Source organism: Fundulus heteroclitus, chromosome 20 (assembly GCF_011125445.2).
Source record: "Fundulus heteroclitus isolate FHET01 chromosome 20, MU-UCD_Fhet_4.1, whole genome shotgun sequence".
Classification (NCBI taxonomy): Eukaryota; Metazoa; Chordata; class Actinopteri; order Cyprinodontiformes; family Fundulidae; genus Fundulus; species Fundulus heteroclitus.
This window is the reverse complement of record NC_046380.1, coordinates 20,843,653-20,980,371: the sequence shown is the minus strand read 5'-3', so window position 1 is coordinate 20,980,371 and position 136,719 is coordinate 20,843,653. Positions and strand designations below refer to the sequence as shown.

At 39.9% G+C, this 136,719-nt stretch overlaps 2 protein-coding genes across 2 annotated transcripts; both read right to left on the bottom strand.

Annotated features, from left to right (window-relative positions):
• Positions 1-42,528: 42,528 nt before the first annotated feature.
• Positions 42,529-90,265, bottom strand: LOC118567300 (sodium- and chloride-dependent GABA transporter 2-like). Its single transcript, XM_036152113.1, has 14 exons — positions 90,091-90,265; positions 68,998-69,132; positions 68,773-68,913; positions 68,445-68,532; positions 67,524-67,656; positions 64,822-64,956; positions 64,478-64,581; positions 62,586-62,710; positions 62,223-62,335; positions 61,971-62,108; positions 49,908-50,010; positions 45,059-45,159; positions 44,798-44,968; positions 42,529-44,680 (listed from the first exon to the last, which is right to left on the bottom strand). The coding sequence occupies exons 1-14, from the start codon at positions 90,263-90,265 to the stop codon at positions 44,606-44,608; spliced, it is 1,737 nt and encodes a 578-aa protein (XP_036008006.1). The 3' UTR covers positions 42,529-44,605.
• Positions 90,266-99,388: 9,123 nt separating this feature from the next.
• Positions 99,389-130,784, bottom strand: LOC105933231 (sodium- and chloride-dependent GABA transporter 2). The gene is made up of 15 exons (XM_036152112.1): positions 130,554-130,784; positions 130,094-130,287; positions 127,378-127,512; positions 123,390-123,530; positions 123,112-123,199; positions 120,678-120,810; positions 117,616-117,750; positions 117,344-117,447; positions 113,850-113,974; positions 113,014-113,126; positions 111,753-111,890; positions 111,522-111,624; positions 107,862-107,962; positions 106,485-106,655; positions 99,389-99,927 (listed from the first exon to the last, which is right to left on the bottom strand). Exons 1-15 carry the CDS (start codon positions 130,559-130,561, stop codon positions 99,781-99,783), a joined length of 1,836 nt encoding a protein of 611 aa, XP_036008005.1. The 5' UTR covers positions 130,562-130,784; the 3' UTR covers positions 99,389-99,780.
• Positions 130,785-136,719: the final 5,935 nt, after the last annotated feature.

The window sequence follows — 136,719 nt, the reverse complement described above, 5'->3', positions numbered from 1 at the left end:
TCAGCAATAATGTATAAATATGTACTTCTGTGGGGACATGCAAAGCCTTGCAGAAGTATATTTTAACCTTTTTCACATTTTGTCATATCATAAACAGAAAGTTCAAATAGTTCTCATTGGTTCTAATTTTCATTTTTGGTAACAATAAAACTGTATTAATTTGATTTTGATATTTATTTTACTTTATTTTAGTGTCATTTACCATAGGTGCCCAGCCCACATGGGCTTAATAGACACCACACACAGTAACATACAAAACAAAATGGCCACATACATGTCACAGGCGCTATAAAAAATTCAATGCATCTTTAAATGCTTATACTCAATAAGGATATGGCACTCATTGTCTTCTATCCTAAGTTGTAAATATAAAAGTAACAAATGCAAAACTATACCTGTCCCCCTTTACAATGTAGTCTTTTTGGGGTGTGCTTCTAACAACTTTACACATCAAGAGAACAAAAGCTTTGCCCGCTGGTCTTTGCATAAGTCACATTGCATTGGGAGCATCTTTGAACATCTATTTTCATGTCCTGCTGCATAATTTTATTTTGATTTAGATTTATACTTTGACTAGGTCATCCTAAGAATGAGCGTAACTTGTTCTAAACCATTTTATTGTAGCTCTGGCTGCATTTTCATGGTTTAGTCCTCCTGGAAGGTGAACTTCCACTTCAGTCTCAAGTCTTTCGATGCTTGTAACATATTTGGACTGTATTTAGCACTGTCTATCTTCCTCTTGGCTATGACTAGCTTCATTGTGGAGAAAAGCATGTCCACATCGTGCTGTTGTTCTTCACTTTCCCGTTACACATAACATTGTGCACGTAGACCAAAAGGCTCAAAATGTTCCACTTTGATCAGAACATCTATCTCCTCATCTCCACGTCTTCTGAAGACAATTGGTAAGACTGGGTTATATTTAGTGGTGTTCTGTTTATATTTGTCTTAAAAAAAGATTTTAAAGACTGTTTATCATCCATCCATCCATCCATGGGAAAAATGTTCAAGGCTTATGAACACTTAAGGAACACTATTAAAGTTATGGAAATATGATTTTGAAATATTAACTCAAGAATTTCATGCATGGCCAAATACCTTAAATGGTAACAAAGACATTTTTTAGAATCAAAGTAAAGAGGATGAATTTAAATGCAAACAACTATTCTTAGCAAAAAATGTATTTGTAAAATGTATCCCTTTTAAACACTAGATTAAAATCACTGCTGCAAATTATTTAGAAGTGCACCACTTGTATTGAAATCCTAAAGTCCTTTGGAGAAAAAACATACACATAGTGAATATTTAAATCCGTTCACAAACTAGTTCTTACCTAACGCTAAAGGCTGTTTTCACACTTTAGGCGTCTTGTGGTTTGGTACACTGAACTTGAACAATAATGTCTTTGATTTGTGTATGTATATTGTATGTGAACTCTGAGCCAGTGCCTCACCAAAATGTTCGTTCTGGTTACAAAATTACAGCAAAGACTCTTAATTCTAAGGTAATTTTCTCATGTGGGTATTTTTGAAAGATGGAGATAAATCTGATAAATAGTTTTCAGAACTCCCCGTGTGTAACGTGTGTTCATCAGAACAAGTCAGCGTAATGAACAGTGATTGTAGTAGTTTGTGCCAGGTGATATAAATGGCCAAAAAAAAAACAAACATGCTTTGTACTTGAACGCCTCCGTTTAGTTTTTCTCACAGTATGTCTAAAGCGGTTTCATGGCTTTCAATTCATTTGTTCTCCTCCAGGGTTGCTTCTGTGCAGCTCAGGATTTCAAAGCCACAGCAGGGGGCACCTCAGGATTATTCGCTCTTGGCCTGAGAGCAATACTCTACTATACCACTGCTTCATCTTGTTGCCTGGTAATTTGGGCTTTTCAGCTTTCCCACAGGATATTGTCACCCCTTCAGCCAAATGTCACAAGATTAACCAAAGGTGAGATTAAAAATGATTACATTTATATACTGAACATCGTGTAACAAAGGTGGATTCCTACACAATAAATTTACCTAAAACATATTTTATTTTTTTAAACCCCTAAATGAAAAGGTTTGATTGCCATTTCTTAATGCATCTCAGCTAAAAGAAAATCTTCTTTCATGTATATATCAGTCCCCGTATCCACAAAGAATCCTAATACTAAAGGTACACCTCCTCACTAAGATAGAAATTTCTATAATTTCCTTCCGCAGAGTCATTCTCTGCAGCTATCTGAACCACTCTTAAGTTAAGTCTCCTTGGTAGGATTCTTTTGAGGCTAGGATAAGAGCTCTCAGAGAGGACATTTTCCCTAAGAGAACAATGCTGGACATTAAAGATGCAACAAGTGAAATGTCATCATTTTAGCCCCTGAAGCCCACACGCCCCCTTTGAAGGAAGCTTGAGCTCTTTAGCAACAATAACGAGCTTGTAGCTGACTAACTGAGACTGGCATACAAAAGTATCTACCAAATATATGACAGCATCCCACATTTTCATTTTCAAGAATAAATTCCAAATTTCAAAATTTCAAAAACTGTGCCAGGATGGCACAAAATGGTATGTTGTTGTTGTTTTTTTTCAATCTAAACATGTATAACTTCTTAATTGCTTATTGTGTGGACGTCAAACTTGCTATAGATGTAACAAAGATGTTGTAGATACAATTTATTGTGTTTATTTTCTTTTTTACAGCAAAACCTAGAAGTGTATGTAAACACCTGTTTTTCTTTAGGTGGGATTTATTTTTGAGGCATGTAAATCTCATTTACTTAGACCCAGAATAATTTACTCTCACATTTTCACAGCCACATCATCCTCCAAGGCCTTTATGTTAGTTGATAACAGGATTAGCAGTTTAGCCATTGTACAAATTGAGAAATGCCTTACAATGTATCAGTACGCATTCTTTGGTAAATAGACCCTCAGGCTTAAGTACGAGAGCGTTTAACTGCCAGAGGTGATAAATAACTTTAGGAGCAGTATCTCGTTAAAATGATAGTTATCTCGTAAGGACGAGAAAGTTTCTCATTATAACAAAATTGTTTTCTCGATTTAACGAGATACAGCTTTATGGCATGGACATTTGAATGAAGTATGATGGGAAACAGAGATCAAGGCACTTTATGCCTTTTTACCAAGATGGAATAAGCTAAAAGATGATAGGTATTTCAAAACAGAGGAGTGACAAAGTCATTGAATGGTGGATATGTGTTCAATAGGCCAGAAAATGAGTCTGAACGCAGTGAAAATAGGATGCTTTCTTTTTTTTACCTACAGAGTGGTGTTAAACTTTTCAATGGCTCAACCTGAAGACAGAACGATGCATTGCTGTAGCTCTTTCCTTGTAGACACTTCCTCTCATATCTGTCATTCGAATAGTTGAATGACATATTTTCTTGACTTTCCCATTTTACAATGTGGTTAACAGCGATGGTCTCTTTCTTTCTTATTAACAAGGGAAATTGAAAGTCACGTATTACAAATGGATCCTCTGATTAACAAAAAATGGAGCATAAATCACAAAAAGGCTAATAAGTCTGATATCTTAAATTTTCAAGGCTGCTTTTTGCAGCAAAATATCAATTTACTTTAAAGATGTTAGACGCCTTTTCTTGGGAGTGTTATGAAACACCGAAGCACTTGGAAGGTACAAATTCAGTGGTTTCACATAGATTTTAGCAGCTGGGTACTGCACAACACATTTTGTTTTACATTTTGACATACTCAGACATCAGAAATACGCAGTGATCATTTTTTATTTATTTTTTGGTTTACAGTCACTATCAGAAATTCTGATAAAAGTGTTTTTATTTACTTTTGTAAGCTTGTTCCAAATAATTTTTAGACCATAATGGCTGATTTCCAAAGCAGCTCTTTTGCCCTGAACCTTCATGTAAAGCCAATGAATTTTGTTTACAGCAAGTGACACCTTGTGGTCAAAGACGCAAAAAGCACCTTAGAGTAGAGCGGTACTCTTATCCAAGTCTGAAGCTTGCAATGGCATGCACTCTCTATTCATTGCTATTTTCTGCAAAGAGTACAGTTCTAAAAAGGGGGGAGGGAGAAATCAGCAATTTGACAGGGAAGTATTGCAATATGGAGCATGTTTAAAGTTTTCATTTAAGAGGCTGAATGTTGCCATGCTGCTGCATTTAGGGCATCTGAGGAACAATCATGAGCACCGGAGAAGCACCAAAGGGGTTTCACTGGAACTGCTGTGCTAGTCTTAGACAACAACTAATTCAGAAAGCTGTTCTGATTTAAAGTGGCTTTTGGTTTGCAAAAACGTCAACGGCCACTTATTGTACATTAATTGTACAGTAATGTAGATGTGGTTCAGAATCCTGTGTACAAAGAGAAATCAAACATTAACGTAAAACTTAATACTATGAAAACAACTTGACCTGTTACTATCTGGACTAGTCCACATCACAATCTGGAAAGGGCAGGACCAGCAACTTTTTTATCATTTGGCTTTGTGTAGGAATAGCTGGGGTAGAGAGAAGAGTTTTTATATCCTTTGAAATCTTCATATTTTGTAATCTTGCAACTACAAATATGCAGTGCATTTTGACGGGAGCTCCTGTGTTTGACCAACACAAGCTAGTGAATAACTGCAATAAAAATGAAAAAGTATACATGAACTTCATTTTTTCTTACTGATTAAAATCTGAAAAGTGGTGTGCTTTTTTATTGTGCCATTGTTACTCTGATACCTAGGGTTTTTATTCATACGCAAACATTTCTTAGATGGGTGCTGGTTATGGAGCAGACGTGTGTCGAGGCTCTTCAAGAATATTTTATTTAAAATCATAATGATGGCACTGGTTGCAATTAATTACTATATTTTTTTTTTGCACGGTTCACATTGTTGAAAACATATGGTGAAGGGACATGGTTGGCCAGGCACTGAAAGTCAGCAGTGCTGCTCTATCCATGCCAAGGCTGAGCACCCCAGGCTCAACGCCACGGGCAGGGGACTGCTTGAACTTTGATGACATACTAAGTAGCTCTCGCTACTATCAAGGGGAGGGCTACTCACGTTGCTACGGATAGACTTTGGAAACATGATCAAGCAGGTTATCGGAGATGTGCTGGGGAGGGAGATGACGGGACCGTTGCTATCCTACCCAAGATCAGATGCTAAAGAGCTAGCCTTGCCAAAGGGCACAAATGGGAAAAAGGAGAAGGGTATCCTATCAAGCGTAGCATGGTATTGATGCACTTGAAAACAAACACAATGTTTGAGCCTACATCTTTGTAGGGTTGAGCGAACACAGGGTTACAGTGCTAATAAAGAAAGGGGTTCATTTTACACAGATAAATCTGTGATAACAAGGGATGATCTATCGTAGTAACTGAAAAATGATAAGGCAACTTTGTGGCATATTAAGGGGCCTTGTCAGGACAACCTCTAATCTTTCTCCTAACTGGGAGTAAAACTCCCAGACCTTAATCTGCACTTCTTATTATTGGGGGAAGACTTCAACTGCGCATTGCAGCCATCTTTAGATATTTTCATTCCCAAAGAAAATAAGAATGTTTCCAAATCAAGTGAATGCAATTTGTCCCTCCTGCAGTCCTACATAGTTGCAAGAGCTCCCCATTCACCTAAAAGTTCTGCCAGGCTCTTCTACAACCAGCTGTTCTATAGTTGAGTGTAAACATTACAGCATGAAATGGGAACATCTACATGGTCTACTAACACTCCTGCTGGCTAGGACAGTGGTGTGTACTGGTCTGGATTCTGATATATTGTGTTGTACTTTTCTGTTTCATTGGAGGCAAATCCACCTCTTAGGGGCTTTGTCTGATACTAAAAATTGCTTCTTGATCTGAAACCTGCAGGCTTGACATAAAACTAAAAAATAAAGGACTTTGAGTCGTCTTGCTACTGAAAAGTGTTTTATAAATAAACATTGCCTTGCCATAAAGGGCTAATACTGTACTACTTTAACTTGTTTATTTCACCCATTATGTAGAGTCACATTGGTCTTAACTTTGGAGCATCTAATCCTAATCAGTTTGATACTGAGATTGTCAAGATTTGTTTACCGAAGAACTCAGGAAGCGCACACGGGACTAAAGTTTAAGAGTCTTTATTTAAAGGTCAGGGTTGTAGGTGATGGCAGGAGCTGACGGCCCGGAGAGAGAGTCCACACTCGCTAGGTGCTGCTCGGCTAGCAGGCCTCATAGCAACACCAGGACTCAAGGCGGCTAGTCAGGTTAGCAGTTATCCGGAGACACCAGGGATTCACCAGAACAGCTTGACAGATTAGCAGTTCACAGAAGACACCTGGACAAAGAGCAGCGCTTCTCCAGGAACGAACAGTAGAACACAAAGACTTACAGAGGGACTTGCATGGAGTGGTTGATAGCAGAAAACGGCCCAGTGCTGAACTGAAGGCAGAGGGAGGTTTAAATAGAGCACTTCACAGGTGGAACAAGGGTCTGGCTAATTGACTGGTAAATTGTTAACAGGTGTGACTGACTGCTGAGGAGGTGAAGTGAAAATGACAGAAAATAACTGATGACAATGAAAACTAACAATAAATAAAGTCAAACCAAACCCACATGAGATGAAAAAAATGAAAATAAACCAGAACTCAACCATGACAGAGATTAATTGATCTGTAATATAAAAATTATTCTAAGGATTTGAAAGTGTGTGTTTAAATCAAATAACTTTTCCAGACAGATAAAAAACCTGAAATATCATATCTCATGGCAATACATAGCAGCCTGAGGTGAAGTGTGGGTTTAAACTGTTACATGTCTGACTGACAAATCACCATGTTCATGATAAAATACCTAATGCCAAAATGTCATCACGTTACAGGGCCTGTACCTGAATGTGATATTAAAAGTTCTTAATACCTTCGGCACACAGGTGTTATTCATTATTCTGGCTGATTAGATTTCAGCTTAAGCAAGAGGGAGCAAAGAATGTTATTTGAGTGATGAAGTAATCCAAACAAGTTGGTGTATGCCCAAAATGTTCAAGAACATACTGCCAAAACTCCAGAACCGATGATGACAAAGGTGCATTCACTGAAAAGGTCCAGTTAGCAGAGTCGTTTTAGTTGTTTATTACCTCACAGTGATCTGAAGAAAGTACAACAGCAGTGGGTTGCAAAAAACATTTACATATTTTGTCACATAGCAGTATCAAAATGCCATAAAATGATTAATGGACAATAAAAATATTGTTAAAACTGTGTGAATACATGAATCTATTTTTAAAGAATTGTTTTGTTTATCACAATCTAAACCAACTTACACATATCTATAAAAAAAGTGTAAATCCTAAATTAACTGTGGTAAGCTAGTGTTGTGCCAGTCCATCCTTGACAAGAACTAGTTATTAACTCAGTTCAGCCACGTTAAAGTGAACTGATTCATTTTCAGAGTTCACAACCCAAATACTAGCAGTGCTGAGTTTGCAAAAGCAGCTGCTCTCATTCAATCAAGAGTCAAGAAATGACTTCTATCTGACATCAGAAAAAACTCCAAAAGCAGCAGATCATGTCCTGATCTAAAGAAATTCAAGAAGATATGAGAATGTAGTTGACATCAATTTGTCTGGGAAGGGTAATAGACCCATTTCTAAATGTGCAATCACACTGAACGAGATTGTGAGAGGCCTAGCGACAGATTAACATGATGTCTCTATGCACAGGTGCAACACGGGAGCGATGTGAAGCAAAGCGACGCTAAGCGATGGCCACTGAGGCAAATCTAGTGATGCAAAACACGTGATTTTGGCAATTAAAGCAAAGCCAGAGCATCACAACACCTACGATGGATGCAAAATGACATATTTATATTTATATATATATATAAATATATATATATATATATTTATATATATATATATATATATATATATATGTATGTATATATTTATATATAAATATAAATATATATATATATATATATATATATATATATATATATATATATATATATATATAAATATATATATATATATATATATATTAGGGCTGGGCAAGTTAACGCGTTAATTTCGCGTTAACTCATTAGACTATTAACGGCGATATTTTCTTTAACGCGCGTTAACGCATGTTGCTCACATGCTTTTATATTGTGAAGGTCTGTTGCTGCGGTGTAGGGGTTTGAATCAGAACAGTAGGTGGCGATAATGCGCCAATAACCTCGGTGTCAGCCAAACTTCGGATTCAGAGTAAGAAAGATACTGGCCGGAAAAAAACAAAGCCGACATGCGGAAGGCGGTGTTTCCCGCAGGAATTTGCTTAGGCGAGGCGGTGAGTTGGCGAACGGAACAAGTTTTGTGCGGAGCGGAGCGGAGCGGGGGGGTCTGCTTAGACGCCTTCTGTGAAGTCGCTTCTCGTTTCAAAGTATCCATGTGTTTTTGCCTGTTTTTCCCTGCCATTCACTATATGCACGTGAGAAAGCAACAACAAAAAAACGCGTGTCAACGTCAAATAAACGCAAGCAACGCAAGCATATCGAGTTAGCAAGCATTTCAGTTTAAAGTTCTTCCAGCATCAAATATGACAGAAACAAGTTAGTTGTAACCATTGCCAAGTTAAACTTTGGTATTGAACATAAAATGGTAATGCTGCTCCCTGCTGTTACCTCAGAAATTGCCTGTTTTTGGTAGATTTTTTCCCCATAAAGAGAATTCCCTGTCAGTGGCAATAAGCTTTAATTTATTATTATTGCTATTTTTTGTTTTACATGTTTAAGTTGAGCTTTACACTAAATATGTGTTACTGATAAGTGCTACAAATGTTACAACACTTTTGTTCATATGGCAGCAGAACATTAAAATAAAAGTGCTCTTTACACTACTTTTGAATTCATTCTTGGAGTTTGTAAATACAATGCGATTAATCGCAATTAATCAGGGCGATTAATCGCGATTAAATATTTTAATCGTTGCCCAGCCCTAATATATATATATATATATATATATATATATATATATATATATATATATATATATATATATATATATATATATATAGCTAATTATATATATATATATTAACGCGCGTTAACGCATGTTGCTCACATGCTTTTATATTGTGAAGGTCTGTTGCTGCGGTGTAGGGGTTTGAATCAGAACAGTAGGTGAACAGTAGGTATATATATATATATATATATATATATATATATATATATATATATATATATAGCTATCAGGCTCCTCTCCTGTGGAACCAACTCCCAGTTTTGGTCCGTGAGGCAGACACCCTGTCTACTTTTAAGACTAATCTTTATACTTTCCTTTCTGACAAAGCTTAGAGTTAGAGTGACTTAGCTTAACTTGAGCTATCTCTATATTTATGCTGCTATAGGCTTAGGCTGCTTAGGCTGCTTAGGCTGCTTCTACTGTTCTCCAATTCGCATTGTTTGTTGTTATTGCAGCTTTTAACTTTTTGTTCTCTGTCTTTGTTTCTTCATAGTAGGTACACCTGGTCTGGCGTTCTGTTAGCTGTGACATCATCCAGGGGAGACAGATCATCCGCTATTACCATATAACATAGAAAAGAGTCCTAGATCAATGTGTGCTTCTGTGCTTATTGTGTCAAATAGTTAATATTTCTCCTAAATGAGACATTTACTTCCTAAACTAAAATCAAGTTTAATTTTCTAAAATCAAAACGTTAAAAATTACATCTAGCTCTCGGTCGCCATTCTTCGTTAAATAAAGGTTGAATGAAAAGGAAAATAGAGAATAAAGATAAAGAGATAAAGATACCACAAATAAGATATGCTTTATGCATAGTGTCTTTTTAGATACATCAGAAAGAAAAAGATTTACATGATATGTGCAAGATATAAACAGTCATTGTTTTTCATACAAAAGATTAGAATAACTGTCAAATAGTAGATCAAAATAGTGTTAGTGTTCATGGAAAGTCAAAATGGATTTGTTTAGTTCAAATATGTCTGATTCAATAGTGTGATTGAAATTTGCTTAGATTTTCTCTGAAAAAACACATGTAGCAGTTTATTTTCCTAACCTTTGATTAACAATTAAACTCTGGATTTTGACAGCTAAAAACTCTGGATTTTGACAACTGGATTTTGACAACTAAAAAAAACATTCTTTTAGCAAAGGTATAGAAATCTCCACACAATGCCAGGTCAGATAGTGGCACTAGCTGCAGACAGGATAAACTCCTTTTTGCTCTCCCACTTTCCCCGCTTCTCAACAGACTGTGAAGCAGTCTTTGTCGGGAGGTGGCACAGCTTCCACAGAGAGTCTGCCATCCTGACAGGTGAACAATTGTTAACTGATGAATGTCGAGCTTCCACTTGTCTTATTGGGGAATGTAAAGGAGAATGATGGATTACCTAATAGTTACCTACTTTACAGACTGACCTTTAGGTAAACCACAAGGTGGAGCTCTAGCTGTTACCTAATAAGCAATTTCCAGGCATATAAATCACCAAGTGACACCAAGTAATTTTCTTTTGTTTACTTTCTTTTAAAAAATAAAAATAAAACCAATACGTCAGAGAAGGTATAAAAAAATAAGATAAGTGGACTATTTACACAATGCAAACAAAAATAAAAAATAGACAAGTGAACAAGCATAAATTAATAGATATATAATATTTAGCACACATAACTTGATTGGATTTTGAGTCTATTTGTGAAGAATTAAATATTGGTTTTACATACCTCCCTACATGTTTATAGAAGTTTTTTTCCTTGCCAAATTTGCAAATGATAATAAAAGTTCTATGATAAAAAATTTATTTTCTAAACAAACCAAACAACACATTTTCCAAAAAGAGCTTAAACTCTTCAAAAATGTTATCTCCAATAAATCTGCACAGGTCCTTCCAAAAAAAGGTTTTGTGTGATTGCATTTCCAAAACAGAAGTAAGACTTTTTGCAATGATCCTGGTGTATGTGTGTGTTTCAAAAATTGTGTCTCTGTAAGACCTGTCTTAGAAAAGAGTATCTTTGCTGTAAGACCTGACAGGCATTGTTACAGACAACACACTTGTCACAATATCTTCATTAGTCTGCTGGAGTTGGCGATGTAGGAAGACCAGTCTTTGCCTGATGATCAGCATTGTTAGTAGATTCAAACCTATATGCGTTATTTCTGTCTTCTATTCTTTGAGTTTTTCTGTTTTTTTCCCTCTCTCTCTAAGAGAAATTAGTCACATGACCAGCTCATTTCTGCTCTGCTCAGTCTGTGGACCCCCCTGGTTGAAGTTACCACCGGCTTCCAAGAATAACTGGATTATAAACACGATTTACACACGTTCCTGGAAAGCATATTCCTGGAATTCACTCACTCCACGGTGGTTCATTACCATGCCAACATGCCCTGCAATTGTCTGCCTGCCCACTCTCCAACACTCTGTTCATTCTCTATTTGGATCTCAAATCTTCAGTGTCTTCACTCCTGGAACATAGATCCTCGCCGTGCTCCTTTCATCCACAACCTACCACCAGAATCCCATTACCTTCCCAACACTCGCTTTCAACTCTTGGAACCGTAAGCAATCTCACTCCTTATCCTCTGCTTTTAATTCATCTCTCGTCTTTTGTTACTGATCCTCTCCCTTTCCAGATGCCTAACACTCAGAATCCGGCCTCAGTGTTCACATTTATCTTTTTTTTTTTAATAAATCCCTTTACATTTGGTCCCCTGGTAATGCTTCTGCATGTTGGCAAAAGACAATTGTCCCAAAACATGACGCTATTTGGGTGTTGGTCACTGAACAGCTTGTTTTGATATCCTTCTTGACTTTCTGCATGGAATTGTTAACAGAATGCCATCATATACAGATATATAGGTTGTATATTATATACAGATACAGATTATATATAGGTTAAGTACTGTACTTTCTTATTAAAACAGCAGACTCTCTTGAATTTCAACCCAATTTCAACTGATTTATTTGTATAGGTGGTCTCTCTGCTTTTCCAAAGGAAGTACTTGTGTGGAGAAAAATAACTCAATTATAGACCATGACAGAAGAACCTTGCGTATGAATTTCTGATGGTTTTTACAAGAAGTTTATCAACATAATTGCACCCGATGCCTTTCAAAGACATACAACCTACATATTTAGGTCTCCAAAACGAGAAAAGATGTAGTGGGGACCAAAATTCCAAATAAAAATAGGATTCTTAAGGAAATGTTTTGCATGTTTATACAATTTAAGCCAAGGCCCTCCAGTGTTCTGTTAAGGCTTTTTCTGGTGTAATATTGTTCCTAATAAAATTAAAGAGCATCTTTTTAATAGTCTGACTAGTTTTGCCTAAATTTTAGTGCTTAGAGAGTCTCTCAGGCTTAATATTTAGAGTGTAATCTTTGGTTTTTGAAGATTGTCAGTCCTTGAGTTCTAAATATATGACTTCTTCTTGTTCTAGGATAATAGATATATAAAGTACAAAACCGCTTTTAATTGCGGTTTTGTACTTTATTCTGAAATATATTTCAGAAAGAATGTTTACTCATTAATTAAATTAACTGCAATACCTATCTGCAGTACCTATCTGAGGTGGCTCGGGCATCTGGTTAGGATGCCTCCTGGACGCCTCCCTGGTGAGGTGTTCCGGGCACATCCCACCGGGAGGAGACCCAGAGGGAGACCCAGGACATGCTGGAGGGACTATGTCTCTTGGCTGGCCTGGGAACGCCTTGGAAATCCCCCGGAGGGGCTGGCCCAAGTGGCCGTGGAGAGGGACGTCTGGGGCTATGGCAAGCCGATTTAACATAAATTCGGTTTCGTCTGACTATCCGTAATTACATTCCAGATATCTTAAAATGAATTTTGACTAGACAAAACTACATTTTGACTATCCGGAATGGTAATTTAAGATATCTTTATTTACATTCTGACTAGGAAGAATAATAATTCAAGATATCTTCAATTACATTTTGACTAGTCAAAATTCCTTTCAAGATATCTTAAATTACGTCACCGGATTCGTCATTGAAAGCGTCACACATCCGTAATTGTAATTTAAGATATCTCGAACGTAATTATGACTAGTCAGAATTACAATTTAAGATATCTGAAATAAGACATTGCGTGTAAGCCCCTTATTGGCTGTAAGCTGCCCAAAGCTGACTGAACATTCAATGGCGCTGGCTGTTTTCAACATAATTGTAAGAAAATGCCACAATATAGAAAGAGCTTTTTCAGCATGGGATATGCAGAGGGTGAAAATAGTATACTTGAAGAATGCTTAAGAAATTTGCAAAGAATTTTGGATTTACTTGCTGCCGACACACACAATGCACTGAAAAACGGCTAGCTGAAAGCGTTACTATCGACTCAAGTCCAAGCTGGAAATAAGGAATATTCCTCAGCCCGGGCCAGTTCAGTTAATAATCAGATGCAGTTTTTATACTGTGGTAAAGCTATCTGCCTCTTCGGAAATTATGGTAAAGCTAGCTAGCTCTTGATTTTGACATGCTAGACGGCACAAGGCATTACAGCATCCTCCTTTAGCTCCTTTGAAAACAAAAGTGCACGTCATTATGACTAGTCAAAACAAAATTTAAGATATCTTGAATTGTAATTTTTTAGTCGTAATTTAATTGTAGATATCTGAAATGGGTATTTCAGATAGTCAGTAATTCATTCGAGATATCTTGAATTGACATTTCCATACAACTCAATGGAAAATCTGATGTCATTTCGACTAGTCAGAATGTAATTAGAGATATCTGAAATAGACATTTTGACTAGTCAAAATACAATTAGAGATATCTTAAATTGCTAAAACGTCTAGTCATAAAACAATTTGAGATATCTCAAATGTAAGGGCGGTAAAACCGAATTTATGTTAAAATGACTTGCCATACTGGGCCTCCCTACTGAAGCTGCTACTAACCTCCGACAAGCGAACCATAAGTCAACCAGCCTGAAGAGACCGACTTTTTGACTTTCCTTTTTTGTTTTTTCGGCATCAATCCGGCGGTGGGCTGCGTGGGCCCCTTCATAACCGTGGCCCCAGGGCAGCCGCATCTGGAGTTGCTGCAAATTTAGGAGATAAAGGTGCTGAATACAACCCCACTATAGTTATATGGACAGGAATTATGGTTATGTACAAATATATATACAGATGGTTTAAAAAACATTCAGATTAGGAAAACCAGGGCTGCAATAGAGACCCCAGAATTTCTAGTGGTATATGGAAAAAGAACTACGGATGGCTTAAGTACATACACAATAGAGTCTGCAGCACTGTAGATGGCAATAGGTTGGGCCTTAGAGAGTAATGCAAGCAACATCTTAAATGCAGTGATTCTTGCTCAACTTTGCCGTCTATTGAATCAGGGGTTGCAATATGTCATAAAGACCTACTGCAGGACATCTGTCAGATTAACTGTCGGGTGATGGACATTGGGGAAAAAGTTGGGTTCATTAGGGTTCCTGCTCACATAGGCATGTTGAGGAACGAAAGAAAAGATAAAAGGAGGCACCATAAAAGGGTGAGGTGGACTTCAACTGGTCACAGACGGATGGAGAAGTCTGATTGAGAAGGATGCAGTACAATTACTTTCATTGGTACCAGCTGTACCTAGTTGTCTCCTGATTGCTCTCACCTGTTTCTGCCATACCTTTCTTCTCCTTTCCCACTGCACATAAGGTCCCTGGTTTTCATTGTTCATTGCTGGTTTCTTCCATTACACTGCCTCATAGTCTCTCATTTCCTGTACTCCATTTTGCTCCTTGTTTAATTCTTCATTAAATTCTTATATTCCTTATGTAATTTCTGAATTCCTGTCTGCATTTACTACTGCCAAAAACTCATAACTAAGCAATCTAAGCAACAGGTCTCTAATAGTCTTATTTTACAATAAACCCTGCTGCTGTGAATATTATACTCATACTCTATGCAAAAATTTTCTTCTTTGTAATGGTGCAGCTGTACTGAAATTCTATGCCCTTCCTTGAATTGTCATGTCTTTTGATGATGGATCTCTTTTTTTATGCATTCAATAATATTTTGCACAGATGTTTGAAACAGAGAGGGGGTTTCTGGGAACTCACTCCAGCTATCAATGTCTTTCCGGCTCTGAGAATACCATGTTGTATCTTTTGCAAAAATCAAATCTTCTTTGATTTAAAAAAATCACATTGTTTTTGTGAATTGACATGTTGTGGCCAAACACACAATCCCCAACAATAAATCCCTACTATAATTGGGCATCATGTTTAGAAATGTTGTATTTTCTTGATATTATTCTAGATCAAGCAGAGCATGTCATTTAATGAAAAACAAACCAAACCAAGGTTTTAAGAAAAAAACAAAATAAGTTCAAAAACCAACCTGTTCTAGTTCAGTGCAGAACATATGAAGCATAGGCATCTTTCTCTTTATCTTGACATTATGATCAATATGTGAATAATTGTTTCTCTTTGCACCAGAATAGTCAACGGGCTAGAATGTACTGCATTTCTCATCCTATAAAAATTATTAAATGTTATGTAATTATGAGTAACTCACAGAACTACAAATGCATACAAATATTTTTTTTTAAATCCTACTGTAAATGTATCTATTTAACTGTATGCTAACACTAAGCATAGTTTCACAAGAACATTCCACAAAACTGAGAGATGTTTGACCCACCCAAATGCTCTGCCTCAACAATGTCACATATAATGAGCTTCAAGATCTGACTGATATATTTTACTTTTTCATAACCAAAATTATTCAGTCCTTTGCTTTATTTAGATCGAATTGGAATTGCAAACGGTTTAGCAGGGTCATAGTATTGCTGGTAATTAAGGTTATTAATTATTGTAAGGGGTTTGAGACGTCGTGTTGTGAGGTGGCGCAAAATAAATTAACATTTGAATTGAACTGATGATAGAGGAATTAATTCCCTTACATTTAATCGTCAAACCTTCTAATATAATTACAGTTGATAACATAAATTTACAAAAGATAAACAGAAAATGCTGAAAATCATCAGCAGCAGTAATTAAAGTGTAAAATATGGAATAAATATGCAACATTATTTTAAGACTATATTTTAGCATTCACAGTGAAACAGCTGTAGTCTGTCTATATCATATTCATGGTGGAAAGGGCATATCCTGCTCTTGCCGCTGGATCTAAGCAGACCATCTGAGATTTTGTTGTTAATTTAAACCTCCTAACCCCTCACCGTGATGCAGTTAGCCAACACCTGTCGTTAGCTGATTGTGGCCCTTTCAAAAATAATCCTCAGTGTCTTTCTCCTCTTACGCCAACAGGGCCTGCTGTGTGTGTTTCTTCCTGCCAGTTGTTGGTCTGCATCGCCTACAGGTTTTTTAAGGTCACACTTTAATTGGTGCAACTAAGAAAACACCTGGCTAGCCTCCCAGGCCTGTTTAAGATCTGTTCTGTTCACAGTTGGGTGTCTCTGACTTCGTTTCTCCGATACCCTGGTTTGATCCAACTTGTTCTCTTGGCTAAACATTTTTTACATGCCTCCTCACGTGATATCAGTAAAAAGAATGTGTCACCCCAGTGGCGTTATCTGTTTTATTGCATGTGTTATTCTGCAGGTGTCTTGAGCTGGCCAAGTGTAGGCATACATTTAATACCACAGGGAGAGCTGCTCCAGTAATAAATCCACACAGTCTATTTCTAATTAGACTAGCTTTAACTTTTAGCAAGATTTTCCCAATTTAAACAACAAAACCATAACACAAGTACTTTCTTTTTGATCCTTTGGTTAATCATCAGTTGCTTTACAAACAGGAAACTGTGATTAAATGTCTCATCTGCTTTTGTCTCTGTTGAGTTTAGGCTTGGCTGAAAACTGTCAAAATTGTTTCAGCTAGTGAGCTGTAGAGCTCCTGTCACGATTTGGGTTTTGTTTTGGTTTATGTTTGTTCTTTACTTTAAGTTTTGATCAGTCTAAGTTTGTTATCAGCTCAGTTCTGTCTCCCCCCAGCAATCTGCCAGCTCACCTCCTCTGATTAGTTCCACCTGCCTTCTGCTAATTAGCTTCACTCCGGTTCACCTGCTCACTCTCCTATATAGTCCTGCCTCAAACCTCAGTTCTCTGCCAGATCATTGTCTTATCAAGCCTTTGATGAGTTTAGTCCAGCATTTCCCTTTGCCTGTTGATTTGACCCAATTGCCTTTTTTGACTTCTGAGCCAGCCTGAATCCTGAATTGTTTTTCCTGCCTTATCTGACTGCCTGCCTATTATTGACCAACCTGAACCTGCCTCTGTATTATCTGAGCTTGCTTTATGCCTGTCTGTATTTTTGCCTGTTTTGGACTGCCATTTTGTGTACTGTTTTTTGGACTATCATTCTGACCACTGAGCCTGCCTGCCCCTGTATTACCAAGATCTACTCATTAAAACCTGCCTTTTCACGTACCTCGCTTGTCTGGTTGAATACTGTGTCCTCCTGTCTCTGGTGAGCAAACAGTGGGCTGGAACTCTGTGACTTTTGTCTCCTGTCAGCTGATTTTTATTTTTTTTTATATGTACATGAAAAGCATATATATATATATATATATATATATATATATATATATATATATATATATATATATATATATATACTCATTTGGATTTAGCTCTGGAAATTAACATTCAAACACATGTACAGTATATACCTTGATCTAAACCCTACGAATAAAGCTCTGGCTGTACTTTATGGATTAAAAAATGCTACAAAAGGTTTTCTTCCACAATTGTTTTCCATCAACCGCAGCATGGTGCTGCTACTATAATTTCTTACACGATTGATGTAGGCAAATTTAATGTATGGGTCAAAAATACTGAGAAAATGCATTAGGTTCCTGCTTAATCATCCTTTTATTCTTAGCCATGGCTTTTTAAATATCTAATATCTTTTAAGCCTCAGTGTGTAAGATTTTCACACAATGAATTACAAACGACCTCGCTGTCAAGCTCGTAATAACTACTACAGAAGCCGCAGGGTGTCATAATTGTGATAATGTCAACATGTCCCCGATGTAGTTAGTACCAAGGTACTGTTATAGTTAATAGCTATGGTCATCATGTGAAATGGGTCTTGGCTATGTTGCCAAGTCCACTTTTTTTTCTTTCTAAAATTGCTTGTAAATTCTGCCAGAAAGTTACATTTTCTATCTAATATGACAAGTGCAACCTTTTCCACATCTGTTGCGTCTGCTACATGATTTGTGGCAAATTGCAAACAGATTTTTTTATGGCAACAATGAATCTATTCTTGCCAATCCTCTATGAACACCTGATTTGTGAAGAGCAAAACTAACAATTAACATATTCTCCCACCTGTGCTGTGGATCTCTGCAGTTCCGCCATAGTTACTATTTCCTCTTGAGTTTGTCTCTGGATAATGCTCTCCTTGCTTGATGTGTCGGTTTACGTAAATGTTGACCTATACTCTTTATTTTCAGATGATGGGTTGAACAAAGCTCTGAGAGATGGTAAAAAAATAGACAAAATATTTTATAACCTAACTCTGTTTTAAATTTCACCACACATCCATATAAATCTCCTATTACAATACAATTACATTTGTGGTCGTAATGTGACAAGACACTGTATGGTGTTGCTCTTAACAAATACACACAGTGGAAGGAAGGAAGCTTGTATTTCTTATACCACCACTATCTGAACAGAAAATTATATTTACCCTGTATTCTCCTTGTTTCAGTGCAATGCCTGCTTGAAATAGCATGCTGTGTGTCCATAATCAACAGCATGACTATTATTGTGTTTTAGACATTTTTTATCTTCATGTGTGAAGCAAACATTTAATTCTTAGATCTGTTACGTTGTACCATATTTGTGAAAACGAGCTGTAATCATATCCACACATAACGAAACTCAGGAAGCCTAATTACATTTTTTTTCTACTAACTTTGACCATATTTAGGTGAAGAAAGCCAAAACGTGTTATCATGACGGTGTCTTGTGGCACCCACTGTTTTCCCCTTCAGTGGAAAACATTGTTGTTCATTGAAGGGGGTTCTTGCTGGGAATCAGACATGACTGCGTTCTGTCTCTGCTGGCCTTTCCTGGAATCGAGAGGGGGGTGGGGAGGGATGTCCTGTGATAAAAGAATGGAATGCAAAGCCTGTAGTTTTAGTATACCTTCAATAAAGCCTGTGGCTCTAAGACTCAGCTATATCCCAATCCTCTTTAGATGGGAGTTCATCATTCTGCAGCTATAGCCTGCTGTGGGGCCCCCAACGTTCTAAAGGGGCGTCGGGGACAAAATGCTCTGGGTCTGCATTTTCCTTCAGCATATGTTTGGATGGATCTGTAATCTGGTGAAATAACAGTGACATTCCTGATGTTTGCTGCTTTTTGAGGCCTTCCACGCTGTTTTGTTAAGTAGTATATCTACAGAATATGAGGATTAAGCTGACAAGATCTATAAGTTACTTCCCATTTCACAGCTCACCACTCATGTTTGGGGTGGCCCAGCACAAAAGAGCAACATTCTGTGGGTTACACTCCTCTGCAGGCCAGCGGTGACTCTTTCAGTGATGAAGATGTTCGCATCTCAACGCAGTTGACAAAATTGATTGAAATTTGATTAAAAAAAATATCCCCTTGTGCCCCGGCGGGACATTTGCAGTTGGACACACGGTGGACTACAGAGAGGAGGATTGTGTGTCTTTCCATTTCGTTGGTCAAAAATGTTGAAAATACGTACAAAATTGGATTTATGATAACAAGATTTCTGCTTTTTTGATTTGAGGTGTACCAGTGACAGTCTAAGGCACACAAAAAAAGAGTCTGCCTCACCCAAAACAAATGATGTTATCCAAACTGGCTCCCCTGCAATTGTAATTTCTCTTGGATGTTATGTAAAGAAGACACTCTGTGACATGGAACAGAGCTCTATTGAACTGCCTGATAACATTCCATCACCATCAAAGACAGTGATGATTTAGGTTTTTGTTTGTTTTGCTTTGGACTTTTCTGGACTGTTAGCCTGTCACCTCTCAGCCACCAGCTACTATCCAATCAGCTTAGTCACCAGTTAGTTAGCCCCATCAACTCCACCTGCTGCCAGTAATTACTGTCAACTTTGGTCACCTGTTCACCTTCCTGCATTTACCTGCCTCAGTCATCCACTCACTGCCAGAACGTCTCATCTCATCCTTTGTGATGTGCTCTTCCTCTACCAGTCGTGTGCTCAGTCACCTGGACACTTCCACTAAAGCTCGCTCAGCCCTTTCCGGTGATTCCCCGGTCCACATCGCCTGTTCTGGTCTGTCACTACCAGCATCTTCTGGTCTCCTGCTCATCCCTGCCTGCCTGCACCTTCAGCCATTACTCATCTCTCTCGTCTGGTTCTGCTTACCTGCCATTACTCATCCCCTTCAATAAACCTTTTAAAATCATAAATCTGTGTTGACCAGCATCAGGGTCTCCAGGGTGTACCCCGCCTCTCGCCCATTGAAGTGCTGGAGATAGGCACCAGCACCCCCTCACGACCCCATGAGGGATGGAGCGAGTAAGAAAGTGGATGGATGGATGGCAGGTGTCACTATTGTGGGCAACAAGAGACAATATAACATGTCATATTACACTCACCGGCCACTTTATTAGGTACACCTGTCCAACTGCTCGTTAACACTTAATTTCTAAGCAGCCAATCACATGGCGGCAACTCAGTGCATTTAGGCATGTAGACATGGTCAAGAGAATCTCCTGCAGTTCAAACCGAGCATCAGTATGGGGAAGAAAGGTGATTTGAGTGACTTTGAACGTGGCATGATTGTTGGTGCCAGAAGGGCTGGTCTGAGTATTTCAGAAACTGCTAATCTACTGGGATTTTCACGCACAACCATCTCTAGGGTTTACAGAGAATGGTCCGAAAAAGAAAAAGACATCCAGTGAGCGGTAGTTCTGTGGGCGGAAATGCCTTGTTGATGCCAGAGGTCAGAGGAGAATGGCCAGACTGGTTCGAGCTGATAGAAGGGCAACAGTGACTCAAATAACCACCCGTTACAACCAAGGTGGGCAGAAGAGCATCTCTGAACGCACAGTACGTCGAACTTTGAGGCAGATGGGCTACAGCAGCAGAAGACCACATCGGGTGCCACTCCTTTCAGCTAAGAACAGGAAACTGAGGCTACAATTTGCACAAGCTCATCGAAATTGGACAATAGAAGATTGGAAAAACGTTGCCTGGTCTGATGAGTCTCGATTTCTGCTGCGACAGTCGGATGGTAGGGTCAGAATTTGGCGTCTACAACAACGGTTCAGGCTGGTGGTGGTGGTGTCATGGTGTGGGGAATATTTTCTTGGCACTCTTTGGGCCCCTTGGCACCAATTGAGCATCGTTGCAACGCCACAGCCTACCTGAGTATTGTTGCTGACCATGTCCATCCCTTTATGACCACAATGTACCCAACCCATGATGGCTACTTTCAGCAGGATAATGCGCCATGTCATAAAGCTGGAATCATCTCAGACTGGTTTCTTGAACATGACAATGAGTTTGCTGTACTCAAATGGCCTCCACAGTCACCAGATCTCAATCCAATAGAGCATCTTTGGGATGTGGTGGAACGGGAGATTCGCATCATGGATGTGCAGCTGACAAATCTGCGGCAACTGTGTGATGCCATCATGTCAATATGGACCAAACTCCCTGAGGAATGCTTCCAGCACCTTGTTGAATCTATGCCACGAGAATTGAGGCAGTTCTGAAGGCAAAAGGGGGTCCAACCCGTTACTAGCATGGGGTACCTAATAAAGTGGAAGGTGAGTGTACATTGTAAATAGTAGGAGGAAAGAAGGAGGGAAATGATACAAAACATTAGAATGGAAAGAATGTATTTTAGTTTAATATAATTTCTTAGAATGAATTCAAGACATAAGTGCTCTGGAATTGTTTTTCGTTATCTTAGAACAATCAATATGACTGAGAGGATATGAGTCTTATGTTTGCTGTGTTGATTGTGTTTGGTTGGTTGTATTTTGTTGATTTGGTTTGTTTTTGTGTGAAATAACTTGTCATTTTTATCCACTTCCAGTTGGTGGAGGTAATGCACCATTGCGTTGTTTGAAGAAGAAGAGCCAAACAAGCAAGAAACAGCCAAGCGCACAGCTGTTGAGCGTGGAAGGAGCAGGTTGAGCACAAGCGCAGAGCCTCTCGCGAGCAGACACACAGCCGAGCACAGAGCATGAGGAAGCTGCGTGAAGTTGACACTCCACCTATGTATAAAAAAACTCAGGTAAATAGACTGAATGGTTAATGAAGGTTTGTGCCGTTAAAATAATAGTTTGTGCTACTTTGGTTTCGGAGATATTAAAGATTATTTGTTAGGGTCATCCAGATTTCATCTCTCCCCCCTCCCCCACAGACACACTTTGCTCCAAAATTCAACCAAATTTACAGATAATTTACAGGTCTACTTTTTTAGTGATTCGTTTGTGCAGGTTTGCGCCATTAAAATGAGCGTCTTTGCTGCTTTGTAGTGATGGGCCCGGCAACACCGATGCGTTGGCGCATGTGTCGCGCTCATAGAGCAAAACCCGTGTCGATGCGCGTATCGACGCGGGAATGTCACGTAACCGATACAGGAACCGTTTCGAACTGAGTGACGCGCCAAACTGTAGCTGTGTCTCAATTTGCAGGCTGCGTCCTTCGAAGCCGCATTTTAAGGCCAGTGACGTCACAACGATGCGTGGAGGCTGTCCCATTTGGCAAAGATTCTGAGGATGCTTATAATGTAGCTTTCGAATGCGTACTCCTTTTCCCCGAATTCTGAGGATGCACCGCTACCATTCTTAGCGGCCTCGCCTGCCATAAGATTTCCCGAGGTGCTTTGCGCACTTTTTTAGTGATAGTGAAAGTAGTGATTTAAGTCAGTTATTTACAGGGTTTGTACACATTTAACTATTCAATTCAAATTACTAAAGTTACAGACATAAGCTTATATCAAGTCTTAAAAGTCTTATAAAATTTTATATTTAAACATTTTCGTCAATCTGCTGACAAGCGTTTGTTTAATAACTGGTATATTATGATCAGTAGCAGGCCCCTGGGTGAAAATAATAGCAGGTAAATGTTACCTCTCCACAGCGTTCTCCCAGTCTGAGAAAAATTTGTCGCCGGTTGTCCATATCCAAAAAAATGGATATGGACATTTTTATTTTATTTTTTTTATTTACTTGTTATTGGAGGAGTAGAGTCAGTTTAGACGGCTTCGGTGGCAGCAAAACCGTCAACAAATTTTGTAGTGGTCTGAGTTATGGAGGCTTGGGAAGAACCAGACCTCAACTGGACAGCATCAAACGTTGCCTTAAGCAGCTCTGCCCTCAGTGAGTACGACTTTTGTGTCACACTGTCTGTGTTAATGGCCTTCACCAGCGGCAAGATTTGGTTGTAACAATCTTGCTTTACCACATTTTGAAATTCAGAACTGTCAAAAAAAGCATTGACAAATACATCAAATGCACAGGCTTTTAGCACCAAGATTGTTTATTTGCCAACTCTAATCGGCTGATGAAGGTTTCCATTTCTTAACATTCCCACTCTTACTCTTTTTGCCCTAAACAAGGTATCTACAAGGAGGCATTCTGTGCAAGACATGAGATAAGAAATCCTCTTCCTTTTTTTTGATGTGGAAGAATTAGGCCCCCTCCAGTTTTCAACTACATTATCATGGAGGAATTTTGTGGTTTAATGAGATTCTACAGAATGGTGAGCATTCATTTTTTACCTTGCCTTCACCACTGTGGGTGGTCACGGATGCTGGATTGACTTGTTACTTTAACTGATCCCAATGTTGCCATCTTGTTTTCTTTTGCTTTGCAGAGCAAAGCCACATATTTCCTTCAATGAAGGAAAGATGATGAGCAATGAAGCGATTAACTCGAACAGGCAAGTTCTCATGTTTAAAAAGTCCATGTTTTATATTTTTAAACTCGGCTTCAACACCGGCTGAGCTTGCTGTGAGGCTTGTGCTTTTGAAGAGAGGGACCATTATCTCTGTCCAGATTGGTAAGTAACTTGCAAGTCGTATTATGTGGGGAACAATTTCAGGGAAAAAATGGATGTTATCTACATCCCCGTTAGCTGTGGCACATGACCTGCTCTTCTCACATATGTTTGCCACCCAGTCTCGAATGTCGGTCTTGATCTCATCACAAGGATCAACTTGATCCATTTTCCCCAAGTCTTCATCTGGAATGATGATTGAGTCTTCTGCAATTAGATTTTTTTTTTTTTAACAATAGTTCTGGAGCCTCCAGTGAGGCTCCAGAACTATCGTCGACCTCTGAGGGCCACCTCAGTGAGGTGGCATGAAAGAGCTTTTCTGCATGGTCCAAACATTGTGACTGAAGCGGCTTTGCTATTGACCTGACAAAGAAATCTTTGACACGGTGTGATTTCTTTTTTTTTTTAGGCAGTCCCACTGGCAGATCATCCAAATGCAATGTTAAGATTTTATTCCTATAACAACTACAAAAAAAAAGTTTCAGGCTCAGGATTTTTTTTTTACTTTAAGCCCTGAACCTATTAGATTTGGGAAATCAACAATCGCTGTGCTAAACATGTGTGCATTTGATGTATTTTCTCAGTGCTTATTCTGTGGTTTCGGTGACAGCACAGAATGACAGGGACAACCCCATCTTGCAGCCGGTGTAAACCATTGTTACAGATGGTGTGACCCCCAAAGATATATTCAGAGGGTAGAGCTGCTTAGTGCAATGTTTGGGCGAAAAAAAAAAGTTGAAGTCACCAAATCGATGCCCAGAGCAATAAAACTCTGCTCTTCACAGTACTGCCAGCTAAACAACAAGGGAAGTACCATTTGTTTTTCCTGAAATTTCTGTCCTGATGGACTCTGGCATTTTTTCCAGAATCTCCCTGCCTTGCCCACTACAGAAGGAATCAGAATGTCCAATTGAAGTCAAAACAGGAGGCAGTATCTCAGGGAAAATGCTCTGTGCTGGAACCGTTACTCACAGCTACAGCATTGGAGAAATGGCATGGATTGACACTGACCTTGCAAACAACTTAATTTCCTTTTGTATGAATTTCCCTCCATTGTGGCTCCCCAAGGAAAGACATTCACTTTAAGAAGCCATTGCTTTCAAGGGAAGCTTGATCAAGGATGGTCTGGGACATTACACTGCATATTGCCAAAGAGCTCTGTGTGTGGGAACTTAATGATGATCTGTCAAATGTAGTGAAGACTGTGTCTGAAACAGAAAAAAATACAACCTCATGCAGTGTTTTACACAGATTGAATGCTGTTAATTAACACGTTTTGGGGAGAAAGTTTTGAGAAGCCCAGATCCATCGCAAAAAGTATTTGCCATGGATCTGGGCTTCTCAAAACTATTCATGACAAGAAATGGGTTCTGCTTTAATGTTTTCTGTAAAAAGTTCTTACATTGCAAACTATGCCATATTTTACCTGTGGTGATTTATGGAAACATTTTAGAGATGCTTTTTCAACTGCATCTCACAAAAAGGAAGTTTGTATATAAATCAGTAGTAATTAATTTCCAATCATTGCCAAGTCACTTTTTTTCCTTTTGTTGTGACCATGTGTGGGGAAAAACGCATTTTAATTTTTCTATATCACAATGTTCTATTGTTAACATAAAGTAAATTTTCCAAATCAGAAGTGTTCATTCTTTGAAAGTATGTTTATTACATTTTAAAACAGTAACTTGGTTAGGTGGGATCTTAGTCATGGTTCATTACTTACCTCAATTAGAATAGAAAACCTTTATTGCTCTACTATAGGGAAATTTGGTTGTGATAGCACCAAACCACAAGGCAATTAAAGTATACAGGTTCATATATCACCAAAAAGTAGAAAACATACTGTGGGTGGAATTCTAAACAATAACTGACTTCTTAGTTATTGAATAAGGAAACGGAGTGATGAAGTTCCAGCACTTTTATTGAGAAACAGAGTGTTCTGGGAGTTCTGGGTGGAATTCTAAACAATAGTAACTGAGTTCCCATCTTTACTAAATAAGGAGACGGCGGTGATATAGTTCCAGCACTTTTATTGAGAAACAGAGCAGATATCACATAGGTGGAAGGTAATCGCACCCCACGGTTCCGCTGCAGTGTGCGTCTGCCCTGTCTCTGCCTGCCTCGTCTTTCGGGCTTCCCCTAATACTGCACCGTGGCCTTGGTTTGAGACATAACAAAGACAGTCTATCATAGACAATAATCATTCTACGCAGCATTCAGCCTTGCACTCGGCAAACAGTGGATCTTATACACACATCAGGTCTCCAGGCCTCCTCTGTCCGAGTGGTGTGCAGCCATAGTGACTTCAGAATAATAATTCTTATAACATTCCTCTTTTTTTTTTTTTTTTTTGATGATGGCGTCGTCAGCATCAAGACAAAACAAGATGACCCCTCACATGAAGATGTGACCAAAACACAGAAGAACCATTTCTGTAAACTCGTAAAGTGGGACCCAGAGGGTTCCCGTGTTAGAACCGGGCAGTGCTGGAACTTTTAGTACAGATCAACATGAATGCTTCATAGAGCTTTAACACACAAGATCAAAGGTTTAGCTTTCATCTACAATTTAGGGTTCATCTAATTAAGTAAGGCGTTTTAGGTACCTATGCGCACATTATTTTAAAATGACATTAGACTAGGTAAGCTAAAACCTGTTCCGTAACCAAGGTCGAATCCGTCTACTCTTCTCCACCCTGAATACCATCCTACTCCTTTCTCCACTCACCCCTCCGATGGACAATAATCCACCACTCCAAACTTACAACAGCAGGAGCAAAGGCAGGAGAGGTTCAGTGCGGGCAGGGGAACCCAGAAAAAGCTACCACCAGGGGGTAGTAAAAACTGGTAAGGCCCCCATCCCAGGGAGATCTGCTCTCGGCCAATCTGAGCCTGAAAACCCTGTATTGAATCTAAGTGTTAACATTACCAGCTAATATTAAAGGATCTTTAGAGCCAATCCGATCCTGGTTCTTCCTATATCAAATCAAAAGGTGCATCAACCATTGATCTTTGTGTGTCTGAAGCAAACAGTTTCCATTTTTTCCATAAAACCCATATTGATCAACATGATGTAACATTAAAGCTTAGATATCATAACACAAAAAAAATCAAACATGTGAGTCAGTGGAACAGAGCAGTTAAACAAACAGCAACACAATATGAGAAGAGTCCTAAACGTCAAGAACGCAAAGTTAAGGAAGCCTTCAGGCATTTCATGCCACAAGGCAGAAAATAATTTAATTGTGCTTAGGGTCTCTTCAGGCAACTTCTCCCATTGAAGAATAAGGAATAAGAGTTCTCTGGCTTCTTCATCCCCAGTCCTCTTCTGGATCTCTGGTTCAGAGATTACATAGAAAGTAATCGCACCCCACGGTCACTCTGCAGTCTGTCTGTTTCTGCCATTGTCACTTTCAGCTCTCCCTGATACTCGAAAGTGGCCTTGGCATGAGACAAAACAAAGACAGTCTATACTAGACGATCATCATCCTGCACAGTAGCTACGCAGAATTTGGCTTTACAATTAGCAGGCCTGTCCTCACATGTCCGAGTGGCGTGAGGCCATAGTGATTTCAGAATAATCCCATAACACATACCCAAAATAAAAGCTATAAGACACAAACTGCAAAAAGCTTGAATAGGATTTACAGTAAAGGAGTGGAGAAATACGACACCTTGTAGTTACCAGAAAGGTATAGGCCATGGGATAAAGTTCTCCGTCGCTGCGAGGGATTTCCATCATCTGGAAAATGAGTGCAAAAAGTTCCGTCTAGACTTTTTATGCAAGGATTTAAACTGAAGCTGCTCTCATCCACTGAAACCTGGCAGAGCCGGGACATTAGCCAATCAGAGAATAGGGCGGGTCTTTGTGAAGCGGACATCTGCCAGTCTAAAGTATATCGGTGTTCAATCATTTTAACTTTTGGGAGAGCATTTTAAACTGCCCTCATATGGCATGAATGAAAGTAGCAGTGGTCAAAGTTTTCTTTGGATTTATGTGAAACAGCTGGTCATAAAGTTCACCGGAATCAACAGCTGACAACAGCTGCATCGGTAAGTGTGTCTGTTGCTGCTCTTGCAGTTAATTAATGAGTTATTTCCACTTGTAGCCACGTCACCTGTCAACGTTTATTCCCTCGCTACCAGTAATTTAGCTGATAAACCAACCAGTGATCTCCTCATGATTTGCTAATATGTTTTATTTAACACTCAGTTACCCGCTAGCTCAGGCTAATTTAGCATGACGCTTGTCATGTGAAACAGTATCCCACATTTGAGTGGGTCTGATTCAGAAAAAGTAAAGAAATAAAATAAAAATTCCATCTTCACTTTTCTGTAACAAAGAAGGCAGAGCTGCATCGGTTGTCAGTCAATAAGCAGCAGCTCCACCTCAGCAGCAGCTACTCACCAGGACACTGGTTAAATAAAATCACAAGGATTTTGATGCATACAGATTATTAAGGAAACTACGTCAATAAATAAAAAAATAAACTGCAGCTACAACATGGACTGGAGAACGGGTTCTAAGGCCAGAGAAAGGTGATTCTCAGAAAGCTTTTATAAAGTTATTTTTAAACAGAGTGGAGCGCAATGTGAAGCGACACTATAGAATCAAGTCGCTCTAGAACCAGCTGAGAAAGCCTCCTGTCCATCTATGGACTCATTTTACTCAACCCAAAAACACCTGCCAGAGCGACAAGCTACAGCAGCCAAGATTAACTTCAGCAATATTTAACTTTATGCAAAAGTTAAATAACATTTTTGTAATTAAAGTCTTAATCTTTAAAAGCAAGTTATGTTTTTGTCTGATAAACTTTGAGCAATTTTATTAAACTTTTTAAAAATGTATCATCCCATCCATCCATGGATTTTCTATAACCGCTTTTCCGTACAGGTGTTACGTCAAGCTGTATCTGATGGGGAAACGCAGCTAGGCGGCACACAGGGTTATGGGGGGGGTGAGACCATAGACATCATATGAGTAGACGCCTTGTTGGGCGCAGGTTCGTACGTCAACGTCATAGCCATATTGTATGTGGCAGAAAGAAGTTAAGTTCTGTTATAGTGAACGTCTATCAGAGAAGATGCCCCATTCCTGTGCTGCATGGAAGTGTACCAACCGTTTTTTTTTATAGATGTGTGTATGTGTGTTATGAATATAAAAGTCAATTGGGTAAATCTAAACATTGTGGTCTTCATTATTTCATAAAACCGTGTCACATGAACCTTTTAATTTCTGGTATATTCACAGATTAGGGACAGACATTTTTGGGGAGTATTAAAGTTACTAATATGAGAAAAGAAAGTCCTGGGACAATAAAGTAAAAAAAAAAAAAATAAAAGACAAAATTGGTGATATTATGAGGAAAACATCATATTATGAGAATTAAGGGGGGATATTTCCAGAATAGTCAGTTTGCAGAACTATTTCAGTCCTGGAGTAATAGGGCCAGGTAAGATTATTCCGTTCCGTCCGTCCGTCCGTCCGTTGTCTTCCGCTTATCCGGGGTCGGGTCGCGGGGGTAGCAGCTTCAGTAGGGAGGCCCAGACGTCCCTCTCCCCAGCCACTTGGGCCAGCTCCTCAGGAGGAATCCCAAGGCGTTCCCAGGCCAGCCGGGAGACATAGTCCCTCCAGCGTGTCCTGGGTCTTCCCCTGGGTCTCCTCCCGGTGGGACGTGCCCGGAACACCTCTCCAGGGAGGCGTCCAGGAGGCATCCTGACCAGATGCCCGAGCCACCTCAACTGGCTCCTCTCGACGTGGAGGAGCAGCGGCTCTACTCTGAGTCCTCCCCGGATGACTGAGCTCCTCACCCTATCTCTAAGGGAGAGCCCAGACACACTACGGAGAAAACTCATTTCAGCCGCTTGTATCCGGGATCTCGTTCTTTCGGTCACGACCCAAAGCTAGTGACCATAGATGAGGGTAGGAACGTAGATCGACCGGTAAATCGAGAGCTTCGCCTTTTGGCTCAGCTCTCTCTTCACCACAACGGATCGGTACAGCGCCCGCTTCACAGCAGACGCTGCACCAATCCGCCTGTCGATCTCCCGCTCCATCTTCCCCTCATTCGTGAACAAGACCCCAAGATACTTGAATTCCTCCACTAGGGGCAGGACATCCTCCCCAACCCGGAGAAGGCACTCTACCCTTTTCCGGTTCAAGACCATGGTCTCGGATTTGGAGGCACTGATTTTCATCCCGGCCGCTTCGCACTCGGCTGCGAACCGCTCCAGTGAGAGCTGTAGATCACGCCCTGATGAAGCCAATAGGACCACGTCATCCGCGAATAGCAGAGACGCAATCCTAAGGCCACCAAAGCGGATCCCCTCAACACCTTGGCTGCGCCTAGAAATTCTGTCCATAAAAGTTATGAACAGAATCGGTGACAAAGGGCAGCCTTGGCGGAGTCCAACTCTCACCGGAAACGAGTCCGACTTACTGCCGGCAATGCGGACCAGACTCTGACACCGGTCGTACAGAGACCTGACAGCCCTTATTAAAGGGTCCGGTACTCCATACTCCCGGAGTACCCCCCACAGGATCCCCCGGGGGACACGGTCGAATGCCTTCTCCAGATCCACAAAGCACATGTAGACTGGTTGGGCAAACTCCCATGCCCCCTCAAGAATCCTGCTGAGGGTGTAGAGCTGGTCCAGTGTTCCACGGCCAGGACGAAAACCACACTGCTCTTCCTGAATCCGAGATTCGACTATCCGACGGACCCTCCTTTCCAGAACCCCTGAATAGACCTTACCAGGGAGGCTTAAGAGTGTGATTCCTCTGTAGTTGGAACACACCCTCCGGTCCCCCTTTTTAAATAGGGGGACCACCACCCCAGTCTGCCAATCCAGGGGAACTGCCCCCGATGTCCACGCAATGTTGCAGAGCCGCGTTAACCAACACAGCCCCACAACATCCAGAGCCTTAAGGTACTCAGGGCGAATCTCATCCACCCCCGGAGCCTTGCCACCGAGGAGCTTTTTAACAACCTCGGCAACCTCAGCACCAGAGATGGGAGAACCCGACCCAGAGTCCTCAGGCTCTGCTTCCTCAATGGAAGACGTGTTGGTGGGATTAAGGAGGTCTTCGAAGTATTCCGCCCACCGACGCACGACGTCCCGAGTCGAGGTCAGCAGCACACCACCCCCACTGTAAACAGTGTTGGTACTGCACTGCTTCCCCCTCCTGAGACGCCGGATGGTGGACCAGAATCGCTTCGAAGCCGTACGGAAGTCTTTCTCCATGGCCTCTCCGAACTCTTCCCACGCCCGAGTTTTTGCCTCGGCGACCAGCCGAGCCGCCTGCCGCTTCGACTGCCGGTACACATCAGCTGCTTCCGGAGTCCCACAGGCCAAAAAAGCCCGGTAGGACTCCTTCTTCAGCTTGACGGCTTCCCTCACCGCTGGTGTCCACCAGCGGGTTCGAGGGTTGCCGCCACGTACATGCACCGACAACCTTGCGGCCACAGCTCCGACTAGCCGCCTCAGCAATAGAGGCGTGGAACATGGTCCATTCAGACTCAATGTCCCCCGCCTCCCTCGGGACGTGTTTAAAGTTCTCCCGGAGGTGGGAGTTAAAGCTCTGCCTCACAGGGGACTCCGCCAGACGTTCCCAGCAAACCCTCACAGTACGTTTGGGCCTGCCCGGTCGGACCGGCTTCCTCCCCCGCCATCGGAGCCAACTCACCACCAGGTAGTGGTCGGTGGAGAGCTCCGCCCCTCTCTTCACCCGAGTGTCCAAGACATGCGGCCGCAGGTCAGATGAAACGACAACAAAGTCGATCATTGAACTGCGACCTAGGGTGTCCTGGTGCCAAGAGCACATATGGACACCCTTATGCTTGAACATGGTGTTTGTGATGGACAATCCATGACGAGCACAGAAGTCCAACAACAAAACACCACTCGAGTTCAGATCAGGTGGGCCATTCCTCCCAACCACGCCCCTCCAGGTCCCACTGTCATTGCCCACGTGAGCGTTGAAGTCCCCCAGCAAAACGAGGGAGTCCCCAGGAGGGGCACTCTCCAGTACCCCTTCCAAGGACTCCAAAAAGGGTGGGTAATCTGAACTGCTGTTTGGCGCATAAGCGCAAACAACAGTCAGAACCCGTCCCCCCACACGGATGCGGAGGGAGGCCACCCTCTCGTTCACCGGGGAAAACCCCAACGTGCAGGCACTGAGATGGGGGGCAACAAGTATGCCAACCCCAGCTCGGCGCCTCTCACCATGGGCAACTCCAGAGTGGAAGAATGTCCAGCCCCTCTCAAGGAGACTGGTTCCGGAGCCAGAGCGGTGCGTCGAGGTGAGTCCGACTATCTCTAGTCGGAACCTCTCAACCTCGCGCACAAGCTCAGGCTCCTTCCCCACCAGAGAGGTGACATTCCACGTCCCAAGAGCCAGCTTCTGCAGCCGAGGATCGGAACGCCAAGGTCCCCGGTAAGATTATTTTAATTATTTTTATTCTTTACGAGTATAAAGTCAGGAGAATGAAGCCAAAGGGATATGAAAATAAACTCGTAATATTACAAAAAGAAAAATATTACGAATATAAAGTATGTTCTTAGATTAAACTCCCTCTGATACTGTTTAAGTGACTCAGACTAACTACAGAATTGCCACATTCAACATGGCGGACGCTCTGACGCATCCGCAGCATAGGCAGAGCCCACCCAACGAGGCGTCTACGTATATGATGTTTATGGGTGGGACAGCTGGTGGCTATCCCTAGGCGGGGACACAGATTACATTCTGGACAGGTCGCCAGTCACAGGACTAAAATATAACCGTTTTATTAAACTTCAAAAAAGTTAAATCATGCCTTTTTTTATAAACTCATCAGTTGTGATAATTGATTGCTGTGCAATAATAGGAAAAACAGACAAATTATTGTAATGTGCGATCTGTGCTAAATTAAAATATGATGTCATCATAGTATTGGTCATGTGAACTGTGTTGTCCAGGTTGTGGTTGGCCTTGTATGATCATAGGATTGGTTTATATTGAGGAGGAGTTAACGTACATGAGTGAAGTAGATGATGTAATGATGCAAGCTGCTGTCTTTCTACTAGCTGCAGTTTATGGAGGTTTTCTGGAGGACATGGAGGCAAGGGAGCTGAAATTGTAAACTCAAGGGGTAAGTGGACTGTGAACCAGTTTGGCAAAAGTGTGAAGGAAGACTTGATGAGATGAAAGTTAACCAGGAGATGTTATGGATGTGGAAAGGGAAGGAGAGGATGGGAGGCTGTCCAAGATGATGCCAAGACTCTGAAGCTGAAAGCAAGTAAGGTAACTAATGTGGCATGATGTCCACGGCTCGGGAATATATGGGTTGAGTAGAAAAAAAATTTAGTCAAACTGATTATTTTTGCTTTAACCCATGGTATAGGCCATATGTAGAAAATCTGATGTCCAGAATAATCAGGTGACAGTGGCATTAATGTAGAAAAACTGTTTGTTGGGAGCAGTGATGGTTAGCCTATAAAGTCTAACAGCAGCTGTAAGGAACGATCTGCAAAAACGTTCCTTTGCCCACTTAAGGTGAAGCTTCACTTAGGCCAAAGGACCTCTCCGGTTCTTTATTAGCTTCATGCATGTGGTGGTAAATACTTTCCAACAATTAATCTATTGGCCATCTGATCGCCTGAAAGTATAAAGCATATGTCAGGACTCAGTCAGCAGGGCCGTGCAGCTTGCTGCTGGCTCTGCTGCCTCCACTCTCTCCACAGGTGTTCGTGGTTAACGGGTGGGCGGAGTGCACACACCTGCAGACACTCCATCAGCACCAGGCTGCACTATAAGAACCGTGCTCGAACAGAGGGAGGATGCCAGAGTGTTACCTTGTCGCGGTATGCCTAAAGGCTAAAGACCTCCACCTGAGCTTCAGACCCGTGAGTTTTTCGATCCCCGTTTTGGATCTAATCCGTGTTTCCTGTGTTCTCTCCAGTGCACTCGTGTCTTTGGAACCCTTCTCTCGTGTGACTCTGCGCTGTGAAGACCAGGCTCCCGAATCCACAACCGCTCAGATTCTGCTCTGGCGATTTCCTCCTCAAACGCCCTTGGTGGTACCAAGTTGGGCGCGAGTTTCCCCTCCCCGGATTCACCCTGGTCGCCTCGGACTCTCCTGGTTCCTTCCTCTGTTCATTCCGGATCCCTGGACCCGCCGGTGCTGCTCGGACCCCATCCGCCTCCGCCCACAGTTCTCCCGGACGCCTGTCACCACCTCCGCAGGACGGGCTGAGTCCACACCACTACCTCCCCGGTTCGGTTCCCGTGCTCTGTGGTAAGCTTACGACTCCCCGTAACGTTTCCTTAGCTTCTCCCTCAGTTAACCGTGTCTCCCTCTCCTTCAGACTCACCCTGTCTCCAGACCTCGGTTCCCCGCTGCTTCCCCGATCTGCGGCGACAGATCTTCCTCGTGATTCCGCGTTTCTGTTAAATAAAACTCTTGTGATCTGACCTGTTTCCCCTGAGTGTTTCTGCATGTGGGCCAAACATTTAAAGCCGAACATGACAGCATATAACTTGAAATGAAAGCAGCACAAATGACAATTTTAACTGCTCAAACAAAGCTCTACAAAAATGTTACCAATTCAGAGCAAACGATGGGATGTGACGTCCTCGGCCCACATTAAAACTTGTCAGAAATTGAAGCAGCACAAAAGACAATTTTAACAGCACAAACGAAACACTGAAAAAGTAAACCCTTCTGGTTTGTTTTGGATCGAGCTCAGCACAAACAAAGGACTAAAAACGTAGCGCTCTAGTTTGTTTTGCAGCTGCAGGGTATGCTGACGTAATCTGACAGTATTATCTCCGAAACCAAAGCAGCAGAAACGATAATTTTAATGGCACAAACAAGGCACTAAAAAAAGTAGACCACTTTGGTTGAATTCAGAGCAAAATGGGGGGATGGTGAACTCGGGATCACCCTAACAAATAATCTTTAATATCTCTGAAACCAAAGCAGCACAAACAATAATTTTAACGGCACAAACATTCAGTCTATTTACTAGAGTTTTTTTTATATGGGTGGCTATATGAGTCAACTTCACGCAATTTTGCGAGCACAGTGTGTTGAGGTTTTTCAGAGTGGAGCTCGTGCCAGACAGGTATTGAGCATGCATGTGTGATGCTTAAACGCTGAATACCTGTCTCACTGCGCGCTCAAGTCCATGGCACAAACGTAACGCCACAGCAGTAGAAGCTTCCACTCATTCATAAGTGATAACTGCTGAGTCAGACTGTGATGTAACCCTGACACCTTCTAGTGTTTAGATGAGAGTACTGCCTTATTTGCACATCAAGTTACGGCCCAGGAGGTTGACGGGACACAGGTCTGAAAACAAAAATGAATGTATGAAGGAGAACCCATCAGAAGTAACACATGCAATGGAAGTAATTTTCTTCTTCACTGCCTGATCTGATCCAGATACAGAGTACACATGATTTCCAATGAGTTTAGAAGGAGTAGGAAACTCCCTCCCTTTTATAATAGATGATGTCCCAGAATCAGCCATGAAAGAAATTTTTTTCCCTCAAAGAGTTCAAGGTTCAAGGCATCTTTATTGTCCGCATAGGGCAATTAGACAAGTTAATAGAAAATTGGTGAAAGCTTTGTATGCTTCAGATGTCTGAACATGTTACCATCCTTTTAGAGGATAATTGTTGTGCAAACATAAAAAATATTGTGTGCCACAGTCACTCAAGCTACAGAAGTATTTTTCTTATCACATCATTTTCATGTTTACTGCTGAGTGAGAATATATTCGTATTTTACCACCAAAGTGAGGACTTATTTATGCTTTATAAATATATATATATATATATATATATATGTATATATATATATATATCAGTCATATTACTCAAGTATCGCTACTCTTGAGTAAAATTTCTGGCTGCTCTACCTCCTGTGAGTAACTTCATGAACAAAGAATATACTTGTTTTAACAAAAGACGCACCAGAGAGACAAAAGCCTAGAGTCTATGTACACATATTTCTCCTCAGACATGAAACATTCTCAAACACACACATTCACCTTTAGGATAGATAGGTAGGTAGATAGATAAATAAATATACATTATCAACTAGCTCATCTATGTATTTAGGGACACAAGAAGTTCTTAATCAAGAAGTAACTATGACATCAGGAAACGTAGTAAAAAAAAAAACCGTTGCTTAAACACAATTTTAAAACACTTTTCTACCTCTCAGTGATTAGATTACTTAAAGTGAAGTACACAAATTGCAAATATACAACATAGTAAATTCACCAAACACATCATTGCTGCAGACAATTGCAGATGTGATTTAATTCTCTTCTTATAACTAAATCAGTCAACATAGAAAATCACAACAAAACATGTCTCCAGTTACTTTTGTCATTGGAATAAAGGGCCTATCGAAAAACAAAATGTCATGTAAACACAGCAATCGGAATATTGTGATCAAATTAAGATCAATCAGCATAAAATTGTAATCCTAATGACAGTTGCATATTGACAATCTAATCGGCATGCATGTAACCGCTTGTCAGGACCAAGTTATTTTGAATGTGGCAAACTGACTTGAGTGCACATGTGTGCCCAACGTCAACGTGAGGTTTTTCTGCTTTGAGTGGTGAAAAAAAGTTGGGAAGCGAAATTGTCTCTGCTCCCATTTTTTTCTGTAACCTGAAAAAACAAACTCATACACTATTGCTTTGTTTGCTATTTTTTGTTCTTCAGGAAAAGATGGAAGTTCTTAATTTCAATTTTATTTATATAGCGCCAATTCACAACGCATGTCATCTCAAGGCACTTTACAAAGTCAAATTCAATCAAATCATGCAGATTGGTCAAAAAGGTTCCTGTCTAAACCCAGCAGATTGCATTGGGTCTTGACAAGCAGCATTCACTCCTCATAAAAGAGCGTAGAGCCACAGTGAACAGTCGTCTGCATTGTCCATTGCTTTACAGCGATCCCTCATACTAAACATGCATGAAGCAACAGTTTTTCTCCCTTTGACAGGGAGAAAGACCTCCAGCAGGACCAGGCTCAGTGTGCCGCCAGACCAGTTGTACCTATTATGAAGGAAAAAAAAGAGAGCGCTTCTTGCATAAAGGTTTAATAACAGCTATTTTAAAAGCCTGTGGTACATATCCATTTACTAAGGATAGATTAATCATGTCTAACATGGGGGCATTAATCAAAGGGAATACTTCCTTAAATAATTTGGTTAACTTCTTCTGTGTGTTTTTTAGAGAAATGTAATAACTGGACATCTCAGAGTAGTTCTATTCTAAATAAAGCCAGCTGCCTTTTGGCCCCTGTGTAGAACCGGCCATGGATGCAGCACATTTTGTTCAATAAGTCAGCCAACTTCTGTTTCCACCAAATGCCTTCCGTTTCCACTATACTTTCTCTCATACACATATATTCTCACTCTCATACACATATGGCTGCAACTGAAAACCAACACAACAAATTGCAATCGCCGACTGGTCAGTTGGTGACGAGTCAATTGATTGATAGACAATGTAATAGGCACAGTTCTCTTTGGAAAAGGGGAAAGTTAATCAATTATCAAAAGTAAAGAATTGGAAAAATGGCAAAAAATATATAGAATGTAGATGAGAAAGGAAGAATTATACATAAAATGCAAAAATCTAATTTAATTAAGAAATTGTGTAATAGAAACTGGGGGGGGGAGTTATCATGATGGGATTAGGGGTTGGTCATTCCTATCTAAAAGAAAAACAATGACAAAATATATAGAATGTAGATGAGAAAGGAAGAATTATACATAAAATGCAAAAATCTAATTTAATTAAGAAATTGAGTAATAGAAACTGGGGGGGGAAGTTATCATGATGGGATTAGGGGTTGGTCATTCCTATCTAAAAGAAAAACAATGACAAATGTGAGGGATGAGGAGAATAAGAACCACAAATAATTCTCGTGGCAGGAAACCTTAAATCTATAAATGTGTGTTTTCATTAGATATAAAAATCTATATCTATATCTATATCAATTTTTCCTGACTCAAAAGAATATTTTACACCCATACATAGAACAGGGACATTTCTAAGTTGCAAAAATGACAGGGCAACCCTAGTAGTGTAATTGGATTCGAGTACTATGTTTTTAGAAGCTGAATAGGAGACATCCAGTCACACAATATCAGCCAGAAGATGGCAGCATAGACATCCATCCATCCATCCATTTTCCAAACCGCTTATCCCTCATGGGGTCGCGGGGGTTGCTGGTGCCTATCTCCAGCTGTCAAATGGGCGAGAGGCGGGGTACACCCTGGACAGGTCGCCAGTCTGTCGCAGGGCGCAGCATAGACAAAAACAACCAATACAAACAGGTTCTGGGTTTGAGGGACAGTATGTTCTAGGGTCATAGGAAAGTCAGAGTGTAACCTTTTAGCCAACATCAGATGGAAAGATGGAATACTCACAGTGGCCAGTGATTTGAGAATGATATCCTTGGAAAAGGATGTCACAGGCCGGCTCATAGTCCATGAAAAAGATAGTTTAAGCCAAACTGATTTATTGTAAACAACATAAATCTACAAACAAATAAGAAAAACTAAGATGAAAGGCAGGTATGGAAAGATGTTCAGTTTATGCAATATATGAATGAGTGAACATTTGTATGTAAACTGGAATAAAAGATAAATGGTTACTGTAGAGGAGAGCAGAGAGATAGAAAGGTTAGTGGAGCACTGCTTACCAAGTGAGCCCAGGTGGCTCCAATTGGCCCACCTCTGCCTGCAGGGACGGTTCCTTCTGCAGGTAATGGGGGACAGGGCATTGAGGTCAGAAGACTTCAATGCAGAATCAATCACTGATTCCCAAACTTGTTGCTTCTCCTGTTAAGCCTCGATACAGCTAAGTAGAAGAACGTAGGTCACTAAATTATTGAAGGATGACAAAGAAGTCCATACTTTTTTAAACCCAAACTTCTACACTTCCAAGATGTCTGTTGCTTATGACTTTCTGTACGTCTCAGAGTCTTTAAGTGTGATTCACTTTTGTCTGATCAATCCACTGAATATTTTCCCAACAATCTTGCGTATCCTCACAATCCAAAATAGGTCTGTGTTTCATAAGCAGTGGTTTTCACCTTTTAATTCTTCGAGAGATGGTAATGTTTCAGTCAACCTTCTTCAAATATTTTGTTAATATTCCTAAAAATGTATGTTTGTAAAAAAAATGTAATGCAGGAGAAATCTGTAATGTCCCAAATACTATTTCAAAACCGAAACTCATTTAGATAATTTTGAGTTATGCTTTAAATATTGTCATTTTGACCAGGCTTGGTCACTCTAATTTGTGACCATTTAGTACTGTACTGCACTTTAGGACCTTTTAATAGAGTCCTATCTAAGAGACAGAGACTATTCTGTGTCTTTAACTATAAATTGGTGCTAACAAAAACAACACATGGAGTTCTGCAGGGTTCAATTCCAGGGCCTCAGTTGTTTTAACAACTATATGCTCCCACTCACTCAAATTATTAGGAAAAAATGTGTTACCATAACTACACAGATGACACACAAATCTATATACCCATCTCACCAGGAGAGTATAATCCAGTTCAAACATTGATCAAATGCATTAACATAATTAAATAAAATACCATTAATGACAAAGCCTGAAAGGAGTCAGCTGTATAATACTTTTTTTTCCAAGGCAAGGCAAGTTTTTTTGTATAGCACATTTCATGTACAAGACAATTTAAAGTACTTTACATAAAAATTATTTAGATACATTAGGTTATTAAAAATGTAAAAACACATAAAAGGAATACAGGTAACAGTGCATATTGGCAGATTACTGAAATGCAGCAGTAAATACAAAAAGTTTTCCAATCTTGACTTAAAACAATTGGGAGTTTCAGCAGTCATGATGCATTCAGGGAGTTTGCTCCACAGGTTAGGAGCATAAAAGCTGAACTCTCCCTCACTGTCTCTGGTTCTAGCCCTGGGTGCAGAAAGTGGGCGTGCATGACCCCGATGACCTTAAGGTTCTTGTTGGTTAGTAATAGACCAGCAGACCAGAGATGTATTTTGACCCTGGACCATTCAGAAATGTATAAACCAACAGGAATTTAAAATATATTATGTGACAGACACAAAAACAGTGTAAAAATCTAAGAACAGAAGTTATATGGTCCACTCTCTTGGTCTTAGTGAGGACTCAGGTAGCAGCATTCTGATCAAACTGCAGCTGTTTGATGGATTTCTTAGAGAGACCAATGAAAGCAGCATTACAAAATAACAGTATGAACAAGTTTATCTAAGTTCTGATGAGACATCAGTTCTTCAGTCATCCATATGTTATTTAGCTGATCATAGGTGGACTTCACTACTGTCCTAATGTCAGTGTTAAAATTCAGATCTGTGTGCAGAATCACTTCCAGATTTGTGGCTTGGCTATTGGTTTTTAGCTTTACTGTTTGAAGTTAAACGCTGACTTTTAATCTTTCTGTCTTGCCTCAAAATATTATTATTTCAGTTTTATCTTTATTTATATTATCATCTTCATTCACATATTTTGTATGTGTGTAAGATGCATCAGCCAGTAGTTGTTGTTTTTGGTTTTACCATGTTTTAATCATAAGACCACTCATTTGTTGTACTGTCTTTTTAAGGTTTGAGCACAACTTAAATACATGCTTTTTCTTGAGGTCACATGTTGAGTAATTCTATCAGTGATCTATCCCATCATTGATTTCACAGATCAACTGTCTCATACACTGAGCAGTTGGCATCCTTGTCTGTTTTCATAAAAAAACGTTGATTCTCTGTCTGGCTCACATCACCTTCCATCTGACTGGTTATTTGATAGGTTCAAATCCCTTCCAGGGCAGAAGTCACAATGGGGCTCATTCTGGGCTCCTAAGCTCACTGGACTTACAGCTCCCAGGAGGCCTAGCTCACTTCCTGATAGAGGAGAGAGCTTGGACAGATAGATTATGGTCACCATGCAGTGTGTATGTGTGCAAGTGTTGCCCATGAATGCACATTCACACAGAGATGTACACACACCCTGAGGGCTTTTAATAGAGTGGTATTGTTCTGTGTGTTGGAGTATGCCAAGAGTAAGATTTTTGTTGGCACACTGAATTCCCTTTTGTACATGACGGTGGGCAAAATATGTAGACAGGGTTTCACAAAAGTCCTGGGTGCGCATTTAATCAGAAGAGCAGACCAAACTAAGGACAGTTTAAGCTAAACATCACAAATTGACAAAATAAATTAGGCAACCAAATAACTAATAAAATATTTTTTTTTCGGTTGCTATAAAGTGATTATTAAAGTGTTAACAATCACGTTATAGCAACCGAAAAAAATCGAACATAATATAAAATTTATTTCAATTAATTATAGGACCCTTGTGCTCCTATAGCTGCTGTATGAACTAACTTGTGATCGCTCCTCTGTTGGTCCAAAAGTGATTACTTCAGTTTTGTTTTTATTAAACTGTAAAATATTTTGGCACATCTATGCATTGGTTTCTTCTAAGCATTTACTCAGCGCTTCAATGGGTTCATAGTCACCTGATGACATGGTGGTAGACTGTGTCATCTGCATTGTTGTGGAAACGTATGTTGTTCTTTCTTATGATCTGAGCTAGAGGGAGCATGTAGATACTGAAAAAAGAGAGGACCCAAGATGGACCTGTGGGAAACCCCACATGTGATTTTTGTGGTCTCTGATGTAAAGTTACCTACTGACACAAAAAAGTCTGTCCTTGAAGTAGGTCTTAAACCAGTCGAGTGCTGTACTAGAAAGGCCGACTCAGTTTTTCAGGGGCTCTAACAAAATGGAGTTATTGTGGAATTACATGTTTTTCAGTTATTTAATGTTTGTCAAATAACTCTCGGTCTGTTAGGTATTGTCTGGTAAATATCAGGCCAATTGGCTTTGACATTAGGACAGTTGTTGAAAGAGTGATTTGAGCGCTTACATTCTTCTAACAGCAAACTCTGCACACAAGTGGAATAAATGAGTGACAACTTCTCTTCCAGTTTAGAATTTATTAACAGAAATAAATGCACATCCAGAGAACACTGTTATATAATGTTTACTTGAATTAACAATATATTTCAATCAACAACTCTTCTTTACTAGGCAAGTGAAACTTAACTAACTTAACCGCCTTTCCTCAGAAAGTACGCCAGTTATCAATGTAGGTTTCTTTTCATTTAAAAAAGGATACCTGTAGTTCTTCACAAAACTATTATTTGTTCTTTCTATCTTAAATATTGAGATTTCGCTTATTGCTCCTTTAAGGACTAAATTAAAATGGCCACCCACAAACTTCCAAAGAGCACTCCTTACGTCATCCTATGTCAACACTAAGTTTTCTATCTTCCATTTTGATTAAAAAAAAAAAAAAGCTTTGTCTCTGCTATGCTCCTTCACCCTATGTCACAAAAGCAACAAATCCCTGATTGGTTGATGCAACGTGAATTGACAGGAAAGTTTAGATTTTTGAACTCCAGTGAAATTTACTTTGCGTCTATCGTGGGTTTCGCTTCGTTCTCACTTTGCTCTACTTGCCCTTACCACACTTATCACCAGAAATATGTCCTTCGCATTGCTTTGCTCCTAAATTAGCCTCTTCATAGGGATGACATGTAAATCACTCGCTCCGGTATGAATGCACCATAAGTCAACATATGGGTGGGTTTGTAGCAAATTTGTTCATATTCAGGATTTAAATCAATAAATCTCATGTTTTACAAAACATTTTATCATGTGATTTTGTCCGAAAGCCCTTTGGTTTTCTCTGTTAAGTTTAAATGTACCTTCAGCATCTGTGAGCATCATAAATCCAACTGATCTCTTTTCCTTTGCACTTGTCTTTAGGTGTTGGGATTCTGCCCATGTCCAATATGGGACCAGACATCAGTTCTTTCTTACTCTCAGGCCCACTCAGTGGCTGGACGGGAAGCACAGTATTTTTCGAAGGGATAACATGGCCAACTGGATTGGGCTAATGGAAACAAACCGTCAAGATCATCCAAATGCACTAAGTAAATAAAAATATCCAATTTTTTTATTTAACTATTATTCTAAAGACAAAGGGGTAGCAATTTAATTAATAGGACACACTTGACCTGCAAAAACAGCATATTTGATCCCAAAGGGAGATATGTTGTTATCAACATCAACAACAAAGACTGGTATATTGCTAAAGTAGGCGGTCCAAATGTGGATGGATCTTTTCTGCAGATGTGATGGCTTTCCTGCAGACTTCTACAAATAATTCTGGCCTTTGCTGTACCCTGCTGTCCCCACCTTCCAACAGATAGTCACAGCATCTCAGAGAAACATTGATACTCTCTTTATACATGAATTGTGCTAGAATAAATTATATCCTCGAGCCGGATAAAGATTCTACATGTCCATCTAGCTCAGATGCAGATCCTGGCTGGATGTATCAAAAGTTATGCTTTCAAAAACACAAGAAGACTCATCAATCTAATAGACCACTGCAACATCCAAAATGTTGCAGTGGTCCTGTTGAATTCACCATCAACAAGAGAATTCACATAAATTTGGGATTGAACATACTTTTTTCCAGAGGTGTCAAAAGTATTCACATTTGTTACTGAGGTATAACTATAGATACTAGGATTTAAAATACTTCGGTACTTCTGTACAACTTAAGCTTTTTACTTAAGTAAATATGTAAAAGTACTGGTTTCAAAACATAAATGTATTGTATAAAAAGAAAAATGTCACTAAGGATAAAAGCCTAGGCAGTACCACATGATCCACTACCCCATGTTCCCTAAAACACATTTTTTAGGCCATAATATTATATAAAGGTGTCAAAGATGTTCAGTTCTTCCTTCACACATTCAAATCATTCCGTTGCGGCCTATATAAAGTGGAATGGTAATCCTTTGGTCAGATGGACGCCGCCCGGTGCAAGAGGACACTACCGAGGGGAAACAAAGACACTTCCGGTGAGATCTGGAATTAATTTTTCTTTTTGGGGAATTTTGGTGGTACCTTTCTTTTTTCTTGTCTTTTTTGGAGGGGGTTTTGACGTTTGAATTTTTCATTTTGGACTTTGGACATAAACGGAAAAACCTTTGCAGGACTTTGTTTTGGTTTTGGAGGATATGGAACTCCGTTCCGGACATTATTCTTAAAAATAAAAAGAATGAGCAATTTTGCACTTTCAATTATTTGGGTTCTTTGCTAATATATACTGAAGTGATTTGAATCAAACATATAATTAATTTTTGAAGGATTTTTGGTTATTGATCCATTTATACGAATAAGTATTGTTTCGTAATTTTGTGATTAATGGTGTAGCATATTTTCCCTGATTCCTGTAACAGATCCCCCTTGAGTATATTGTGAGTTCTGCTTTTAATCAAGCTGAATGTCATTATGTCACCCCCTTTTTAAAACTTGTTCTTTGGTGTGCCTGAAAGCAACTCATTTTGATGCTGTCTCTTTAAATCTAAAGGAGGCACTTCAAACCATTTGCTGAAAGGTTGGAATAAAAAAAATGTTGCAGAAACACTATCATGTGTAGAAAATATTTAAATAGTATTGCTTTTTATCTAATGAGCCACTAAGTTGTATTTAAGAAAAAGATACAGTTTTTTTTTGTTCTTTGTTGCGAGCATGGTTCAATTCTTGATACATATCATCTCCTTCTCCATCCCTGGAAGGTCATCTGCAGGCTGGGAGGTTGTCTTGAGTCGCTGAGGAGAGTATTAATAATGTGAAAAAATGCTTCCTGTTTCGACAGACATACAATAAAAACCCTGACTTCAATAGCGTTCATATCTTGCTGCATTAATACTTTGTCTCCAACTGACCTGCCAGAAAGATCCCTTTTCTTTGGCCAGTTTGAAGATCATGGTAATTGGGATCATAGATAGCGATGACATAGACAGAAACCAGCCAATCCAGTAAGCCCACCAAGGATAGACATACATGTTATTGAACCTCATTGGGGTGTATCTCAGGAGCAGAAATACCAGAGTTCCCTTAAAAGGGAAGAAAAAGCAAGAGTAAATAGTTTTAATCAAATTTACAGATTATTTATGCAAATGTTTTTAACTACTTTGGACTCTTACACTGCAAACAAGAGGGGTGAAATAGAGCCAGCAGTACTTGAACAGCAGCAGAGGTTTGTAACCAATCATGTCCTCGATGTTGTCACAAAAGCGTCCAGCACCTAGGACAATAGATATACTTCATTTTACTAAAATAACATTTTATCCTGCTCACCATCTGACTCAAGCGCATTAACAAAATATCCACTTGTTTTATGCTGTATGCCCTGGGGAGTAATAATGCTAAGTGTAAACTCCAAGGATCAGAAACGATGTTTAAACACCAAAGGTATGTGCATAATGTTTCCTGTGCCTAAACTGGTATTTATGATAGCAGAATATGGTTTGATAATGGGCCAAGGAAGTCATCAAACCTAGCAAGTGCATGTTTTTGGGTGATTTTATTCTTTTTTTCTTTGGCTACACGTCAATTCATCATTCCTTCTGTTAAATCTACATTGTATCAGAACCAGCTTTATTTGCCAGGTATATATATACACAGAAGAGGAATTTGACTCTGGATTGTACAATGCCCATGATGTGCTTACTAACACAATGCCATGATAATGCAGCAATAAAAAAATCAATACAGTCGGCAGTACAGAAAACACATAAACACACTATAAACAAGCAGACACTTTGAGACAATATCGCAATAGTGCAATGAGCAGAGTGCAAAGGATGCAGGAGTAAATTATTATTACCCATATTGTTATTACTATGTACATGTTATGGTTGGAGTGATGTACATGTGCACATGCAAACATACATCCACAGTGTGATGAGTGCAGAGAATGCTGAAATAAATTAGCATTATGTGCGGTGTTATGTATGTGAGGTAGGTGGATTTGGTACATAGTATATACAAAAGGACAATATGAACAACACTGAAATAGAGAATAAAAGATAGATAACTGGTAAGTGGAAGCAACTAAACAAGTGGCTGGGTTATTACACAGAAGTTGTTTGTTTTTGTTTATTTGTTTTTTATGAATTAATTTATTTATTTTATTGTCCTGTCTGGCAATGTAGCATAAATACTTGTTGTCTTAATGCCATAGTGCTCCCCTTGATTTATATATGCAAAAAAAAGAGAAACAGATTAGACAAAATGCTGAAAGGGAGAAAAAGAGGAGAGCAACGGGAGAGATCAATATAACATCCTCTGAGTCTGCTTCTACACCTGCAAAGAGAGATGTAAAAAGAACAGCAAAACCAACCGATAAAGTATTACAGGTACAGCAAACAACCAACGCCTTGATAGCATCACTGATAAATATACAGTATTATTTAATGTGAAATGTATAGTGACAGCTAAAGATAATAATTTTTTTTTTTGTATAGAAGTGAATCTGTAAGTACCTGAATCCAAGCACCTGTAGGTGCTTGTGAGAGTGCACTTGTGTATGTAAGGTTTATCCATAAGAAAAATGCTCAATAGTGGTTGTGAGGAGCCAAAGACCCGGCCCCCAGAGTGCCGAGGGGTACCGGAATCCCAGATGCACGAGGGGACCCCCAGTGTAAAGGTGCCCAAGAGGGACCAACACAGGCAAAGCTGCCCACCCCACCTGAGGGAAGAAGAGATCACAAGCCCAAGGTACCCCCCCCCCCCAACAGCCACAATGCAGAAGCCCCTGAGAGCCGTGGCGATGAGCCCGCAGGCTCCGTCGGCAGCCAGCTAAGCTGGAGCAGATCCAGCCATGGGCCCAGAGACCAGAGTCCAAAGTTAAATTGCACAACAACGTTGACCGAGATTATCAACTCTATCAATTTGAGCTGACCGGAGTCAAAGAGGTGACTTCATTTCCTCCTGTGTAAATGAATAATAATAAAACACAGAAACACACAGGGGGTACAGAGAAGCTCAGCGACAAAAAGCCTACAAGTGGAGGCAACAAATGTGCCAAAATAACAGATGTGTTTTGTGTGACAAGTGCGACTGGAGCAACTGAAAGCAGCGCTGTCAAATGTACAGCAGTAACACCGAGGAAGAAGTTTAGATGCAGAGGGATTCAGATAAGGAGGAGAGAGAGACGTGACCCAGCAGGGACAGATTAAGGACGAGGTCAATATAGCTACTAACAGCCCGGTAAGGGGCAGAAAATGTTAGAAGAAGAATATTAGAAGAACTAGTAAAATAAATTAAGAGTTAAGAATAGCTTTGTTTTCCCCACTTGCAGAAATTTCACTGTTATAGGGAATAGTGATGAAGTACTGGCATGCGTATAATATACTGTAACAAATATACCTATTGTAAGGTTTTATATGTTTGATTTTGAAAATAAAGAAACATTTTTCTTCTGTGTGAACGGTATTTTTTGTATATTGATTTTATTTTAGTCTTTAAAATACTAGAATTTGCACGTAGCTATATATCTTGTCTGAGTACATGATTTTAAAATGACAACCCAGATGTTATAATCAGTTACTCAGTTTAAGGAGCCTTCTTACCAAATACTTTTTTATCCTTGAGTAATTTCTTGGATGTCTGCTTTTTACTTCCACTTGGCTATTCCTGGTATTTTAGTGATAACCCTACTCTTACTTGACAAACTTTTGTAATATTATACAATTATTTAAACTATAAATTTACTGATACCTGATCTCTTTTTTTGTCTGTTTCTACATCTCACTTTCAGTTTTTCATACTTTAAGGTGCCACTTTTTATTCAACATAGATGTTTTTGCCCTACTGTCGCCCTAATTGTCCTATTTATGTGAACAGTAAACTCTGTTTATATATATATATATATATATATATATATATATATATATATATATATATATATATATATATATATTTAATATGAATAACATGTAAAATATTTCAGCACATAATTTCCTAGTAGTTGATAGTGTTAGTACATCCACTGACTGTAGAATTAGCTATGAAACGTTTTCACACAGCCAGAAAACTGCTTGTTGTTGCAACCAAATCCTATGGGATTCTGTGAGAGTAGGGAGTAGCAAGATGGCGGCCAGTGACTTCAGTTTTTCGGGCAAATCAGCAATTCGGTGTATAATAGAGATAAGTGGTCTGTTGTATCTCTTTTTGTATCTTCAGGGGCTGTTGTCCTAACCTGACAAAAGCCAGACGTATGTTGCTCCGCCTAGCTCCACTCACATACATCTGGGACACCGCCATAGGAATTGCCTTTATTGAAGGCTGGGCCTTATCAAAAATTCTTGCATATGATTGGATAAGCCACTTGTCCGTCATCTTTATCGACGTGCTATTTCAACCACTCACACTGAAGCTAACCCGTGACGCTGATGATAGCGACGCAGGAAAAAAATAAATAAAATAAAATAAATTATGTGTTTGCGGCTCTAGAGGCACGCGTTTTATTGACAGTGAGCTGACAGGAAGAGGGGGAAAGACAGGCGGCAAAGCGCCGCGGGTCGGAGTCGATCTCGGGCTGACCGCGTTGAGGACTAAAGGCCTCCTAACATGGTTCGCGCTAAGCGCTCTGGGGCAGACGCGGACGCGCCCCGGAAAACAAAACTTGCCAAATCCGGTCGGGAGAAGGGCGAAAACATCGTTTCCACCAACAAAAACCTTCAGAGCCGTTCTCTGATGTTCTTTTAAAGAAACAATATTAGGTAGATTGGACAACACGGAAGAAATAGCAGTATCAATGTTAACGCTTGCTTCTTCGACGAGCGGCCATTGCTATCAAAACAGTCTCACATCATGGTCGCGTCTCCACTACGTCACATCTATGAAATGCCAGCCCTGCGTCCTGATTGGCCAGACCATAAAATTGGTTGGAGAAATCACTTTCAATGGGCAATGTCCCAGATGTATGTGAGTGAAGCTAGGTGGAGCAACATACGTCTGGCTTTTGTCAGGTTACTGTTGTCCTGCTGGAAAGTGAACTTCTGCCCCGTCACTTTTACAGCAACTAACAGGTTCGTGGATTGCCCCGTAATTTGTTCCATCCATTTTCTCATCAACTTTGATCAGAATCCCTGGAACCAGTAATCCTGTAGGCATAATTCTCAAAACCTGTTTCAGTTTCTGGATGTGCAAAGCTGTTAGAGACATACCCCAAATAGACTTGTAGCTTTGTTGTAAGCAAAAAAGAGAGAAAAAGAGACATGAAGACTCGTAGCCACATACTCTTATGCTTCCACAAAACAAATATGACATACTTTGTGTGGATCTGTCACATTGAATCCTGATAAATAATTCTGAAGTGTGTAGGTGCATAGGAAAATTAGCAAAGCACTGTATAAAAGGGCAGAGTAACATCTAGAAACAGCTCAGTTTGGATGTTAACTTTCATAAGATGTGACGATGATTAGCATTTTTAAACAGCAAATCAGCATCTGCTGGGAAGGGTACTGACTCGTTTCATTGTCTTTGTTCACACAGTTTCATTTTACACACAGTTTCAATCACTAAAGTATGTATCATGGGAATCTAATTTAACATGAATAACTAAAAAAGAGACACTGTCTAAATATTCTTCTTTGTGCAATGAGATGTAAACTTAACAGAGGAAATTGTCAGTCAGTGAAATGTGGCCAGAGAGGTTCTGATTAATCCAAGTGTTTTACGCAGGTTGTAAACAAGAGTCTAAACCAAGAAAGCAGCTGTACAGTAAAGCAACCCACTATGTGTCCCTGAGGAAAGCTTTCCCCGCATATCAAGATTAAAACAAGAGAAAATACATTTGTCCCTGACAGCCAAGATGATTTTTCTCAAGGTTACACACCAGCTGCTCCACAAACTGGGGCAGAGATCAAACATTCCTTGTCACTAGGGTTAATCTGCTTTAAAAAAGATTTTATAAACTTTCACATAACATTGTTTACAAGGTTATAATGTTACTGTAACATATTTAGGCCAAAAACTGGGTCTTACCGTAAATCCATCCAATGATCACTGACTGGAAAATGGCCATCAGGAGGAGAGTGGGGCCGCTGCACACGTAGTGATCGAAGATCAGCAGAATATACGCTCCAGCCTCAAATTAAAAACAATTATACGTTTAATGTTATTTATTTACCATTTACAAGAAGGAAACAGTCACAGTTGCACATGAAATCATGTAACCCACACTAAAAGTTAGGTTGATTGACAAGAAAAATAATCTAGCTGATTGCAATAAACAAATCAAATAAGAATATCAATAGTTGACCGCTGGTGAGGCGGTGCTGTGTAGAGCCAGCATGCTGTCTAGTGAAAATACTAAATATCTGAAATACAACTTAACATCCAAGCACGTTTTGAAGTTTTTTCCATCTGAAGCTCAACCAATGATTGGACTTGGAAGATCATTTCTGCTCTTTTTCAACTTTTGAGGACATTTGGACTACATATGTTTGAAAAACAAGCAAAGGCCTAGTGAACTACCAGGACTCTCAGCAGCTAACAGGCAGTAAAAATTTGCCTCGTGAGACCATCCTGATCTCGCGAGCTTTCAAGGTTTCACTCGCAGATCAATCTGGCTACTTTCTGTTAAAGAAAATTTGGAGCAGTTCACCAAACGAACGTCCAATCAGCGTTGGCTTTGAGGCGGGTTGGGGTGTGACGCAACGAGAAGCGCGACAGTTCAGTCTAAAGAACATGGCGGCTTCAGCCGATGAAACTAGTGTTAGCATGGCTATCGAGCAAGTTTTATCGGACTTACAGAGTATTTCTTTGCTGAGCTAACGAGCCTTTACCTGCAGCAGCAAGAGTAGCTTGGCTTGTGGTTGTGTTTTCGTCGTCGCTCTGTTACGAGCGAGTCGACGACGAAGCATGTTGACGAGTACGTCATATGCTTCGTTGATCTGATTGGTTTATTTGGCCTGTCTATCACCAACATAGGCCAATAGGCTAACCAGTATTTTTGCCCTTTCCCAATGTACAAAAGACTGTTAACTATTTGTTTTCAGCCCTCTAGTTTAGGTTCCTTATCAGTGTTTTAGATGTAGTATTTTATTTCAGCCACTAGATGGCTTCACGTTCATATTTGTTACATCTTGTATATGGATCTGAGCATTGAGTGGTGCGGCTCTCAAGGCTGACTTCGTTTACTTCTTTCTATTGTGTGCGTCCAATGAACGTAAGTGGTATTGTTGTTGGTTTGGTTCGATTTCGTAGATGTCTGAGAGCTGTGTTGTACTGTGTCCTGCCGAATGTTATGGTCGTTTAGTGCTGTTTACGTGTATTATTGAGAGCTAAAGGTTAGCTGTTAGCATTAAGCTATTGAGCTCGTTTGAATGATGCAGCTGTTACCTTTTCCTGTTGAAACGCAGGGTTTATTATTATTGTTACATTTTCGGGGTCGGATATCGGCCAGTTATTAGTCTGTGGTGATGTTTGAAGACATTTATTCATTTCTGGATATTTGGTTTATTGTGAAATGATTTACAGACAAATTATCGTAATTTCTCTTTGTTTATCTTTGTAGAAAACCACACACACACACACATACACATTCACTTGAACCCATCACACGTGCCTTTATATGTATGGCTGAACCTCAGGAGCTAATTAAAAGGAAGTAAAGCTCAATACTGGACTCGGACAATTTTTCTTTCACTAACTCACCTGGACATATATATCAGCTGTTCTAACCCGACACCCTGGAGTGATTGTTTATCCATATTCAACATAACCGAATCAGCCTCAGTCTTCAGTACAATTTTGGTCCTTCGAGCCAGATTAAGCAACCACTACAGTCAATATGTCAAGGTCATATGAGAGAAATGTGAGAGATGTAAACCGCCCGCAAAGATCAAGGCAGATACCATCTTATTTCCAGAATTATGAGGTCAGCCATACACCAAGGCACCACCTTACTGAAGAGGAGCAGCCATCTTCATGTGAAGTGCTCAGATATCTTAAAAGCATGAGAGAGGAAAGCGACCAACTACGCAGAGAGGTCCAGCGTCTTACAGATATAATCCAACAATCTCCTGAACAGATATCAAAACCTCAGTCACAATCCAAGCGCAGGGAAGAGGACACATCTACTACACCAGCACCTACAAGTAAGCCGACGCCATCTAGTGGCCACATAAGCCCACGTCAGGCAGTAAGTGCCCCATCGGTGATTAATGATGTTCCTCCAACTCCACAAAGCCACCGACGTGACCACATTGAGGACCTTGACCGCTGTTTGCAGGAAGTGGGATTAATCAGCAAAGATGACACTTCCTCTGCAACATCTCGAAGCTCATCTCCCTTCTCCCAAGTCAAGCCTATGGATTTTGATGTTGATGATCGTCTGGAACCAGAGTCGTCACATCAAAGAGATTGTAAATCACAGCGTAAAGCTTGTGATAAATCATGTGATAGCAAAAGGCCTCATTTTAAAGCAGCATCCAACTCTGATGTCAAGTATTATTCCAACAATGAGGATGACTACGATCGCTATAATGAGCCCTATCACCATGAGGACAGATCTCACCATTATTATGGTGTCTCTCCATTCAAGTCAAGTCACCCAGACCACAGTGACGAATATGGCCCAATGAGGCCCAACCGACCAAGTAGTCCAAGTGCTCGCCATGATAGCCGCTACTATGGAACAGAGAGGGGACGATCTTCTGATTACAGGGATCGCCATGATGATTACCAGGCACCACGCTATGACTGTGACAGAGAGAGAGGTCGGGGAGACAGATATCCATCTGACCGCCAACATTCCCCCCACCTAAATCTTCCCTTTGGTAAATCCTCAACGCTAGAGTACTACCATGGTCCCAAACCAACTATCCCTTACTTCAAATCCGAGGACCCTCGTGAGTTTGCCAGATTGAAACTAGCCCTCGACAACTTACTCCCATATGATGCTCCAGAGCATTTTAAGTTTCAAATACTCACAGATCATCTCAAATGTGAAGAGGCGCTACTTATAGCCGACTCATACAGTAACAGTCCACTCCCATTTACAGACACTATAAGAGCACTCACTGAGATGTATGGTCAACCACAGCAGCTGGCGCTGAAGAGGATTTCTGATTTAATGGATGGACCTAATATCCGACCTGGGGACATTAAAGCATTTAAGTCTTTTGCCCTTCAAGTTCGAGCCTTAGTAGGAATGCTGCAGCAACTTGGAAACCAAGGATGGACAGAACTGAGATGTGCATCACATGTCTCTCGTCTCCTAGTGAAGTTGCCACATGACCTAAGAGCACAATTTCATAGATTTGTGAACCCTGTTCATACTCCAGTTCCAACCCTGCTTGATCTGGCTGACTGGCTTGAGTACGAAGTACGAGTTCAAGTTAGTGGTGATCAATACAGCAGTACCTTCAATAGAGAGAGACAAGCTCCACCCAAGAGCCGACGTCCTGACTACAAGTCACAAAGATCTACAGCGATTCTACTTGGCAGTCAGTCTCCTCAGTCAAAGATGAAATCAGATAGGACTCCAGCTGTGAGAGAGCTCTCTCAGGACAAGCCAAAGAAATACTGTCCCTTCTGCGATACAGAGCTTCATTATTTGAACCAGTGCAGCAACTTCAAAATCCTGTCAGTAGAGCAGAGGACAGAGTGGATTAAAGCAAACAGACGATGCTGGCGTTGCGGACGGGAACATCAGGCTGTCAGGTGCAATCTTAAAGCCAAGTGCAAACAATGTGAGAGGAAACATCTGGATATCCTGCACGAGGTTAATGCCAGCCAAATGATCACAGCACCTGTCGAACCTCAACCACCTCAGCCGAGCACATGCCTGGTGAGTTCTGTTTCAGATACACTGTACGTTGATCGGCCAGCCAGAAACAACCAAGTGTTACTCAAGTTATGCCGTGTCATACTCCAGAGCGGTCCAAAGGTACTGGAGACCTACGCAATACTGGATGATGGATCAGAGCGCACAATACTCCTACATGATGCTGCTCTTAGCCTGGGTCTTCAAGGGAATCCTGAAGATCTCACACTTAGTACCGTCCGGCAAGAAGTCTGTACCATTAACGGTGCCACTGTCTCCTTCTCAGTTGCTCCTGCTTCACAGCCTAGTAAGTCATACCAGGTCAACAAAGCTTTCACAGCCAAACAGCTAAACTTATCCTGCCATACCTACCCAGTTGAAGTTCTGAAGGAAAAGTATCGCCATCTCAGAGACGTTCCACTGCCATCCATTAAAGGTGCCCAGCCATTGTTGCTGATAGGGTCAGATTACCCACATCTAGTTACGCCAGTGGAACCAGTACGTCTCGGTCCGCCAGGTGGGCCTGCAGCAGTTCGTACCAGACTAGGATGGACTTTACAAGGCCCCACAAGTCTGTTATGCCATCAACTGTCTCCACAACAGTGCCTCTTCACTAAGTGCAATCCACCAGAAGCAGAGCTTCTAAGTCATGTGGAAAAGTTGTGGCAGTTAGATACGCTGCCATACAGGAGCGAACGATTGATCACCAGGTCAAGAGAAGATTTAGAGGCAGTTCGCATACTAGAAGATAAGACCACCAGAGTAATGGTTGATGGTGTGAACAGGTATGCTACGCCATTGTTGTGGAAAAGGGACTTCCCACCTCTCCATGCACCTAAAGAAGCTGTCTTACCACAGCTGCGTGGGACAGAGAAACGGCTGGTAAAAGACCCGGAGAAAGCTACCATTTACTCCAGAGAAATCCACAAGCTCATTGATGCTGGTTATGTCAAGCCTATAACCCCAACCAAGGCAAAGGAGAGCAACTATTCATGGTTCATTCCACACCACATTGTTCAACACAATGGAAAGTACAGAATAGTCTTCAATTGCTCCTTCATCTTTAATGAGCAGAGCATCAATAATCACCTTCTTCCTGGGCCCACACTTAGAGCCAGTCTTCTGGGAGTACTCCTTAGGTTCCGAGAGCACCCCGTGGCTATCAGCAGTGATGTGAAGGGGATGTTTCATCAGGTGTGCCTGCTGGATGAGGATAAACCTTTCCTTCGTTTCCTGTGGAGAGATGTTAAGGTGGACCAGGAACCTACTATCTATGAGTGGCAAGTTCTCCCTTTTGGTACAACGTGTAGTCCATGTTGTGCCACCTTTGCCCTACAAAGCCATGTCCAAAAACACACTGCACCAGAGGAGGATGCCCGCCAATCAGTAGAACGTTGTTTCTATGTTGATAACTGTCTGCAGAGTCTTCAGTCAGAGAACCAGGCCAAGCAGCTGGTGAATCGACTGCACACAGTACTCAGGGAAGGTGGATTTGAGCTCAGAGAATGGGCCAGCAATGTTCCTGCTGTCATCAGACACCTACCCAAAGAATCAAGGTCAGAGAGCAGCACACTTTGGTTCACACAACAAATAGCTAACCCTCAAGAACGCACACTTGGATTGTTGTCGCAGTGTAAGTCAGACACACTCTGCTATAAGCAGCACAACCATGACTGTCTTGAACCAACTATGCGCAACATCTACCGTTTTCTTGCTCAACAATACGATCCTCTGGGATACATTATTCCATATACGACCAGAGCTAAGATCATTGTACAGCGTCTTTGGGACAAGAAGAGAGGTTGGGATGATCCCAATCTCCCTGAAGATCTGCTCCAAGCTTGGAAGTCATGGGAGGAAGAGCTTCCCCAGTTGTCCCAGATCTCCTTACCCAGATGCTACACTGACCACAACACAGATCATAGTACCATCAGTCAGACCATCCATGTGTTTTGTGACGCATCTGAACGTGCTTATGGATCAGTGGCGTACCTGCGTAGTGTAAACGGGGATGGAAAGGTACAAATTGCATTCTTGGCAGCCAGATCCAGAGTTGCTCCAAAGAAGCAGCTATCGATACCTCGACTCGAGTTATGTGGTGCTTTAACTGGAGCACAGTTAGCTTCAGTGCTGCTGAAAGAACTCACCATCAAGATCCAAAATGTGATGTACTGGACTGATTCCACCACAGTACTCAACTGGCTCAAATCCAATTCCTGCAGATATAAAGTGTTTGTAGGTACAAGGGTTGCAGAGATACAGGAATTATCAGATATCAAATCCTGGCGCTACATCGATTCTGCTTCCAACCCAGCAGACGATATCACCAGAGGGAAAACCTTAGCCCAACTGACTAAAAAAAGTCGTTGGAATCACGGACCATCCTTCCTCCTGCAAGCATCTGACCAGTGGCCTGAATCACCAACTGACCACTTTATGGAGGAAACGGAGGAATTGAGGAACCCAGTATTCTGTGGTTTAACTAACTTCCCACAACTAACTCTTCCTGACATTCAGCAGTTTAACACCTTTCAAGAGCTCCTAGAAGCAACTGCAAGAGTACTCGATGGAGAGGCTAGTGACAAGTCTCCCACTGCTGATGACTATCACAAGGCTGAGTTTGCTCTTTTCAGACAGGCTCAGGTTGAAAGCTTCCCAGAAGAGATGATGTTACTCAAATCGGGAAAGGCTCTTCCATCTACCAGTAGAGTGCTCACACTCGCCCCTGAATATGATCAGACCTCAGGTCTAATCCGTGTTGGAGGTAGGCTCCGCCGATGTGAAAGCCTAGGCCCAGATGTGCGCCATCCCATTTTACTCTCGTCCTCTCACCCTGTCTCCAAACTCCTGATCCAACATTATGACAAACAGCTAAACCACCCTGGAGCAGAGCGTGTTTTTGCTGAGCTGCGAAGAAAATACTGGCTACTTAGAGAGAGAGAAGCCATCAGGAAGCACCAGCATAACTGTGTGGACTGCAGGAAATGGCGAGGCAGCCCTCAAGTCCCAAGGATGGCAGATCTTCCACCCTCCAGTTTGAGGCTTTACAAACCACCTTTCTATTCCACAGGGGTGGACTGCTTTGGTCCAATGATGATAAAGGTGGGACGTCGCAACGAAAAGAGGTGGGGCATCCTGTATAAGTGCCTTACCACCCGAGCTGTCCATCTAGACCTCCTCCCAAATATGGACACCGATTCCTTCCTAATGTCACTCAGACGTTTTATATCTCGAAGAGGAAAGCCTCATGAGATCCTTTCAGACCAGGGAACTAATTTCAAAGGTGGAGATAAAGAACTTAAAGAAGCCTTCAGTGCCCTGGAACAAGCAGTGAAGGACCAACTTGCTGCTCAACAGATTCACTTCCGCTTTAATCCCCCAAATGCTCCGCATTTTGGTGGGTCTTGGGAGCGAGAGGTTAGATCAGTAAAGAACGCTCTCCGGATCGCTCTTGGAGTTCAGTCAGTGCCAGAGGAGGTGTTGAGAACAGTTCTTATTGAAATAGAGGGTATTCTCAACTCCAGGCCCTTGGGTTACGTTTCATCTGATCTGGCTGATCCAGATCCAGTCACGCCCAACTGTTTGTTGATGGGGCGGCCGGACTCCTCCCTTCCACAAGTGGTCTATCCCGAGTCTGAACTTTTAAGTCGAAAAAGGTGGCGACATTCTCAGGTTTTAACAGATCACTTCTGGAAGCATTACATCCGCCACTTTCTTCCGACATTACAAGCCAGACAGAAATGGCAAACAGAAAAGGATGACATCACTGTAGGCACTATAGTGCTGATTGTTGACCAACAGACACCAAGAGCCCTCTGGCAAGTGGGAACAGTGACAAGTGTCATCCCTGGAGCAGACGGACGCGTGAGGACAGCTGTGGTTCAAGTTAAAGGCAGGACCTACACTCGGCCAGTTGTTCGCCTCATAAAGCTGCATGCTCTACCTCCAGACGATTAATACACCTACTGGTCAAATTTGAGTGTCAAATTTGGGGGCGGCTGTACAAAAGACTGTTAATTAGTTGTTTTCAGCCCTCTAGTTTAGGTTCCTTATCAGTGTTTTAGATGTAGTATTTTATTTCAGCCACTAGATGGCTTCACGTTCATATTTGTTACATCTTGTATATGGATCTGAGCATTGAGTGGTGCGGCTCTCAAGGCTGACTTCGTTTACTTCTTTCTATTGTGTGCGTCCAATGAACGTAAGTGGTATTGTTGTTGGTTTGGTTCGATTTCGTAGATGTCTGAGAGCTGTGTTGTACTGTGTCCTGCCGAATGTTATGGTCGTTTAGTGCTGTTTACGTGTATTATTGAGAGCTAAAGGTTAGCTGTTAGCATTAAGCTATTGAGCTCGTTTGAATGATGCAGCTGTTACCTTTTCCTGTTGAAACGCAGGGTTTATTATTATTGTTACATTTTCGGGGTCGGATATCGGCCAGTTATTAGTCTGTGGTGATGTTTGAAGACATTTATTCATTTCTGGATATTTGGTTTATTGTGAAATGATTTACAGACAAATTCTCGTAATTTCTCTTTGTTTATCTTTGTAGAAAACCACACACACACACATACACATTCACTTGAACCCATCACACGTGCCTTTATATGTATGGCTGAACCTCAGTAGCTAATTAAAAGGAAGTAAAGCTCAATACTGGACTCGGACAATTTTTCTTTCACTAACTCACCTGGACATATATATCAGCTGTTCTAACCCAACACCCTGGAGTGATTGTTTATCCATATTCAACATAACCGAATCAGCCTCAGTCTTCAGTACACCCAAAATTACTTAAACGGAAGGTTTCCAGATGGATATGCGGAGCAAATCCATCTGGCGGAGTCAGGTTAAGTAAAAATGGCTCCAAGTTTGACAAAACACGTGGAAGAACTCAAGCTACCTTTCAATGTCAAGGGGGTGAAGCAACAAACAAGCCTGATATATTTGTTTGGAGAAATTCAACAATTCAAAGAAATTACTGAAAAATGGATGAGAAGATAGAAGAGCAGGGAAAAAAGAATGAACCTGGAACATTACACAAGACAAGAGGATGTGATGATATTTGGACTTAAGATGAGACACCGCACATATGCAAGGACAAATGCAGAAGACAACAAAGGGGAAGACGCACCACCAGATGATCTACTCTCACTTGAGCAGTGAGTTGTCAAGTTTTTCAGCAGTAAGGACATTTTGATGGACAGCAAAACCATTGCTGCTTGCTACGCAATACCTCAAAAAATGCAAGCTCGGAAAAATGGAACAGAAGCCAAAATATCATCATTTGATTTGTGAGGACAAAGCACAAAATTGAACTGCGTTTGTGAATACACATCTTACAAAAAAGAATGCAAAGATCACTTATAAAGCAAGGACTTTGAAGAAGGAGAAAAAAAATACAAGGACCAGAAATTGGAAAATATTGATAGAACTTAATGGTTCTCCTGAGCAGGCAAAAGTCCTAACCATAAAAAAAAATTCTGAGCCGGAAAAAATATAGATGAAGAAGAACGGGTGGAAAGGAGAAGAGAAAAAAATAACGTCAACAACAAAAAAATACATTAACTTGGTATCTTGGGTAACAGACTTGCCTGTTTTTTTTTTCTTTGAATGTGTTGATAGAGATGAATTACATGTGAAAGTGAAAGTGTTTTGACTTAAAAGATCACAGCTTTCTTGATATTGAAATTGATGTAGACCCAGAGACGAATTTCACTCCTAATACTAAACAAAAATGTGAATACTACTCTGAAGATAGTGTCAATATGGAGTTGGGGGACTTTTCACTAATTCATTTTAATAGTAGGAGCATGCAACGTAATTTCTCTTTTTAAAAGCCTGCCTTTAAGCCTTTAAAATACCAGCAAAAATTAGAACTACCTGAGAAATTTAGTGTTTTAGCAATCTCAGAAGCCTGGATTAATGAAAGATATCTGCAGAAATATAGGGAAATGCAAACAGAACTGTCATGATTTTTGGTATTTGTTTGTTCTGGACTTTTCTGGACATTTCTAGAATCAGCCCTGTTACCTCTCAGCCACCATCCTATCAGCTAAGTCCACTTCTCATCCACCAGTTATCATCCCATCAGCTCAGTCTCCTTCAAGCCACCACTCCACCTGCTGCCACTAATTACAGTCAACATATACCCGTCTCTTTCATCCACTCTGCCAGAACGTCTCATCTTGTCTTGTAAGATGTGCCCTGCCTCTACCAGATCATGTGTGCTCACTGCTCAGCCAGCTGGACTCTGATAAAAGTTGCCTGTGTCTGCATGCTGCACAAGTCTGCCTGTTTCCCCATGTGTTCCAGCTGCTCTCTCAGCCCGTTCTGGTGGTTCTCCGGTCCGCATTGCCTGTTCTGGTCACTACCTGCATATTCTGGTCTCCTGCTCATTCCTGCCTGCCTGCCTGGACAATCAGCCATTACTCATCTGTCAAGTCTGGCTCTGCTTGCCTGCCTCACCTGCCACAACTTATCCCCTTCAAAAAACCTTTTAAATCATAACTCTGTTTGGTTGAATACCTTGTTCACCAGCATTAATCATTACACAAAAGAACTATAGGTATTTTAGTTAAGGTACAAAAAAAGATTAGGCTCATTAGTAATGTGGGATATTGTGAACCAACTAATCAACTTTTTATTCAAAGTAATATTTAGAAATTTAAGGCCATTGTATGTATATAAATACTGGAAATAATGCATAGAGCATTAAACAAAGTCTTCCTCCAGGAATTCAGAAATTATTTAAGTTAAGAGACAGTAAATACAACTAACAAGGATTGTTATTATTTGAACATGCTTACAGAGAAAAATAAAGTAAAATCTAGATGTGTTTCAGTTTTTGGTGTTAAACTGTGGAATTAATTAAATAATTTCAAATTATGTTTTTTTTTGTGAATTTAAGAGAGCTTTAAAATTCAAATATGCTGTTATGTAGAAGTATTATGTAACCATGACTGTGTGTAGTGTAAATACGTGTATATACATGCATAAGTGTGTGTGTGTGTGTGTGTGTGTGTGTGTGTGTGTGTGTGTGTGTGTGTGTGTGTGTGTGTGTGTGTGTGTGTGTGTGTGTGTGTATGGACAATAAATAGCTCCATTTTCGTAGACTGCTGAGTCCATAAATAGGGTATAAGCCTTGGCTTCAGCCTATTCCTTTTTTTTAATTCCAGCTTTATTTACCAAAATAAAGCTGATTTGTTTTAATAGTATTTTAAGTGATTTCAGCAAATGTATCAAAAAATTACAGTTTCATAACAATTCAACACCTTCATGACAAGCATCTTTAGTACTGAGAGAGAGCTGTGACCTGCTGAAAACATGACTCCAACTTCTAGAGGAATCTTAGCTCCGAGGATGTCTTTTTAAACCAAGCCTAGGTGGACTTTGAGATAATAATAATAATAATAATAATAATAATAATAATAATAATAATAATAATAATAATAATAACATATTGTATAACACTTAAAAACATCAAAGGCACTTTACAGGAATCAGACATAAATATTACATCAGAACAATTAAGTACAAAACACAAGACATAAAACAAAATCTAGAAGCAAGACAGGTATGAGTCAAAAATCACACATTAAAAGCGTTTCTAAAAAGGTTAACTTTGAGCTGAGATTTGAGTGTGGATAGGTCTGCACCGTCACAGATTTGTTTGGGGGAGAGTTTCAAAGGGTAGGAGCAGCTAAGGAAAATGTTCGTTTACCCCTGGTCTGATGCTTGGTTCTGAGTTGCAGAGACGAGAGACTGGCATCAGATGAGCAGAAGCTGTAGTGTGGCAGTGTAGCAGGTTAGTTAGGTAGCAGGGGACTGGTTATGGAGGGATTTGTGGGTAATACATATGACTTTCAAATGAATGCATTAGGGACAGGGAGCCAACAGAGTTTCTAAAGAACTGGGGTGATTTGATCATGGGAGAAGGTGTGGATGAGCAGGTGAGTGGCAGAGTTTTGTATGTGCTGGAGTTTATTGAGAACTTTTGATGATGAACCATACAGAACACTGTTGCAGTAATTGTCTGGAATGTCTGCATGGTAATTTCTTTGATGATGATGAGGACTTGACATGATGTGGTTGAAGTGTATCTCCCTTGCCTGCTCCCAAAACTCTGCACAAGAAAATTGGGCCATTGCCTCTCACTACTTCTTCTGTATTACCAGGGTTTCTGCATTTTTATATTAACCCTGATATATATTAACTGAGCAGATAGGCTGCACTTGTTGGTTTATGTCTCAACTTTGAACTGATGCCCAACAACTTACCTCTGTGACTAAACATAATCCAAGCAAAGAGCTAACGACACAGAGCAGCACCAGAAAAAGCTCTCTGCGGTATCCCTTTCGGAGGTAGGAAGGGTAGAGATCTGTTAAAGAGGTCATGTTGCTTTCAAGCCCTGCAAACTGAAGGAAAAAAGCACAATAGGATGTTAGTACAGAAACTGAAAGAGTCTAACTTTGAGCAAGGTTTTAAGTGATCTTAAAGGAAGTGGTCTTAAAGGAAAGAATTATGCCGACCTGTCCATCGATACCCAATAAGATGATCATGAAGAAGAAGCACACAGACCAGACCTGAGGCCAAGGCAACAGAGTGACAGCTTGGGGGTAGACAATGAAGACAAGTCCTGGACCTGTAGCGTAAAAATATAAAGGTAATCCTTCTAAACTGCCAAAATTTGTCATAAAATATTTGTTGCTAAAAAAAGAAAATATCAGCAAGATTATTTGCAGTGTAAACTAAGTGGTAACGAGTCATTAATAAATGATCCACCTGTTCTTTTTTCAATCATCTTGTAAGGAATAAAAAAAAGCAGAGTTTTGAATTCTGCTGAAAAGGAGTAGCAATTTGTAGACATTCCAGTCGGTCTGAAGCATCTTTACCTGATTCAGCAACAGCAGAGATGTCAACACCCTGCTGTACTGACATGTAGCCCAGAACGGAGAAAATGGCAAATCCAGACATTATGCTGGTCCCACTGTTCAGCATGCAAAGATAGAAGGAGTCTCTGCAAATCAGAATATATATTAAAATTTTTCCGGTTGCTGTAATCCAGCTATGAAGAATTGTCATGATTTCCACCATGCCCACCTGCTCCGTTGTAATCAGCTTCATGTCTCACACCTGTGACCTATTCCTCTGCTCTGTTGAGACCTTGTTTCTGTACCCTAAACTATAACCTTGTCTGACATTTGGATTTGTTTGCTGTCTTCTGTTTATCTGTGTATGACCCTCACTTGTCCCGTGGATTATGAATTAATCTCTGCAATTCTACTTCACCTCTCTACAGTGAGTAAGGCCTGTTCTCGCCACTTCCAGGTAGAAACCAGCATGCTCCAGTAGAGGTTCCCTGACTGCATTCAGGTTTCTGGTTTAAATAAATCTTTTCTTAGGTTTGACGCTCTGTGACTGCCTGAAATTTTTTGGGTCCTCTGTCTGGTTTCCCTGACACATTTACGGAAATAAATAATAGCGGTGATTTGTTATAGTGTACAAAATACTAGAAAAATATTTTCCTTTTTTAAAAATTAAGTGGTATTTTTTAGTTACTTTAGTTTAGAAAATATTAAAATGTTGTGTTCATAGTGTTTACCCCTAATGGTTATACAGCTGTGAGCATGTTTTTAGTGCCAGTGTGATAACCATTGGTCCTCAGTTAATTTTACATGCCCTTTTTATGAAGTATTGAGATCAGCCAAATGATTGTTCTATGGTAAACTATGGTAATGGTGATTTATTAAAACATACTATTTATTGCCAAAAACATTATCTCATCCCCATCGAACATTGAATTCAGGTGTTGCAATCCCTTCCATTGCCTTACGTTTATGAAAATCTAGCAATTTGCCTCTACAATTTTTTTTTAAAAGAATGGTTTGCTACTATTTATTATACAGTCAGCTGTTAGTAGTATTATGATAAACTTAAGACCCGGTAAAGGAGAACAGCTTAGCCATGAAGTGATAGGCCAGGTAAAATAATAGAACCGGGTCAGAGAGGGCAATAGACCATCAAAATGTATGTGACCTTCAGATTAGCCCAAGAACAGTAAAAATTGAGGTTTGCCTTAATTCACCAAGTGTAATGCTAAGTGTTAGATGTAATTGTATAAAGCATGCTGCCACAGTTGTTCTCTAGAATTATGAATTCAGCTCGTAGTTCCAATGAAAGAAACTCTTGATGATACAGCAAACCAAATCACCATGGACAGTTTAATGCTCCTAACACTGTGAGAAAAGTTTGGGATGACCCCTTTAATTGTCTATGTATCAGAGCACAATACAAGGTCTATTAGGACATGAATGGGCATTTTTGGTTATTCCACCTACTGGATGACTTAAAGATGAGACCAGCAACCATATCGTATTGTCCAGCATCAGTGTCTAAAAAATGCTCTCCTGGAAAAATTCACATAAATACATTCCTACACCTTGTATACAATCTTCCCAGGGGGTTGAAGCTCCAAGGATGGGCCAGTGCAGAGCTTTTGTTATAAATATCGGACAACAAAGTTAATGTGACTGAAGAAAAAAGGCCTAATACTTTTGTCAGTATATTGTATGTGATTTTCTTTTCTTTTTTTTATCACAAACAAAAACTAAAAAAAATTGGCTCTATTAATAAGTGAGGATAAGCACAGAAAGGTTTTGCAGTACAATTTATGCAAGCTGGATCTTTTTTGCAGATGAACGTGTTTGATTAAAAATATACTTGGTTTGCATTTTCAGCTTCAAGTATTTGCTTTTGTAAAACAATTCATTCATCCATTCTGCACCTGTAACAGTTGTTGTTGTACTTGTTGTAGCTCCCAAATGTCGTCATGTACCCCAAGCAAATGGCATAGGAATAAAATATTTGTGTTCCAGCATCTGTCCAGACCTAAAAAAAAATAATAATTTTAAGAAATGTAACTATTATTGCTGAAAAAATATTAAGTGCTGATAAACAGTCATGTGAAAAAAGTTACTAACCTAATTGGACATATGGATGTTTAATAACAATCTTGACTTTATGCAGAAATTCTAGTAAAGTAAGTAAAAAGTAAAAACTGAAGAAAAGACCTTTAAAATGTCTTTAAGATTTCTAGTTATGTTCCCATGACTGTAGATGTGGTAGTACCTGTGGGTCAGCTAGCCGTGAAGGATCAGGGTACAGGTAGTATTTGATACCATGGAATGCTCCAGGAAGGGTCATTCCTCTGATGAACAGCACCACCAACAAGATGAAGGGGAATGTGGCAGTAAAGTAGGTAGCCTTTACAAAAATGTGAAATGTTTAGATTAGTCAAAGCTGGACTCAGTTATTCTTCAGTTATTACAGATTTGATTTGTTAAACCGTTGTTTCGTTTGTGAAAACAAAAAAAAATGTCTTGAGTATATATAAAAAAATATATTTAAAATTGTATGACATTTACCATATGGGAGAAGAAAGCATCAACGTTCTCTGATCCACAAGGGCAAAAATATATGAATACAGTCTCATATATAGTTGATTAACATTTCAATTAATATCCATAAATGTGTTCCACTTCAACAGGAAAATTATCCCACTTAAGCGCACATAAAGCAAGCTAAAATGAAGCTTCTGAAGAGGCCCCAACCTCAAACTAGATGAAAATTTTACTATCATTCAAAGTCAAGTCTGTGTATTATCCCCAAAGGTGCATACTGGTTAACAGCAGGCAGTAAACAAAGGGAAAAAACAACAACAAAAACACGTTCATAATATGCAACCAGTGCACCAATTATGTACATGGGCAAAAAAATACAGCTGATGGTATGAATGCATTTCTAAACCATTTCATTCTGTATCATGGAATCACTTGACATTATCCAGATGCTTAAAAACCATGTTTAAAAACTCCTCATCAGCCCCTCACACCACCTCCACCATTTCTACCAACAAGATTGATCAAGTTTCCAGCCTGAATTAATCCAAAAACTGATAGTCCACAATCCAGAAGGGTGGTCGAAAAATGGAAAAGGTTTAAATCCAAAAAGTCACAAGTCCAATGAGAAAGTGCTGGCACCCTGACAGAAGACGAGACAAAGGAGCAGAGAGGAGAGGAAACCTGACAGCTTAAATAGGAGACAGGTAATAGGAAACGGGTGTAACCCATCAGAGCAGCACTAAGAATGTGCCTGAAGGAAACAGAAAAAGGCAACCACATAACAAGAGCAAACATGGCAAAATTAAGTGACCATAGTTTCTCTGGATGTCTATATTGAGTGCAGTCGTCCCATGAGAAAACGTCATGTCAGTTGTAATCAAGCTTATGCATCGCACCTGCGAGCCTGCCTCACTGCTCTGGTGCAATTAAGTTCATTCCTCACTCTTGTTGATTGGTCTTTACAAGCTCACTGCAGACAGCTGGACAGCGGCCATATTATTGGAAGCTTTTTGTACAAGTCCAGCATTCCTTTCATGCCAGACAAGCACATCAAGACCCTAATCTCGTTACCTGAATCTCCCTGCTTTGCCCTGGTCAGACAATTACCAAGCTTCTGATTTATAGATGTCGACTTTAATTTGTTCCACGACCAACAAGCCTTACCTGGCCACTAGATTTGTCTGCCAATTTCTGCTCTGCCATGCACGACCCAAGCCTGTTACTAGGACTCTGATCAAGCCTCAGCCAGCCTGCCTGCCTGTCACCTCTCCAGAGAGTAAGCCAGCTCTCATCACTACCTGTTACCAGCTTTCTCCTGCAGAGGAGTTCTACCTTCATATCCTTATTAATAAAACATTTATACCCAACGGCTTATCTGGCTTTAACTTTGAATATCCTGCCTGTTCTGGCTTGTAACCGTTCCATTACATCTTAATCACACAATCATCCTAATAGAGCACTTGATTCTTACTGTGCAGACTTGTTTGTGGTTGCAATAAGTTGTAAAATGAAACTTGGAGCCAGAGCCCCGAGCTCTTTGGCTAGTGTCCAGTGAAGCTAATTTTTTGTTCATGACGAAATCCTCAATTCAACCCTTGACCTTATAACTTTCCATTGTTGCAAAGTCTGCGCTCACAGCTATCTCAGATGATAATTATACCCTATAAAACAAATAGAAAATAAAGACCTTATTCATTCTGTCCATTCTTTACTGACAAATTACATTGTAAAAAAAAATAAGGAACCAGAGGTGGGTTGTTGCTTCAAAGTTTTACATTATGAAATAAAATCGGTGACTTAAAATATTCCAAAAATGTTCCTGCATACCAATGCACTTCCTTAAATTGTCTCTTAATATTGCCGTTTGTGAAGGTTAAAAATCTGTAGCTTTTTATGAGTGTGATACAAACGTTTCAGAAGAAAATATAGCATTGAAATTAATTATAGATGGAATCTGAGCTTTTTCGTGTCAATATATTGCTATGGTTTAAGAAAATATTTCTTTACCAAAAAATAGTTGGGAAAGGAAAGGAAAAAAGCCAACATATGAATACAAAATATGAGTTTTAGTTGGAAAAGGGGTTGATCGACCTTTTTTAGTTCAAATGTAATTAGGTAATTAGTAGTGAACAGATATTAACTGATTATAAACTTGACTGCTTTAATTTTGAATAAATACAGATTTTATGATACAAAAAATAAAATCCTCAGGGATCTCTCCATTCATCTTTTGATATGTATTAAAGATACAATAGCTTACAGAAAAGGAAACATTGCAATTGTGAGAATTGTGATTGTGAGAAGTGATGACACTCATAATATCGCTCTAATATCTTAAAACTGTGACCATTAAAATATCCCAGTTTAGGTGAAAGGTAACAATTTGGATTAAAGCCCATAACATATGTGATGCAGTTTTTTCAGTCTTACCTTTCCTGTCGATCTCACTCCTTTCCATACACAGAAGTAGCAGATGAACCAGGACAGCAGAAGGCACAATGCAAGGTCCCACCGAATGCTTCCCATGGCTTCTATGCCAGTGGATATGTTTAACACCCGCCGCCTGGAAAAGGGTGTTTTTTTTTGTGAAGAAATAAAAGAAATTAGAGAGAGATCAATTCCAACTCTGTCTAATAAATGTTCTGTAAATTGAAGGGACTAGATCTAAAAAAAAAAAATTTAGAACGTAGGCGTAACCCATTGACGTTTCAAATGACAGAAGTCAACATTGTAAAAATTGTAAAATATGGTTACAGTTATGATCCATTCCTTTTTTCACCAAGGTGTGAAGAAGTTATTTTGCCAAGAGGCTTCCTGAAAAAGGTTCCTCTATGACTTCATAATTTAAAATGTAGTAAGATTTAATTGAATAAATTAGACTAAACTAAAATTGCTGTTGATTGCTGTGATGTGAGTTAAGTCTGACTTAAACTAAATAGAATTTTCTGTCAAAAGTAAGATTGACCATCACAGTCTAAATAACCTGAGTCTTCTAGGTAGATAACCATGTAATGCAAATGTTCAACAATGTAAAGCTCATGACATATTGTTCCTGTAGTCTTTTGACATTTCTGGGATTGGGCTTGGTTCAAGATGACAGAAGTTGTCCTCTTGCTGTTACCACAACTCTTTTAGTCAGAATTTTCTAGAATTTCAAATTGAGGTGACTGTTGTTTACTGGTGGTAAGATGCTGATTGCAAATAAAAAACCCATTGAATATCTCCTCAAGAAATCACACCCGTATTACACAATAATAACATTGCTGTTATCCACTCATCCATCCATCCAAATCCAAAACTCTGTCCTGTTCAGGGTCACAGGAAAGTTGGAGCCTAATTATAAAGACTTACTGCCAAAACTCTATAACAGATGATGACGCATTCACAGCTAAGGTCCAGTTAGCAGTGGTATTATAGCTGTTTATTTCCACACAACGATCTGAAATACATAACATCTATGTTAAACATACAGGTTATCATTACGATTTTTGCAACATAATAAGCGGTTTTGGTTAAGTTCTAAAAACCACATTACCCTCAATCCAATAAAATAAAACAGCAACGACTAAAATAATAAACAGCAATATAGAAAATATGTGTAGATTATCAGGAACCAAGAGAGTCACTTACTTTTTAAAAATGTGCATAGGTATACTGTTTCATCATTATATTAATTTACCTGTATTCCATGTGTTATCACAGCTGGCCCATGGCAACTTTCCAGAGAATGAGAAGAAGAAGTAAAGGAATGCCCAGGCTAAAATCACAACATAGCTGATGTTTCCATAGAAAATGATCATCTGGCTGGCGTATCCAATACCTGGAAATTAAAAAATATATATTTCTATTAAATTTCTTTCTTGTCTTGTCACTCACTCTCTCATTGATGAAGCAGTTCGCTCACCCTCAAACAACGGACAGATCTTCCTCCAGCACATGATTCCTCCCAGACTGGTGTACTGGCCCAGTGATGTTTCCAGGACAAACAGAGGAACCCCACAGGTAACAAGGAAGAGGAAGTACGGGATGAAGAATGCACCTGCAAGTGACAGTAAACTCAGTGATGTGCATTCAGGGGAGGCAGGTGAGGCAGACCCTTCCTTACCTCTTATCACCATATGTGAAATACTAACACCGTTAAGAGGGAAATTCAATTTGTTCACTTCAAGAATCAGCCAAGAACCTTTATTGTCATGTATCCATAATGACATTTTGGTGAGACACCGGCACAGAATTCATAACAGACACAAATCAAGACATAACGTTCAAGTTGAATGTACCAACAACACATCCTGAGAAGATAAAAAGTGTGCAAATAGACCTTAGCATTTGCTAAATTTTAAATGTGTCACTTTACAATATGATGTAATTTACTCTGCAATTGCATGAATGTATCAGACATACACTCCCTTTGAAGTGTGCAAACAGTCATTAACAAAAGCTGAGATGTTCAAGTTAATTGAATTTCAAGTTAAAAACACTGGCACCAGTCAGTTTACAGGATGACAAAGTTTGCAATAGACATTAGCATGTGAGAGACGGTGTAAATAATCCTCAATTGGATCAAGAACCTGTGGAACCAGTAGTATGATTGTAAACATGTAACAATAAACTGGGCTGATGGTTTCTTTGATTTTCAGCAGGGGGTGACAACCCTCACAGTTTTGGGAAAGAAGCTGTCTATTAGTTTTTGATTTAAAGGCATACTATGCAACATTTTTCAGTTAATTATTGTGTTCCATACCGTTTTGGATGATTAAATGAGTCATTTCTGTAATGATCTGCTTTGAGGGTGAACCCGGAATAGAACCAAAACTCTGCTATGTTGATTAATGGTTTATTTGAGGGATGATGAGGAGTGGGGAACAGACAGGCTACTAAACTGAGTCCAACAAAAGGTAAGGCAAAACATCCAGGTAACAACTTGTACGGGATCAGGCAAACAGAACTGGGCAAAAACAGACAGAACAGGTCAATAAAACAGAAACAAGGTGCTGGGAGCTCTTACCAGGTGCGGGACGGAGTGCATGAAAGAATGAGAGACGAACCGACAACTAGCTGAGGAGGAGGTGAGGCTTAAATAAACAGACTAACAGGTGAGCGGAGTGAAAGACTAATTAACCAAAGGTGGAAGCAATTACAGAACTGGAGAATAAACCAAAACCCAAGGACAATAATAATAACAAATCGCGGCACTAAAATCAGAACTAATACAGAAAACCGATAATGAAAACAATCAACAGCCTAAACAGAACTCAATAATCTAGAACGCAAATAAACCAAGAGGCAGAAAAATACTAAACCAACAAATAAATGTGAACCAGAACAGAATATAAAATAAACAGGCTAAACCGGACTTCAGAACTTAAAAACACGAAGTAAACATAAGGCAAGGAAACTAACTTAACCGAATCATAAACAGGAATCAAGACAGAATATTACAGAACCCCCCCCTCAAGGACGGATTCCAGACGTCCCTCGAACAGAACACATAGCATACTAGACCGGGTGGGAGGAGGGGGTTATCGGACGGAGGGATAGAGTCCAGGCAAAAATCAAAACAACCCAACAGGGCGAACCAGAAAAAGAAAAAACACAGTTTCTAGGTACAGAAGTCTGGTGGACGTCCCGGCGGACGGCCCCGGCGTGACGGGTTCTCCGGCGGACGGCCCCGGCGTGACGGGTTCTCCGGCGGGCGGCCCCGGCGTGACGGGTTCTCCGGCGGGCGGCCCCGGCGTGACGGGTTCTCCGGCGGGCGTCCCCGGCGTGACGGGTTCTCCGGCGGGCGGCCCCGGCGTGACGGGTTCTCCGGCGGACGGCCCCTGCATGACGGGTTCTCCGGCGGACGGCCCCGGCGTGACGGGTTCTCCGGCGGACGGCCCCGGCGTGACGGGCTCTCCGGCGGACGGCCCCGGCGTGACGGGCTCTCCGGCGGACGTCCCCGGCGCGACGGGTTCTCCGGCGGACGGCCAGGAGGCCGTCGGCGGATCCAGGCGACAGGAGGCCGTCGGCGGAGCAGGAACCGCGGGGCCCATCGGCGCGACCTGGAGAGAGACAAAATAGAACCTGGCGCCGGACTACAGGGTACGGAAGGCGCCAGACTACAGGGTACAGAAGGCGCCAGACTACAGGGTACAGAAGGCGCCAGACTACAGGCTAAGGGGGGCGCCGGACTACAGGCTAAGGGGGGCGCCGGACTACAGGCTAAAGGAGGCGCCGGACTACAGGCTAAAGGAGGCGCCGGACTACAGGCTGAGGGGGGCGCCGGACTACAGGCTGAGGGGGACGCCGGACTACAGGCTAAAGGCGGCGGCGCATGGTTAACGGCTTCAGGCGGCGGCGCCTGTTTACAGGCGACTGAAGAGGGAGCCTGGATACAGGCGACAGAAGGGGGAGCCTGACTACAGGCGACAGAAGGGGGAGCCTGACTATAGGCGACAGAAGGGGGAGCCTGGCTACAGGCTGCTAAGGTGGGAGCCTGGCTACAGGCTGCTAAGGTGGGAGACTGGCTACAGGCTGCTAAGGTGGGAGCCTGGCTACAGGCTGCTAAGGTGGGAGTCTGGCTACAGGCTGCTAAGGTGGGAGCCTGGCTACAGGCTGCTAAGGTGGGAGCCTGGCTACAGGCTGCTAAAGAGACCACAGGGCTACCGACTTCAGGGGGCCCCGGGCTACAGGCTTCAGGAGGCCCCGGGCTACAGGCTTCAGGAGGCCCCGGGCTACAGGCTTCAGGAGGCCCCGGGCTACAGGCTTCAGGAGGCCCCGGGCTACAGGCTTCAGGAGGCTCCGGGCTACAGGCTTCAGGAGGCCCCGGGCTACAGGCTTCAGGAGGCCCCGGGCTACAGGCTTCAGGGGGCCCCGGGCTACAGGCTTCAGGAGGCCCTGGGCTACAGGCTTCGGGAGCCAAAGTCAGACCCTTAGCCACCAGGAGTCTCAGGATCAGCTCCTGGAGGGTCTCAGAAAGAGACATCCAATAAAGTCTCTCCCAAAGTTGGCTGTCCATGAGGGTAATAAGGGGTCTTGGCTTACACATAACTCTGAAAGGCTCAAAGTCTCCAGGGGGCCCCGGTTGTTGAATCCCCTTCAGAGGTCCCGAGTGCCCGAAGAGCGAAGGATCCCCCTGGGTTCCCACGTCGCAGGTCTGCGCCGGACCCCTCTGGGTTCCCACGTCGCAGGTCTGCACCGGACCCCTCTGGGTTCCTACGTCGCAGGTCTGCAACGGACCCCCCTGGGTTCCCACGTCGCAGGTCCGCGAGGGACCCCTCTGGGTTCCCACGTCGCAGGTCCGCGAGGGACCCCTCTGGGTTCCCACGTCGCAGGTCCGCGAGGGACCCCTCTGGGTTCCCACGTCGCAGGTCCGCGGGGGCAGGTCCTCCTGACCCCTCTCACAGGACTTGGGCAGAGGCAGATCCTCCTGGACCCGCTCTGGTGACTTGACAGGAGCTGAGGCGTCGGCCAGACCCTCGGGGACAGACTCAGGAGCCAAGGCGTCGACCAGACCCTCGGGGACAGACTCAGGAGCCAAGGCGTCGACCAGACCCTCGGGGACAGACTCAGGAGCCAAGGCGTCGACCAGACCCTCGGGGACAGACTCAGGAGCCAAGGCGTCGACCAGACCCTCGGGGACAGACTCAGGAGCCAAGGCGTCGACCAGACCCTCGGGGACAGACTCAGGAGTCGAGGCGTCGGCCGGACCCTCGGGGACAGACTCAAGAGCCAAGGCGTCAGCCAGACTCTTGACGGCAGGAGCAGGGCGGCCATAAAAAGCCCTGCAAGCGTCTTTATAGTGGCCCTCCAACTCCTTTAATCTCCTCTCCAGCTCCTCTGAATACTGGAGAAAAAGAGCCTCCCTGAGTCTCTGGATGAATGTCCGGCAGGCGAGTGCTTCTTCCTTCGGCGGCGAGGTGGCGGACCTTGCTGGAGGGCTGATAACTCCGGGCGGGGCGCGACCGCTGAAGCCGATGGCGGTCCTTTTGGCACCACATTAGGAGAGGGAGGTTGAGCCGGTTCCGGGAAAAGGTCCGGGCGGAGGTCCCGCACCACGTCCGCATGAACCTCGAGAAAAAAGTCCGTGTCAGGACAGGCACGCTCCGAGGTGGACAGTCTGGAGGCTTGAGGTGAGTTAACCGGGAGAGCCGGCGTGCTGGAAGGTTTACCAGGCTTGTGCAGCATAGCAGCTCCGGAGCGGAGATGGCGTTTTGGCGACAGGTTCATGTTGGTCGGTTCGTTTCTGTAATGATCTGCTTTGAGGGTGAACCCGGAATAGAACCAAAACTCTGCTATGTTGATTAATGGTTTATTTGAGGGATGATGAGGAGTGGGGAACAGACAGGCTACTAAACTGAGTCCAACAAAAGGTAAGGCAAAACATCCAGGTAACAACTTGTACGGGATCAGGCAAACAGAACTGGGCAAAAACAGACAGAACAGGTCAATAAAACAGAAACAAGGTGCTGGGAGCTCTTACCAGGTGCGGGACGGAGTGCATGAAAGAATGAGAGACGAACCGACAACTAGCTGAGGAGGAGGTGAGGCTTAAATAAACAGACTAACAGGTGAGCGGAGTGAAAGACTAATTAACCAAAGGTGGAAGCAATTACAGAACTGGAGAATAAACCAAAACCCAAGGACAATAATAATAACAAATCGCGGCACTAAAATCAGAACTAATACAGAAAACCGATAATGAAAACAATCAACAGCCTAAACAGAACTCAATAATCTAGAACGCAAATAAACCAAGAGGCAGAAAAATACTAAACCAACAAATAAATGTGAACCAGAACAGAATATAAAATAAACAGGCTAAACCGGACTTCAGAACTTAAAAACACGAAGTAAACATAAGGCAAGGAAACTAACTTAACCGAATCATAAACAGGAATCAAGACAGAATATTACAATTTCAGGTCGAACGAAGGTTTTCTCGGCCGCACTGGGGGTGTGTGGGGGAAATACCGCACTTCCAATTGCAAGAGCTCACGGCCCACACACAGAGAAGTCTCGCTTTACGGCGAGAACTCCATGTGTTTTTGCCCTGCCATTCACTATATGCACGCGCGAAAGCAACAACAAAGAACCGCGTGTTAACGTCAAATAAACATGCAAGCATATCGAGTTTTATTATTATTATTATTATTATTTTTTTTTTTTTTTTTTTTTTTTTTTTATGTTGGCGAGACGCTACCGCGGCGGCCGCGGCAAGGCGGCTGCGGCTTGGCGAGGCGGTGGCGGTAGCGTCTCGCCAACATAAAAAAAAAAAAAATAATAATAATAATAAAACTGGCGAGGCGGCCGCGGCAGCGGCTTGGCGAGGCGGCGACGGCGGCCGCCTCGCCAAGATAGCGCTGCGGGAAGCTTGATGTTCATACCTTCACTGTGTTAGTCATTGTTTGTACTGCCGTTTTTTCCACTTTTCATTGCGTTCGCCTGTCTGCTAAGCTCAAAACAACTGCGCCTGGCTTCACGGAGAAACCAGAACAGCTGAGCATCTTTACGACAGTGCACTTTTACTTTCGTCCTCTGGGGGGAGCCTCGCTGGAAAATCAACCCCGGTTGCATAGTATACCTTTAAAGTTCCTAAATCATTTACTTGATGGAAGTGGGACAGAAGGTGCATTGCCCGGGTGGGTGGAATCTGTGGCAATACATCTGCCGCTTTTCTGGACTGTTGTAGCATAAACCGTGTCTAGATTATTGTAGATGGCATCCCACAAATGCTCTTTTCTGGCTCTCAATCAAGGCGGATGCTTCTCTGCAACTCTCCTCCCCAAACCTCTCCTGCATGTGCTCTGTTGTCTATATGCCGCTTAACTCTCTCAGAGTCTTTTTCTGCAAATCATCCGAATTGAAAATCATAGATCTGCTCAGCTGATCGCTCATCGCAATTGATCCAATTTTCTCAACAAGAAGACCGGGCGTAGGGGAGCCAAGCTGTCCTGAGGGGACACATGCAGCCAGATACATCCTGGATTCCTGGGGAAGTTGGAAGATGGTGTGTCTGTTTATTTTGTCCATCAAAGACGTGGAAGATCTGTACATAATTGGATTCATGATAACAGGATTGCTGCTTATTGGAGCTGGCGGATACCTGGTATATGGGCAAATTCGGAAGATCTCAGTGGCAGTTCTGGCCTTGGTAAGGCTGCCGGGATGTGTGAGGGTTTAAATCGAGCTGTGATCACCTAGACTCAAATGCTTTGTGAGCAAAACCGCAAGCTAGATGAGATCCTTGCATAGCATTGTATGCCGGCTGTGGTCTGAACTCAAGGGTGGAATGGAAAAGACCTAGCCGGTTTTAGGGCGAAACGCTAATAAATGTGGCTGTTTGGGACTGCCATGAAGAGCATGATCAGCAAAGACTTGAAGGCTGATAGAAATGTCACAGTAAGCCTGAGACAAAACAATCTCCTTGTTATTGAATATGGCTGCCCTTGGAGGCTGGTTTTATCTCAAACTCCCCTGAATGTTATGCAAACAAGACTCTTTACCCTGCATCCCAGCAGTTCCTGACACCTGTGCCCTGCAACAGTGCTCCACTGAACTGCTGATAACATACCGTCTAGAACTATGGCTGGACGGGGACTACTAGGCAGTCATAGGTCTACACTGACGGACGCACACATGCAAACATACACATGAACATGGTGATAAATACATCCCTCCTATGGCTCACTGCCTTTGCGGTGTATGTTATGCTTTTATGATGTTGTGTGTATGTTGCTTCTTTTTGTGCTGAGGGTTTTTTTTTATCTGCATTCTCCCACTTTCCCCATAAAAGAGTGCAAGAAATGCAGTCCTTTTTTCCTTCAACCGTCCCAATGTATTCATTTTCTATACTCTGTAAAAGGCAGTGCCTTGGAAAAGGCTGCATGGCCTCAGTCTCCCATGTTTATCTTTCTCTTGATGAGCTGTACTGAAACATAATTTCCCCCACGGGGGACTATAAAGCAATAAAGCAAAGTAAAAACAACCATCTGTGCTGACCTCACAACCCATGCCAAACTCTTCCTGTCCCGTACCATGTTGCTCTCCTACCACATTGTCACACTGAAACACAGTATGCTTTCAATTGTGGCTTCACAAAAGTTTGAATCCTGAGAAAGAAGAGCTGTTGCTGGGCCTTCTTCACCAGGCGGGAAGTGTTCACAGTCCAGGAGAGGTCAGAGGTGATGTGAATGCCCAGGAATCTAATGCTTTCCATATGCTCCACCACCTCCCCATGTATGCAGAGAGAAGCATGTTCAGTCTTCCTGGACCTCCTGTAGTCCACTATGACCTCTTTGGTCTTGTTGGTGTTCAGGATGAGGTTGTACCTGGAGTTAGTAACGGGACAATCGAGGCCAGGCTTTGAGGAGTGTCGTCTTACTGAAAAACATGTAACCGACGACAAACGATGCCTCACATTACACTGGACATCTGACTGCTTCATTTTGCTTGTTGGTTTTCAAAATAAAAGCCTGATAAAACATGTTGCTTTGTGGGTTATTATTGTGAGTAGTTTGGTCAGAGTGTCAGCAGTGATATAGATTGTATCACCTCAGGACAGTATTTTCAGCAGCAATTGCTGAAATGCAATCAGTTTAAAAAAGGGAAAAACTTCCCCAATCAGGGAATATATTTTGACAACCACTCAAAGTAAGTTTTGCATGATGTGTGGACTTACAGATTTAACGTTGTGCCTCCGGACATGCTGGCCCTGAAATTCTACAATGTGGCATTATCTCCACCGCTCTGCTCCTGGATCAGTGACTTCATCACCAACCGCCCCCGGGTGGTGTGGATAGGGAAACTCGCATCTGCCCCACTGATCCTTAACAGTGGAATGCCGCAGGGTTGTGTCCTCAGCCCTGCTCTCTTCACCCTCTTCACGCACAACTGCTCTGCTATCCTCCCCACAAACATGGTTGTGAAGTTTGACATCACTACAAGGTCATAGTTTGACATCACTGTGGTGGGTCTCATATCTAACAATAATGAGACTCACCACTCATATCTAACAATATCTAACAATAATGAGACCCACCACAGAGAAAAGGTCCATAATAGTGAAGCTTCATGAAGCAGCAAAGCCTTCCAGCCCCATTCTTCACCAAAAGGTTAATTACTCAGTGCTTCATTCAGTGCTCTCTAGTGACATCTGCTGCTGCAGTTATACTATGATGTCACAAGGTTTTTGTCCATCCCATGTCCAGTAATTGTACGTCTGTTGAGTTTTATGTAACTCTGCCACCTGTTCATGAGAGAGTGGCCATGGGTGTGACGCAATGCAAGCTCTCGTTCACCCTGCTACTTTTTAGGCCCCGCTGCCAACCATTGACGCATTAGCGAGAGAACAAGGTGTTAACTTTTGTTACTGTTTCACCGTGCCGTGACTACGGTGAAGCACCCTCGGTGGACCCAGTTCGTTTTACCCAGTCAGGCGACTCCCACTTACTCTTTACCTTGAATGTAGGACGCATAAAACAGACAAGTATGCTTTTAGTTATATTTTATCTAGGTAAAGACAGAGAAATAGTTACAGTCACACCAGCGCTGATGGGCCCCTGATCGGCAGGAGGCCTCGAGTGCTCATTACACAAACATTATAAAGGGATCTCGGGACACACCCATACAAGGGCGGTACACATCCAAACTGTGACATCAGCAGGGAAGCTGCGTCACCTCCAGGGTGGTATCTGATCGATATGTGCCAATCTTTTGGGTCAGTGCCATCTAAGTGTGCCATGCAGTTCTGGGATAAACAGCTCGTTCCACTTGACCTTGTTGATATCCTAACAGTCCCCCTGATGATGTGTCATTATGGCACATCACCAAAGATGATCAACCAGTGGAACGACAACTCTCAGTCTGTCCCTCTCCCAGAACAGTCGGTCATTCCGTCCAGTCCAAGCAATCCAATCATGTCCGCTTCCGGCTTCCAGAGTCCATCCATCTGTGATCTCCATGGCAGTCGATAGTGCGGTTCAGTCTCTGGGGTCACACAATCTCTGCTGGTGTGACTGAAAAGCACTTTGTAAAAACAGTCCAGTTGTCCGTTAGCCCCCCCTGTTGGTGTGCCCCAAAGGCACATCACAGCGAAAACAGTTCCAAGAAAAGGGCCGGACAAACCACAATGGAAACATCTTAGCATCAATCAGCATGAATACTTCATAATTCAGCCTTTTTTACTCAAGCCCACAGTCCAAGCATTTTATCTACAATTTAGGGTTCAACTATTCAAGCTAGGCCTGTTTTAGGTTCCTATGCGCACATTATTTTAAGTTTACTTTAGACTATATAAGCTAAAGGTGTAACTTAATCAAGGCCAAATTCGTCTACTCTACCCCCACACCAAGAAACCTCCTACTTGGTCCTCCCCTCTCCATTCCTATGGACAATCATCCAACACCTTCAGTCCTCACAAATCCAAGAGTACCAGTAGGGGGCATCAGAGGGCAGGCTGAGTCTTCATCACAAAAAACCATCTCTAGGAAATGGCAAAAAAGTGATGGAGCCCCAGTCAAGGGCACTCCCACTCTGGGCCAATCTGAGCGAGAAGACACCCTGTATTGAATCTAGAAATTAGCCTTACCGAGTAACTTATGGATCTGTGATAGCCATCAGATCCTGGTTCTCTATATAACAAAGCAAAAAGTTAGCAAGAACTGCAGGTCTTGGTGTGTGTGTCTGTAACAGAGAGTTTCCATTCTTAGTCATAAAGCCATAATGATCAACATATTGCAACATCACAGTATAAACATCATAACACATAAAATCAAACATGGTGATGGAAGTCAGTGGAGAAGAGAAAGGAAAAAATCAGGTTTGTGATATAAAAAGAGTCTGTACGTCAATAACGCAAAGTTAATGAAGCCTTCAGGCCATTCAGGCACAAGGCAGAAAATAATCTAATCGCGCTTAGGGTCTCTTCAGGCAACTCCTCCCGTTGAAGAATAAGGAATCAGAGTTCACTGGCTTCTTCATCCCCAGTCCTCTTCTTGGTTCCTCCGCATGGACAAAAACGATTTAGTTGGATGGTAATGAGTGTCCTGTCCTTTTTCAGGCAATAAGCATTTTATCCCCAGGAAAATGCTCTGTTGAGATGGTTGGCAGACACCAAGCCTTGTTTACTGTTGGATAACAGAAACAAGGTGTAATTAGTGTTCTTATCAAGACTCCCAATCCTTTTTACATTTACCTTCTTCAAACACTTTCACATCCAGATATTCCCGTTCACAATTATTAAGCTTTTAGCTTAACCTCCTTTACTGTAATCATTAGATCTTGCATTACTCTTATAAAAGAAAAATCTGAAAGTTCAACATTATCTGCAGCAGCATTTCTCTATAATTCTTTCCCATGTGTGTCTCACCTTACAATTGTCCAACAGTTGAAAAGATCTCTGCAATAGAAATTTATCATCATATGTTTCATGGCTACTGTGACACGGTTCATCTTAATTTATCTAGCACACAAGGATTTGTATTAAAACCTTTCAGAAACTTCTTACTGAACCAGCTGCAAAATACTTCATATTTTTCTAAAAAGTCCAACAGAAAAACCCTTAAGTTTGTAAAAGAAAGTTCCACTATATATATTTGCAGAATAATGTTGTGATATTAATAAGAAGCAGCCCTATGTACTTCTTGTCTTATTTTGAAAAGCTCAGCTAAGAGAAAGGAAGTGTGTGCATGCCCCTCGCCCACACGGAGTTGTGATTGGTTGCTATTCAGGAAGTGTGTGTAGCCCAGGGCAGAGACAGGAAGTAGTTCTGTGAATCACTTTCAGCTTGACGTGCATCAACCCAAAAGACTTGTAGTTGAATGCGCCCTCCACCTGAAGCGAAGAGCAATTCTAACCCCATTAATTCCTGATTTTTTAATCCCTTCTGCTTGTTTTAACAGACCGCTTTTGTAAGCGACCCTGGTTTTATCTTATGTCCCCCTGTTTGAATCTTGTTTGAAACAACCCTTTAAACTGTAGTATGCTGTGAGCAGTAACTCATTGTTGCTTGTTAAACACATCGCCCCCTGAACATGTAAGAAGCTCCATGCTGCTTCTAAATAGATTTTTATGAGACTTTAAACCCTTTTCAGTCTTTCAACATTAGTTTAATTGATAATACATCCAAGCATAATTATATCCCCAAGTAAATCAACCCTTTAACAAGTATCTAGTTCTTGTTCTCATGTGTTTAGTTTATCCTTGAAAAACTTTAAGCAGACATTACTCCGAGTGATTTTCTTACATTATTATTCATTTATTATTATTACCTTTGTGATCTTATATCACCCAGTGATCTATAAATCCTTATTTTATGTTTACACCGTCTTGTCCCAGCAGATTAAAAATTCCCATTCTAGAATTTGCTTTTTTGTTTCATCAATCACTGTCTGTTGTGATTATTGAAGAAATTGTGCAGTTCCTTTAAACCCTCTTAAATATTGACCACCCATTGGTAAATGATCAGCTTTAAGTTTTGCCCCTCTTTTAATTCTTTGTTTAGCCTTAGTATCTGCACCTTAAATTGACGAATAGTGGAATTCTTTGTATAAACACTTCTCTGTGTCCTTATTTGTTTTGGCCTCTATAATTTTGTTTTTTTTCATTTTAAGTGTGAACCTGGTCAGGATAGAGAAAGTCATCTCCGATGCTCCTTTTGGCAACCCCAGCAAACCCAAACATAAAATTGTTCACAGTCAGTGTTAGGTTACAGGTAATCCCTGTGGGAACACGACGTCGTCTCCTCTGTTCAACCTGGTTCCAAGCGCCTGGGACATCGAAACACTCCACCACCTGCGACAAATCTCTGACATTTTCAAACCACAGCAGCAATTCCTGGGTGTCCCACACCCCCTGTCTGTGAAATGTCCCCTTGTCGTAAGCCCAGGCTTTCAGTTTCTCTCCTGTTAGGTGTCCCCCTTTAGAGCCCATTTACCCCAAAGAGTCCAAGAGTGTGTTTTAGGTGCGTTTCCTGAACGCCAACCTCTCCATGTCATGTTCGTGAAACCTTGTAGTTGAATTCCATCACCTGTGAAGCAAAGCAGTCATGCATAGTTCTTTTCAAGATTTTCTTTATCACAGCAGTAGTGTCACTGTCTGATGCCATTGCAGCTCTGATGTTCCTCAGAGCCAACCTTCATGCATTGATATCATGTTGGAGCTGTTATCCTCATCTTGTGTCCAGGAGTCACTTCTGCTGTCCTGACCAGATACCAAATGTCCAACTAATCTAATTGACCTCATTACTTTTCTGCATGTACAAGAGGACGATCGTTAGATTATCCTGGTCTAAAAGACCACTAGGTTAATAGATGGCTAAACTATGTTTATGTGTTTTTTTTGTTCTTCTGGATGTTTTAACATTTAGTTAAAGAACAACTATTGTGCTATTTTGTGTTCAAACAGATAGTTGTTAAGTCTCCTCACACCTTTTAGGTAACTGCGTACAATTCCAAACTATTTACATTGGTGCTTTAATCCCTAATTTACCCAAGTTATTTATTAGAATAAGGCATTATTCTAAACTTGCAGTTTTATCCATTCAAGTCCTTAACCTTTGTGTTGCTTTACATCCTAATAATTAATTTCTTAGTTGCGCCTCTGCTTACTTTAAGATACCCAGTAAATGTTGTGCTCACAATTTATCCTTCGGTTGAACAAGGTTAAAAGGTTTAGAGTTTACTCTGCTTATATTGAAAAATTAGCTTGCTCACTCGTTAGGTCATTCGTTTATGCTATTAACTGTTGCTGTAATGCCTACTTTAACTTTTTCGCCCACTAGTTTTTTCATGATCATAATTATCGCCCATTGATGTAATAGCATACATTGTTCTTATCCACTTTCCTTTTACGTTTAGACGGCCCCTCTATGTAACTCCCTTACTGTAATCCCCAATATAAGTTGTCAAACCTTTTAGGTTTAGCATAATTACTTAAGCTGCTCAATGCTCTCATCCCGTAACTTAATATTTTGGTGCAAAATGGATGTCTTTTACCGGTTCCCCCCTATTTCTTCTCATGCATGATGTATTTTATGAAGCTTATTGTATCTTAAAGGTGCCTCTTTGAATCTACTTCAAAACCCCTTGTGGTGTTAATAAAATTCCAAAACATATCTATATGTATTTTAAATGATTTAAATAAAAACCTTGTTAGAAAAGTAAAAGAAAATCCTTCTTATCGGCGGCCCAAAATCTCTACCAGCTTTGTTTCCAGACCAGTACCACTTGTCCGAATGCGTTTGACCCTCTTATCGCTCGCTAATAACAGGTCTGACTTAAAACAATTAACATCCTAGGGGTTTAATAATAATCCTGATTGCTTTTAATCTGAAAGTTTTTTCTAAGCGCCTCCGCCAATGTGTATGTTTCTAATGCGTGTTTTGTGTTTTAATTATGTGCAGGAAAATCTGATGTGAAATGCAGAAGGGGTGTCTGCCAACTCATCTTTGTTTCGTGTTGCGGTCCACTGAAGGTTATCCGATGCGTCTGTCTTTTCCCCCGCAATTAGTTGTCCATTTTCAGTCCTCATGTCTCAATTCAACAGCACAACATCGTTCCAGAACGAACATTGTCCATGAATCTTCTTTCTCCAATCGTTGTGTCTGAAACCACAAGGAATTCTGCCAGCATTTTGCCAATATGGATTTTGTCCAAAATCAAATTGTCCAATACAAGAATTGTCTATCTTCATCCGTAGTGTAGTGTAAATAAGTTGAAAAGAAAAAATCAAAACAAAAATTACAAGAAAACTGTCTCAAAACAAAATCAACCACATCGTTCCCTCTAAAACAAAATTATTCTTGAAGTTTTTCACCTTTACCCCAGATCTTGATCCCTTAAAAATTTATCCAAGCAAAATATTCTACAGACAGTTCAACCTCTTTGTATAAGTTCATTAATAAAAACATTTCTCTTAACTTTGTAGCATCACATTCCCCATTAAACCTCTATGCAGCTTCTTCAAACATTACTGATTTTTTTTTTTTTTTTTTTTTTTTTTTTTTTTTTTTTTTTTTTTTTTTTGATTAAAAACTGGATTAGGTAGGAGTCAAGTACATCACCTTTTTCTCCGTCCCCTGGACCACTGTGGCACCGTACTAACTTGTCTCTGAGAATGCCTAAAAAGAGACTAAAATCTCTCCGTTAGCACATTCCAATTATATATGACCAGGTTTCCTTGCAAGAAAAAAGCAGAGAACAGGATAGAAATGTTAATGTGAGTCAGTGGAGAGTGGAACAGTTGGAAGAGGTACATGAACAATTTCCAAAGCCACCTTCTTACCTCTAGAAGGATACTGAATACTGAATTGTACTTTATAAATAAATTTGCCTTGCCTTGCCTAGAAGGTCTCGATATTACCTGTCATAAGTTTGTTAAATTTAGCATAATTTGGTCACTTTTGTCAATCCCTGCACGTCCATTTTAGATCATGACTTCTTACCATACGGCCTGAAAGAGCTCACTTTCCAGAGACTTCTGTTGGGACAAGGTGGCTTTACAGTTTCATCTCACATCATCTGTAAGAAGTAACTCAGAGAAAAACAATTCTGTTAGTGTATTAGGTGACAAAAGAAAACCTGGTCTTTCTAGTGTCCTGGTTCTTAACGTGATGTGTCTAAGTTCTTGGTTGGTCCAGGGGAGGTAGGAATCTCTCGTTCCTTTACTTTCATCATTTTATATTAAAACTTCTCCTCTTCTTAAATTATCTGCCGAACAATCTTGAATATTGTCACTTCTTTGTCACTGGTGATGCAAAAATTAAAGCAAAGGAATCATTTAACAAAGAAATAATCAAAATACACAAAACAATAAAAACCCGAAAGTAAAAAGTCTCCCAAAGCGTGCATTATGTGTATTCCAATATCTTATAGCATTCTTTTGATTTCTTTCTAGCTCTTTTGATCATGCAAACTTAGTTATTAGTGCTTTTCAATCTTAAATGGTCAAGGGTGAAACTTTAAAGCAACCATTTTCTCTTTCAGGCTTTTGAGCTTCTGGTGTTTTTCTATACATGATAAGAGTTTTCCCCGTAATTCAGCACATTGAGAAAGCTTACCCAAAAACAAAGAGATTAGAAGTAGAATCTAACTCTTCACAAGCTGGCTTTATTTCATTCTTTCCCTCTGACATAGTTTTCGTGCCCCCAGGCCAGAACACACAGACCCAGCCTTGCCATAACATTCAGATGTTTACATCATGGTCAGATTTGTTTATCATATCTATTGTCCTGTTTCAGATTAAACTGACCCTCTGAGGCTTGCCTCAGCTCAGCATAACTAATAACATCAGATGCTTTTGTAACCGATGACATGCTTAATGTGGCCTTGTGATACTTCTCAAAATTTCTCATTAGCTGCATTCAAATCCCCAGTAAAAAGAAATAAAATAAATTAATACAGAACCCTTAGAAAAGCAACCATATTTAGTCCCATACAGTCTGTTTAAAGCAGTTTGTCTCATCTATTTAAATCAAAAATCATGTATATCTTAGTGCTCTTAAATTCTTCTTTTTAGGCAGCTGTAAAATCCTTTTCTCCCAAACATTCTCCCATATGCTCCCCATATGCTGTTTGCCATTTTATTAATGTTCTAAAATTACAATATAAAAGCTTTTTCTCTGTTATTATTTCAGCTGTCATGAATTCATTGACAAACACAAGCCAAGCACAATCTAATAGCATAACTGAATACAGCCCTACCGCCTCTGGTTGCTGTACTGCATATTTAAGCGCCAAACAACAAAAACTTTTATCCCCAGTCCCAAGTATTTCTTACAGCCCTGGGATATTTTCTGTTTAAGACACGTTAGCATATCTCAGTGTAACAATTTAATTTGGCCAGATATTAAATGTTAAAAAAACTTTGTTATTTAAATCTCTCTTTTACTTTTACCTTTTTGTTAACCTAGTCCATGCTTAAAATGTCATTTGAATTACGGAGCTGCAGTTCTCCCAAAACAAATGAACATTCTGAAACCATGAACATCACACAGACGAACGTTTAGTTACATACGATACACAAATACATACATTTACATACAAAGATGACATTCAGACAGACAAACACGTGCAGGCCTGCTTTTTCTGACTGTCTTAAATAGTTCTATGTTTTTCATAGTTTTTAAACGTCTATAGCAACGCCGAAAGATGTATTTTCAACATGTTAAGTTCCCGCTTAGTTTAAAAGTGGAGAGCTTGCGCTGGCTACGACCCCCGAATGTTTCGTCCAAACACGGTTTTACTCTTCAGCCCCGCAAGGATACAACTCTGTGTCTCGCAGACACCTGGACGCTTACCCCTTTTTGAAAGTTATACGTTGCATTTAATAGTTACGAACAATTTTATCCACAACGGAAGTCCCAGTCGGTCCCCACGTAAACGCTTCCCCGGTGCAACGCCCTTTTAGTTCCGTTTCCGTTTCCTTTTTATTTTTTATTTTATTAAAGACTTTCGCTTTTCTTTTTCTTATTAATCCAACTGCCCCGACCAACTGGTTGCACTTTGAACACCCCCCCGCGCCAAAAACCCCCAAAACAAAACAAAACACAAATACATTTATCTGTAACCTCACTTACACACAAAGACCCATTTGCACACACACACACAGACACACTCAATATCCGCGGATCCAAGCAGTCTCTCTGGCCAATCTTTAGTTAACTCTGTAGGTACCTCCGGTCTCAATCTCATACGCGCTCGTTTTTCGAAAAAGGCTGCTTTTATATTACCGCAAAAACGAAGGTTTTTATGTTCGTCCTCGCGGAAAATAAGGGAGCTCTAAACCCACAATTTCTAGGCTACACGATGTTTAAGAAGCCACGCGTGTTCTCAGTCTCATACGCGCTCGTTTTTCGAAAAAGGCTGCTTTTATATTACCGCAAAGACGAAGATTTTTATGTTCGTCCTCGCGGAAAATAAGGGAGCTCTAAACCCACATTTTCTAGGCTACACAATGTTTAAGAAGCCACGCGTACAGGCGTGTCTGTCAGAATGGCCGCTTTTATGCTACGCACAGAGGAACACGTATTTTCCTCTGTGCCTAACAAGGGGACCTTTTAAACCCTAAATTCTCAAGGTGCACAGTATTTTCGGAACCCTGGCCAAGGATTCCCGGACTCTCACCTCTGTGACCGCACGCAAATCCCAAATTCTCATCGATTATCGACACGTTTGCAAACAATTATCCTCAACTTTTCTCTGCCTTTAGAAATACAAAAAGTCGGCCCTCCAGTAAGAAAAAGACACTAGGAGATGAATGAAATCTCCTTACCTTTTTTGCGGCCGCAAGCTGTGTGTTTTTCTTCCGGAATGACGTCCTGACCGAAAAAACGGAAGGTGGTATGTCGTCCTTTGGGTCCGGGTGGAAACACCATTTTGTTACTGTTTCACCGTGCCGTGACTACGGTGAAGCACCCTCGGTGGACCCAGTTCGTTTTACCCAGTCAGGCGACTCCCACTTACTCTTTACCTTGAATGTAGGACGCATAAAACAGACAAGTATGCTTTTAGTTATATTTTATCTAGGTAAAGACAGAGAAATAGTTACAGTCACACCAGCGCTGATGGGCCCCTGATCGGCAGGAGGCCTCGAGTGCTCATTACACAAACATTATAAAGGGATCTCGGGACACACCCATACAAGGGCGGTACACATCCAAACTGTGACATCAGCAGGGAAGCTGCGTCACCTCCAGGGTGGTATCTGATCGATATGTGCCAATCTTTTGGGTCAGTGCCATCTAAGTGTGCCATGCAGTTCTGGGATAAACAGCTCGTTCCACTTGACCTTGTTGATATCCTAACACTTTAATATTCATAACTATCTTACCTTAGAAGACATTACGCCCCTTCTCCCATGCACAGGCACAACACTGGTGTCATTTCAGCTTGTCGCCAAAGGGGGCAAACTGCAAAAACTCTAGAAGTTGCGCTATGCTCCGTTAACGGCGTTCAGTGTGTGTGTGTAAAATGAGAGAAAGCCTCACTAAATCCATGGATCTGATTTAGATTATTAAATACAATGCGTCTGGACTTCTCTTTCCCCTGGGCTTCTTCAACTTTATCACCTTTTTTAAGGAACAAAATAGGCGGTTAAGGTTCTATAGATAGCACACTTAGCGTCACCAAAGCCAAGCCTATTGCCTATTTTAAATGTAAAGGAACAGAAAATGTAGTTAAATCTCTCTAAAAAGCACACTAAATGTGATTTAATCTTTATTGACTATTTTAACTGTAAGGAACTGTAAATGTGATTACATGAACTGAATGATTTTTTGAACAAATCTTTTGAATTAATAATTTTAATGAACTAATTCTATTGATTCAGTAAACTCAAAAGAATTTTCGTTCCTATGATCCATCGAATTAACCGGCTTACATGCTCTCATTATACTTTCGGTACTCTACAAAGACCGGACAGTCAAAAAAGGTGTAGTATTTTGCACAAAATGTCACATTGATACTCTATTAAGCAACTAAATCAGGGGTCTGCAACCTGTGGCTCTGAAGCTGCAATTGGCTCTTTGGACCTTCCACAGTGGCTCTTAATAACTTTGGCTACAAATTATATTTTTATTATGGTATTTAAATGATAATAAATGCAGGTTTTAGCAGTTTTTTCTTGGAATAATTGCATATAATTTTCACTACAGAATGATGCTAAAAGTGCTGGTAATATTTAATTTTAAATCAATAATTTTTCATTATGTTGGAAACTGTGTTTTTTTTTTACATCATTATCCACAAATATCAACATCCCATCCATCCTCTTTTTTAAAACCTCAAAATAGACATAAAACGGCGTTTCTTTAACAATGACAACATATTTCCTACAGTTGATCTTTATCAAAAATTACAACATTTGCAGCTCTGAACGAGTTTAATTCAAGTGGACTGTAGGCAAAATGGCACTTTAGACTGCAAAGGTTAAAGACCCCTGAACTAAATAGATAAATGGCAATTGACCCCTCTTTCCTAATGTGAGGATCCAACGATCGTAGAACAATAGCGCCTGACAATTTCTGCACTCTAGATGGAGCACTTGGGCCACTCAAGGCTCTTTTGCTGTGACACCTGTTGCTCATCATCTTCATATATGCCTCCTTCACTCCAGAGATCAGCTTAACGCAGGACTGTGAACGTTATCTAGGTTGAGCCAATCAAGTATTTAAATATCATGTGAACATATATTTTTTGAGAACTTGGATCTCTTCTCTGCAGTTCCCTTCTGGTGTTTGTCAGCCCTCAGTCCACCTCCACCTACCCCCACTGGATTATTTGCAAACGAACTGGTTCATCTACTGGCTTACTTATCTGTCAAAAGATATTTTCTTCCCAGACCGACCTGCCTCCTCACTCTTTTCTTTTGTCTTCACAGCGACCCTTTTTTAGTTAAGTTCTGACATTTTCCTGTAACATTTGCTCCACATGGTATTAACTGTCCTCTCTTCCCCAGAATCATGCTAGTGTCCTTGTCAGTGAACAATGCTCCACCTCTTTCCTGTAAAACAAATAAAACATTAAAATTGCTCTGCTGGCATCTGCCGGTCAGCACTCTGTTTTTAGCATACAATATGACACCTAACTCTATACTGAAACATTGCCACAACTATGGCTATATATTTACTGATATTTATTTATTAAAAAGTCTGAATTGGAATTGGGCCTTAGATCAAATTCTGCTTAGTACACCATATAGTCCATCTTTGCATATCAGTCTAGCAGATTAAGTCATACACCCATGTGACTGCCGCACAAACCTGTGTGGACAATTTTATCATCCAGGGGTATTCCATAAATATGTCATTGTTTAATCCTGAGTGGATGGCACATATCAAGATCACAATGTCAGGATTCATCAAGACCAAACCGTTCTCTTTTACCTTTCCTTTCCTGTGCCCATTGAACTGAAAAAAAAATCCAATAATAAAAGTTTTTCTCCATAGATATCAAGCAGAGCACTATAGTGAAGGCTGTATTGCTCCACTTATGAAAATAAATCTGTTAGTCTCTCTTCGGCATTAGGGCAGCAATTCTTAATTGTCTACACAGCCAGACAAGACACTTATAAAAAGGATTAAACAGTGAATAACCTTTTCATTAGGTGTGAGATATAATTTTCACACACAAGCTGGTCAACACAGAGACCCAACTATGACTACACTGAATTCCTATGGAATGCTTCAAATGCGACTTTGACCAGTGCTCTCACTCCGGGTTTTGTGACACTGCACGACCTAATCAAAATTATATTATAAGTTTTTTAATTATTTTTTATGTCATCTAATAAAACATCAAAGAGTTGGGTTGTATTTGTTTGTAGTTGTTGTACATGTAGTACATGGGAGGATTATTTAAAAAATTACTTGTTTATAGATAGATTGTCTGGTTTGCATACAGTTTCTGGTTAACTCTGCCTGATGGAGTCAGACTTTCAATATAACTAGATTAAGAGGAATAATTAATGAAATGGAATGAGCTTGAAACATTTATACAGTTTTAAACACAATTTCTATCTGTTACGGTGTTTTTTCAGTGTTCAAAAAATACCTTTTTTTCTGACTGAAACATTTGCTTTTGTTTTAAGGTCATGGCCTTTGAACCCCATTCCAAAATGCAAAACATCTATTTTATTTTGAAACGTCTGTTAAATGAAAAGATGTTATTCATTAAAATTGACATATATATTTGCTTATAAGGGACATTAATATCCCATTTTAAATTATCTAATTATATATTTAAAGGAGCATCTGCTGAGTAAATGTTGTCTCAAACTTTTAAAGGCTCAGTAATTTTTGGTAAAACTGAAACTAAAAGGTGGTTGCTCACTGGATGAACTCAGGTGGTGAAACACTACCAGTTTTTCATTACCTGTCAAATCTTTACTTTTCAGATTATTAAATACTTTAGATGCTCCAAACTTTTAAGACTGCAGTTTTCCGTTCCTTTTTTTAATTTTGCATATATTTTTAACTAAACGACCACCAACCATGAAGAAAATCAATAAAAGTACTTACCCCCACCATTTTTGTAACAAAGATATGGAAATCTCCACACATTGCCAAGTCCAATAATAGCACCAGCTACACTCAAGATGAACTCTTTTTTGGTCTCCCATTTGCCGCGCTCCTCAAAAGACTCCAAGTTTTTCTTTCCTGGGATATGGTACATTTCACAAGGAGAGTCTGCCATTCTGCTGAGTGTGAAATGATCTGGTGTGGGTTTTTTGAATTGACTGGATGTGGGAGCTGATGTTATGGGCTTACCTAAATGGTTACCTAATTTGAAGGCTGCATGTTTTATTAGCCACAAGATGGAGCTCCAATGGTGCCCCAAAAAAGGAATGTGAGTTTGAAAAGCAAGCAGTGTAGTTACATGACTTTGACAGGAAAATTTTCACACCTAAAAAATAAGTAAAAATTACAGTAATACACATTGTTTTCCCTCAGGCATCATCACACCATCAGTCATGATGGTGTGATGATAAGTAAACTTATCAGTTTTCTGCAATAATGTAGAAATATGTAGTGTCAACATCATACTTCTCAAACCCTTGACTGTCCTGTGAAGAAAAGGATTTCCACAGCATGATGCTTCCCTTTAGTTTCACGTTGCACATAACATTGTGCTTGTTGGCCAAAAAGTTACATTTTGGCCTGCTTTCATCAGAACACCAATCTCCACATGTCTATGTTTTCTGAAGGCAATTTGTCAAACTGGATTATATTTATTAGTATGCAAGTCTATCTTTTCAGATTTGTCTTTGAAAAAAATTTTAATGAATAGGAAAAAGTTCAAGCAAATGTGATTTTACATTATTGACTCAAGAATGTTAGCTATACATGCACAAATACACTACACGGTAACTTCTAAAGGTAATGGGTCGCACTCAATTTATATATATCTGATTACTCTGAAAATCTGGTAAAATCCACAGTTATATTGTTTATATTTTATTAATGGAAAAAAGAAAAGAAAAATGTGAACTGCTTTGTTTTCGAAAATCTCCAACACCACACTTATTTGTATTCCTAACTATATATCTAAAATAAATGTAACTAAAGCTTTTTTATTTATCGAATTAAAAGGGAGATATAAATAATTCAACTCAATTTTATTTATGTGGTGCCAATTCACAACACATGTCATCTCAAGGCATTTTACAAAGTCAAGATCAATCAAATTATCCAGGCAGATTGGTCAAAAAGTTTCCTATCTAAGTAAACCCGGCAGATTACATCTAGTTTTGACAAACAGTATTCAATCCTCCTGAAAGAGTGTGGAGCCACGGTGGACAGTTGTCTGCATTGTTGATGGCTTTGCAGCAATCTCTCATACTGAGCATGCATGAAGCGATGGTGGAGAGGAAAACTCCCATTCAAGAGGAAGTATGTTCAAGTATTTCTGTGAGAGTATTGTGATCAACTGTATCAAATGCAGCACTAAGATCTAACAGGACAAGTACGGACACAAGTCCATTGTCTGAGGCCACAAGAATATCATTAGTGATCTCCAACAGAGCTGCTTCAGTGCTATGATGAGCTCTGAAGCCTCACTGAAACTCTTCAAATAGTTCATTATTTTGTAAAAGTTCATATACTTGATTAGCAACTACTTTCCCAATAATTTAGATAGGAAAAGAAGATTAGATATAGGTCTGTAATTTAATAAGTCATCATGAACAAGAGAAGATTTCTTAAGTAAAGGTTTAATAACAGCTTTTTTAAAAGCCTGTGGTACATATCTATTCAGTAAGGATAGATTAATCATGTCAAAAATAGAGGCATTAATGAAATGGAATACTTCCTTAAATAACTTGGTTCCGATTGGGTCTAACATATAAGTTGAATGTTTAGATGAAGCTAAAATTTTAGATAACTTAGAAAGCTCTACTGCTTCTAAACAGTCCAAACCCCGATCTGGTACTAAAGATTCCTCCAACGCTGCCTCACTTACTGAGGACGAGGTAATCATGTTTGGGCTATGACTCCGTATAACTTTGGTAACTGTACTAAAAAGAAACCTAGGATTATTTTTAGTTTTTTCCATTAATGATGAAAAATATGCAGCTCTAACTTTGCAAAAGGTCTTTTTATACAACACTAGACTGTTTTCCCACATTAGGTAGGATTCCTCAAAATGTGTAGAGCGCCATTTTCCCTTTTTTTTTTTCCCTTCCCGTTCTGCTTCAAAGAACGCAGCTCTAAATTAAACCAGAGTCAGCTTCCTGTGAATTATTACCTTCTATTTAAAGGGGGCTACATTGTCTTAGGCAAAATGCAATGAGGAAGTAACACCATCAACAAGAGCATCAATTTGTGAAGGGGAAGATTTAACATTGCTTTACTCTGCTGGGTATTTCTGTGATACTGAGGAAATTAAAAGGGGGACAGACTCTTTAAAGCAGGGGTCACCAACGTGGTGCCCGTGGGCACAAGGTAGCCCTGGAGGACCACATGTGGCGCTCTCAGGCCTGTTTAATAGCATAGCATCACACGACTATGAGCTGCATCTAAAATTGTGTTTTATCCCGTTTTTCCTTTTTAATTACACTTGTATTTAGATAGATTTAAAAATGATAAAAGTATGAAAAATGGTAACTTTTATGTAACATTAATATGAGCTCTGACTCTTCTAGTTCAAAGGTCAGTACTGGTAGCCCTTCGTTTGACACAGTACCAATGAAGTAGCTCTATGCTTAAAAAAGGTTGGTGACCCCTACTTTAAAGTTTTATACAGCATTGATAAAAAAATCTACTTTTTGGGGGGCGGGAGAATGGCGTTAAATTACACTCAAAGGTTATTGAAAAACATTCAGATAGGATAGGGCTGTGAGGAAATACTGTTATTTCTTCAGCAAATGTTCAAAAGAATTGTAGTTATTAATTGACCTGGGACTAATTAATAAATTGGACTGAAAGATGATTGCTACTCCTCCTCCTTTTCCCGTAGTTCTGGGGATGTGAAAATGTAAATAATTAGGGGGAGTTGACTCCTTTATACAAACGTAGTCCTCTTGCAGCCAGGTTTCTGTGAGACAAAATAAATAAATCTGATAATCAGAAATCAATTCATTAACTAACAAATTCTTTGGAGGGAGAGACCTTATATTTAGTGAACCACATTTAATTATTTTATTTTTTTAGTTCAAGTTATGTTATATTGATTTTTATGAGATTTTTATGATTTGCTCCTTTTAGATCCATGTTTTATTTTTTCAGTTTTGACCGTGGGAAAGACACTGTCTCAATGGGGTAATTGGTGGGTAACAGTACAGAAGCTGCAGAGAGGTGTGTTAAACTGTGGCTCTGCTTCCAGCTCTGGACTCCAGGTTGTCAGCATTTAGGAGAACTAATAAATCCGGCCAGATTCCTAGAAAGAAGAGCTGCACCCTCCAAAGTGGGATGGATGCTGTCTCTCCGGATCAGACCAGGTTTTTCCCAGAAAGTTCGCCAGTTATCAATGTAGCCCATGTCACTTTCAGGACAACACCTAGACATGATCACTGGTCAGGCAGGGGACCAGAGAAAATTATGGAGTCCGACACTGTTTTAGAAACACTAACTTTAGTGACCTCCAGTTGGTGTAATCGGGTGTCATTGCCGCCAGAGTGAATAACAATCTTACTGTATTTACGCTTATCCTTAGCCAGCAGTTTCAGGTAGGATTTGATGTCGCCTGTTCTGGCCCCTGGGAAACATTGGCTTGATTTACAATGGTTTGTAATAGCTGTGCACTGCATGGCTCCTCCCACTTTGGCTGCGGGGAGAGGAGAAATGAGAAGGGTTTCTCAGAGGAAGTCGAGAAAAAATGAAAAGATGCACAGTAATACTAAGGACCACTATGAATGGAGTGAATCAAACAGAAATATAATTTTATTATTTTCAGACCATGAACCATGCCTGGAGGGTAAAAAAAAGAAAGAAAGGGAAGCTGTATGAGATCCGTGATTTGAAGCTTTCTCTCATTTCACACTAAAAGCTCGTTCTTCGTGGATTATGTCCATATTCCATTCTATGATCATGTTGTATTGTATTCTGTTAGATTTATTTCCTGTGTTTCTCCCTGTCAGCCATTCTCCCTCTTACTCTGCCATCTGTCGTCATTGTTTTCAGCTGTTATTCATTTCAATAAAATTGAATTGAACTTATTACCTTCCCCTGTACCCTGCCTCACTTTTTCTCCTCACCTTGCTCTGTAGTTAGCTTCCCAGGACTCTTCACTCTCCACAGGTTTTTGTTTTTCCTTCATGGGTTCCTGTGCCTCCGGCCACTCTGTTTTCTCTGTTGTGCAACAATGACATTAGCTTCCTTCTTTTGGTTAATTCTAATTAAGAAGTACACCAGCCTCCCCTGCAGAAAACCACCTTACAATGTGATGCCTTCAATCCCTTATTTCACACTTAGCATGGTATTCTCAGGCTTGCAAGTTCACCTTCTTCCTCCAAATGCAACAATTCCGACGATGGCCTACGATAATGTTTATTTTAGTTTCATCAAACTGCAGGACATCTCCTCAAATTGAAGTCTTTGTTCATATCTGCATTTGCAAGCTGTATTCGGACTTTTTAGGCTGCTTTTGGATTAAAAGTTTCTTCATCTATAAATGGCGTCTGAGCCTATGTTGGTGCAATACTTGTTTCACTGGGGAATTAGACACTCTTACCAGCTCCAGCCAGAATTTTACATGTTCTTTTACTTTTTCTTTCTTGGGTTGTTTTCCACAATTTAGCTTGTTTGTCTCAGAAAAACAAAACCCATCTTCTTCATGAACGCTGTAATGACGAGGTAACACCATGCTGTTTTTATTCACATGTAATTGTTTGAACAGATGTACATGATACCTCCAGACAACTGGAAATTGTACTCAGAGATGAACCTGACTTGAGAAGGTCCACAATTATTTCAGATTGCTGATATCTTGGCTAATTTTTAGGAATATCATCATGCTGTCAGACAAAGGAGCAGTGTGTTTGAGATGTTATCTTGATGTTTTAAAAGGAATCCATATGGATGCCTCCGTTTAACTCATACTTCTCTAGCAAGAACCGTTCCACAAAGACATGAGATTAAAGATTAATTGAAGTGGGTCAAGACCATGGATGAATGGGAAGAGAGGATTGGATCATCTGAGGAGACTTGCTTGAAAGCTTGGGAAGATAAGACTCATCTTGGGGGTGCTGTATTCAGGAAATGGCTTATTTCCTGAGGACTATCCCACTTTTGTGGATTGAACATAGTTAGAAACTGGCGCATATGGGCTGAGAAGGAATAGGCAGAAGAGATGAATTGAAACAGAGACCACTAGCTGGTTGGTTTTACTTTTCCAGAGAGTGAAGTTGACAATCATTTAAGAAGATGATGTGACTGGAGTTAGATAGGTGCTTGAATTTAGTGCAAAGAGACTGAATTTCTGGAAAGAGGAGTGAGTCATAACATCGGCGATGCTATTCTGATTTCCTGGAAAATAAGCTCCACAAAACAGGAATTGGTGTTGAGCAGAAGTTAAAAGTAAGTCTGCAAGCGAACTGCATAATTTCTGCGGAGTGAGATTGCCTTTATTAATGATTTCTACAACTCCAGGGTATTTAAAGGGGCAATAAGTGAAATGTCATTATTTTACGTAGAAAGAACTTAAAAACAGTTTTGTGAAGAACTAAAGGTATTTTTTTAGATGGACTATGGTTAAACATCACACACCATCTTTCCGTGTTGTTCTCCAATCTCTTGTTTACATAGCCATGCCGGCTGCACATGCGCATATGTGCACGTACGTGAAAAGCTGCCACTCAGGCCTAACCCACTCCCTGCCCATAAAATGTCATTGCCAGGCACAAAATGGCAGCAAGCACACCCATCAGATAAAACCGTTCTATCGCTAACAGCTTAATAAAGCAAACTTCACTGGACATGCTCCCCCAAAAAGCCATGCTGTGTATTTATCCTTTGCAAATATGCGCTTATCAGCCAATGGGTGAGAAGGGGAAATGGGTGCCAGGTGCTGGAGCAAGTTAAAGACAGGCGTGGTTTGATACACGTCTTGTTTTGGTCTACAGAAAGTGGTCAAAAATTGCTTATTGCTCCTTTATGGATGAGAATTGATTTATGGGACCATTCATGCTCCCAAAGGATTACTGATATGATGAGGGAGTGAAGCTCACAAAGAGCTGATGAGGGTGAATTTGACTGTGCTTGGAGAGATCTGAATTCTGGCAGCCACTTGCCATCTTCTGTTGTAGTAGTAACCAAAACTTATTGAGGGTGCGGCATCTATATGGAGCTTAATGTCGTCAGGATGAGTAATGAAATGAATTAAAAAAAAAGGAGGACAGAAATTTGTGCTAAATGTACCTTTCCATTTTGTACGATTCATTGAGGATGAGTGAGCCATGAATTACAGGGAAGCGGGCTGCTTTAGACAGCAGATGAGATTTTCACTGAGGAATGATATAGATAGCTTGGTTCACGTGACCAAGAAGTGTTAACAACTGTTGTTTGGAACATCTGTTGGGAAGCAGAAAGTGTGAAAGGATCAGAGTTATCTGCTGTATTTTTTTTTCCAGAGGCAAGGATTCTTGGAAAAGGATGGGACCAGAGAAACTCAATTGAAGTGCATGGACCAATGGTTTTCTCATGAGAGCGAGGGACACCATGGTCGGAAAAAGGTTCAGTTAAGGCACAAAGTCTATAGCGAGGAGGAGAATATGAGGTGGTCACAATCAGGAAGTCATCAAGAAGTGGCCAAACATAAGGAGGCTTGTAACTGTTATGAGAATCCAGCGTAAAGGTGTGGGGGGGGGGGGGGGCGGGGGGGGGGGGGGGGGGGGGACAGTGGTGCAGCAGCTAGGGAGTTTTTCCTGTAACTGACGGGTTGCCAGTTCAAACGCCCACTTCCCAGTCATTGTGTCCTTGGGCAAAACATTTCACCTGCTTCAACCCATTCTGTAATATGCTGTACCCCAATGTTAGATGTAATCTGTTATTGATAAACTAAGACTAAAATAAGACTTCCTTTGTTTCCCAACTGTCTTGTGTAACAGGGCTAACCTGTTTCTGAGGGTTATGAATGGGGTTTGCAGGCCAATATGTTTCACTGAATCCATGGCTGTAAAGTGTAATCCCCCCCCATACCAGAGCCCAATCTCATACATATCTCATACATATGTGGGGGTTTAAGGGCTGGGTGTGGTCTGGGTTACTAGTAAAAGCTAAATAAACTAACTCAAGTTAATGAATCGCTAACCTAAAATAAATAGGGCAGCAAAACTCATCATTCAAACACCATTTTTAATTTTATTCAGTTCAGTTTTGGTAATAATAAAGGAATAAGTCAAATAATCACACTGAAAGACTTTTTTTTATTGAAGCAAAATGTAAAGGTAGGCATAGTGCGTACAGACGTACAGCTGCAGGCGCCACTGGCTTGAATCATTTTCTTTACTCACCATCTGCTGTATAAGAAGACTGCATTACACCGTAAGTTTGTTTCTCCACTGCAGTGTCCAACTGTCCTTGTAATTATAAAGCAGGTGGTTGTACCAATGATCATCATGCTTAATAAATGACATGAATAGCACTGGCAGGTGACAATTAGCTGGTGCATTTTCAGCACCACAGATGTGTGAACAGTGACGAGGAGAGAGAGAGACATACAGAGACAAGCGATTTATTTGACTAATACCACACTTTACCCCTGCTAAACCCACGGCAACACCTATCCACTTCTTTCTGTGGAAAAAGAGCACGTTCATATTCATGAACACTGCACCTTGTTACATAAATGGTTTCCATTTTCAAAAGAGAGACTTATTGAGAGCTACTTTTTAACTTGTTCTGATGATTCAGATTAAAAGGAACACAGGAACATTACTGTGTGACAAAACTGAGTATGCGCGCCTGACAGTCAAGCCACCTACGAACAGGGAACACAAGGTGATGAAACACCCCAACAGCACCCTAACCTCAAAAATGAATCAAGCGCCACAGGCTGGAGCAGCTGAAGAGGAACGCTGCGGCATGGATGCGTTGATAGCGGTCGGTAGGGAAAGCTCGGAGCCCCGATGCAGCCTAGGAGAACGAAAGGGACGTCTGTCGCTTCCGAGAGCACCCAAGCCACAGGTCTCGGGTAGAGGAGAGTTTGAGGCTGAGTTGGAGGCATTACTTTGAGTGATTGAAATCAAGGATTGAAGATCAAGGAACCAGTTATGACGACAAGCCTGTCTGATCACAGGAGGGGAGGTTTTTGTGGAGAAAAGATTGTCAAGCAGGTCGGCATCTGAATTGGAGCGATTGAGCTGAAGAGCAAGGCTGGCATCCACTGTGAGTCAAAACTTTGTTTAGACTTGAGAGGAGCGCAGGAGTGTCTGACCGTAGAGAGAACGTGACAGACTGAGAAAGTAAGGTGAACTGTGTATAAATAGACTGTTGGGTAATTAGAAGTGGGGTAGAGGAGCGCCCTTTCTCCCAAATCTAGGTTAACATATAAACTTAATTTTATTGATTAACTCATAAGCTTATAAAAACATACCATAAAACCATTGGATTTCAAACCTTTATAAAAGTATAGTATCTTAGTGTGTGTGTGTGTGTGAACTTTTGATTTATGTTGATAACCAGGCATTTATTAACAATTGAGATGATTTTGCAAATTCTAACTGAAACAGGAAAGGTTCATTCAGATGTATTGTCAGACAGGGAGAGAATATATGTTTTGTGTCTTTCTTACAGTGAAAGTACATATTTGGTTTCAGCTGTACATGCTGAGGGAGGGAATAAAATAATATAGATATAATAATTAAGACCTAGTGGACAGGGAAGGCAGAATGCAAGAATCAAAAACCTATAAACAGCAAACAAAAAAGTGAATAAAAATAATCACCCACTTTTCTGACTATTGACTAACAAGTACTGAAGATCAGATTTTTTGTTTTTTGTTTTTTTAAATGTATGAAAACAGAAAAACTGTATATTAATTGCGTTTGTTCTAAATTTAGAAAAAACAAGATACAATTAGGGACATATACCTACAGAAGATGCAAAAAAAGGGTGACAATGCTTAAATACCTTTTTTCCTGGATTCAAGATAGCAGCGCCTTTATTTCCTTTACTGATCAATTCTTGTTACATTTAACTGTAAGAATGCAACAAAGTTTGCATAAGATTGTACCTGCTATAGTGCTGAGAAAAAACACTCTGAAATAAGAAATACAGGTAAGATCGGAAAGAATAATTGAAAAAACAGAATAAAGCAGTTCACCAAAATACAGAGCTCTGAAAATAAAATCAAAAAAGGAAGTAAAAAAACTAAAGACAGCACTCACGTTGAAGAAGCTTTTCTTTATTTTATTTATCTTTCATTTATTCCTCCATTTATTGACATTTTTGGGACGGTATAACAACATCACTTAGTAAAAAAATGCTTATAATTACCAAGCACATGGCCATTATCAAGACGGAGACACGAAACTACTGTCTTTTTTTAAATGAAAATAGCTTTAACAAAATGTTCATATAGCTCTACACCACACCACATCGGTGTGTACAAATAAAACAATACTTTAATATTACTTCTAATGCAGGTTTCAGACCAGATCTGATCTGCAACCCATCAGAATGTATTGCTCGTAATGATTTCTTAAAAACGCAAAGAGTTAAAAATGACTTTAAAATGAAAAAGAGAATCGTATTTATATCTGTGCTAAAAGTGTCTCACACTTGCAAATCCATCTCAGCTGCGCAACTTCCCTTATATTCACTAACACCAGGTGTAAGAGGGCTGTCTGGGTTCAAAGGGTACCGCTCAGGTTGCTTCATCTTGCTGTTCATCTTTTCAGGGCGACAAAGCTGCCGGAGTCTCTGTGGGAACAGAATGGACCTAGGTCAGTCGCCATAAAATCTGCAGGTTCCTCAGTACACAGAACAAAGGACAATGAGTAACATTAGGGCTCAATGTTTGGACTCTGTTCTCTAACCCTGCAATGAACTTCACTGAAGCTTGTAGTTTTTAATAGAAAATGTCTTAACAGCTAAAAAAAGAGATATTGTCCAGATAATTGTATTCCTCCGGGGATGGGTTCTAATAACTTTGTGATCCCTTGATTTTCTACTGTTTATGTATGTTTACTAAAAGCTGCTGCATTGCTAAGCTTTCTCCATTGTCTGACTTGATTTTTAGCCAACAATAACATAGATAACCAGAGATTTAAGAGTGTTTAAACATGTTTAGCCAATGCAAGTACATTGGAGATTAGAAGTATTTACCACTGCTTGATTACTTAATGCAGGGCCGCGCTGGATGATGGGTTTGACAAAAGTTCAGAATCCAGAGATTGGACTTCATGACACACACCGAGACCCTCAGTTGGAGCTTAGAACGTCTGTATAACACCTTTATAGGATGTTTCTGAACAGAATAGTAAACTGTAATACTACAGCAAAATTGAGTTTACTTTGAAAACCTGTTAATTACAAAAAACTGCTGACAACAATGACAAATTGCTGTTCACCTTGGTAAATGCTGGTCTTGAAGAAACTGATACCATACAAAGTTCTTCAACTATGAGGAAGATTCACCAAAAATGCTCCATGACTGCTCTTATGGTAAATTTTACTGATTTTATTTTAAAAAGTACTAAAATAACATTGATTAATACCAGGCAACACCCTCTATTGGCCCCTCCAGTAAAGATGTGTAAAAAGCTCACATATTTGCTTAATGTGATCTCACAATGAGATCACATTAAGCAAAGAGGGTACAAGTGTCAAGAACGTGAATCAGGCAAACCCAGTATTCAACCAAGCAAGAGAGGTATAGGCAAAAAAAACAGGATTTAATAATAAAACAGCGACAGGCAAGGCTCAATGGTCAAAATGGCAGTCCAAAATCCGGTACACGAAAGGCAGTCCAAAACAGGCAAAAGTACAGTCAAGGATAAGGCAAAACTCAAAATATCCTAAGGCAGGTCCAGGTCAGAGAAACAGATAAGCAATCGTACAGGGCAGGAAAAACTGGTTCAGGGGTCAGGCTGGCTCAGAAGTCAAAAAGGCAATCCGGGTAATATCAACAGGTCAATCAGAAAAAGAACGCTGGACAAAACTCACCGAAGGCTCGTTAATGATCTGGCAGATTGCAGAGGTTAGTGGCAGGACTATATAGGGGAGTGAGCAGGTGAACAGGAGTGAAGACTAATTACAAGTGAGCAGGTGGAACTAATCAGGGCAAGGGAGCTGACTGATTGTTGAGGGGAGAACAAACCGAGCTGAATAAAGTGACAGGTAAATAACAGGTAATCTAAACAGAACAACACGTCTAAAACAAAGCAAAAACAAGAGAGAACCCAAAAGCAGAAACTTAACTAATAAAACGGATAACCTGAACCAAGACAAAACCCAAATCATGACAACAAGCCATAAAGAACAAATAAGAATTTGTCTTTCCATTTCTTTTGACATTTTCGATGCTCATCTTATATACATCGTACCTTTTTGTTGTTTGCTCAAAAACTCCTGTCATCTTTATGTTGATTTTTGTTCTCTTCAGACTCTTTATCCTCACTGTTTCTCATTGTCTGAGTTTTCCCTTTTTTTGAATAACATTCATTTAATTTTGCATGTCGTCGCTCCAGCTAGTAAAATCACTGTTGTCGTATAATGCGCTCTGCTGTCCCTCGATTGCTGCATGTTTTAAACAGTGCCTGCGATACTAGGTTTGACAGCATTCCCCTTCTAACAACTTTAAGTGAGGCAAAATGACAAATATAACGCAGGTGTTTGTGTTTTTAAAGCAGAGTGCATTATATGTTTCTGTAGCACGTTTTAAACGCTTTTTTAATAATCAGTGTTTAGATATAACATACACAACACAGACTTCTTTTCTTTTATCCACTGCACACTTGGTTGGATGGAGGCCCATGTTTTATCCTGCACCCAGGCACAGTGAGCAGGCGATAGGGAGGAAGAAAAAATCTCTAAACTGAAGCAACTAGAAGAAATCAGGTCTCCTTTAAACCCATCAGAGGCTCTCTACGTGTTTTGGAGGCATGGCAGAAAAAGGCGTAACTCCCCTTAAGTTATTTCTTCAATGGGTAAAAAACTCATTCACTGCTGTCAGTTAATTTATAATGACTTAACCACTATTTGGAGAATGTTATTTGAAATCAAGACTATATTGTTGAGAGGACGGGGTTAGTGTATCTACTTCTATGTTTTTTAGCACTGATTGAACCCATTGTGATATCGGTTGTTAAATATTCACTTTTAAATTGCTCTATGTGCTTAATAAAGGTGTGTGGAGCCGTCAGGCGAGCTACTGATGTGAAGTTTTAAAGGCTATAAACCTTGGTATGTCAGCGCTAACACTGATCTCTGTTCTACATTACGTATTCTCTCATATCGCGTATGTTAAGCAACATAATTAAGCAGATAAATTGTAACTTAAATGACTCCACAGCGGTGTGACTCAGATCAATCTCAATTATGGTAGCACTAATATGGTGTGGTGGACCTTATGTATTTGTTTTTCATAGCCACATTGGTTAACTTGCTGGCGGTGTCGTTGACAAACTGACGTGGATGTATGTTTATTTGCATGCAAAGCGAGGAAATGCGATCTGATCATCAAGGGTGAATTTTAATAGCAGGTGTGAATGCTCAGGCTTCACCCTGAATGTGAATCAGCAAAGCTGCATGTTGGTGCCAGGAAGAAACACAGTCTAAGACTGAGCCTTTTGGCAACACACCAGGGGACTTTTGGAAACAACGAATATCTGGAAAACATCACACCCAGTGTTAAGTACCGAAGAGAATGTGTGATGCTGTGGGCCCTTTTCTTCTTTTTAAATCCCCCGGAGAACCTTGTTAGAACGCATGTCATCAACTCTTTGAAGAGAATAAGACTTTCCTAATAAATATCTGATGGAAAATAGAAACTACATCTACTCTGTGCTAAAAGGCAGGATAATGACACCAAACATCTGGGTAAAATAAACACAGAAACGCTTCAGCTAAGATAAAATCAACCTTCCATGGCCATCCCAGTCCCCAGAGCTAACTGGATCCTACAGATTTTCTTTTTGGGTGAGCTGAAGACAAGGATGCATCAGAGAAAAGCCGGGACTCTGGATGATCTAGGGAGTTTCTGCAAAGAGGAATGGTCTGTATGCTGTAGGAGACTAAATTCACTATAAAGTGTGTCTCGATTTATGTGAAGTTGGTGATTTGATCGCAAACAATTTGTTTCTAGATAAGGGATTAAGCTGTTGCTATAAAAGATTAACTTATTTTCTGGCTTTGCACAAATTCTTTTCAGGGGTGCCAATAAGCATGGTGGATGCCGCAAATAAGAAAGCAAAAAAACTGAAGAATACTGTTAATTACGGTTTATTCATGCTCAACATTATGTTTCAAAACAAGAATGTGGATACAGTCATTGATCAATCTTCAATTCATCCTTTCAAAGTGAGAATCGAGCACTTTCCTAGAAATTTGAAATGTAACAATTAGGGCTGGGCAAGTTAACGCGTTAATTTCGCGTTAACTCATTAGACTATTAACGGCGATATTTTCTTTAACGCGCGTTAACGCATGTTGGTCACATGCTTTTATTTTGTGAAGGTCTGTTGCTGCGGTGTAGGGGTTTGAATCAGAACAGTAGGTGGCGATAATGCGCCAATAACCTCGCTGTCAGCCCAGCCTCAGATTCAAAGAGGAAGAAAGGTGCTGGCCGGAAAAAAACACAGCTGACATGCGGAAGGCGGTGTTTCCCGCAGGTACCGCGAGCGAGCTTAGGCGGGGCGAGGCGAGGCGGTGAGTTGGCGGCTGGAACAAGTTTTGTGCGGAGCGGGGGGGGTCTGCATCGACGCCGTCGGTGAAGTCGCTTCTCGTTTCAAAGTATCCATGTGTTTTTGTCTGTTTTCCCCCTGCCATTCACTATATGCACGCGAGAAAGCAACAACAAAAAACCGCGTGTCAACGTCAAATAAACGCAAGCATATCGAGTTAGCAAGCATTTCAGTTTAAAGTTCTTCCAGCATGGAATATGACAGAAACAAGTTAGTTGGAACCACTGCCAAGTTAAACTTTGGTATTGAACATAAAATGGTAATGCTGCTCCCTGCTGTTACCTCAGAAATTGCCTGTTTTTGGTAGATTTTTTCCCCATAAAGAGAATTCCCTGTCAGTGGCAATAAGCTTTAATTTATTATTATTGCTATTTTTTGTTTTACATGTTTAAGTTGAGCTTTACACTAAATATGTGTTACTGATAAGTGCTACAAATGTTACAACACTTTTGTTCATATGGCAGCAGAACATTAAAATAAAAGTGCTCTTTACACTACTTTTGAATTCATTCTTGGAGTTTGTAAATACAATGCGATTAATCGCGATTAATCGCGATTAATCAGTGCGATTAATCGCGATTAAATATTTTAATCGTTGCCCAGCCCTAGTAACAATATAAGGTAAACCCCTAAATCCATTAAATATCTTATAGATATAATTTCTACACCCAAAATCATAACAATTTCTGCTTAAAGTCTTTAGAAATTTTTTTAAAATGTCTAGATATAAAACTGCATTAGACTTCCAGAAAGGCAGCCTGCCTGGCTGTTGAGCCACCTGAGGAACATGAATCCAAAACTGATATTTAAACAATAAATCAGCCAAATGCCATAATTTAGAGGTGCAATAGACTAAAATATATAAACTCAAACTTTTAAATGTCAATTTTGCAGTTTAATTCCAAGAAGTGATAACAATGTGGCTTTTGTAACCTTGAATACAGTTCCAGCTTCCACATAAACCCTGACATTAAAATTATTTGTCAAACAATCCATGCAATGGCGTTAATGTTTTGACTGAGGGGTTTTTGCTGAATGCCACACACATGCAGCGCCTGCAGGGATAGGCTCAGCCTCTAATCTCAAAGATCTCATAATTTTCAAGATCATTATTGTGAAATGGAGACTACAGTGCCTGTTGAGCTCAGCAATGATAAGTGTTAAGGATACAATTCAAGTGTTGTACCTATATAAAAGGGTTTAGGTTTTACTGCATTAAGGTCATTACACAACCGTGACCGTCAGTGGCGCCTGCATGTTTCCAGGACTGGTTGATAAGTGATTTTGTCCCTGTGAAACTGGGATTTTATCTTTATATTTGGGCTGTTTTTCCTGCCTCATTCTCTTTGCAAAAACAATAGACTACTAACCTAAGTTTTTATTTTTATATCATTTTTATTATTTTGACCTTTGGGGTTTCCATGTAAATTAAAATATTAAAGATGAACAGAAACAAAAACCAGAAATGTACTAATCCATGTCTAATGAATCTATATGAAATGAGTTTTGGTTTGTAATCTTAATTACTGAAAAATACTATTGTATTCTATGCTTTTTTTTTTTTAAAGAAGACAAGAGCAGGTACAAGTAAATGCAGATTTTAAATGGACCTTTGCAACACACCCTTCCAAACGCAAAAGCTGTGGTTATGTGAGAATCCATGTTTTTCCAGCTGTTCCAGCTTTTCAAAGTGCAAACAGGGTCACAGTCTACAAACAAATACACACATTGTTATTTGTGCTTTCTTCTATCCTGAAAACCCTGGGACAGGAGTAGGGGAAATTACTTTTCTTCCCTCTTAATGGACTTCATGCCTCTAAGTTGCACAACAAAGCTGACTTCAAGCTTTGGAGAGTAACCCTGATGTTATGAAAAGAACTCTGGAGCCAATATGGCAGGGATGCACACGATCGGGCTTTTCCTGGATGACACAGATTTCCAGTTTCCTTTGAGGTCTGATTTGACCGATTCTGATTTTGAGCGGCTGCAGTTCTTTTTAAAGGACTAAAACAGGTTTTTAAAAGATGCAGCAGCTTTGTGGACAGCTCAATTTACGCATTACCTTCTGTACAGTGTCCATAGATGGTTTAAAAGTAGTCCAAGAAATTTATTTTTGCCGCTATTATTATCACTTTATATGTCTCTTACATCTCTTTCTAAGTAAGAATGTGCATCAAAGTACATACTGTTACATGCTCAAAGGGGTTGGAGTTTTTCAGTTGGATGCTTTCAATGAACTGAAAACAAAATCTGCTTTTTCAGTATTTGACCTGCCAATCATTGATCTGGGCACAGACGGCAAACTCCAGGTGTCTAAGCTTGACTCTGTAGAACCTGGCTGCATACTCAGGAGGCAATTTAGCCATTTGATTGAGATGTGTTGGACCGGGGAAGAATCTAAAAGTTGCAGGACAGTAGTCCTCAAGTTCTGGAGTTTGACATCCCAGGATCACAACTAATTAAAGGAACATAGGCCATTTCCAATCTGTAATGATTGGTGCATCCCTACAATATACCCATAAGATAAGATGATCATTAGCATTTAACCTGTAATTTTGTTTATGAAATTCATACCTGTAAAAGCGTCCCTTCCATCTGAGTGAGTTTAAAGACGATCCACAGTGGAACCATGAGAACGCAGAAGAGTCCAAGGAACCAACCCAAAGCATAAGCCCAGGTCGGGTAGACGTAGGTTTTATTGAACTTCAGAGGCTTGTATCTCACCACAGAAAAAATAAATGTGCCCTGAAAGATAAAATATATAAAAAAAACATGTTAGGATTTCTTTCTTTCATTTTTAATCTTTGTGCTATTCAAACAATCTCTTTTCTCCTCCTTTTTTGCCCCTTTCCTTTTCTTTTTTTCTAAAACAGTAAAGCCATGACAAAGTATTTGCTCCATTACAGATTTCGTTTTTTGTTGTTGTTTGTTTTGTCAAGACAACATTTTGTAAATGTTTCAGGGCATCATACAATTTTTTACAATTAGTCAAAGATAACCCGAATGAATTTAAAAAATGACGTTTTTGCTCAATGATTTTATTTGAATTGAATAAAGCTATCCAAGCCAACCTGAGCATATCTGAAAAAGTTAAAGGCACCAAACCTAAATACTTGCTGTGGAACAATTGCCATTAAGGATTTGTGATACCCATACTTACATTGCAAAATTGTTTTAATTCAGCCACGTTGTTTTAATTGAGCCTATATTGGATCATTTTTGAGCATGGATGTTCACACCACCGAATTTATTAACTCCAAATCCATCATTTTATGTTTGTCTTTCAGCCATTTAGAGGGGGATCACACTACTACCACCATATTTGACTGTCAGTGTGATGTTTGTTTGTTTTTTTCTGAGATGCTGTGTTAATTTTAAGCTAGATGTAACATGACACACACCTTCCAAAAACGTCCATGTTCGTCTCATCAGTCCACACAATATTTTCCCATAAGTCTTGTTGGATTATGAATATGCTTCTTTTTTGGCAAATGCAAGGTGTATCTTTGTTTTATTATTGGTCAGCAATGTTTTGGATGCTGGTATGGGTTCTCCTGGTGGAGTTGTGGATGCACTCTTGGGAGTAATTTTCCTGAATTGGTTTACCAGTGTTTCATGTTTTTACCGTTTGCTTTAAAATTAATTTGTTAACATTCTATCACAGATGTAGGTTAATCACAGAAGGGTTATTATTTATTTATTTATTTATTTACATAGGCATATATTGAATTGGATAGCATTTCTTCCCTAATGGATGATTTCTCCAGATATCTTTGTCTGATATCAAAACAAATTTAATGACCTGAAGGCAAAAACTGAAGAAATCTGTATAGACAGATTAAGGCACTGTTTTTTCAAAGGCAATCAAGTTTATTTGAACACATGCTTTAGTTCCCCCCCTCACTGACATCCCTAAACTCGTTTCACACCTTCTACCATTTGTTTACTCACCAGACACACAGCAGGCGTAACGTAAAGCCAGCAAATCTTCATCAGAGGCCATGGACGATAACCAATCATGTCTTCGATGTTATCATAGAGCTGATCGGCACCTGTTCAGGAAAAGCAGAAACCAAAGTATTCTACACAGCACAGAACCCAAATTTTACAGCACATCCTACATTTAGATAAGCCAAATATTATTTTTCACATCAAACTGCAATCAGAGTATCTTTGATGGTACATTAGCAACGTGTGTAAATATTTGAGTAAAATCACACCATAAAAACGTTAATTTGCCCCCCCCCCCCCTCCCTACTATGGAAGACCAAAGTGCTTAAAATTAAATAATAACATATAAAACATTAGAAAATGATTATCTACTTGAATAAATAAGATATACGTTTTTGAAGTGACAATGAAATTGTGAAATAACTGAATGCTTATAAAATGATCAGCTCATTCTTAAGAAATATTTTTCATTGTTTTTTGAAAATGCGTATAACAATAAAAATGTATTCCACCTTCATATTTTTCGCAATAGTATAAAATTACTGGTGAGGATTTTTTTTTATTTATTTCCATCAGTTTTGATTTTCAAGATGTCCTTTTTAAAAAAGTCATCTTTTATTTCATAATGGAGTTTTTTTTCACACTGGCTTATTTGTTTTATAATGACACTTTTCAGCAGAATCCCTTCACCTGCCAATCAAGAAGCAGTATGATTGTCTGCTTCTTTACCCAGACCAAAGCAATCCAACACAGAGTTTCAAGTCAGGCCTGAAGGTCCCAATTCAGGGCTGTATCCTTCGTCGACCGTGAAAAAGAGAAGATAGGAAGGGATCGGCTCTTGAATTGGGATCGGGGCGGTCTGGCCTCCACCCGTTGTCACCACCTCTACGCCAGCTGGAGCCCTTGCAGCTCTCATTGACAATGCTTTTGTGTAAAAAAAAATGTATTCAAATCCACATAATTTTCCATCTATTCAAATTGCTGCTCTGCCTCGTCCCGGTTTGCAGCCGGGACGAGGCAGAGCAGCTGTCTGTGAGACTGACTGCAGAAGTGGAAAGGGAATGACGGCTCCCTCAAGTAACTGGAGAACGAATGGTGCTTTCACATGAAGTCGCCAATAACACAGAAAAAAAAAGACAAGAAGTTGCTTTATTGAAAAATAATATACCGGTGGAGCAGGAGTCTGAAAAGTCACATAGACAGCCTCAGCCTTCTCAGAAAATTAATGAGGGGGTGTGCCAGTCATATGAACATCATGGTTTGTTTGTGTTATCAAGTTCTGAATCTTTGCGATCGCTGGGCGGACCGGGCCAAATGTTTATTTTAATGTTGATATAGAAATATACCACCAAAAACAATGAATTGACGACAAATATTTGTGCAATTTAATAGTAAAACTTTTTCCAACTTAAACACTAACTTTTAACTTTTAACCTCTGCCCCCTGTTCAGCTGGACTTTAAAATCACGAGATATGTCAACACACAGAGCAGATATCTTGGGTTACCATAGCTAACGTCTAAAACCTTTTTTCAAGGTTACTTTTATGTCACACAAAGCATAATATATCCAACTTTATTCACAGCTTTTCATTCCTCTCCACCATAGTTGTTTTCGTTCAAAAAATCTCTTCAACTCGCAGTGACACATTCGTCAGCCATATTTACAGCCTTTGTCGGCCGCTGTAACATAATCGGCCTACAAATACAGCCTTCAAAGTATGCAGCACAGGACGGTCTCTACAGTCAGATGTTTATGGAGCCGCCATAGGCATCAGTTATTTCACTTTGAATATGTATATCTTTTCTTATTCAAGTAGATAATTGTTTCATAAGGTTTTATTTATTTATTTCATTTTGAGCACAGAGAAAAGCAGAGCTGTTCACCTTCTATGCAATCCTGAGTCAGAAATGTATCCCATAAACTCATGTTTGTTGACATGTTATGAAATATGTGTTGTAGGGTTTTTTTGTTTGTTAAATTTTGCCCATGATAATTACAGAGACCTTGGTTTAATTCAAAATTTAGCTGGTGCATCACATTTAGCCAGATTTTGCCTTTTTTGTCGCATTTGCACTGTAATAATATCACTACTGTTCCTGTGCGCCTGAAAAATGTTTATTAACTTCTAATTGAAGATTTGATGTATTACAGACATAAACTCTAAGAGTCAATTAGGACCCAATACATCAAACTAACAATAAAATCATATAGATGTGTCAACTCAGCACGTGTCTAACTATCCCCTGCAAAGCTCACTGTAAGCAGGAACAGAAGCAGAGCATTTTATCACAACTGTTGAGCGACGGCACCAATCTCTGCCTATGGACATGAAGATCAGGACGGCTACCGAGCGGAAATAAGTAAGCAGCAGGTGGAAGATACCGAAGAACCTGAACAGTCCTCCGGGAATGTCATCGGGTACAACATACCATGGCTTAGATCACATATGCATTCCGCTAGTTGATGAAACTTTGTAACCCAGTCATGCAGCTTTCTGAGGCAGTGGTGGAATCACCGAGCTTCAAACAGAGGTTGTTACTGTCCAAAGCCAACGGCAATATTATCTGTGGCATTTTAACAAGGCCTTATCTAAAAGTACAGTTATTAAACTATCATATTCTTTGATGAGTCAAAAAAATAAATGATCCTGCTGGACGACTGAGTCAGTTGCGGACAGCCGGTGACTATGACAAACACCACTAAAATAGATGGTTCAAAGTATTCAAGCTACAAGCAAAGAATAAGAGGTTCAATAAGTTTTGTTGTTAAAATTATCAAACTAAAGGCCCCCCTCATGACTAATCAGCCGATTCTTCCACCTGAGCAATAGATCTCTGCAACTCATCCAGAGTTCTCACAGGTCTCTCAGCTGCTTCTCTGAGTACAGCACCTCCTTGCCAGGCTTTCACACAACATCTGTATTGACACAGAGATTGAATTACAGGGAGGTGGCCGGGCTCTATTTACTAATTAGGTTGCTTCTGAGGGTTACACTGGGTTTTGTTTAGGGGTATCAGAATAAAGGGGGTTATTTAGTATTTTTAGAGTTTTTTAGTGTCCTTTTTTTTTATGTATAACTTTCCTTTCACCTGACAGTCATGTACTACTGGGTATTGTACTATCAGATAAAATAACAACAAAAGACAGCTGTTTTTTGGTTACAAGACAGAATTGACAAAAAATATCAATGGGTATGAATACTTTTGGAAAGCACTCTAGTTTATTTGTCAGGTAGGAAAGTGTTTCTATTGTAGGGCTCTGCATAAGCACATTTATCCCCTGCTCACTACCTTAAAAAGAACAAACAAAACATAAAACGCAGAAACACTGCGCCACATATTTTTCTAAATTTTGTTTTTAAACATATCCTCTTTTCAAAGCGTCTCTAAAAACCTCTGGGGTGTCTTCTTTTTTTTTTCTTTTGGGTGGGAGGGGAGTTTTACAAGACATCTGTGGAAAAGATGTGCACAAACAGCAGGAAATCTCAAGTTTCTCAAAGTATTAGTGTGAACAGGGCTCTATTTATAGTAGAGAACACTAATGCTAACATCAAATCAATGAGCGTTGTTGTAATGCTGTATTAATTTAAAAAACTGAAAATAGGCATATTCTCCAGGTGTGCATTTTTCCAGCATTTTTTCTTCTTCTAGAAACTCACCATATATCCATCCGATTGCTATGGACTGACACACAGAAAGTAGGAGAAGATTATTCCCACTGCATACGTAGTGATCAAAAAGTTGGAGGAAATATAACCCCCCCTGTAGGAAGAAGAAAGACTCGCCATTACAGCATGTCAAAACACAAAAGTCGGCATGTTCAGATAATCAATCTTGCAAACAGAAACATATCTAGTTATCGGTTTGCTGACGGCACGCAGAGTTCTTACCTCTGTGACGAGAAGGAGGCCGAGAAAGAAGCAAATGGTGCAGAGACAAAGCAGCAGCAGTTCTCTGCGATAAGCTCTTCGAAACACGGAGGGGAACATATCTGTGACTGAGGTCATCAGGCACTCTAGGCTCACAAACTGATGGGACACACACCAATCAAACACTGTGGGTACGAAGCAAAAGCTACCAACAGTAACACAACAGGCCTAAAATCAGAATATTTGACTTTTTATTTCAAACAAGATTGAGAAAATGGTTTTGAAGCCGGATTTCGGACATCACTGCGTCAGATATTACTCCTGTATCAGACAAATGACCCCCTGTGATGACCCCTGAAAGGGAAAGGCTGAAAGAAGAAGAAGAGTCCAAGGAGGAAATGTTTTGAACTTCCTTCTTCTCTCTCTACTGCCCCTCCTCCTGAACTCATCTGGAATTTGGGGCTGCTGTAGGTGAGGTATAAATTGAGATTATGGTTGGGAGGGGAAAAAAGAACTTGTTGCTATAGTTACACATTATAAAAAATTTCCAAAAGTAGAAGAAAAAAAAGGATCCGCAAAAGTCTTTCCACCTTCACACCCTCCGAATCCAGAAACATTGATTGTCCAAAAAAGTTAGATTTCAGGCAGAAAAGGAGGAATAAAAGTTGGATGGATGGATGGATGGATGGATGGATAAAATTCTAGAATTATACCATTCTGTGTGTAATGAATCTACAAAATCTACAAAGCTGATGGTTTCCCATCAATCCATCAATCTGTTGTCTATACCCACTGGTCCGTGCAGGTCACAGGGTAGGCTGGTGCCGACAGGCAGGGAAAGGCCCACCAGTCTATCACAGCACAATTAACAACTTTCATTTTTTGACTTGAATAGGTAAAATAAATAAAATTTTCCATAATTTTCTACTTATTGAAAGGCACATACAGGTGCTTATAAAGTAAGTATGTAATGACTCAAATACTTAGGACAATCCCGCTTAAAAAAAACTCCAACAAATAGGTGCTAGTACCAATTCACAACACGTGTCATCTCAAGGCACTTTACAAAGTCAGTTCTATCAAATCATACCAACAGAGTGGTTAAAGGTTTTCTAAGGAAGCCTAGCAGATTGATACCCAATTGTACTTTATGTCAAGATACATAAAAACAAAAAAAAATATGAGCATAATGCTCACCACTGGAGCCACCATACTATGAAAACAACCTAAATAATCCAGGTTTGAAAAATAAATACATCTTGGTATATTGTTTACATTTTACCTGTGTGTCTGCGCCCAACAAGATGACCATGACGAAGAAGCAAACAGCCCACAGCTGAGGTAAGGGCATCATGGCTACAGCACGAGGATATGCAATAAATGCCAAGCCAGGTCCTGTTGGAATTAGTGCAACATGTTAAATCCAAAGGATTCTTTTCATATTTTTTTTAACAGCAACCCTTCTTATTTGAAACAAGTCAACCCAACTTTTTTTATTGCAGATTAACTGTGTAAACTGGGCCTAAGGTTGTTACTTAAATGTTATTGGACTTTTTTTTTTTTACATTTTTATGTGAACTTGTGGGTGAAAAAATCCTCCACCTCAAAAGATCAATCTGTGACGAAACCACCATTGTCGCCCTGGTCACACTTCCTGTTTCGACATGTCACTTTTCCTCATTCTGACCATATCCCCGCTTTATCCCCCCCCGCTCAAACCCACGCTTGGCCCCACCCCTGAGGGTCTCTTGGCACGGCCCACTTTGTTGGCATATAACAAAATTTGTCTGGGAGCAAGATTATGCTTTAACATCGGGAGTTACACTTTAAGATGCAAAATTTTATAGGGAATGAGAAACTTAGGTTTCTCTTTAAACGTGTCTGAACTTGGCACTTTAATGAGGAAATTTATTGGGAACTAGAATCAAATCATTAAGAAATACTGTTATAATAAAGTTTGAGTTCAGAAATACTTGTTTCAGCATGGTTAAATTTCAAAACACCTCAAACATTTGGAAACGTTTTAAATGCTCTAAAATCAACACACACACAAATATTAGATTAAAGTAGCATTGATGACAGATTTGTTCGATTTTCAAACAAAAGTGGACATCTCACCAGACGCAGCCACCTGGGATATTGGCAGACCTTGTTCATAGGACATAAATCCCAAAACAGAAAAGATTGCAAATCCCGCCACAAAACTGGAGCCGCCGTTTACCAGGCACAGAACAAATGTGTCCCTGTGGATGCAAAGCAAAAACAACAAACATATAGCATACAGCAAGACACGGACATGTTTAAATACTGATGAGAAACTGTTTAAATGAAAATAAGAAAATCTAAATATTTTTGATGATGTACACAAACTAAATCTAAGAGAAAAACAGTAAATCCCACTTAAACAATTATTTGACATCTACTGTTCTAAAATTTTGCATAACATTTAAAATGTGTTTTCAGGCCCAAAAATGTAACATTTCATATTACAGTATGCTTATGAAAATAGCCCCAAAACTTTAAATACTATGTTACAGCTACGAAACATACTTTCTCTGCAAAGATGACTAAACCAAGCTTTAAATTTAGACATTTCGTCAAACGTTTTAATTATATTTTTTATCTCAAATCTTTAATTGAAATAAAAACTTAACATTAACATTAAAGTGGATAAAAAGAACATAAATAAAATTGCATGTACTTAAATTTATTATTAATTATTTGAACTTTTTCCTCCCTTTCTGCAGTGTGAGAATACATCTGATAATCTTTTTTATCAAGTTCCAATTTGGAAGAGAAGGCAAAGCAAAGGGATCACAAGGCATTATTGTGTATGGAATAAAAACAAATTACACTTTACACATTGTTATTACTATAATTATACTGTGGATAAAAAAAGTCTACACACCCCTGATCAAATGCCAGGTTCTTGTCATGTAAAACAATGACATCAAGATAAATAATCTCACACGTTTTTCCACCTTTAATGTGACCTATAACCTGTACAACGCAATGAAAAACAAACTTTGAAAAAAACTAATCTTTCAGGGAGGTGCAGTAAAAATAAACAAATGATATAATGTTGTTGCACAAGTGTGCAAACCCTTTTATAACTGGGGATGTGGCTGTGTTCCGGTTTAACCAATTAACCAATTAACCAATTCAAACTCATGTTAAATTGAAGTCCGCACACACCTGTCACCAATTAAACTAGGGCCGGAGATTTTTCTGCAAGTTTCCCCAAGTCTCTTTTTAAATAACTACGCATGCACAAGACCCGCTTACCTCGCTCTTCGGGGGGATTGCGTCTTGAAATTCTCCCAAATCCACTCTGGTATTATTACTTCCTACTGAGGCCTTCCTCTTCTTCTCATAAACATGAATATGGTTCGCTTGTTGCGACTCTCAACCATGTTCAGAGTTTACAGTGAGAGCAGTGGAGCTACAATGAACAGCTAACCGCTAAGCTAACCGGATACATAAACACTAAAAGTGCGCAACCGGAAACTAAGAAAGAACGAGCATGGACACTGCCGTTACGTGAGCGCATCAGAATGATTGGCATGTGGGACAACCGTTAGATATGCCAATACCCCCGAAACCTGAGGAACAGAAGAGGGGAATGAAAGCAGGAACAAAACTCTTTGAACCGAGGGGTATGAATTGGTTTGAGTTTTTACAGACCTGCAGTTCCCACAGGAAACGATTTTTTAACCTCCTTTTTGTGAATGCATAATGTATTTACTACTTTCAGGATGGAAGGATTATTTCACCCAGTATTACAAAAAATGTTTTGAACAGGATCACCAACCACTGTAATGTTCTGTTCTGGTTCATGATGTTGTTGTTGTTTTGGTTAAGTTAACCTTCCTGCCTTAGGGTATATTTCTGTTTCTAGTATTGTATTGGATTCATGTTTAGCCTTAACTGTTTTAGTTATCTGGTCTTCTTTATTAGATTTGATTAAAGCTTGTGTTCTGTTCAGTCTTAGCCTTGTTTTCTATCTTGGGTTTTCTCTTTCTGGCTATTTTTGCTCTGTAGTTGGTCATCTTAGTTTCTGTCCCATCAGCCTCTCTGTCACTTCCCCTTCCTTGATCACTCTCACCTGTTCCTAGTTAATTAGAAGTCACTTGGTTTCACCTGTCCACCTGTCTATTTAAACCCTTCTCAGTTTTCTGTTTGTTGCCGGAACTTCTCACACACGTCATTAGTAAGAGCCCTTCAGCAGTTTTGTGTATTCTGATTACCTGACCAGTTCCTTTGTTTTTTGAGTCTGTCCCAGTTTTTGTTGCCACCTGGATGTTAGCTCTGTACACCATTTTGTATTGTTTTTTTTTCTGCCTTCCTGACCCATCTTCTCCTCAATAAATCCCGTCAAGCATTATTTTAGTGTCTGACTGAATACCGGGTTCATCTCCTCATAATTCATTACAACCACAGCTTGAATGTGCCTCTGATCAACCCCAAATAAAGTTCAGCTGTTCTAGAAGGCTTTTCCTGACATTTTGTAGCCACATTTTCCGGCACAAGCCATGGCCAGCAGAGAGCTTCCAAATCATCAAAGGGATCTCATTAATCAAAGATACCAGTCAGGTGAAGGCTACAAAAGAATTCCCAAGGAATTAAAAGTACCACAGAACACACTGGAGACTGTCATCATCAAATGGAGAAACATCCTGTCCTGGACGGACATCCTGTTCTTGGACATAACCAAGAACAAGATGTCTGTCCAAAATTGACGAGAAGACGAGAAGAAAACTTGTCAGGGAGGCTGCCAAGAGGCTGTCAGCAACTCTGAAGGAGCTGCAGGTATTTCTGGCAAGTGCTGGCTGTGCAGTACATGTGACTCCCGCCTTCTTCATATGTCTGGGCTATAGGGTAGGTTGCCATGACGGAAGCATTATGTTACGATGAAAAACATCAAAGCACAGCTTAATTTTGCAAATGACCCAAAGCACACCCCTAAATCAACATGTCTTCATCGGACAAAAGATTGAGGCTTTGGAATGGCCGAGCCAGAGTCCAGACCTGAATCCCATCGAACATCTGTGGTGATTTGAAGAGGGCTGTGCACCGGAGATGCCCTCGCAATCTGTCAGATTTGGAGCGGTTTTGCAAAGAAGAGTGGACAAATATTGCCACATCAAGATGTGTCAGGCTCATAGTCTCCTACCCGAAAAGACTCAGTGTTGTAATAAAAGCCAAAGGTCTGCAACAAAGTATTAGTTTAAGGGTGTGCATATTTATACAACCAGGTTATTTTAATTTTTTTATTTAATATTTTTCCCCTATAAAGGTTTGAGTTTGTTTTTCAATTGCACTTTACAGCTTATAGGTCACATTAAAAGGTGGAAAACGTTGTGAAATTATTTGTCTTATTTTATACATCACGAAAATATGGCATTTAAACAGGGGTGTGTAGACTTTTTCTGTCCAATGTAGCGATATATCATGGTGATTTAATATTTATGAAATAAACAGGAATTGCACTTTATTTTAAAGACATAAGGCATTACAACTTCTCTATGGTATACTCAAAAACTAGTACTACTAGAGAAACTTAACACATTTGCTCCAAAATGACAGGACTGAATGCAAAGTATTGAACTTACTTGTAACAATCATTGTTATATTGATTGTAGCTTCCCAGAGCTGTCAGACTCCCCTGACAAATGCCGAAAGAGAAAAGGACCTGTGCCCCCGCATCCATCCAAACCTACACAGACATCAGCACAGCCTCAGTGCAAATGCACATGTGAAATTGCTGTAAAACAGGATGGCTGATGTGTCTAAATAATTCAATTAAAGCATTTAGTATGGCTCAGGCTTCCACTGGAAACAACCAGACTGGAAGCTTTTCTTTGAATCTGACTTAATTACTTACTTGAGGGTCCACCAACCTTGTAGGATCTGGATACAGGTAGAAAGCCAAGCCATCCATCGCTCCGGGCAACGAGAGACCGCGGGCCAACAGAACGACTAACATCAGGTAGGGAAACGTGGCGGTAAAGTAAACTACCTGTCAACACAAATGAAATCATTGGTTTGTGTCCAAAGCAGGATTAACGTTGCATTATAGCAAATTACATATCACTAAAAAGAAGTGTTTTTGTTGTCTTTCCTGTATTTGCCTTATGATTATTATTTTGAATAGAAACCTTTAAAGTTTTTGCACCAAATCTCTTGAACAAGAACTATGTAAATAATAAAAAAATATGAATAAAAAACAAACTAATTAAAACGACATATATATGATGCTAAACAACATGGCTCATTAGTCAGGATGGTTGTATAAATACGATATTTGTGTTTAGCTTTCATTATTATTTATCAAACATTCTGCTTGTAATAAATGAACGGAGGCATGCAGGACTCAAACATTACTCCCACACGGCTATTTTCTGTTTTCAAGAGGTTAAATGTGTTTTTTTCTTTTCATACAATAACATTATTTAATCTAAAGTCTGGTTGAAATAAAGATCTCATTAATAATATCTATGTTTAATTATTATGGCCTATGTGTATCACTTCTGCTCCAGTAATATCTGTACTGCTGCAGCAGGAACATATTTATAATATAACAAGCCATAAAATAAATCAATCTTTTAGTGAGCAACATAAAAATATAAGGTATCGAACCTTTAATTTGAATAAACTTTTTAGTGTGAAGGAAAGATTATTAACAGAAATTATTCAGAAACATCAGTTCCCATCTTTTTGGCACAAATCCTTCAAATTTAATGTAACATAAGGTATATTCTTATTAACATTTTACTTTTAAAACTCCTCTTACGTTAATCAGAGTGTTGAGGGACTTCTAATTAACATCCCCTGATATCCAGTCAACTCGGGATCTAAATATGATTGGATGTGACACGTGGGCCAATTTCTTTCCACTACTCCTCAAAATGGGAAAGACATGCAATTAAGATGTGTATTTTGCTTTGTGCGTGTGTGTGTGTGTGTGTGTGTGTGTGTGTGTGTGTGTGTGTGTGTATATATATATATATATATATATATATATATATATATATATATATATATAAAAGGGAGTGTGTGCGTGAATGGTTGTTTGTCCTGTTTGTCTCTGTGTTGCCCTGCGACAGACTGGCGACCTGTCAAGGGTGTACCCCGCCTCTCGCCCAGTGAACGCTGGAGATAGGCACCAGCACCCCCCGCGACCCCATGAGGGATAAAGCGGTTCGGAAAATGGATGGATGGATGGATATATATAAAAGGGAATATAAAACAACTGGGAACCTGTTTGTTAAACTTCCTGAACGTTTATCTGTCATCGATGGTGTGCAGGAGCTTGTTTTCCTGAACTGAAACCTGTTTTGCTCCTTTGTGAACTCCTTTGTGAACACAATATAAGTCCCACCGATCGTATAAAACTAAAATGTAATGCAGGAGTCTATGTGAGTGAATGTACCAGCAAAGGCCAAAATTCATAAGGTAATCGTTATTAGATCTTTATTTTTCTCTCCATAAAACGACCAGGCAGTTGAATATTTCAAACCTCTAGCCCGTGGTCATCAATCATGATGGGTAAAACAAAAAAACATTAAAACAAAGCTTATTCTCCAACATGCATGTACAGAATGACAGAACAGGACACGGAACCAGGACCCAAAATAAAACATTCAACAATAAGAATAAGGCACAGAGAAAGGTTAGTGGGATGATATGATTTGTTCTGCAGTTAAATGATTAAATTGTGTTTACAGTGACTTGCAAAAGTATTCATACCCTTTGAACTTTTCCATAACACATAATAACCACAAACATAAATATATTTTATGGGAACCTGATGTGAAACACCAACACAAAGTGGTATATAATTGTGAAGTAGAAAGAAAATTATACATTGTCTGAAAAAGCTTACAAATAAAAAACTGAAAAGTGTGATTCACAAAAGTATTCATATTCCAATAAAATATATTGATGTTTGTGGTTGTAATGGGACCATATGTGAAAAAGTTCAAGGTGTATGAATACTTTTGAAAGCAACTGTAAATGTGGGTGATTTCATTTCAGTAAGTCGCCGTGAAAATTGTATTGCTGGGTTGTCTATTATTCATCTTATTTTATTTTTAGGATGTGGCCCCTGTTCAAACTTTAAGCCCATGCTCCTTCAAAAGTTTTAAACTCCATTTTTTTGAGGCTTTGCAACACAGCTGTGCTCACTTACAGCTTGTTTATTGCATGTGGTTGGTAAGTTATTTTTTTTTTTTAATTAGGTTAAGATTAGGCTTTCTAGATCTGGTTGTACAGAAACGTCAAGGGTTAATCTTTCAACAGTACTTGATATAATTAGAAGCAGATACAGGAAGCAGTAATGTTTACAGTCAACATAACCTCAGCAGAAGAAACTCCTGTTTATGACTCAGGACCATTTGAAGCCAAGAAAATCAATGAGATCTTACTGTATGGTTCTCCTTTAGACGTATTTATTCTAGTTTATTATCATTATTATAGATATGGAAGGGGGGGGGGGGTTCTTCAGCTGAAAGAATATTTGTGCTTTCATTTCCATCTTAGTGCATGCAAAGTCCAACAAATCTCTCTTATCCATTTGTTTTATCTTTCTGAACACTGTTGCTGTTTTTGGCTGTTCTAAATGCTGTTTTGGCTTCTTGGCAACAATTCCCAACTGTCAAATGCCACACCTAGGATCAGCTACATCTGATTCTGTTCAGCTCTTATTTCCATATAAAACGTCTGAAGAAAACCTTTACATTTTAATCCATAGGAAATACTGCTAAAAAAAATGTGTATTCGTTTGGGGTTAATGCCCTTAAATTTCCACTAATAAATAGGTGTAATAACTGAAACAGGACTATTTTGAAGCTAATAAAAAAGCCGAGATTATCAAAAGTCTCCACAGAATATTTTTCTGTAAAACACAAATCATTTTCAAAGGATTTCTATTAGAGGTAACTTCACCTTTCCAGTGGATCTCACTCCTTTCCAAACACAAAAGTAGCAGAGAATCCATGCGAGTAACAGGCAGAGGACCAGCTCCCATCTTAAGCTACCAATTTCATCAATCCCCTTAGAAATGCCCAGGACTCTTCTCCTAGAAAGGATAAATGCATGTATAATGTTAGAAAGGGAGACTTATAGAGTCTCTAAATCTGAAATATCCCTTATATTTAAGTAAAGACATTGCAATTAAGAAAGAAAGCATTCGTTAAAATCTATTAGAATACGGAAAAATATTCCATTGTTTGTTCAACAATAAACAAATACAATGAATTTTATATGATAAAATAAAAAAACTCACAATAGATATCATAAATCGTTGCAACAATAAAAACAATAATAAGCAGAGATAATTAAAGTACTTTTCCTCAGCACATCCCACAAATGCTAAAATAAATTGAGATCTGGGGAATCTGAAAGCCAAGTCAACACCTCAAACTCATGTTTGTGCTCTTCGAACCGTTCCTCAAAAACATTTTGGTTTGAAGTAGGGAGAACTTCAAACGTCTGCTGCAAGACGCTACAATGATCAGGAAATACAGTTTATGTGGAAAAATATAGAAACATGGTGTGCAAATAAAAATGGATGTGATGTCTGTCAAATTAGTAACCACATGGATACTAGTAGACAAGGTTTCCAAGCAAAACAACATCCACAGCCTCCCTGTGTTTCCAATAGCTTGCCATCTTCTAATAGTGCCTCCTGGTCTCATGTGCGGCCTAAGCAATTTAGTAAGCAATACACCTGGCCAACCAGGTAATGCAAAAGAAAACCTGATTCCTCAGACCAGGCAGCTTTCCATCAGTCAGGTCTTCCTGACTCTGCAGCCCCACGGGCAATAAGCTGGAATACACTGTGTATTATGTCACCTTTCATCAAAACTCCCAATAACTTATTTGTTTTCCATGTTCATCATCAACGAACCTTTGCCAGCAATGACTCTGGACCGGTTTTGTTTGATACGGACCATTGCAGACTGAGAACAACCTATAAGGGCTGCAGTTTTGGAGACGCACTGGCCCGTTCATTATACCAGCACAATTCTGACCCACTTGGGTTGTTCAAATCTTTATGTTTACTCGTATTTCCTGCTTATAATATATAAACATTAAAGACAAAATGTTCACATGCTGCCCAAAGTATCAACCAACATGTGCAACGACAAATATCTAATATGTTATTCACATAATCTGTCAATAGTCATAATAATGTGCCTGATCAATACTGGAAGTAGTTTACTCTTTATAGTGGACAACACTAGTTGTTATTAATCATTAATTGAAGTGGGCACATTCATCATTTTACTCCTAAAGTATATTAATTGTTTTAAAAAAATGCAGCTCAAGTTACAAAGCAGTGACAAGTTTTATTGTCCAATATTTTTCTCACCAACCAAAAGGGCTGGTAGGCAAATACAGTATTATTCCAGCTCCTTTGATTTCATACATTTATTTATTATGAACATATCCATTGTTAACCACCTGAGATAAACCTGCTATGTGTTGTGTTATTGTCCTGAAGGGTGCAAAAAAGCTTAGATTGTGATGGCAAAAAAAAAAAAAAAAAAAAAAAAAAAACTGGCTCAGACTGCTGAGAAATAATGCTGTAAACATTTAATGTTAAAATAAAAAGAAAAAAACTGCACTACCAAAAACTAAATAGAGTGAATCTTGTGCTACTGTTGCAAGCAAAAAATATGTTTCGTAAATGGAAATTTACGAAATTTCAAATTCTTTGAAAAACTTAATAAAAAACGGTTTTGAGAGTAATGTTGCAGTTTTCTCAGATTTAATTTTTTCCCAAAAAAAAAACAGTTTTTTTCATATTACTTTTTTTTCAAATTAAACTCTTTAATTTTTTCAGATTTTAGATTTTCAAATTTCTCTTTTTCAGATTGAATTTTAAGAATTTCATTCTTTTTAAATTGCGTTTTACAGATCATGCAATTCCCTTCTTTTCTCTGGAGTTTTGTTGGTCATGTGCGCATCAAGAGCAAGATGTGAAAAGACTGTGATCCATAAAAGGCAATTTGAAAAGAAAGCAATTTATAAAGAATGCAATTTGTAAAAATCAATATGAAAACGAGAAATAAAATTTGAATATATTAACTCCGTAAAAAAAAAAAATTAATTAAAATGCGATATCCAATGGCATATGTATAAATAAAATAAATAATAAAATTTAAAAAATCTGAGAAAACAGCAAAGTTACTCTCAAAACCTTATTTTGATCAAGAAATTTTAAAAGTTTGATTTAAAATTTAAAAATGGATTGCATTTTCTCATATTTCCATTTACAAAACGTTTCCTTTGCTTGCAACAATAATGGAACAAAATTCACACGATAATATCTCAAACTGATCAGTAAACAGAGGCGGAAATTAATTACACTTACTCCCAGAACTCGGTTGCAGGTGTTGTCGCGTTTGCAGCCGCAGTCCAGTTGGATGATAAGTTTTTCTTATCAAATTCAAAACAAGACTCTGGATAAAGAAAAAAACATAAATTAAATAAGTGTGCAATGCTAAATTGAAAGTCAAAGCCTGAACTCTGCAGGTTTTCTTCCAAACATACATTATGTCCGGGACCAGGCTACGATATTATCGACACTATAATTCTGATTGACATTAACCAAATATTTAGATTTAACATTGTTCACTTTTGTACATCTACCTGTGTTCCAGGAGTTCCTGCAGCTGGCCCATGGAACCTCAGCGCTGAAGGACGAGAAGAGGTAGAAGAAAGCCCATGCCTGGATGACAATGTACGACACAGCAGCGTATGCAATCACTACCTGAGTGGCAAACCCGATACCTGAGGACACAGATGGGGTCATCATGCATGGCTGGGCATTTTGACACTTTGACACTGCAGCTTACGCAGCAGTTTGCAGAAACAAGCCAACATGCTTCGAGAATCTTTGTGAAGCTTCTCACCTCAATGTTATATGAACAAAACAATATATGATCTTCAGTTACCTTGTAAAGTAAACTACTAACTTTTATTCTTGTAGCATCCATTCAACTTAAACTAGCATTAGGACTGCAAGTGTTAGACATATACCAATCAGATCTGTATATTCTTAAAAACTCTGTTGTTTTTATCTAAATATTCTAACCTTGAGATGCGTCTTGTTATCTTCAAAGAGATACTTCTTTAAAAATATAAAGCTTTTACTTAAAACTCAGAATTTCTACAGTGGATTACATCTTGGGGAGACAGTTTATCTACACATATCAAATTACTTATCCCAATATTGCTGTAATAAGATGACCTAATTCCACCGAACTCATTTATTATCTATTAAAGTTTTTTTTTTTTTAAAAACCTGTTGCACTCCCTAATGTTCTCGGTGGCGGCTCTCTGTTCGCCATGTTCAGCAATTTTTGTTACATCGCAACAGCAAACGTCTATTTTAGTGAGCTTTTATGTGAAAAACCAACACAAAGTGGTGCACAATTTCAGTTTTTGCATTGCTGTTTTATAACCTATCCTAGTTTTAACATATCCACAACTTTATAGATTTCCTGTCTGCTATGTTTCTGTGTCTTTGTGGTGCTTTTGTTAAATCCAATTCAGTTTATTTATTATACAGCACCATTTCACAATGGATTTCATCTTGAGGCATTTCACAAAAAAGGTTAATTCAGTGTTAATCCTACATACAGCCTCAGCGGCGAGTACATACATTCCAATTTGATCCTAGTTATCAAACCATGCTATTAAGTTATTATAGAAATCAGTTAAAAAAAGTCAAAGGAAACTGAGCAGATTGTATCGAGTCACTGATTTGCATCATCCACTTCTTGTGGATGAGGCTTTAATTTCCCAGCAATTCCTCATACCGAGCACGCTGGAGGAGAGGACAGAGCATACACACAAAAAGAGCAAAGATGCGCTGATGTGAAAGAAAAGCAAAAAGTTGATGGCAGTACTTGCTCATTCCGTTGCTTCATCTAGGAGAGAAACTCAGGTTAAGCAGATAAGCTCTAAGCTGCACAATGAGTTGCACTAAAAGCTCAGCCAATAGCTATGTCTAGGAGAGAGATAGCATTAACCACTGAAAGACAGGGCCAAGATATTTTTTTTTATCTATGGAAGGAAAACATGAAGTTGTTGTTCACTAATGTCAAACAAACATATGAGGCCTTCAGAGTACAATTTATATGGATATTTAAAACCCACACACAGGCAGACTCTAAAGCAGTTGACTAGACTGGATTTTACTTAGGGGTTTCCGTGTAAAGGGGGCTGGATACACATTTTTATTACACACACATACGTACATATATATAAATATACACATACGTATATATATATATATATATATATATATATATATATATATATATATATATATATATATATATATATATATATGTATATATATATATATATATATATATATATATATGTATATATACACATACATACATACACACACATACACAAAATTCGTATTACACTCTTTATTATTACTTTACATTTTGTGACTTTCTGCCCCAGAGGTACCGGCCTGAACCTTTAATAAACAAACCGCCTAAACACGCAGCAGGCTTTTCTGAGCATTGTCAGACCCTGCGGCGTCCAGTTTAGACATCACACATCACACAGGTTGTAAAGCAGCTGCATGTGAAACTATGAGACCTGAGCAAGAAAAAGAGCTTTCCTACTTGCTGATCCTATCCACCACCTGGTCTGCGTGACTGGGTGCATGCTGGAAACACAAAGTTGGCAATTTGAATGGAAGGGTGTCCGGCCCCGAGGGAAACTCAGGTTCTAACCCACATTAACGTGTTAGAACCGTTTGACTTATTTTTTTTATATTTTTTTTTGGCTTCAACACTTTCTCACCTTTACATCTTGATAAATTGGGTGTGAAGAAGCTGAGTTTCAGTGTAATGCATTCTTCTCTGTGTCTGATAATCCGTCACATGCAACACCTGAGAAACAACAGACAAGTTTGTTGTGTGCAACGTTCCATCAGGCTTCCCAGAGTCCACACGCGCTGACTATTAATCAAAGCTTAACAATGGACAATTGTGCTTTGTGGCCAACTTCTTTTGCCTGTTAATTTGGGAATGAACAACAGATTCTCCTTTGTTCTCATGTGAGCCCCTGTATTTGGGTTACTTTGGACCTAAATTCCTCGTTTGATTGCCGGTGATGGGAGACTTTCATAGGTCGTTTCAGATTAAGGGCATGCCTAATTTTTAGCTGCTTGTAATTTCAGATGGCTGCAGACGTTTGTCTAGATTATTTCAGACAGTTGTGATGAAATCCTTGTTCATTCAGTTGCAATGTCCTGATCTTACATGAGTGGATGCACAATTTCGTTTTACATTGTTTTAATTCATTTAATTTATTTGTTTTTGGCAATTAGTGTAATTTAGTCACAGATTGCTCTCAAAACAATCACAAAACATTTTATCGCTTTGCAAGTTAAGTGCAATAAAAGTTTTAAACTCAATACAACTAAAGGAGAAACATGGTGGTGGCAGCATTGTGCTGTGGGGATGTTTTTCTTCAGGAAGGACAGAGACGTTGGTCAGAGATGATGGGAAGATGGATGGAGCTAAACACAGGGTAGTCCTGGAAGAAAACCTATTAGAGGCTGCAGACCACCAAAACACTTGCGAGCGGGAAACAGATTCCCCTCAAAGCAGCACAAAGGTTCTGAGAATACCAGCCAGAGCTACAATGGACTGTTTCAGATGAGACCATTTTTAGTGTCAAAATGGCCAAGTCAAAAGCCAAACCTAAATCTAAAACAGAAGCTATAGCAGAAAACTGTTGTTCACAGACGCTCTTCATCTAATCAATTCCATTAAATTTTATTTATATAGCGCCAATTCATGATACATGTCCTCTCAAGGCACTTTCCAAAATCAAATTCAATCAGATTATACAGATCTACTGATCTTGAGTTATTTTGCAAAGAAAAATAGATCTCTCCATCTGCACACTGGGTAGAGACATATTAAAGTTGTGACTGCAGCAAAGGGAGGATCTACAAAGTATTCCCTCAGAGTGGCTGAATACATGGTAAAATGGTAAATGGCTTGTACTTGTATCGGGTTTTAACTAGTCCGACGACCCCAGAGCGCTTTACACCAGTCAATCATTCACCCGTTCACGTACACGTTCACACCCTGACGGTGGTGAGCTATGTTTGGAGCCACAGCTGCCCTGGGGCAGACTGACAGAGGCCAGGCTGCCATACATCAGCGCCACAGGGCCCTCTGACATACGTATGTATGCACGCTGCCACGTACTTTGTGTTGGTCTATCGCATCAAATCATAATGAAATGCCATCAAGTCTGTGGTTGCAACGTGAAGGGAGAACAAAGAGTTGCGGCACAGACACTTTTGCAAGACATTATAAATAAATGCGACTATGATTTTTCCTCATAATCAGTGGGAATGAACCTTCCATGTGGCAGTGACGTAAAGCTCTTAACTTTAGATCTAACAGCTTTAATTACTTACAACTGTGCCTTTTTAATATTGAGCACAAATACTTAAAGCATACTTGAAAACAAAATAGTCTAAGGATGTTGCTTTACTGTTTTTTTTAACAGTATTTATTTTGCAGACTGTGTTTGAACTGAATGCAGTGGGCTGAGGTGGAGTTGCAGTGTGCTCCTGTGAAACACAGACCTTCAAACAGGGGACAGAAGTGCCTCCAGCAGGTGATGCACCCCTGAGATGTGTACTGTCCCATGGCCGTCTCCAGGAGGAACATCGGGATACCACACGCAAGCAGAAACAGGACGTAGGGAATCAGGAACGCACCTGAGAAGAAAGCGAGCCTCATAAACTGGAAAACATATTTTAGGGCAAGCCAAGGCACTTCACATACATTCATGATGTGTTTTCTTCAGTTTGTTGTTGTTGTTTTTTTTTTTTTTACTCTAATTTGTTTTTTTTATGAGTAGGAAATCTGTTTTGCTAATGTTTATCATTTCTTCAGCATTATCATTTTATTTCTTTGTCACAGACATGTCTCCACTAGGGCCTGCAAGGAATTTGCTAACTTCTTTTACTGAGAAAATCCAAAAGATTAGACATGTAGTCTGAACATCCATATCAAATTCAGTACCAAAATTGTCTCCATCTAGAACTGGTTTTAAGAAAATGTTCCAACTCTGCCAGATAAGCTACAAAAGCTTAGAAGAAATCATGCACCAGCTAAGTTTGCCCTCCTGCTGTATCAGTGTTCTACCCAAAGTTTTCTTTAAGAGAGTTTTGCCTGTCATAGCCTGTCTGATTTGATTCAGATAATAAACACGCCCTTTCTGACAAGTGTATACCCTAGTCTCTATAAACAGCTGTTATCAAGCCACTATTGAAAAAGAACAATCTAGACAAACGTCTACTGCAGAACTGCAGTCTGATCTCAAACCTCCCTTTCATCAGTAAGATTATTGATGAGTCTGATGTAAAGTTATGTACTGAGAAAAGAAAGTCCCTGTCCCTTAAGTTTTCCAGGCGCTCTTACAGAATGGCATGATCGACAGTGGTTGAATGCTGCATTCAGGTCCAATAACTTCTATCATCTGAAGAACACTTTCAGGTCTAAAGGAATAATGTCTCAGTGGGATCTTGAAAAGCAAATCCGTGCGTTTATCTTTAGTTGAATTGATTATCGCAACAGTGTTTTTACAGGTCTGCCTAAGTCGATCAGAAAGGTGCAGCTGATCCAGAACGCTGCTGCCTGCGTCCTCACTAAGACTAAGAAAGTAGAGCACATCACCCCAGTTCTAAAGTCCTTACACTGGCTTCCTGTATGTCAGAGTATAGACTTTAAAATACTTCTGTTAGTCTATAAATCACTGAATTTGTGGCTCAAATCATCTCTGCATACCCAGAACCATTAACACACAAGGAGAAGCAGAATTTAGTTTTTATGCTCCACTTATCTGGAACAAACTCTCAGAAGACTGTCAAAGTGTTGAAACATTGAGTTCCTTCAAATCAAGGTTAAAATCCTATTTATTTAGAGTTGTCTTTGAATGTTAATGTTTTAGTTTGTAGTTCAACTTGTCTTATATCTTAACCTGCTGCTACAACTGCACTGCAGTGTGCTTTCTTCTGTAATGTTTTATTTTCTTTTTTTTTTTTTGTTGATGTACAGCAGTTTATATTGTCTTGTTACTGAAATGCGCTATACAAATAAACTTGCCTCGCCTTTTCCTTCTTCTTTACTTCATATTATGACATCAAAACACGATCCCCATTTCAGATATCCAGACTTTTCAAAACTCAAAATACTGAGGATTTTTCGGTTGACTTTGTAGCAAATACAGGCGGGTAACAACATCAACAGAGGAAAATTGTGCTTTCCCTTTGTTCCATTAAGTTAAACATATTTCATGAAATGTGATCCCAAATACATGTTTTTAAACATTGAAAACAGATTTTGAACCGGAAATATTTTGCAACGTTCACAAAAACTTTTCATACACAGAATATAGATAATATAATGGCCCATTTGCTCCAATCCAACACATGAACTACATCTGCTAAACTGAATGATCTCATATTACTTTGTTCTGTATTACCTGTGTGGCTTCCACAGTAAGTGTCTGTCTTCAGATTTTTTGTAACTTTTGTAATGTTCATTGATCAATGAATTTATGCAAAATCATGTTTATGGAAATAGAAATGGTAAAAGAGAAAGAAAGTTTTCTCTTTTGCTTATGAACGCCATTATTAACTTCTGTCATTGGATTGTCAGAGACTGTAATAACACTCATCTTGATTGTTGTGTTTTTGTGTTAGCATGCAAATGGAGAGTCTGTCCCACATAAGCGATATAACCATTTTAAGAACTCCTTAAACTCCAAAACATGGGTTTTGCTCATGAACCCATGTTCATGAGCAAAACATCCTTACCTATTGGATACCAATAAAACATGAAATTGTAAAGGGATTTCTACACCCGAGAATAAACAAAAAAATAGTGTATTTAATAATAATAAAAAAAGAAACTTTAAAGCCAAAATAATGAAGAAAACACACTATTTGCTCTATTTAATTTAAAATGCATGTAGCAAAACCTTCGGGAAAAGGTTGAAAAGTTAATATCCATCCCAAAAAAGACAATTTTATGCAGTTTCCATCGTCACCACCAGATTATCACTGGGGGAAAAAATTGGTGAGGACTCATACTTTAGTCATTTATTTATTTGTTTGTTGGTTTGTTTGTTTGTTTGTTTATGTCAGCCGAAAATCGTTACTGGACCCCCATCATCCCTTCGAAAACTTTTTGAAAACTGGAAAACCTCTAGAAGCGAATTTCCACACTTTGCCCAAAAATTTTTTTTTTCCCCCCAGGATACAAAGTTATTCTGCACCCTTGAACCTGCCCTACCTCCTCCATTCTTGTAGCACAAGTAAGGGAACCTCCAGAGGTTCCCCAGGCCAACCAGCGTCCCCGCTACGGCCAGCAGGAACTCCAGCTTGTTCGCCCACTGGCCGCGGTCCAGCAGCGGCGTCTTCTTCCCGGAGACGCTCTCCTGATTGGACCCGTCCACGCTGTTCCCTTTCACGAACTCCCTCGCCATGCTGAGGAATGGACAAATTACGCCGTCATACGAGGGCTCTGTCTCATTTATACCGCTGCCACTGTCCGAACCCGGGCAACACTGCGGTTTATGGACTCAGCTGATCGTTTGGCACCGCTCAGAAACTTCAATCATTTAACTTGCTGGACTAAAGCTCACAGGATTACCAGGAGTTGCACTGGAAAGCATTTTTTTTCCACCCTTTTCTTTCAAGCGTCACATTTTGGGGGTTAAAACAGGAGCAGTAATAAGAGGGTGAACACTTACCCCTCCATTTCTCTGAGCCCCCTCCCCACAGAGAGCTACTTCCAAGAACAGGAAACCGATCAGTATTCCTCTCAGCAAGGAGCAGGATATGTCCACTTAAAATAAGATTGGGGTGGGGTGAGGAGGTGGTGATGGGGGGGAAGGGGGGAAGCTGAGGTTTCCGCCGGGACCTCTGTGATGTAATTGCCCTGGTGCTGCTTTGTTGGCCCCTGTCTAGAACGCACTACTCGTCCTGTGACACTTTTGGTTTTCAACAGAACAGGTGCCAAAAAAAAAGTGCTTGCCTACAGAGATTTGCGTGCGCTGTCGCGGGAGCGCGCCTCGTTCCGTACAATGCACATCGAAGAAAAGGGATTAAAACATGACCGACGGTGCTACTTCTTCTTTTGTTCCTAATATAAACACGTTTATTTTTTTACAATACCAAAACTGTCGTTACGGATCTGCAAGCTTTTTATTTTGAAGAATCTACGCAAAATTAAAGGGAACACTAAAATAACACATCCTAGATCTCAATTAATTAAACATACTCCTTGATTTTTTTGTATTATTAATAATTATTATCATTGATTGATAAGAAAATTGTAAAAAAAAAAAAAAAAAAAAGTGTAGATCAAAATGATTACGCCGCTGAGATCTGGATTTGGATTCATACCCAATATGAAAGTGGAAAATTAGGTTGATTTGAATATTACTCAAAACAAGTCTAAACAACGCTCAGTGGTGTTTATGGCCTATATGTGCCTATATAGCCTTCCGACAATGTTTGGGCATGCCCCTGGTGAGATGTCGGATGTTCTGCTGAGGGAGCTCTTCCCAGAACTGGATTAGAGCATCAGTTAGCTCTTGAACAGTCTAAGGTGCGACATGGCATTGGTGGATTAACCGAAACGTGACGTTCCAGATGTGCTCAATTGGATCCAGGTCTTATTTATATATGCATAAAGCTTCATTAGACTTTATACTGGGACTATTTCATGTTGAATGGACACAAAAACGTAAAGGCAGAAGAGAAAAAGATGAGATGGAATCCTGAAAGGGAGGAAAAGGTAAAAAAAAAAATGGAGGAGCGGAGAAGGAGAAAGCAAGATAATATCCTCGGAGTCTGCTTCTACACCTGCAAAGAGAGATTTAAAAAGAACAGCAAAACCAACCCATAAAGTATTACATATAATACTTTATTGTACCTGTACCTGTAGGTACAAGCAACCGACCCCTTGATAACATCACTGAAGAATACACAACATTATTTAATGCCAGATGTATAAAGTGACAGCTAATAATATGGGTTTTCTGTGTAAAAGTGAGTCTGTAAGTATCTGAATCCAAGACTGTGCACTTGTACATGTAAGGTTTATCCATAATAAAAATGCTCACTAGTGGTTGTGAGGAGCCAAAGACGGTGGTGGCCACCTGGAGATGGGGCCACCATGAACCGAACAAATCGAAACAGACAGGAGAAGACATTAGGTTGGTCTAATATTGGAAGTGCAGGAACAGATACTTAATACCAAATGATTTGTTTTTAATTATTATTTTTATTGAAAAAGTGCACTAGAAATATGCATAATTTATTTAAAGCTATTAAATAAGAGGTGAGGAAGAGACAGCTTGAGCAGGTTCTTACTCAGAAGATCCACCTGAATGGCTTTCACCATATGAAATGGGGGCACTCATTGAGTCTACACGGTCTTTTTTGCAGAAAGAAACTTGTCATTGAGGGGGGAAAATGCACAGTTAGGAAATCCTAAAAATGGAAATGTTCTGGGTATCCTTGAGCTCACATGATGTCACGCTGGCAGAGCATCACGCTGGCAGAGCATCTTTAAAAGGCTGCCTCAGAAAACAAAAAGCACTGGATACCTGTCTTGGTGCATACAAAATGAATTTTTAGATTCAATATCAGAATGTGTTGTTGGGAAAATGTGTGCCCTGATCAAAGCCTCCAAGTACTTTGCAGTGGAATTGGACAGCACACCTGATATTTCAAAGCAAGAGCAGATCTCCGTTATCATACGGTATATTCATACAGATGAGGAGAAAAAGGTCACCATCACTGAGTCTTCTGTGGAGTTCACTGATGTGATGGACACAACTGGGAAAGGCTTCACAGGGGGGATTCTAGATGCACCAGAAAAGCTCAAAGAAGTGGCAGAAGACAGCAAAATTGTCTCAGACACAAAGTCACTATCTGACGAGTTCCTTGTGCACTTCTTAGTTTGGTATGACTTACTTTTGGAGATCAACTTTGCAAGCAAGGCACTGCAAGTAGCATATGTCTCAATAAACACAGCCATTAGATTATTCCCTTAAAGAATCTTTGCTTAAGTATAGACAAGAGGGCTTTCAGAAGTCTCTTGAAATTGCACGCAGGATAGCCGTAGAAATGGATGCTTCTCCAGAACTCAAAGAGACGTTTTAGGGAGCAAAAACGGTTCCAACATGACATGGCCAGCAATGGCCATCATGAAAAGGAACCCAAAAGGCAATTTAGGTGCATGGTTTTTAATGTCATTGTCGACACAATCCTGCAAGAACTCTCTGACAGGTTTTCCAATCTTCAGCTTGTGAATGAAAATTTTTAATTCATCACTAAAATGGATCACATGGCAAAGCCTGAGATGGAGGAATCAGTTACCACATATGCCCTGACTAACTGGGATCTTTCCAGAGATATTATTTAAGAAATATACCCGGCAAGCCATCTACTGAAGGTCTACAAGGCTCTTGAGAAGTAAAACTTTCTCATACAGGAAAATCTTGGTTTGGTTTTCCCAAATTTGACAGTAGAGAATTCTTGACCATGCCTCTGACCGTTGCATCTGCTGTGAGATCATTTAATAAGCTGAAGCTCATCGAGGATGAGCAATGATCGCTTGACCCAGTTGGCAGTGATCTCTATCGAAAACACTCTGGCACGGTCTATTTTATCTGACGCCATCCTTGACAAATGGGCGAGTGCAAAGACACGACATGTAACAATCTAGCGTTAACATTCTTACGTAGAGTACAAACTGTTGTTCAGAAATCATAATTTCATAGTCCCACAATATGTTATTACACTATTATACATTAGCCTTTTTTTTTTCTTTTTGACTGAACTGGTCACATTCTGTAATATGTTACATAAAAAGACTGTACTAATATTCTTGTATTTTGTAAGTCAATGAATGAATAAGATTTGTACACGTAAACAATAATAATAAAAAAAACATTTGGGCTGGTGGGGTGTGTGTGTTTGGGGGTAGGTGCCTGTAATGTGTCTACATACACCTATGAATACAGGTTGTATGGACACTTCTAACATGAGAGCGGCTTCTCCCGCTTTTCACTCTCCCTTTCTCACACCCACGCATACATATGAACATAAAGAGAGAAAGACATGTCAGAGCCTGATCTTTTTATTCTACCGTTTCTCACTATTCCAGTTAATGTCACACCGGGTAAAACCAAAAGCGGCACCGTGGCACAGAGCTCGGGCAGGACGAATAGAGTAGGGCGGGCTAGACAGGGGGAATGGAAAAGTCCCATAGGTTTGGCTCTGAAGGGGCTGGAAGTCATAGCGCCTCCTCGCTGTACTTTTCCACTGTGGCAGGACCTTGAGAGGGTCAGATTAGAGCAGCTGCTGACTAAAGCCCGGGCAGCTGAGCCAATGTCTGCTCACAGTCCACGCAGGACGGATTTCAGTTACCTGTCAGCTCTCAGTGTGCAGCTGTGGCCCCGTGAATGGATGCAAAAGACCATCGCTGTTGTGAACGTCCTCGTTTATGGGCTGCTTCAGCTCTAGAGTTATTGCCGTGGTTCCCAGACTTCTCAGTACGCGCGTGCTTAACAGTAAAGTATCATCAGAAAGTTGTTTGACTTTAGTATTTTAAACCAGAAAATGAAAAAACCTAATGTTACAAATATTATAAGTGTTTATTATAATGCTTTAAACGGTGCTGTGAAAACATTTACCGTCTGCTTTTTGAACGCATCTGGTTCAAAGATTGATTTCACATGGAGTACCTTAAGCCTAATACCTGGTTGTGCCACCTTTGCAATGAAGCATAGAAATGGCTGTGAGTCATTTGCAGATTCTTATTTTATGGTATATTAAAAATGCTATTCCACCATTATTTCCAAACGGCAATGTTTTTAAAACTACAAGATTTCTTGTCAAAACATAAAAAGGAACAATTTCAAACGTTTTTGGCATCACGACGTGCTTAAAAACTGGGCTTACATTTTCTGTAATGATCAAAGATTTTTTTTTTTAGAGCCTTTTATCTAGTTGTGAAAACAAAATAGCCCAAAGGCAAGGTTCATGCAAGAGCCATAACTAACATAGGGCCAGGTTGGTTTAGTTAGCTTTTGTGTCGATTGATAAATGGAACCATCATTTGAAAATGGATTTTTGTATACATTCATATTATCTTTGTTTAATATGATTGTTACATATCCAGTGTGACAAAAAAAAGCAAAAACACAATAAATTTGTAACTGTGGTAATGACAAAATAAAGATTTTCCATTGGTGCTACAAGGTTTATTGAATGATGTGGTTTAACTTTGTCACTTTTTTATTCAAAGGCTTAAAATTCAATTTACAAGAAAAATGAACAGAATTAAATCCAAACCTCAAGAAGAAATAGTTTAAGTTTTTTTTTTTTTTTTTTTTTATCCGCCCTGACATCAAAATTCAGAATCAGAATCAGACATACTTTAATAATCCCAGAGGGAAATTGCAGAATTGCAAATTGGAAAATTAATATGGCTGTTCTGTATTAAATTCACTGAGAGATGAGATAAACAAAAGTTAATTTGTATTTTGTACAATTGGTATCTTACATTTTTCACACAAATTAAACAATATAACCTCTTTTAATGAGCATGCTGTCTTAGTGTTTGAATGGACAACATGCACTGCATGTCCACCTTGTATTACAGATAGTACTTAGCCTGATCACTGAGAAAATCCTTTAGCAAATTCTACTTTTTTAAGTCATTCCCATATCCATTTTTAGCATAAGTAGGCACCAGCAGTCCATCCTCCTTTCAGTGTCATCCTGTAATGTTTTTACTAGGAGTTCTTAAATTTTTTATTTTTTTTTATCTTTTGTTGCTTCCAAGCACCACTAAACGCAACTCAAGTACACCCAGTCATACAGTTTGAAAACAATGGCTTTATGGCATCAGATTAGACACATCACCTTGTAATTTCTCCTATGACTGATAATTGGTAGGGTTTTTTTCTCTCTCTGTCAATCATTTATCTCACAAATCAAGTTGTTCTAAAAGGGCGTCCACATATTTTTTGTTTTTATATGACACTCACTTCTCTTTTCAAGCTCGTTCACATCTGTGTGTGTCCTTCTGTAGTCACGTTCAGATAATCCACTGTGTCAATAAGGCGATACATATCTCAGCTTTGTTGTTTGGACTCCTGATAAGGAGGTTTTAATAGCTTTGCAAACTTAACCACAGATTTCATGCAGTGAGAAGTTTGACACGTGGCATTTCAAACACATTTTCCCACAGTAAAGTGTTTTTTTTTTTTTTAGAAGCATTTTAAATGTCTCTAATTCATATAACTTTGCAGGAAAAATATTGTTTGTTTAATTTGAAAATACATTATAACTTCTTTTAACTCGATTAAGCACGTGTATTTTTAATTGCTAAGGCATCCTGATCGAAATGTTGCTATGCCAGTTTTATGTGCCCATTTTGGTGGAAACTGCAAACTTTGAAAGAATAAGATCTCTAAATGAGTAAAAGAGGTTACATTGGGAGACCAGATCATGCTATAGCTCATCTGTACAACTGAAAGTAGGTTGTCACGTTGCATCACGCACAAAAAAAGCCACCATCCTAGACCACGTCTTCATAACAGCCCTGGCCAGCTGTCAGCAAGCGATCTCCTCGGCTAACTGCTGCGAGCAGGTGGTCCAACCTAAAATACAAGTTCACAGACATGCAGCTTTGATCAGGTGCACTGAACTGAGGGACTTATCTGGTTAAATATTCAGTGATAGCAATCAATGTTTTGATTACTATTTTCAGTAATTATTTAATATACTCGCTGGAAAATGTGTCTACCTTACTGTGGTGTGAAAATGTGTTTGCCCCCTTCCTGATTTCTTTCTTTTTTTTGTATATTTGTCATGCTTAGGTGTTTCAGAACAACA

Coding starts and splice junctions, on each gene's coding strand:
- LOC118567300 (XM_036152113.1), bottom strand. CDS start 90,265: ATGGCAGACTCTCCTTGTGAAATGTACCATATCCCAGGAAAGAAAAAC. Junction 67,657..68,444: donor TCTGTTATAGAGTTTTGGCA/GTAAGTCTTTAT, acceptor ACCCTTTTCCAG/GCGGCGGGTGTTAAACATAT. Junction 62,711..64,477: donor TACAACAACAACTGTTACAG/GTGCAGAATGGA, acceptor TCTGATTTGCAG/AGACTCCTTCTATCTTTGCA.
- LOC105933231 (XM_036152112.1), bottom strand. Junction 123,200..123,389: donor CAGGAACTCCTGGAACACAG/GTAGATGTACAA, acceptor TTCTTTATCCAG/AGTCTTGTTTTGAATTTGAT. Junction 111,891..113,013: donor TGTTGGGCGCAGACACACAG/GTAAAATGTAAA, acceptor GTGTCCCATCAG/TTTGTGAGCCTAGAGTGCCT.